The following is a 144,179-nucleotide window of genomic DNA, read 5'->3' as shown; positions in this document are numbered from 1 at the left end:
TTGGATCAACATATACAGTTTTTTAGATTTTTTTTCTTTTAAAATAAGTTGTATATTTTTTATTATGCATGTTTTATTATTTAGTTTTTTTTGTTATTTGATACAAGGTAAAAAGTATTTTTATGTATCATGAAATAAAAAAAATTTTTTTTGAAGCTCAAGTGTTTTATTTATCTGTTTATATTTGAGTGAATAACAATTAAAATTGTTCGAGAATATATATATATATATATATATATATATATATATATATATATATATATATACAAAATACATAACTCAACTTGCTTATTGCAGAATGCTGAGGTCAGATTAAAATATTGTGTATGAATTCATTTTGATTTAAATTTTGGTATTAAAAGGATGTCGGACAACAGCCTTCTGAAAGACATACTTGACTCCTTGGAGGATCCAGATACTATACAACTCTTCGCAGCAGCCAACGGTCTGGTAGGTGATGTGGAGGTTGAGAACAGATTGCAAGAGCTTGAATGGGAGAGATACATAGATGACTTGTGGCAAGAGGTGGTACAAGAATTGGATGCCCCCGCAAAGCGACCAAGACTGACACATGATACTGATGACCAACCATCTACCAGCGGACAATCCGGAGGTGGGAATGAACCTGTTGAAAAACCGTACTTTATATGGAAAAAGGACACGAGGACTTATAAAAAGAACCTGGCCATTGACACGAGTTTCAAGATCAAATTTAACGACCAATGGCGAGGGGAAAAATTAGTGGACATTTATGACAATTTGCATGATATGTTTGATGACGTTTTGTCACAAGCCAGAGGTAGTGATGCTGATTTGGGTCGAGTGGTCCTAAGTCACCCAAATTTAAACAATGCCATAGTTGTGCCACTGCAGTCATGGGAGAATTTAAACTCGGACACAGTGATGTCGGAAATCAATGGTATTGAATTCCAACGAAAATATACCTGTGGACGATCACCTGCTCGTTACAGTAGGATCCATCAATATGATGAGAGGAGGAAGTTGGAGTGGAAATAAATTGGCTGTCACGTCTCTCTTTGGACCCGGGAATTCCCTCATGAGAAAGAAATCTGTACTGTATGTGGAAAATGACAACAATTTATGCTTACCCATTGCCATAGGTCTGTGTTTTTTGAAAACCTGCAAGAAGGTTGATGCCAATGAATGGGAGCATTTAATCAGAGGGAATCCTGGAACAATTCTAGAGCACGCAATTCAACACAAAACCGTTCCAAAATGGTATTATGGTAACTTGCTCAAAAAATCTCGCAAGAAAGGGCAGACAGAGATGGCATTGCAACTTTGCAGAAAAGCTGGTGTACCTGTTGACCGATATCTGGGCTTGAACGACATAGAACCTTTTGAAAACCTGCTGGACGTGAGTGTCAATGTCGTGTCATCGAGAGTAGGGAATAAATTTGTCAAGGTAGCAAAGGAGCCAGAGCGAACATGTCTGTTTTTGTACCACGTAGAATCGGAAAATGAAAAACATTGGCATGGCATTAGTAGTATCCAAGGCTTTTTCAATGCAGCTTATTTTTGTCATACTTGTTTGAAACCTTACAAAACCAAATTCAAGCATACGTGTTCAACTTCTTGTGATGTGTGTCTGCACGATAACTGTGTGGAAACGGAAATAAAAGTAGGATGCTTATCTTGTGGTCGCGTGTGCCGTTCCCTCGAGTGTTTCAAAAGACATAAGGTGGGTAAAACTGTGCAGAAAGAACAGATTCCTCCTGCATGCGAGCTGTGGCATCAGTGTAGGAAATGTCGTGTAAAGCTTTCAGCTGCTAAACGCAATCCCAAACTTCATGTCTGCGGTGAGTGGCAATGTTCCAGTTGTTTGGAATACCGCGTAGGGGAACATCTCTGTTTTCAAAAATCTTGCAGTTTGGATCCCGAAGAACGAAAGACGAAGAAATTCATCTTTTATGACTTTGAGACGCGACAAGACGATATTTATCAGTGTGAGGAGGGATACAACTCTTCTGGCATCAGATGTCGAGAATGTGCTCCTAAAGGACATCAATGTGCAAGCTGTAGGCTGTGTCGACATTGTCAAGATCCGTCTTGCGGTCTGGAACAGCATAAGGTCAATTTTGCTGTACTTCAAACCTCATGCCACGATTGTGAAAATGAAGATTTAAAAGAAAATTCGAAATGTAGCAAGTGCGGCGTACGTTGCATCCGATGTTCTAAAATGAAAAAATCAAAGTTTGTGGGTCCACCTTGTCCTGATAGCTGCGGTCATCGGGAACTTGTATTTAGAGGAGAAGATGCAGCACAACGGTTTTGTTCTTACGTGACTCAACCTCATCTTAAAAACACGATCTTGATCGCCCACAATGCCAAAAGCTTTGATCTATATCCAATTTTGGAGGTTCTCATAGACCGTCATTCGATTCGTCCTGACAAAATCATCTACAACGGATCCAAAGTAATGTACATGCACATCGCCAACAAACTGAATCTAACTTTTCTTGATTCGTTGAATTTCCTACCGATGAAACTGGCAAAGATCCCCGAAGCCTTTGGTTTAGAGGAACTCAGTAAAGGATTTTTTCCACATTTTTTTAACAAGAAAGAAAATCAAAGTTACGTGGGTCCCTTTCCTGATCTAGAGTATTACGGATACAACTTAATGTCATCGGGAGAGAGAAAGAAATTGGCTCAATGGCATGCAAGTAAAAGTTCCGAAACATTTAACTTTCAGGAGGAGATGCTGAAGTACTGTCGTTCAGACGTCGACATCTTGAGAAGGGGTTGCATAGCTTTCCGAAATACTGTACTTCAAGCCACGACAATAGAAACTTCGCATGTTCAACCCGATGGAACTATTTCATCAACGACCATAGATGGCGTAGACCCCTTTAATTACGTAACGATTGCCAGTGTTTGTATGGGTATTTATAAAACTTTATTTTTTAAACACAACCTTGAAGTAGAAATTACGAGGGACCAGACATCCACCTGGCATCAGATGGAGAACTTTGAGGGGGTAAAAGGGGTGTGGCTTGATGGAAAATGGGTAGCCCTCAGCGACCTGGAAAAAGAGGAAAATACAGCAGTTGGAAATCAAAAACTGACAAGCCCTATTGCTGTCGTGCCTTCTCAAGGATACGTCAGTAAAGATAATTTCAGCAAGATCTCTATTGAATGGTTAGAATGGCTTATGGTCAAGTCACAACGTCGAGGGCAACCCATTCATATCCGTCACGCTCTCAATGGTGGAGAATATCAGATTCCGGGTACGAAATACCGATGTGACGGATTTGTAGAGAAACCTAACGGAAAAGGCACCATATACGAATTTTATGGTAAGACATTTTTACTATGTATTACAACATTTGGTATTAAATTTGCCCCTCCCTTTCCCCTAACTGAGGGGAGGGGGGCGGCGGCGGCGGCGAATCTTGCGTTGAAAACGTTTGTTTTATGTGTTTTGTTAGGCTGTGTGTACCATGGATGTCCGGATTGCTTCCAGAAGGATCGATCTGATGTCAAGCACCCTGCGACAAAGCAGACATTAGACGAACTCTTTAAGATGACCAAGAAGCGAGAAAGGGAACTCAAGGAGCTCGGATACGATCTGGTCGTCGTATGGGAGCACCAGTTTCGCTACCAGCTGGAGAAAAACACCGACTTGCAACAATTTATCAACACACTGGATCTACAAGACAGACTAGATCCCCGAGACAGTTTCTTTGGCGGACGCACCAATGCCATAAAACTCCATTATAAAGCTAAAGATGCCGAAGCGATTCCGTACTACGATTTCACCAGTCTCTATCCTTGGACAAATAAATACTGTCGTTATCCCGTGGGTCATCCGACCATTATCACGAAGGATTTTCGGGATATATCAAACTATTTCGGTCTTGCCAAAATCAAAGTCCTGCCGCCAACAAAATTGTACCACCCTGTACTTCCGTTTCGATCTCAAGGAAAACTAAAATTTCCTTTATGTCGAACATGTGCAGACGCTGAAAATCAGCACGCCTGTACTTGTTCTGTAGAGCAAAGAACCATCACGGGCACGTGGTGTACTCCCGAAATCCAAATGGCAGTGTCGAAAGGGTACCAAATTTTGAAAATTTACGAGGTTTATCACTTTGAGCAATCGACTCAGTACGACCCAACTTCGGGTGAGGGGGGTCTGTTTGCAAAGTATGTTAATACGTTCCTTAAGATTAAACAGGAAGCCTCGGGATTTCCTCCCGAGTGTGTAAGTGAAGAGTCGAAACAAGAATATATAAGACAATACAAAGAAAAAGAGGGCATAGACTTAGAGTACGACAGAATTGAGAAAAATCCGGGTTTGCGCTGTTTAGCCAAACTCTGTCTTAATAGCTTTTGGGGAAAATTTGGTCAGAGACTAAGCATGAAGCAATCCATGTTCTTTCATGAATCCGAATGTGATAAATTTTTTCAGATTCTCTCAGATCCTACGAAAGTCCCCCACAATTTTCACATTGTTTCCAAGGACACCCTTCAATTTGAATGGAGTAATCATTCCATGTTTATGCCTCATGATTGCAAAACAAACATATTTCTGGCAAGTTTTACGACTGCGCATGCACGGCTGCGCTTATATAGTGTATTAGATCGGTTGGGGGAGGACGTTCTGTATTTCGATACAGATAGTGTCATATTTAAAACACAAAAGTCGGACGAGTTGCATTATCTACCCATAGGAAATTATTTAGGGGAATTGACCAACGAAATCAAACCAGATGATGGTTACATTGTAGAATACGTGTCGGGGGGTCCCAAAAATTATGCATACCGCACTCTTTCTGGCAAGGAAGAATGTAAAGTTCGTGGTTTTACATTAAATTGGGCTAATTCTAAAATAATTAATTTCGATGCTATCAAATCCTTGATCTGTACAACACAAGATAAGCAGATTGAAATCACCAACCCCTGTAAAATAACCAGGGACAGTCGAAAAAGAAAATTGTTAAACCGTATAGAAACCAAACGATATCAAATGGTTTACACCAAAAGGAGAATTTTACCCAATTTAGATACGCTGCCATTTGGATTTTGTTAAAAAAAAAACAAATCATGTACATTTTAATATCCATCTTTATTTCATTAGTCACATTTGATATATTTATTATCATTTACAATAATGTATATTACGTTATGTACAATAAAATTTGTTTTCACAAGAACAGTATTTTTTTTTCTTTCCAAATTTAACACTCAGTACGTAAGCCAAGGAATGTGTTTCTTGCGTCGTTTCATGGGCACACCAGGGGGTTTTCCTATTGTTTGAGTTCTACTGATGTAACCATTTCCTGTCTTTGAGGTGTCACTGATTGATTCACTCATAGTTGTATCGACGAAGGTCTTTTCAGACATTGGTTTTGGATCCTTGTCGTCATTTACGGTGTCTGCTTTAACAGGCTCTTCTTTATCCTCGATTTTTTTAAGGAGATGTTCGTATTTTAATTTAGGCACTAATATCATTTCTCTAGCCATTTTTGTCTAATTGATGGCCAATGGGTTTCAGTAACAGTGATACTAAGGGTAGGTGTTTCAATAAAATGTCACGTTTCTGTCTCGTACTGACTTCTCTCGATCCCAGTGATCGAATGTACGATTGGTAAGGTTTCAGCTGACTTATATACTTCTTCGTCAGAGGATAGGTTCCCGTGTAAATATTCAGAGCAATTTCACTGATGACATCATATTGCTCGCTAGTCAAAGACTTGACAATCAATTTCTGTTGAGCGTTGTTTGCACTTAGCATAAAATGTATAAATGCTCTCTGCTTCCGTATTCGTCGATTCATTTTTGCACTATGAATAAATTGTGATGAAGAACATGTATTTATAGGGGTTGATAAATAACCATGTCCTCTCCAGGCAATATGCAAGATCGCAGTTGGTACTCTTGGTTTTGGGTAGGTTCTAAACACACATGCAAATAACCAAAATTTTTACGTGTTGCAGCTTCGTATGCTGCTTTGAAAAACGGTACACATCCTGGTAATATTTGCGATCCGAAGGTGATGATCTGGCGGGAATCACGATAATTCTTGAATAAAATCACATTTAGATAGTTCAGGGATATGGTCCTGGCATATTTACCAGGAGGGTACAAGTTTTGAGAGAGCATCACAGTGGTAATGTTACGGTGATGAGAAGTCACCGTAAAAAGATGTACACAATCTTGCGATTGAGCAACTTGTAGCATTAGATCGTCTAATACCACTATCGTGTGGTTTACACCCTCTGTATACTGCTCTATATCTTCCTTGGAGGGTAATCCTTGGTGAAGAACGAGTCTCGGTATGTTTGCCGTCATTTCGTCAAACATGGGTTGATATTCAGAATACGCATAGATGATTTTATCTACAGAAGTGGAAAACATGCCATCTGCATTTTGCAAGAGTCGTTTAGTGAAATGGGTCTTTCCGCTTTGCGTACTACCACAAATCAAAATTGTGGTGGGTGCTGAAAATGGTAGTAAAGATTTTGTTTTCCACCATTCGCTCTGCTTTGCCATGTTTCCCTTTCCTCTACTGATTAACGAATGATCTGACATGTAATACTGATCGAGTATTTATTAAAAAGTCACCAATGTCATGTTTATTGATACAAGAATTCATTCATGAAACTACGTACAAAGTCATCATTTAATTGAATACTACGAGAAAATAGAGCATAAACACGTGATAAAGACAATTTAAGACATAATCTAGAAATTAAAAATACAAGTACGTAAAGTCCACACAAATCTGAATAAGAAGGTTGAATTTGTTTACATTTAAAGTTGCAATGTTTACTATTCTTATAAATAAATTTCTCAATCTCTTGATAATTCCCAGGTGGTTTTCCTAGACTATCAAAAAAGTCTGCCTCCGAGGAACTGTGTATGATTACAGCGACCCAATGTTCTCCTGGAAATGGCAACGGTTGCGTATTGATGATGAAGGCACTAGGGTAACGCGTCACGACTTCCGGTAAAGTATTGCTGGCATATACTCCTTTAACAAATCGTTTTAGGGCGGGTTCCTTATGCACAAAATCGAGGAGCTGTTTTGAATTCATGGTTGAATATAATTGATGTCTCGTGACTTGTCCACTTCTAGTAGAGAGGAAAAGGTGGCAAACACCAAAACGTTAGCAGCTTTTGTTGTTGCTTGTTTGAACTTTATTTCGAGTCTGGTGTTTCCTCTTCGGATCAGGTTTAAATATTCTTCACCAAAACCACAGGGATCTATGGTAAAGACGAACAGAGAATATCCACTTCCAAAGTTGTCTCGAGTAATAATTAGACCAGCGTCTTGATTCCATTTTTCGGAGGCCTCAAACAGTCGAGCATATGCTGATGAATAATGCCCTGTCGTGAAATCGGTTTTTAAGGGTCTTCCTGGGACGCTTTCTCCGTTTACGTATATCCCTACATCCGTTACACCAAAATGTTCGAAATTAAATGGATTAGTTGTGTAATCCCCGTTTACAGCCTTCTGATCTACCAAACCTACAACGATGCGGTCGGGTACTGCCTGAGGAAAAATGTTGTCCCAGTAAAATTCAGTAGATCCTTTAGGAATGGTGTTCATTTTCAATTCATTTCTTGAGATGGTGTATTTCACAGGAGTACTTTCTATCTGCTTGCTGTGGTTCAATAGAACACCAGGATCTACTCGCACTTTGGCCACTTTGTACACGACATCTAGTAATTCCAGTTTGTACGCCGGGGTGCTCTGTGCTGACATCATTACAAAAGGTGCACTAGATCTAAAAAGCTTGATGTAGATATCTACGCCGTTGATCAGGTATTTGTCGATGTCAAATATATCTTCCATAAGGTTACCCTCCAATTCAAATACTTTACTTTCTTGTGTATAACCATAGCGCAGGACTAGACCAGCATTGCCTCCATTGTAAGCGTTAGAGTCAGCCAAATTTCCTTCGTCCTTAAAGAACAACTGGGACTGCTTCTGGGAAGATAATTCCTCTTTTCCACCAAACAAGACTGTTTTCAGGTATGCCTTCCAAGGATAATTATTCGTATTAAAGGAAACCAACTTGTTATTTAAGTAGACATCCATCTGAGAAAACATGCTTTGCAATGGTAGATTCACAATTCCAGTCTTCTCGTTGGCCGCTAATGAGGTACCATCCGCTTTCAAAATTCTCCCTTTCACATACAATCGACTTCTTTTTAAATCGATATATTCCGCTCCCGATCCAGATACGACTATTTCTATGGGGGTATCGGACACTCCAATACTGGATATCGGCCTAGCTTCCGTAAAATACACTTTTTCGACTGCAACTTGATTAGTGGGTGAAGCAAAGAGAGAAAGTTCCATTGGTTGGGCTATGTCTTTATTATCACTGCTTAAGAAGGCCATTTTTACTACTGAAAAACGTTCTTGTAACTATCGATCTTCAAGAGTTTTTTTGGCTTTTGTGATAACCTTTTTCCACCTGGTGGTTTTTTAGATCTTCCGTTTGTTTTCTTTCCAGAGACTGATGTTTTCTTCACAGGATTGCTTTTCTTCCTTTTGCCCGATGTTGACGTCTTCAATTTTTTGGTAGGAATGATGGAGGAGTGTTGCGATGGTCTTTTTATACCCTTCGTGACCTTGACAAAGGGAACGCCCTCTTTTACGTCTTTTACATGTTCCGTTTTGGCTCTCTCTTCCACGGCAGCCACGGGTGTCACTTGAGGAATAGGACTAACGGATTCTAACTGTGAATGAGGTCTAACGGGAATGATGTAAGATTTTCGTTTTCTCATACCCCTTCCAATTTGTTTGAGTTTATATTTGTACGGGTTGAACTTTTTCTCAGCCATGTTTTTGTAAAAAGCTTCCCAGAGCTTAGGGTCACTGATGTACGTCTGACTATTCATTACAAAACGTAAGGAAACTTTTTAAAATGAAGTGTAGCGCTCACCGGTCCGTCTAAGAATGACACTAAGTTGCCTGCTCTGTCCGTTATATATATACAGATCTGCTGTATTTGACCAATTTTAACGGGGAGGTAATAAGGTAAATTGTAGATGATGTTGTTTTCTTGCTTTTCTCCGAGAAAAACTCGTCGTAAGAGGGGTACGTCTTTGCCACCAACAATTGTTTCCTCACATATGTCACAGCATATATACACCTCGGGAGTTTTCTTCGCGGGATCCCAGCTCTCTGTCGTAAATTCTGTTAATGCAACTGTCCAGTATCCATCCAACTGAATCTGTTTATTCAACTGAACTCGAAAACAATTGGGTTTATTGTCAAAATATTCGGAGCTGTCTGTAGACCTCAACACCATTCGAAGGCTCATCTTGACTGATGATGATTCGTTGAAAAAAGTGTTTTTATTTGGCGTTTTCTAGAGAACTTTCGGGAATCCACGAATTGAATTTACTAGGCCATCCATCCCATTTTACGTACACATCCTTTGTATTACCGCGCTTTCTCTTTTTCAACACCTTTTCCACTCTATACAGAACATCTCCCGACTTCTTGACTTTTTGAAGTTCCGACTCATAAAAAGTGCCTTTTACTGGATCATCGGCTAAATCTTTTATCGTGTACACAGGTATATCGGTTCTCTTGTAGCGATTAGACACTTTGAAATACTCTTCAGTCCATTTTTGATGGTAATCTCTTTGAAAAGGATGTTTTAGCTGTGAAATACGTACGTCATCTCCTATTTTGTACTTAAAACTTGGTTTGGTTCTTTTCTTTCTAGTCGACGATTTGATTGTTTTTTCCAGCTTGCTCACAGGATTCTTTTTCTTTGTACTGAGGTAGGAAATGCATGGACACCCTCCTTTTTTAAAAACGCTTTTAACCAGCGATTTTTAAATTCGCTCCTTTTATCTGTTCTAAGCGTATGAGGTTTTCGTCCTGTTTGAAAAACTGACTTTAAACCTTCTGTGACGTTTTGATGCTGCTTATTTTTCAAAGGTACTATGAATAAAAAGCGGCTGAATACATCTATTAACACTAACAAAAATTTATAACCGTCGTTCTCCGAGGAAATGTTGCTGACATCGGCTAAATCACCGTCCCACATGGTGTCAATCGTGTTCACTACAACCTTTGAGCGAGGAATGACCGACGGATAGGTTTCAACAAACTGTAAGGATCCTCGTTATTCAAAAATTGTCTGATTCTTATTCTTCCAATTTTATGCTTTCCTTCTTTTTTGACAGCCTGATAAAGTTTCTCAGGACCTGCAAATGCCCCTGGATTTCCGGGAGTATAGTATAGCTTTCTTAAATAGTCTGTATACTTTGCCATCCTATATATAACTGATTAATATTTCCTCCCAGTTTTGTATTATATACCAAATCAAACATAACAATTACTTCAGATGTAAATTTATTATGAATTTTAAAGTATTTATTATACATGTACATAAACATGAATACACATAAGTATTACATTAGTCACTGTTTTACAAAATAATGTAAGAGTACTTTTTTTTTTTTTTACATTCAATATCAATTTTATTCAGAATCACATTCAATTGCCTTTGAGTCTTGTAAGTCACCGACATTACATTCCATGGACACATCTTCTTTCGGATTATATCCGAAAGGAGTGCACTCTGGACAACTTAACATTCCAAGCTGGTTTTGATGGGACTCGCTGAACGCACACAGTTCTGTATCATTTAATTCCGGAACACATTCTCGTACTTCCTCAACGGCTTGTAGTAATTTAGTCAACTTGTTTATGCTTAAAGACACTCCTTTTCTGGTTGGTACCGGTTCTAGGGCATCGTCTGGCTTCCAAAAGTGCCTAATGTCTACTGAGGTATACCCAGGGTTGACAGAGACGAAAACACCCCCTCCAATGTGCCACTTCATCTCTCCATCAGCTCCATTGTTTTCCAGATAGTTGGCAATATCTGGTAGAAGAGACTCAAATTTCAGCCATCTGCACAACGTGAATGTCACTCCCTTCTTTGTTGCAAAATAACGACCATTAGATTCTGTAAAGTGACGGATGTGAATATTGATATCCCCTTTGAACGGCACGGCTGTAAGGAAAAGATCGTTGAAGTCATCCAGACTAATTCTGCACCGTTCTTCATGTGAGTTTTGTTGTTCTGAGGGTTTAGTTTTCGGTTCATAATTTCGTTTTTCCGTCATGTTTACTACCAGTGACCTGGCCATAGCTAACTTCTTTTCATACTCGGACATGGTATTATCACCGATTGAGAGAAGCTTCGATAAATCTGTTTGATTGGCTTTCATGAGTGCCATCTTAAGACCTGTAAAACCCTTTGGTCCTCTACGTAGAATGATACTTATAAGTTTTCTGTTACGATCATAACTGGTCTTTTCGGCTTCAATTTGCTGTCTCATCTCATCGGTTAAGATGTTGGAGGCAAGGAGATGTCCGACAACGGAAGAGTTCATAATTTTCTTCACCAGTGTCGTGTAGTTGGCTTTAATAATATCTTGATGTTTTTGCTCCATGTCTGCTAGAGGAACACGTATTCTTCCAAGTTCAACTTAGACTGAATGAAACAAATGTTTAAATCACCACGTTTTATAGCAGTATTATGACGTAAAATAGTTGACTGCAGACCTTTCCCTACCAGCTTGTTTTGTACTTTCGAAAGTGACTTCAGACGCATCGTACTGTACACGTGATTGACTGTAGAATAACTGACGGTAGACGTAGGATTCACTGTGTTTTGAGTGCTAAAATCTCCAAATGTTTCAAAAGGACAGGATTAATAATTTTTGCTGCATGATTTATTCTTCTCTTAAAACGACATCTGTCCAGAGCTATTCTCATCCAGTCTCCCTTCCGATCCTCATAAGGAATTTGAATTATCCTTACTTCGTCTGAAAATCTCACTGTCTTGTCCATATTATTTTAAAAGCAGATTTCTCTTCTCCGAACAATGTACTCTCTGGATCCACAGGAATCAGGTAAACTGTATCCTTCTTTTAACACTCTCTGGTTAAAGTCCTTTTTACAGGCAATCTTAGAATCAAACCATTGACTCTCTAGCAAAATGTCCTCTTTTCCGTCTCTGTACACAATAACAACCATCCATTTGTAATGACAAGCCATAATGTTTTTTTAAATAAGATACGGGATGTCTTATATAGCAATATTTGGCAAATGCTTACACGTGATACATTAAAGCATTTAGTTTATATTTTTCTGGGATCTCAGAATAGATTTGTCCATGTGATCTGCAGAATGTTTCAGGTATTGCCACTGCATCTGACTCAATGTGATTCCTTCTTTTCCCGGAATTCCGTTATGATACCGTCTTATGTCGACTTGTATAGTATCGTTGACACATATACGAGCGTAAATCTCGTTAGTAAGAGGATACTGATCCACATATGCACAAGCTATGAGAATATCTTTTGTAAATGTCGGTTTTAAAACACAGTCCACAGGCTGATTTTTTTGTTTTTCATGCAGGACACTTACAACAATACATAGGGAGGTTATAAGCGTAATTATTAGGAAAGCAGGTACCACGATCCACATTTTCTTTTTTAACTTCTCTTTAAGCAGCCCTTTACACTCGTTGCCACAATCACCTGTCAGCAGTTCCCTAATCAACATCTGTTCAGCCATCTCCGTACAAATGAAATATGAGTGTGATATAATCTGTTTAAATACTATTTTTGACGTCATGATTTCAAAGGTGTCCGTTTGACAAGGAATTCCTTTGAAACCCAACGGTCTATAATATCGTAATCCCCTTTCATTTTTTCGTTGTAATCTTTCAGACACTCTGATTTATTTTTAAACCAGTCGCTTTCTATCCTTATATGTTCCTCTCGTTTGACTGAATGTAAAGCACACCACTCTACAATCATCCATTTGTATTGAGACATCTTTGTTAGTTTAGATTTTAAACAAGGATAAAAGATACTTTTTCTCCGTTACATTTATACCCTGAGATCATTTTGCTGGGGATGACATGACAACAGATGGTATTATGCAATAAGACCTCAGACATATTGATCTCAGACTGTTTTGATGTCTCTAAATGAGGTGCCCTCAGACTAGTTTTTGTGTGATTTAGTTCGTGATCATTGTAGGTGTCACTCATAATTGCTGTGACCTCAGACAGTTTTGATGACTAATGTAAGTGACCCCAGACTGTTTTGACCTCAAACGGGTTTGACCTCAGACAGTTGTGACCTTGTATTGACTTTGACCTAGTACTCTTGATCTGACCTACTTTTTTGACCTTGACCTTGGCCTATATCAATGACGTCATTGCCCTCAGAGACTACAGACTATACCCCTCACTACTTCCATATGATAACTGCTTTTCACTTCATTACTCTATGAGATTAAAAATAACAAAATCAGCAAATCATTTTATTCAGATTCTTCATTAAACTAAACAGCCTTACGTCTTACATAATACCCTTACCTGCACTAATTCCACATTGATTACAAGCATTAGGTCTAAATCCAACAAAAGCATAACTTCCATATTTTGCTGAATGTCCTGGTGTGTCTGCTCTGCCATCCCCTCCTAATGTCAATTCTTTCCCTTCTGCAGACATCCTCCTAAAGAAATTTTCTTGAAAGCTTTTCCATACTGAACAGATAGATGGGTGTAGATAATACTTCTGATGTTGGAAGAAAGTGTTAGGTGTAATACTTGATATGTTCATTTGTTCCATAAATCGAATAGTTTTTGAAGGAATTAATCTTACAGTATTAAAAAAAATACATAGCAAAGAAATTTGATTGTGAAATGCATCTATCATTACTGCAAATTCCTACTGCATTGAATATTGAACAACAATAGCAGTAAAGAGAAGAGCTGCTGAAAAAAAATGAGATTTCCAGCTGGAATGGATCCAATCATTGGCTGACTTTCCCATGTTCTATGAAAGCCACAGGCACCACAGGTCTGTTCAATTTGAACCTTGGACCCACATACCCGTTTTATCTCGAAAAAAAAACACTGCATGCACAGGATGAGCAAAAGCGAAAAAGCTCTAATAGCTGTCTCAAAAACCACAAATTTTCCTTCCTTCCAAAGCTGTTGACTGAAAAAAAAAATAATGATCATAATAGCTTTGTCAAAATTAGTATGGAATTTGACGTAAATACAAATAAAATTTAAATAAGAATTATTTGTGTTTATGTCATACTTTTCACTTCTTGAGGATTTATCTGAAAAGTATTCATCTTCAGAACAAATTTCGTAGTCTGGGTCAGTTTTGTTGTTATCTTCTAATCGTGGCGTGTAAAAATGGTCAGGTTCTTCGTCATAATCTTTTCTAGTGTGTTGGTAAAGTGCATGAGGGATGTTACGTTGAGTGTCCTCTAAATCTCTTTTGCACTGTATCCCATTGCTTAACGTCTTCGGTTTGTTCATTAGGTCTACCTGAATTGCTGTTACAGTAAATGATACATTGATTTTAAAATTGAATATTAAACACATATACATAAAAGATAAGAGTATATTGATATCAAATATAATTTTACCTTTGTCAATTGTTTTCATCTTTGTTTGACACCTCTTTGATCTTTTTGACACGCTTTTACTTCCAAACTGAAGCCCGATACTCCTAAATTGGCTCTATAATTGAAACGTAATTTATGTTCTCAATTTAATTTTTCTTTAATTTATTCCTGCCATAGAATAACACTTTGTATAAATAAATATTTGAAGTATATAGGAGTAAAATAAATTGAACACCTCATCAAAGACAAATAATCAATGTACCGTGCAAAAAAAAATCTACCTCACTTCCCAAATCATCATTTTCACTTTTGTCAGTTTCTCCGTTTTGGTCTTTGTCTAATATTTCATCACCGAGGGGTTGTGACTGTTGAGCTTTTACGACCTATTATACATGAAATATTTTAATAAATCGTAATAAATTGCGTCATTGGTATTTGATATAATAATAAAATACACAGTTTACATTTTGCTCATATATGTTTTTATATACCAACCCGAATACACTCCCGTTTCCTGTATGCTGTTCGCATTTGTTTTGGTTGGGAGGGACGCGCCGAAGATTCGCTGGCTGATGGTGATGCCGAGCTCGGTCTCTTCCTATTTTCAAGCGTTTCACTGACTGTGTGTTTTGTCGGCACTGCATGTGGAAGCAAACACTTTTTCTTAACTTCTATCCCCATAGATTTTTTAAGGGAATAATCCAGAGGATAACAGTCTGGAGAGAAGTGCTTCTCGCACAGTACATAATACTGTGTTAGGCATGAGAAATCTTTCCTCTTTGTTTTTACAAATGTAATCCAAAGACGTCGAATTTCTGGACGATTTGCTTGTGAAAATTCGTGTAGAGAAACATTATCCTTGTGAGTTGATGTGCATCCTTCAGCAACACAAAATTTACCAGTTTTTCTTTTCGGCATTGTATATGAAACATGTTTGACGTCATTTCCGGTATTTTGTTATTTTTAGAGAAACTCTTCAGGTGTGTAAGCAACTATTTTTAGCGATATATCAGTAATGCGCCAGCAAAATAAAAAAAGGCGTATATTATTAAGATCGGGATTTCAGTCTGATTTATAATATCTTAAAAGTACCGGGGCCTCTCTTTAAATTGTAATTAAATTTCGATTTCATGTTGAACACCTATTGATCTATAGAATACCTTCAATGACTCGGAACCTTTCCTGGAAATGAAACAGGGGGGATTTTAGTCAATTTTGGACAATTCAAGTTTAAAAGTGAATCAAACTCCAAAGTTAAGGTCAAATTTAATGGTACCCAGTGGGAGCCCTTGTCACAGGAAATACACAAGCAAAATATAAATGCCCTAGTATTGAATGTAACTGTTCAAAAAGATAAGTGAATCTCAAAGGTCAAGGTCAAAATTTTTGGTATCCCAAGGAAGGCCTTGTCATAAAGAATACACCGGTGAAACATGAAAGCCGTAGTCCTAACTAGCTATAAAAGTAAAGGCCAAAGTTAAAGTTTTTTAAAGTAGGTCAAGGTTAAAAAAACAAAAGTATTTAAACCCAAGGAAAGGTCCTGTTTTAATAGTAGACATGTCAAGTATGAAAGCCCTAACATCAACTGTTCAAAAGTTATTGCCAAGCTTAATATGTAGTAATTTGTTTCAAAAATGGGCCAAACTCCATATCAAATGCCTTGTTACCAAAAGAAACAAGGAATGGAATACACTTGTGAAATACGAAGCCAAAGCTACAACCAATATAACATTATAGGCAGGTTAAAGATTTTGTAAACAGACAATCAGCTAGACATACCAACAGAGAGCGCAAAAGCTATACCCCAAAACCTTAGAATACGGGGGCATAAAAATAAGGTTTCAGTTGCTAAATTTAGATTTTTATTTGTAACTTACTGAAGGGAGATGAGGTAGTGTAAATTGCTCAGATTACATTAGGGTAACTGCATACCTTTAGTAGCTTGTAAAGAGATGAGGAAGCCTTGTCCTGTTATTATCACCTGCTGTCTTTTGTTTCCATCTGTGTACTTAAAATTCAGCAACTGTCTTAAAGCAGCAGCTGCTACAGGTTTCATTTTATTTTTATTTTCCCACTAAAAAGTCCCCGACATTTCTCTCGTGTCCACTCTTGTCGAAGAGCACTTACAAGCTGGTGGGCATCTTATCCTAAAAACAAGTTAAACACATATAATCTGAAGTGTTCACCAATGTTCTCCGGGTAAATAACCAGGTGTATAAGAATAAAAAAGGAGAGCAGAGCCATGGTTCTTCAAGTGTTTTTTTAAGTTCTATTGGGGTTGTTTCGTTGACTGTTTGGTTTTACCAATACATTGTTTCTTCTCATTTGTCAACCTCTTTTACTTATCTTTCACGTAAAAAGAGTTCGAAATTTTTTTTTAGCTCACTGAGGGCGCCAGAGAAACCAAAAACTTCCAAAAACAGATTATATAAACTACATAGGCCGAAACATGGCTGAAATGTTGCCTACTCGGCGTTTAACAATAAACAGTCGATTATAAAACATCAATTTTAATTTCTATTAATGGAATTATTAACTTAAAATACTACATCATGTACTCACTACTAGTTGAGAAGTTTGTAGTGGCTCCGCTGTTAGAAGTCGTACCAGCTACATGTACTCTGACAGTTTAGATTGTCTTTATTTTGGAGGCAACAGAAGCTTCTCTAGTGGTTGTGCGAGCTTCATCGGTAATATGCACTGCTTTAATTGGAACTGTGATGGTTGTAGAGGTTTCTGCAGTAGAGGTTTCTCGAGTAGTATAAAAGTCTCTAGTAGATGTTTCTCCAATAGAGATTTCTCCTGAAGAGGTTTCTCCAGAAGTGGTATGAGCTTCATCGGTAACATTCCCTGCTTTAGCTGGAATAGTGATGTCAACAGAGGTTTCTCCAGTAGCAGCTCAAATAATAATAGGGTCTAAAAATAAAAAAAAATAAAAAAAGGGGGGGGGCGATAACCTGAAGTGGCATCTTCAGTGTAAGTGATAGCTACGAGAGAGAGAGAGAAAGAATATCAATCACGAATTAATTAAAAAAATATGAAATTATACCATAATATAAGTAATTACTGTAAGCGGGTTCTGTGGAACCAGCTGCAATGAGAGAAGCATGGAAATATCGGGGGAATATAATTTAAAAAAAAAAGCATGAAATGTTAAATTATTATTTACTTTTGGACAAACATAAATTGAAAAGCAAGGCATTAAAAGTGAGGGGTGATATTGTGAAGACTTAAAAGGGAAATAAATCTTACCTGATGCGGTCTCTTCAATGTAAGTGCTAGCTACACGGGAGAGAGAGAAATTGGTCACGTATTCATTGTGCAACAAATATATATATATATATATATATATATATATATATATATATATATATATATATATATATATATATATGTATGTATATACAAAGCACAAAAAATGACCGACACGAACAATAATAATTGTCAAATTTTCGGGACGACCTGCCCCTTCCTCAGGACAAAGAAAAAGTTAAGAAGTCATAAAAACAAAGGAAATAGAGAAACAAAAACAACTAGCACTACTACTAAACTAAACACTAAATATTTACAGTGTTACATGTTTAATTTCAAGTAAATAAGTCGTGAACAAAGAAATCCGGTGCGCTATGAATTGCGTCCGGTCTATCGGGTGAACTCTGGTTTTATAGGCTTACCCACTTCCGCCCCAGACAGGGGTTGAACTCTTGGTCTAAGGAATCTGTCTCCTAGCAATACTGGAACAGTTTTACGTCCCATTCGAGAATTTTTCACTCATATAGAGACTTCACCATATATCGGTGAAGGGCTTCAAATTTTGACCTTTACTCGGCACTTAGGGCCATTGAGCAGTGGGTGCCAACGCCTGCCGTGACACGGGTCTCGGTTTTTAAGGTTTTATCCTAAGGACCCGCAACTTTCACTTCAAAGTGCCGAGCGCATGGCGAAGGAACAGTTGCTACCCCTTTTTTATCGACTTAGGTCAGTCGCGGCCGAGATTCGAACTCGCGATCTCCCGATCACGGAGTGAGCGCTCTACCGACTGAGCTACCGTGAACGGTAGTTAGGGTAAGAAAATGTGCTATTGTGTGTATTTTACCTGTGTAGTTTTTAGAATACACAGTCAGGGTATGGACCATGCAATGTTTACATCTTGGTCTTATGTTGTCCATGCGATGTGGTTCAGATGACAGGTGCTCAGTTTTTTTATTCCCTGCGGTAGCCATGGTTCTTTAAATGTTTTTTTTAAAGTTTGATTGGGATTCTTTTGTGGACTGTTTGTTTTTACCAATACATTGTTTCTTATCATTTGTCAACTTCTCTTACTTATCTTTCAGGTAAAAGATAGTTTCTCTCCAAAAATGGCGCCGCTCGTGGTAAGACGCGTCGAGTGAGGGAGGGTGGAGCGGCCGAGTTGACAAGTTTTTGTGGGACGGAAACATGGGTAAAGTTGTGAATTCAGGCTTGGTGAGGGCGGGTATATGCGATGGTTTCCTCAAACATAATCTAGGAGTAACATTTTCAACGAATTAGATCGAAGCGATAGTGAAGTGAGTAAAATCTATTTATAGCCAGTACATGAATACTATTGACAAATATTCAAAGATGCCTACTGGTGGTGTTACTACTCGTAAAGGTTCGACCCCAGTTACTAGTAAATCTCCAAAAGACAGTCAAAAGGATAGCCAAAAGGGAATTCTCCCCTCTGAATCCTCCCCAAAATTTTCTAAGGAAAATTCAATGCAAATAACAATGGATTCAATTCAAACACAGTTGACCGAAATTAACAAAGAACTTAAAAAGACAATAAAGGTCAGTGATATTCAAACAATTGTTAAAAGTGTAGTAGAAGAATTTTTTAGTAGTTATCAGGAAAAGATAGAGAAGAAAATGAACGAGGAAGTAGCAAAACTCGGGGAAATTACATCAAGAAAACAGACACTTGCAGAAATTAAAAATCAAGAAGCGTTAAATGACTTGTATAACAGAACGGAAGAAAACGAATGGATGACGAAATCAGCAGTCACAAAAGCGAATTATAATGAACAATATTCGAGGAAAAATAACATCAAATTTCATGGCTTTCCAGAAAAGCAAGGGGAGCAACTCTTAAGTTGTTAATGAAGTCCTCGAGGAAGTAGGTGAAAAGATTGAAAAAAATGACATTTTAGCAATGCATAGGATTCCAGGGAAGAAAGACCAATCCCGACCCATTATAATTAAGTTAAGAAGCAGTGAAGCCAAAATAAAGGTGATGAAGAAACGATATGACATTAAAGGCCTAAATTTACAGAATGAAGTCAAGGTCAGAGTAACGGATGACGTGACACAAGAGAATGCAGCTCTTATAACAAGACTCCTACAAGACCAGAGAATATCCGCTGCTTGGTATTTCAATGGATCCATTTACGGACAATGTGGCAGTCGAAGAATTAAATTCGATATTTACGACGACATCGATAAGAAAATACGGAAAAGATGAAGTGATCCGGGCTTGGTTTCTTATGTTAGTCGGACGCATGCATATCCGGTGAAATAAAGTGGACAAGACAACGAAGGCAGGGTACACGTAACAGTAAACTTGTCAACTTGTGAGCCATCCAGGAATTATGCAAATCATTTTTTTCATTTGTCTGTATTTGTCTTTGTGTGGAAGCTGTATGAATGTTTGTTTGTTGGAAAAGAAATTTTATTCTGATCGAAAATGCCATGAATTGTACAATATTTTTCTCAATTTTATGTCAACACTGAACATGTCAAGCCACAGTTATAGATTGTGCGATTCAGGCGGTAAAGGAATAGTGAAATGAGTTTTAATATTATTACATTTAATTGTAGAGGTCTTGGGAAACTTGAAAAGAGGAGAGACGTTCTCAACTACTTAAAGCAGAAAAATTTCTCGATTACTTTTTTACATGATACTCATTTTACTCTTGATGACAAGTTCGATCTCTTTGGGGCTATGATGTTTACATATCTCCTGGTCAATCAAATTCTAAAGGTGTTGCAATTTTGTTCAACAATAATTTTGAATATAAAATACTTAATGAACAAAAGGATAAAGAAGGTAATTTGCTTGTTCTGGAGATAAATGTATTTAATAAATATGAAATTTTATAAGTAAATGTATATGGACCAAATAATGATGATCCAAACATTTTCCATTCAGTATCTGACATAAATTCAAATTTTCAAGGAGAATTTGTAATTTGGGCTGGAGATTTTGATCTTGTTCAAGATGTAAATTTAGACTACTTTGATTATAATAATGTTAATAATAAAAAGGCAAGGGAAACGGTTCTGCATGGTTTGACCGACCCATGGAGAGTTAAATATGAACAACGTAAAAGGTATACTTGGTTTAAAACTAATCCTCATAAAAAAGCTAGACTTGACTTTTTCCTATTATCTAATGAACTCATGGCTTTGTTAGACAAAGTCGATATTATACCTGGATATAAATCTGATCATTCAATGGTTCTTATAGAAATTAAATTGGCCAAATTTGGAAAGGGTAAAGGATTTTGGAAGTTCAATAATTCATGACTCAGGGATCAGTCTTATGTAAATATTGTAAAAAACACAATACGAAAAGTAAAGGAACAGTATGCTGTCTCACCGTATAATCCAGCATGTATACATATAATCCAGCATGTATACATATAATTGAAAATGATGAATTATCTTTACTTATAGACGACCAATTGTTTTTGGAACAACTTTTGATGAGTATAAGAGGTGCTACAATTCATTATTGTTCTATAAAAAAGAAATTAAAAAATGAAAAAATAAATTTACTTGAAGGTGAAATAAAATATTTAGAATCACTGAGAAATAACAATAATTGTTCAGAAATTGTAGAAAAGTTAAATGCTGCCCAAAATAGTTTGGAAGAAGGAATAAGAAAAGAATATATAAAAGGGCTTTTTGTCAGAACAAAACTTAAGTGGATTGAACAGGGTGAAAAACCAACAAGATATTTTCTTAGTATAGAAAAAAGAAATTTTATTAATAAAACTGTGAATCAACTCATGCATAGTAATGGTAATATTATTACTTCACAGGTGGAGATTTTATCAGAGATTGGGAAATTTTATAGGAATCTTTACTCCTACTATGACAATGAATTACAAGATGTGGATCTCGAATACATAATTAATAAGGATGATATCAGGGTGCTGGATGACAATATGTCTAATAAACCTGGAAGGATGTATAACTTATAAAGAAGCACTATCTGCATTAAAAAAATGAATAATGATAAAAGTCCAGGTAGTGATGGTTTTACAGTAAAATTTTTTAAATTTTTTTGGAAGGATCTTGGAAGCTTTCTAATCAGATCAATAAATTTTGGATTTAATGTGGGAGAATTATCTGTAACTCAGAAACAAGGTATTATTTCTATATTACCGAAAGGTGATAAGCCAAGAGAATTTCTCTCGAACTGGCGTCCAATATCTCTTCTTAATACAACATATAAAATTGCTTCATCATGTATAGCAAATAGGATTAAAAATGTTCTTGACTATTTAATTCATGATAATCAAAAGGGTTTTCTTAGAGATAGATTTATTGGAGAAAATACACGAATGATATATGATGTAATTAATGCCACATATGAAAATCATATTCCTGGTATGATATTACTTATAGATTTCGAAAAAGCATTTGACTCCACATCATGGAAATTTATGTACAATACTTTGCAATTTTTCAATTTTGGCCCTGACCTTATTAAATGGGTTTCAGTATTATATAATAAAGCTAAATTGTGTGTTATTCAAAATGGTATCTTTTCAAACATTTTTGAAATTGGCAGGGGATGTCGTCAGGGTGACCCGGTATCTCCTTACTTATTTAATCTTTGTGTAGAAATTTTAGGACATATGATACGACAAAATAAAAATATCAAATGCATTAAAATAGGGAAGGAAAAAGTCTGTTTATTACAATATGCAGATGATACAGTTCTTTTTTTGGACGGATCAGAAAAGAGTTTAAAAAGTGCACTTGATCTTCTTTTTCAATTTTCAAAATTCTCAGGATTAAAACCTATTATTTTAAAAACAAAAGCAATCTGGATTGGCTCTAAAATTAATACAGAAAATATTTTACGTAGTGATACAGGATTAAAATGGACCACTGAACCATTTACTGTTTTAGGCATAACATATACTGCAAATCTTAAAAAAATGGAAGAGCTTAATTTTGACCATAAGTTTAAACTTATTCAGACAGAAATAAATCATTGGTCTAAAAGAAATATTTCACCTTTAGGAAAAATAACAGTAGTAAAAAGTTTGTTTTTATCAAAATTTACACATTTATTTATATCTCTTCCGAAACCAAGTGTGCAGTGGATACAACTTGAAAAAGCTCTGTATAAATTCATATGGGGAAATAAAATTGATAAAATATCTCGAAAAACATTACAGTTGGATTCTGAAAGTGGTGGATGCAGGATGACTAATATAGAAACATTTATTAAATCCCTAAAATTAACATGGATTAGAAGCATATTTACAAATAATTCAAACTGGATAAATATTTTTTTTTCTGAAATTACTGGTTGTAATATTAGTAAGCTATGTCAGGTTGGATCTGAATATTTTAAACAAAGGGCAAAAATCATGCAAAATATTTTCTGGAAAGAAACCTTGCTTTATTTTGCTGAATTTTTAGAAAGTTTTAATTTTAATGATTTAGATATATTGTTTGAACCTTGTGGTATAATAATAAAATAAAGATTCAAAATAAATATATATTTTATAAGACAATGTATGAGAAAGGGTTCCACATAGTACATGACTTATTTGATACAGAAGGCAATTTTATTAGTTATGAAAGTATCACAAATGATTATTTAGTTAAGATGCCATTCATAACATATGAGGGTCTGAAGCAGGCAATTCTGTATTCATGGCCAAATGTCAAACAATTGTCAAAAAATATTTATGTTAAACCATACCAACCTGAATTTTTAAAAATACTTTGTCAGAATAAAAAAGGATCCAGAATTATTTATGATTATTTAATGTCAAAAATACAGCACAGACCTATTTGTGAAAACAAATAGGCTACAGATTTAAAGTTAGAGTTAGATTTGAATTGGAAACATATTTATACAAACTTTAAATATTTAACCAAAGATTCAGGACTGATATGGTTCAATTATAGAATCATTCATAGAATTTTAGGTACTAATAAATACTTACACATGTCTAAGATTAAAAATTCCCCACTTTGTTCATTATGTGAATTAGAACCAGAAACAATTAAACATTTATTTTTTTTACTGTCCACAGGTTTCTATGATTTGGTTTGCATTGTCAGATTGGATTTTTTAAAAGTCCGGTAAAAGAATTGAGTTTGATGTGAAAACTGTTATTTTTGGTATTTTTGAAAAGGATCACATAGCTATAAACTTGATAATTCTGTTAGTGAAGAAATACTTATTTCAACAATCCAGAAAAAAAAATCCTGTATTGTTTTCAATGATATTTTGAGATTTTTATATAATTACTATACTTTAGAAGAGAAATTATTAGAAAGTACATTTTACAAAAATAGATGGTCCAATTGGAAATGTCTATTTAATGTGTCTAATTTTTGATATTATTCTTGAATAATTATTGTATATGTACATGTATATATATATAAATATACTTAAGTTCTTCTTTTCCAACATGTATGAAAGGGTGTGTGAAAGTGTTTGTGTATTTATTATGAAAATAAATAAATATAAAAAAAAAAAAAAAAAAAAAAAGTTTCTCTGGTAAAGAGTTGGCTCACTGAGGGCCGCCAGAGAAACTAAAAACTGCGAAAAACAGATTATATAAACCACATAGTCCGAAACATGGCTGAAATGTTGCCGACTCGACGTTAAACAATAAACAATGAATTATAAAACATCAATTTTTATTTCTATTATTGGAATAATATAAACATACACTCCAATTACTAACATATACAAAATATTCATATTTTTTGACACAATTTCTTTGAAATAGGTATATTCCAATAATGAAACTCGTTAGTCAACACAAGCTACTGGTAGGTATATGTACTTTTCGAAAGAATAATTGCAAATATTGCCAATTTGACAAACATGTACAAAGATTCATATGGTATGTCACAAAATCACTGAAATGGGTGTTTCACTCATCAAATTCCTTTGTAAATTTGAGATAATGAAACATTTTGCAAATTTGTTCTCTGTCTCCTAAAACATAAAATTGTAAAAAACCAAGAATTTGAATATATTTGGGGTAAGATAAGTCCCAAGCATAATAGCAGAACGATAACACTGTTAGAGCTTTCTTAACATCAGGAGAGCATAAAATCTCTTATCCCCCTCCAATGATGAAACAGTTCATGATGTTGTTCCTGTCGTCTTGAATAATCATCAACTTTGGTGGATCATCTCTCTTTGTTTTAAGTGACTTGTTCTTTTTCTATTAAAAAAATTTACATACGATTCAACAAATAAATTTTAAAATTTTTAAATTGTTTCAATCTAAAATCACATGAACTTGGGTAACAGTCTTATATGAATACAAAAGAGCGGCGGCGTAAATCTTTTTTTTTTTTTTTTTTTTACAACGCTTGGGTCTCGAGCACTCTGCTTTATGTGTCCGAATTTTCTCAAACAGAGAGCTACAGTTCTGCAGCTAAGTTAAACCCAAAGAAGATGTCATGATTAAATTGCCAATTCACGTAAAAAATCCCTTGCATAATAGGACCAGTGTGGCAACGCACTTTGAAATAATTACACTTTTTGATATATTTTTTCAAAGTGCGTTAAAATTGGGACAAAATCAACGCACTTTGAAAAATGTTTTCAAAGTGCGTTTAATTTGGGACAAATTCAACGCACTTTGAAAACATTTTTCCAAGTGCGTTAAAAGTGTACAATAAAATTTTTTACCATGGAGACACTTAACGCACTTTGATTTAGACTTTTAGTAATAGATAACATTCATTTGCTATCTATCTTTCGAAAGACATGAATTGATCTACCCTCATCGAGAAGGAGGAGAAGACAGGTAGAAGGTCTCTCAGCCCAACTCTTTATCTTTCTTGCACATAAGTAGCAAATTGAAAGGGGGGTGCTAAGGCAAAAAAAGTAAGCCCAAATTTTCAATGACTATATTATGTATATCTTTGCAAAAAAATGGGGGACTAAGTCCCTATAGCCCACCCCCTTCTTCGGTTTTGATGCCCATGCTATACCCAAAATATATGAATTTACATAACTGGTATGATGTTGAAAACTTTCAATGAATTTGTTAATGTAAAATAGATGTAACTAGGAAATTCTTAATACAGTAAAACGTATGGAAAAAAAATCATAGAATGGAAAAAACAATTGTGCTCCCTGTTTCTTCAGAAAAATGCGATGCTTGAAGTCGATCACTAATAGCCTCCTAACATCTACCGAACTTATTACATACTAGAAATTTAAAAAAAATCGAAATTATGCTATTAAACAATTATTTCTCCATTATTTCTTAAAGATCCATTTCCTTTTTATAACATTTACGAGAACCTAAAATATTTAATACGTCTATATCTCAGATCCTAAAGTGACATCACCGAAAAATTATCCAACAAGGTTCAATTATTTATCATTCCTAAAATTTGCAAGAATACTGACCAAGCCAAACACATTTTTTTCAAAGCGCGTTAATATGGTCGATGTTAACGCACTTTGAAAAGAAATTTTGTTTTTTCAAAGTGCCTTAACTTGGTCCCAAATTTAACGCACTTTGAAATTTTTTTTCAAAGTGCGTAATTTATGAAAGTGTGTTGTAACAGACCAGCCGGTTTAAAAGGATAATTATGTTTAATTAAAGTAGTGTGTCTAATGAAATGGTACAGGTACCTTTTAATTAAAACCAAAACACTTTATGGTTCTGTTGATCAATACTTTTCCTGTGTCTGCCAGTACCTGAAATATAACATATTCTTCTATAAATAAAACCAAAAAATGTATGTCAGGAAAAAATACCCATTATAATATTGATGATTTGTATTTTTAATTCTTTGTATCTATATTGTACCTTTGTGACGTCATTGTCATTTCTATATTCATCACCTGAATCTGGAGAAGCTCTATTGACGGAAGAGTTCTGATGACGGTTTTCCGTCTAAAGCACACGTCTTTGTTTCCGAAATTTGCAACTTGCAATAAGTATTCTTCCCTGACAACTAACATTGACGAATATTATTATTTTAGTAATTTATATTAAAATTACATATAGTTTCTATGCGTTGTAAATGTGTGTGCTAAGAATTAAGGACAATATACCAATAAAAGACCTGTCATAGCTATGATTAGATTAAGCAGTACAGTCAACATGGTTAAGGCAACATTTTCTATAAAAAGGCGCCGAAAACGATGCACTAAATATTCAATTGCAAGAAACTCGAGTTACAATATTAAGGTGTTCTTTTGAAGAGTATGTCCATTGCTTTTCACATCGGTATTTTTGTCGTTTTTGACCCTCAGTCAAGTGACCGATTTAAGGTCAAAATTTAACCAAAAAGTGCAAAAAAGTACGTGCAGTAAGTTTCAGTTTGTTCCTATGTATTTAGTCTATCTGAAAAGTGATGCTCATTCAGTCAGATTTCCGAGATATTGAAATTATTCAGTGAAAACCAAACCTTTAATACAGAAGAGTTTTTTCCTTCTTTCATCGGGAATTATAAACAAGAGGCCCATAGGATTTCATCATCCCCTAAAATGGCAGGTTCAATGGCATCAATATTGTCAGGAGGGGCTTCGTTTAGTTCAACAAATCGCAAGCCCCCCCCCCCCCCAACTTTAACCTGTTAATGTGAATTCTGTTTTTAATTGCCTTTCCATCTGAAAGCCTACGCAATTTTACAGGAATCTGAGAAATTTTCTCGAAAATAAGTTAGGGACCCACCCATGGTCTTAGGAATTTGGCGCAATTCACTGGGGTTACTACAGGTTTGTACAAATAAACTGGTACATATCCTATTTCTATTTTAAAATGTGTACTTACATCTGGCAAATCATTCTGGTAACTTGTTTCAGGCTCCATTGGAGTTCTTTTGGGTATAAGAAATAATTTCCCCCTACGTACACTTCTTTTCAGTTGACCGACGGACTGAAAATCTACCTTTTCAATTTTCCTCGTTTTTGATGCTTTCCCCAAATTAAATCCACCAGGTTTAATGGGATTCCTTCAAGACATAAATATAAAGACAAAACTTTATAACTATACTAGTATAGTCTGTATTTAGTAATGCAGTTTACCCTTTGGCAAATTACCATTTGCTTCAGCCTTGACAAAAAAATCAACAACAAACAAAAAAAACAAAAACAAACAAACCAACACATAAAACTAAAAAAAAACACACATTAAAACCACACTTTAACCCACATCATGTAAACACTTTGTCAATTTTAGAACAAGAGGCCCATGGGCCACATCGCTCATCTGAGCACATTGGCTAGGAAAACAAGCAAAAATCAGTTCAGTATTGAAAAGTTTACATGGGGGGGACTTGAATTTTAAACTACCTGATGATGCTTCCATATAGATATAACAAATTAAATGGCTTTGCAGATTTTTCCTACTTTTTATTTGCAAAAAATTGATCCCCCATTGAGGCCTGGCCTTACCCCCGGGGGCCCTCGTTTGAACCAATTTGATTCTACACTACCTGAAGATGCCTTCATATCAATATGATTAATCATGGCTTTTCTGTTCTTGAGAAAAGGATTTTTACCTATATATTTCCATGTAAAACTTTGATCCCCCCATCGTGGCCCACCCTGCCCCCTGGGTCTTAACTTGAACAAACTTGAATCAACACTACCTGAGGATGCTTCCATTAAGATATGACCAATCATGGCTTGGCTGTTCTTAAGAAGAAGAGTTTTTAAGAATTTAAAGTTAATCCTTACGTCGCGGATTCGAATCCCAGACTGGTCCTTCGGATGAGACCGTATAAACCGAGGTCCTGTGTCGCAACAGGTGCTGGCACACGAAAAAGACCCCTCACTGTTCAATGGCCATAAGTGCGAGTATAGGAGAAAAATTTGCAACTCTCCACCGGCAAGTGGTGGCGTCTGCACAAGAGTGAAAAATACGCGAGAGGGACGTTAAAACAGCAAACAAACAAACAATTAATTTTATTATATAGTTTTCAAACACATCACTAATTCAGCATGGGAGATAACTCTAGTACTTAATATGGTTTTTTTACCTCATAAATTTTAAACAAATAATATAAGGAGACTGTGCTTGGCTTAGTAAATCGTTCGTTATTCTCAAAATAAGTATTTTCTCTACGAGACAAAAGATAAAAATAAAAATACACAGGATATTTTATCGAAAAACTACCACTTGTGACACCAATGTTGTATTGGAATATGAAGGAATAGCTCACTGATGCAGGTGTATCTAGGAGCTGCAAAACCTCCCAGGATATAACTTGGTCCATACATTGTCAGGTCTAAGAAGCAACTGACACAGGATGAAAAGCCAGGTTTCCCAAAATTGGAAACCCGATGGAAACATACGGGAATCGTGACATCAGTAGTTTCCATATAGTTTCCATTTTATGGAAACCACATAGTGGTTTCCACGTAGATTCCCGATATGGAAACAATCAACCTGTGGTTTCCCGTAAGTTTCCCAATATGGGAAACCGTGGAAACATGCAGTAGTGGTTTCCACGTAGATTCCCGATATGGAAACAATCAACCTATGGTTTCCCGTAAGTTTCCCAATATGGGAAACCGCGGAAACATGCAGTAGTGGTTTCCACATAGATTCCCGATATGGAAGCAATCAACCTGTAGTTTCCGGCATTGTTTCCCGGGTATGGAAAACACGTATGCTGTGGTTTACACCTATTTTCCCGATAATAGACATTTTGGAAACGTGTATCAAAAGAATAATTTAAAAAAAAAACTGTTTGTGTAATTCTGTGTAATAAAATGAACATTTTGTGACCACCGTAAACCCAAATTAAATAATTTTTTAACGTTTTAGTCTCGGTAAAACTCATAAAGACACGTGAATTGGAATTAGTAGAGAAGATTTAATACAACTTTTAATTTTAGAAAAATCAGTGTAAACTGTTCAGATAAAATTGAATCATTGGGCTAATCCTTGTAATCGCGGGCACCTGTTCTCACGTGCCACAGGTGGAGACGTGTCGCGAAGACACCTGCGACTGTGTATTTTTTGTATATTCTATGTGATTTGAGAGGGTTTTCTACCTAAGGAGATCAATGAGCTGTGGTCAAGCATGTACATACACATATTCTCCACAAACACAGCTTAAATTTAGGTGATAATTGCTGGCCATTTATTTGATTAAAAAAAATAATCTAAATTATTAATAAGACCACAAAATATTGATAAAATAAGCTACATTAATTTTAAGATGTTCAGTGAGAGAAGAAAAAAAAAAGAATTGTATTTCAATTTTTCATTACTGATTGAAAAACAAAATTTCCTAACCATTGAAAAATTATATATACTTTTCTATCGGTCTAGAATAAATCTAAATTCTCGTAATGTGTTAAATCATAATTCTTTTTCAAATAAATTTGTAAGTGCATAGATAAATGAAATAAAATTTCTTAATCGGTTATTAACGAATCGTTTTTGTTTGACATCAATGTAAACTTCAAATATTGAAAACATAGAAAGAATTATTAATAATCAACTTTGCTACTTGCTTAATTCGCAAATTGTTTATGAGAAAGGATGCAGATGGATCTATTATACAACATAACAACTAAATTACTAATGTTTTGTGTGAAATTCGTATGTAGTCCTCTACAAAGACATTGATAAGATAATACAGCAGAATAATATTCATAATAGTTATATACAAAATTAATGAGTGTTAACTAAATAACTTATTTTTTTATTTATATCTGTACACAGACCCTGATGTAGTAAATATCTTCATTTTTCGCAGGATATTACAATAATGTTGGTCTTAAATGCATACATGCACGTATATTTAATTTAGCCATTTTGTACACAAAGACCAATGCTGGCTCTAAATTAAAAAAGTATATGATATGTATATAACATGATTTTCTTTTCCCTAAGAACAACGTCTTCTGAAGAACTGCATGCTAAGGCAATTCATTGAAGAAAAAAAAAACAATAATTTATTAGTTGTTTTACACGTAGATGCTTAGCGAAAACTTAATATTTTTAAATCGTGTATTGTGTGAATTAGAAGGTTACCCCTTTCAAATTTAAGCCCCCTCCCCTCCTTCAAAAAATGGAGAGAAAATAGTTTCTTTCGATATTTAGGTATAATATACTGATGTAGTGATTGTCAATACAACTACATGTACAAACATTCAAGATTCAAGATATTATGACCATAAAATATTGACCCCCTGTGTTTGTAATCATTATGAATGCAAAATTATTGAATCTCTATTACCCTTTTGAGGGGTTGGGCTTCAAATATCATGGCTGTAAAATATGACAGGTTAATGGGAACTGGCTTCAGGATGCGATGGCTTAAAGTATTGACCTCCCGATAAAGATCCCTCACTGCTCAATGGCCCCGAGTGCCGAGTGAAGGTCAAACCTTGAAGCCCTTCACCGGTATATGTTGACGTCTCTATGAGTGAAAAATTCTCGAATAGGACGTAAAACAACATACAATCAATCAATCTTATTACATTGTATTCATTAGGGGTGGGGATCAAAATTTTATTGTTGCAAAATTCTGACACCCCTCTTCTTTTTTTATTTAAGTGTCCAAAAAGAGGGTTCAAAATAGTTTGGCTGGTAAGTATTGTACCCCCATTAGACTTCTAAAGGTACTCATTTCTGTTTAGTATTGCTCACTCCCTTCAAAAAAACACCAAGTACTCCAGTTGCACTTTCTGGGATGAACCATTGAATCTCACCAGATTTTGATGGTCATATTAACGGTGTTTGGCTGACATATACCGTTTATTCTTTTGTCTCTCAATTTTACCATTCTTCAATGAAAATAACATGCATAAGAATGTCACAATCAATATTTAATCCTGATTTTTGTTTTATATATGTTTGTGATTTTTACTTATTTTTCCTTTACTGGACCTCTTTATTTTGTTACCTGTAATGAACCTCAAATTTAGAAATTGCAGGCATTGGTCAGTTACGGCCTATTGTATTTGGAGTATTTAAATCGCTGCATTGCTGACCACTTTGCCGGAGTCCACAGTAATTATCAGTAAATCTCAGCATCGACAGCACATCAACAGTATTTATCAGACTCAACAGTAAAGACGACAGTAATTATCAGTTTTTACCAGAAACAAGTAAAATTATCAGCATCAACAGTAATATTAACAGTAAATATCAGTATTCATCAGCAAGAACAGCACCGTATCAATAATTAGGAAACATTATCAGTAAAGTTTGGGATTCTCAGCACTTTTTTCGTCCAGTAGTGTCAGTGAGCATTGGCTCACAGACTTCTTGTTTGTACTTTGTACACTTAAGATCACAATATACTTGGCATTTTTATTACTTGTAAAAATATGATTTTAATTATGATTGATTGTATTTTGTTTTACGTCCCATTCGAGAATTTTTCACTCATATAGAGACGTCACCATATACCGGTGAAGGGCTTCAAATTTTGACCTCTACTCGACACTCAGGGCCATTGAGCAGTGAGGGATCTTTATCGTGCCAACGCCTACCGTGACAGGGGGCCTCGGTTTTTAAGGTCTCATCCGGAGGACCCGCAACTTTTACTTCAAAGTGCCTAGCGCATGGCGAAGGAACAGTTGCTACCCATTTTTTATCGACTTAAGTCAGTCGCGGCCGAGATTCGAACTCACGACTTCCAGATCACGGAGCGAGCGCTCTACCGACTGAGCTACCGTGAACGGTATTTTAATGATGTAATTCAACAAAATCTCATCCCATATTAATGTTTAGAATGCATATGAACATTTTTCATTAAGGTGGAGAGTCCTTAAATTAGCTAATAATAATTCAATTGCATACAAGACAAAGAATGAATATATTAAATGGCACGATGCTTTCTTTTTCTTTACAATGAAATATACAAGAATAACGATAAATGTGAAACTCCTGGAAGTAAACCCGTCTCAACTCAAGAACGAACTAAAACAAAATAACAGACTAGTGCCTCCAAAGCAAAGGTGTCCAGAACAACCTTAGGTCTTTCTGACTCCTAGTGAAAAGAGAAACCATGAAAGCAAATTTCTACAGTCTTTTCGGTAATTATATTTGTTCCTGTTAATAAATTATTTAAAATATAACAAAGAGAAATTAAACATTTTTTGGATATATATTTTGAGATTCTTGTAGGTCATAAAAAAATACTTGTATTAAAAATTACAAATAGATAGTTTTTAGTTGATTTATCACCCTTCAAAGACGCATATTATTTCTACTTTGTAAAAGGCAGAATCTCAAAAGATTTCACGCATTGGAAGAGAGAAGTTGGTGACACCAAGGACCCCAGAGGAAAGACCTGTATTACGTGAGGAGTTGGCTGCATTGAGTGAGCTGATTGAATGTATCCAATCAGACTTAGCAGAGACAATTACATCACAGACTATATTTAAAAACTGCAAGCGAAGAGTTTCTTTTAAAATGTTGTGAAAAATAAAGAGTGGATGATATTGGCACTCGAAATTGGATGTTTCATTAACTATTTGTTGGGTTACATTTTTTTGTTAAAATTATTTTATACATGTATATATACAAGAATTGAAATTGCTAAATCCTTGTCGTTTGTACATTAACAAACATATTGAAAAATTCTTCTTCAAGTGTCTTCCTTTTACTTTATGAATGTTATGAAGAATTTTATGTCCAATCCTCTTGTAAGGATTTTAAACTAAGTCAAACTAAGTTAAGAAAATAATTGAATACATTTTAAAATTCTGACAAGCGTTAAAATTACTTAAGAACTTTAGCGTCTTGATAGAGTATTTATTTTTTTGTTTTTTGGTTCGTTATAATTGACCACAGTAAATAAATAAAACTGATAAAGTGATAATTTTAAATAAGGATGCACATATGATTGAAAAACAAAGTAAATAACAGTAAAAGCCATCTATATATTTATTTTTTTAAGAAGACAATTTTTTTAAAAAGAAATTATTTATACTTACTGTTTTACATTCAGTGTGTGGTATACTGTCAGTAAAAGTGACTTCTGTGTTAATTTTACAAATTGAGTATCCTTTAACAGCATTGGATGTAAGAAATGACCATGACCCCAGATTTTAACTTTATCATGAATTAATTTTGACCTTTCCTGACCATGAACACGTGACCTTCACCCTTAATCTTCATTTTCACCTTGATTAAGTAACTCTCATCTTTGACCCAATTTCAATCTGTGACCTGAATGTGTGACCTTCATTTGGAACTTATTTAAACCTTCATCGTAACTTTTAATAAGTGACTCTCCTCTTTGATTTAAGTTTAACCTGTGACCTTCTTTTCATTTTATATGGATTCTGGAAATTATTTTACCCTTCAATTTTCTTTTGAACTTGAGGGAACAGAAGTGTTCAAGACCTTAAAATGGTATATTATTGAGCGTAATTAAACTTGTAGTGATTCTGAGATGGAATCCTCACATTCTTGTGACCTTTCACCTCTTCATATGTAAAGATCTTGAATTATAGATGCACATAGGGTGTGCCATTCACGTTGATGGGACGTTTCATTTGACTCTATTTAAGGGAATGAAGGACACATGGTCACATGACTCTGTTTAACTACGTCATAGTTTCCGTTTATGTAAGTGTAAAACGTGTAAAGCATCAGTTCTTGTATAAATTTTTGACAATTTTTTAACTTTAATTACCATCTTATATAGAAGAAAAAATAATAAAGTTTTAAAATTCTTGTATACATTAACAAATTATGAAAAAGATTGATCCACTCCTCTATTTCGCTAAACAGCGCGTCCAACAAGTTGGTGACGTCATACACGATCTGTTAGTACAGCAAGATCATACTCGGTAAACACAGGGGCGGTATTATTATGTAAAAACAGGTCATAATCAGTATATGATGAAATATTTTGAGAAACGGGGAACACAAAAATTATTTTTGCATGGCTGATGACGGAAATCTGACGTAGGTATATCTTATTTCGCTTATTTAGCTTACGTGTGACGTCATAGTTGGTTTTTCCCGTACTCGAGAAATGTAACATGACACGTTTTTATCATGCGTATGTCTTCTTTAACGATGTCCTGTGAAATATTGAGGTCAGCTTCACCATTCGAAATTTTTACAGTTAATCAATAATTCGAAGGATTTGCATTTCAACGTAAATTAAAAAAATATTGAATGATAGAATTTTTTGTAAATTACGTTTTTTATTGTTGAAGTTGTCTTAACAAGTGCGTAATTTTCCCTATCCAGATGCAGTGTGATAGAAGAAACTTGCTTTTTCGAATTTTAAACCCTATTCATACTCTGAAATATTTTAAAAGATATATGTCCACTTTAATATTTTTTATATATACTTAAATAATCCCATTATGGACAGAGTATTGAGCCCGGAAACATCGAGAATTAAAACTCCACTTAGATACTGTAGGACATAGTATTTGTCAATCAATATCTCCAAAATAAGGTAAGAAACCTAATGATGTAACTGCTTTAAGATATGTGGGACATACTAATTTAGAAATATACAAAATCTGAAAAAAATTGAATGACAATTATTTTTTCAGCTCAAGGTCCTTCTCCTCCTTAAACCCAAGTTCACTCCAAACTCTTAACCTCATATGTCCCATAAGAAAGAGGGTGACCTTGGACAACCATAAATATGTATGGGACCCTAGATAGACCCATAGAAGGGTGACCACAGAGGGACGCAATGGTGCGGTGACGCCATGTAAATGAGTGACCCCAGGCGGACCTTGGGAGTGGTGACCTCAAATGACCCCTGACGGACCCCTGACTTCATTGACTCCAAACTGACCCCAGACTACTACCTTACTACTTGTGCCATGTTATGCAATTTCCCCCATGTCTTCAGTTCCGGACACTTGTTACGCAACTCCAAAATGTTCATGGCCAAACCTTACCCCTATGTATGCTAATAGCCAATAAGAAATGGCCATCATGGTCACGTGTTTTGATGCCCTCGGTAACTCGGCGTTGGGTCATTCTCGGCTCATCGATAACAGCAAAACAGTTGACAAAGTAAAAAGAAAGAATCCTGCGTTAATCCTTCAATTGTAAGTGTGTTGCAAAGCATTTTTGATGTTTTTAGTGAATGCGCTTGAATATCATTTTGATCTGGTTCCGGTTGGGATACACTGTGCATTGTAAACAATGACCGCAATGAACGTTTGTGTTATCGGACATTCTTTTATCAGAAGACTTGAGGCATATTGTGTTCTAACAGGGATGGGGAATTTGGGTTTGGATCCAAAAGAATGTCACTTTCAGAGGAAAAGGTGGACTGAAATTGACTAAACGTGATTTCCACTCCGAATTTCTGTGTTTTGACAATATCCCGAATGTTGTATTTTTACAAATCGGCAAGAATGATATTTCCAATTCCAGGAAAAGCAGAAAATTAGCCATGGACATAATTTCGGTTGCACAATATCTTTGTGGCAGATTCGGTGTGAAATTAATTATTGTAGGTCCGTTAATTCGCCGTATGCAGTTTGTATCATGCAGAGACTTTAATTACGGTGGTTGAGACCAATTTACATGTGAAACGGATGAGCGACCCCCTATGTGGTATTCTTTATTGGGGACATAGAGGCTTCTGGAATGACCATTAAAATATTGATCCTTATATTGCCAGACGCATGTGATGTCAGACATTAATTTTTGCTTTGCATATTGGTTCATTATTTTATTGCATTTATCACCATATTGTGATAAATGCTTTTAATACCAGTGCAAGAGCGATAACTCGTGCGTTCTTGGTAGTGGTTAAACATTACTGAGACCATGAGTTTTAAATAGAGGACGCATTATAATCAAGCACCTTATAATCCCGATTTTCATAGTCTACCGAAAAAGATAGAAGGGCAGACAAGTTGCAAAATTTCATCTCTAGTCTGCACACTTTGTTTGGAAAATGTTTTGACCCACCGTTCAGCAAAATTATTTCCATTTTTGTGCATTATTTTGTTTCAAGGATACGGTTTATAGACACTGTAAGTAATTTATGCGAACAATAACATGATGCTCCTAGTTATATAGGCTTGAATTTAATCGTCGCAGTTTGTGGTATCTGTGACTGTACATCATGCGGTGATGCTAGGATAGAATGACATTAAAAGTCCTTATTCTGGGGCATTCAATTATACGCAGATTTGTGAGAACTTTGTTTGTACCAATTAGTTCTGACCATCGGGTGACGCCGAATTTAAATCTTAATTCAGAGGTTATGGGGGAGCGTTACCGGCTCAAATTCGCGCGCATGGCACTCGTTATGTAAGAGACTTGGTCCAGATGTTGTTTTGTTACAAGCTGTATCAACGATTTGTGTCGGAGAAACACATCAGTGGAAGACATTTTGAGGTCACCTGAGTTTACTCAGGTGACCTATTGCTATCTGTTTTCGTCCGTCGGCGTGCGTCGTCCGTTGTGCGTTAACATTTGAACATTTTCAGCTTCTTCTCTGGAACCACTGAACCAATTTCAACCAAATTAGGCACATAGCATCTATATGTGAAGGGGAGTAAAAATTGTGAAATTCATGACCCTTACCCCCCTGGGGCCTGAGGGGTGGGGCTAAAACCATCAGAATTAATGCAATCTTTAAAAATCTTCTTCTTTACTCCTGGGCATCAAGCAGGCAAACTGTTGGCATGAATGTAATAAGCATTGAGCCCTCTACCTAAATTGTGAAATTTATGGCCCCAGGGGTTCTGGTGCTAGGTTGGGGCTCTGTTGAATATGTAGTGAAAAGCATTATTCTTAAAAAATCTTCTCCTCTGCTCTTGGGTATTTAGGAAACAAACAATATGCATAGTTATGATGAGGAAAGGTGTCTCTTCTAAAATTGTGAATTTCATGGCCCCTGGGTCAGGGGTTCTGGTGTTAGGGCGAGTATCTAATGATTATATAGTGAAAATGCATTAATTATTCAAAAATCCTCTCCTCTGCTCCTGGGTATTAAGCCGATGAACTAAGTACATAGTTATGATGAGAAAGAGTGCCTCTTCCAAAATTGTGAATTTCATGGCCAAAGGGTCAGGGGTTCTGGTGTTAGGGTGGGGCTCTGTTGAATATATAGTGATAATGCATTATTTCTTTAAAAAGCTTCTTCTGTGCTCTTGGATATTATGAAAACAAAATAAATACATAGTTATGATGATGAAAGGTGCCTCTTCCAAAATTGTGAATTTCATGGCCCCTGGGTCAGGGGTTCTGGTGTTAGGGTGGGGCTCTAATGATTACATAGTAAAAATGCAATAATTCTTTGAAAATCTTCTTCTTTTCTCCTGGGTATTAAGCTGATGAACTAAGAGTATTGTTATGATATGTAAGGATGCCTCTTCCAAAATTGTGAATTTTATGGCCCCTGCATCATGGTTCTGGTGTTTGGGCAGGGCTCTAATGATTACATAGTGAAAATGCATTAACTCTGCTCTCTTTCTGGGTATTAAGTAAGCTTACTAAATGTAAAATTATTAGGAGCAAGTGTGCCTCTTTCGAAATTGTGAATTTCATGGCCTCTGGTTTAAAACATGAATCCATTGTGGCGAAGTTGTTGCATGATACTCAGGTGACCTATAAGGCCCGTGGGCCCCTTGTTCATGAACTTGCGGACTTTGTAATTTATCTCCGTGATGCGGAAGATGTGAAAAAAGTAGTGTTGCTTCAGACATTGCAAAGAATTCCCCCGACAAGACGTATCAGGTTTCATGTGGACACAGAGTGGTTTAACAAGAGAGTTCATGAATTAAATAGACGCATGTCCAATTACTTGCAGAATGTAGAGGGAGCAGCATTCTTCCGCCTATCTGATTTCTAATGTCCAAATAATCAGAGGACGGTATTTTTGGCTGATGGGGTCCATTTGAATAATCAGGGAAATAAGGAATACTATAATAATTTGAGAGCTGTTATTGTTAATGGTGGGTACATGTTTGTGCAGCATTTATATTTAGTCTTATGATACATTTTACAATTTTTATCTGTTTATTTTGAAAATCCACATATGCAGTGGTGATTTAATGCAATCTAATATAATGATGCATATAGTCATATAAATATTATATCATTTCATTTATACATTTATGACACCCCCGTAAAGTTGGGGTTGTTGTAATTGGATTCTGTGTATTATTTATTAACAGCTTATTTAGGACTAACCATAAATTTTACTTTTAGCAGGATTTTAAACCCTTATATGCTCGGGGTTTAGTTTTAGCAGGGTCTGGCACCCCTATATGGTCGGGGTTTGAATTATAGCAGGTTTTGTACCCCTATATGGTCGGGGTTTACTTACGCAGTATCCTGCACCCCTATATGGTCGGGGTTGAATGTTAGCCGGATTCTCCACCCCTATATGGTCGGGGTTTACTCACGCAATATCCTGCACCCCTATATGGTCGGGGTTGAATGTTAGCAGGATTCTCCACCCCTATATGGTCGGGGTTTACTCACGCAATATCCTGCACCCCTATATGGTCGGAGTTTAATTTTAGCGGGAGTTTGCATATGTATGGTTGAAGTTTACTTGAGCGATATCCTGCACCCCTGTATGGTCGGGGTTTAATTTTAGCAAGATTTTTCACCCTATATGGTCGGGGTTCAATTCAGACAAGATGGTGTATCCCTATATGGTCGGGGTTTTATTTCAAAGGATTTATCCCCCTAAATATTGGGTTTGGTTAACTGAATATATTGCATAAAATGAATAAGATACATATATTCCAATAGTGTTGAGATTTCTAGAGGTTTCTTATATATAGAATTGTCAATGATGTAGATATTTTTGGAATTCTGCATATATAATCACCTCGCATTTATAGAGCTTAATTTTATATATAAACAGAAATGATATAATTTTAGACACAGTTATAATACACTCCACTGTCATTTATTCTTATCCGGTGAAGTATCATAATTGCATATAAATGTAGCTGTAAGGTTAGCTAGAATTATATTACCAATATGGATTGGGTATTAAATGATTTAGATTTTAGAAGTATTCAATGATATTAAACTTCATGGTGTGTATATTTAAATTAAGAAATTCTATTGGTGCCTTCATTGGTCTTGTTAAGAGTTCTGAAATATTTTTATTGATAAGGTTATTACATAGTGTATATTACATAGATGATTTTTTATTTTTTTACAGGAAAATTGGGAGACACTATATGTAAACATATGCTAGATATTTTTTACTAGGCTTGTGTTGAACGTGGCATATCTAATGACAAGACAGCGGAACTCTCAGGGATAGAATGGAGACAGTTTTGTTTACCTCAAGATACATTAACTGAGCTATGTAACAATCCCAGGTTTTGTGTCTAGAATGATTAACACAAATTAAGTGAAATAAAAAAAAAATAATAATAATAAAAAAAAATTGATGAAGTTATGAAGCTGATTTTCGTAATCTTGAATATCCGCTTCCCAGCCAAGAAGGATAACTCATTAAATTGCGTCATTTAATCAAGAAAGACTCCAATTAAGCTTGAAATTTTAATCTTTTCGTGTTAACCATGATATGAAATTTGAAGTGATATTTGATGTCTCCAACGATAGCACATGCTTTTTACACTACAGGTATGAGTTATATAATGATTGAAGAAAATATAAGAAAAATACCATTATGATATGAGTATTAATAACATGCAATGTTTTTCCAAATTCTAGGATACCTATAAATGTTTATTCAGGTACCTTTGGCTAACAACAGGATATTATTGCATACCGACAAGAAATCGGTCGTGAAAATAGTCAATTCTGCTAAAGTCAGACTATTGGTTAGAAACTTGTAGTTATTATCACTTATTTCACTATTATATTTAAAGTGACAGTACGGCGCATCTCATCAAAAAACTGACTTGATAAAATAATCCTACAAGATTTGGAATTTTTTTACTACTCATAAATATATAAACTTTCAGAAAATATCAACTTTCACAATTAAATAATTTTGATTATTTCATTAAAATTAATAGTTATTTATGGGACGTAAATATATACATCGCAACGTGTTTGGGGTTCCACATTCCATGCCATGCACGCATGCGTAGTTTTCATAAACAAAACAGCATGGTAAGAGAGGGGAAGCCCGGTAGGCCTGCTACATTGACAAAGTCGACCAAAAAGAAACTGAAAATAGAGCTTGGCTCTCGAAGGTTTGTTGACACTTGTTATCATTTCTCATTTTTCTATCGCTTTCAAAGGAAAAAAAATAGTGTAAATTCAACATAAAAATACACCTATGACTTATAAACATTGTTGCCATTTGAAGTGCTGATTTTTTTAACTGTGCAGAAAAATATTTTGTTTGACATTTGCCGCGATAACGTATGACTTGGTGGTTTTTCCTTTCTCGGACCCCAATACACAAAACGTCAACATTTGTACTTTTAACACTGTTTAAATCTTTTAAGTTCGCCCGAAAGCAGACTAAAATCTTTACGATTATTATTTTAGATTATTTCATCAGAAAGTTATGATAATTTGCTTTTGACAAGTGCTTTTATCTCATATTCATTTTTATTGCAAACTCTACAGTGTAGGCACGTGCTGTTTTAGAATTCACGTGGTACAAATAAACAGATCTAAGATTGCTCCAGTTCGTACTACCCTTGATTTTCCGGAAGATTCTAATTACGTTAATTTTGTATGAGGAGAGAATATTTTTGTTTCTCAAGCTGCTTACATCAACTTTATACTTTATTTCTTAATGATATATTGGGTAAATTTGAATGAAAAAGCACACGTTTTGCAGCCGTACTGTCGCTTTAAGCAGAGTTCATTAGTTAGTTATTATATAAAATTAAATTGCAGCTTCTATTTTGCATTGACAGTGGCTTCTTTTTTGGGCTTTGGGTCCTCGTGCATCTCAGGTCAATATTGGAAACAATAAGTTTCAATAATTGACTTACACCTTTTCAGCAATGTCACATTGACATCATTAAGCTAGATGGATGAACAAATCCTTAACAATACAGTCTGAACTTGGTACACCTAGCCATGGCTAATTTTTGGTACATTTCAATGGTAATCCCCTAACTACTAACGTGTTATTAGTTATCAACCCCTAATTGCAATACTATTCATTTTTGTAACATAAACAAATACTGTTTTAGATCACACTCTTTTCAGCAGCAGTATTATAGGACATTCCTGAACAAATTATTAAACAATTTGGCAGGTGGAATCCATAACTATACACTAGACAAAATTGCTAACGCACCACTTATTATTCTTATCTGTGAATTGATCATTTTCCTGATTGGTACTAGTAAATAAAATATGCCATCTTTTCCAAAACAGTTGGATTGACAAATGTCTTGGTGTCATGACAAGACCCTTAAAAATCCTTCTTGTCCGAAAACCAATTTCCCGACGTGCACCGCGCACAGTTTTTGCCAGGATATGAAGTTGGTGATTACCAATGGTGGTCCGTGAGGTTGCGACGGGAGCAGTCTCGAACTTAAAAATCAAATTATATACCCTGATTGACTACCATATCGCTTAGTAGTCATTCAGTGCCTTGGTGTCCCTACCAAATCCACCCAACTTCCGGTTGCCCAAATTTTGTGGAACAATCTTGAAGTTATTGTGTGGTGCTTACTTACTGCCGTCGCTATCTATTGTAAACATTTTTATGATTGTTAATTCATTTTCAACAATTTTTCATCAGAGAAATGCTAAATCTTTTAATTTATTTTTAATTTTTCACAAATTTCTCCAAAGGAACCCTCTGCAGACACCATACTGGCTGCCTTAGCACGCTCTTCTAGAGTGAAACGCCGCATAGGGTGTAACTTTTTTCTGAGTTTTTAATTAGTACAAACATAAAGAACACAACCACAAAGAAAAAAGTAGAAATTCATTCCACCAAAAAAGTATGGACATAATTTTAATTTTTTCTATGAAATGGATACGCTTCAGTAAACATTGTTGTTATTGATCAGTTAAGACATTTAAATGCCTCATTTTTTATTAAAGTAACATAATTGTATATCAAAAAATCATAAACAAGGTTTGAAAAGAAAAATATTAATTTTTTTTAGGTGGTGCGTTAGCAATTTTGTCTAGTGTATATGCCTCAAACATTGGTGTGAGATTCCTATAATTAAAATATTATAGCTCAATTTTGGCTTAAACTTATTATACATCTATCCATATAAAAATTTTAGTTTTTGTAGATTGTGTGTAGTCTGGGGTATGGCATTCATAGGATACTTAGCTACCCAAAGTGACACCATTTTTCCTTGAGGGAAAAACCCTCGATTTGATAAACAGATAAAAAAAAAATTGGGTTTGGAGTCAGGGAAATTTGACTCTTTGTTTTAGAATAAATTAAAATGCACTTGGGTGCAAGGTTTCAAGGACCTGGGCACCTCGCCTGGATCATTATTGTTTCATAGCATGGAATGTTCCTGCTTATGCTGCAAGTTATTAGTTCAAAGTATGTCAATTATTTGGTCTGATATAAGTTTAATCCAGGATGAGTCTTGATTTATTACATGGAACAACTAACAAGTGTCTATTATACATGAACACTTATAAAATTTGAAATTTAAAGGTCAGGTGGGTGAAATGGAATGAATTAAAAACTAACATGTATACACCTAATACGTTAGTAGCGGGTGAACTTTTATAGACAAGTTTATTTGGCGGAATTCGAGGATTACCATGAATGAGGAATTCTCTTATGTCTGGCTCAAAACTCTGGATAATCTATCCTCAGTACTAGGGAGGATTAATTTGGGGATACCTCAGCGGTACCTGAGGGACCAGCTTGATCTTTGTGGGTACCAAAGGCAAGTTTTGGGGCCTACCTCTGGGGGTATTATCCCCATGTTGTTGTTGTATTCCAGGGGAGGCAGGTATAGAGTTAGGGCCCGAGTCAGAACTTGAATTTATTCATTTGATGTGGCACTCACTCTTGTTGGTACCAAGAGGTCTGTTCCCACCACAGTCACCTGTGGGGGCTCTATCGCGCCAAGGATCTAGGCAGGTAGTGATTCCCTGGGTTCTGCCGGTGTATTTATATCTATGTATAAATAGATTGTGACAAATAGTTGCCACAAAATCATTGTTTCACTTATAATAAATGTGATTAAAATTAATATTTGTTACTATTCATTGCATCTGGGATTAAATGAGCACTAAAGTATTTCTGTGTCACACTTTTGACAACAAATATACTATAATAATACTGTGTTGGAATGAGCACTGCAATGCTCTCAATGTGAGATTTGAGGATTTAGAGTTAAATTTCAAGTGTGGCTAATTAAGAGACAGATACCATAGTTAGCACACAAAGGTCAGGTACTATAGGTAGTATACAACAATCAAATATTACACAGGCTATAATATTATTTGTTGTTACTGCCCTGTAAAACCAGTAAGAAAGGACAAGTGCACTTAAGCAATGCTTAATGGGCCCTTTTTAGTGCTGTATTACTTTAGAATATATTGCAAGATCGTTCTCTTTTGGTAATAGTTAAACACAAGTGGATATTTCTAATTAAAATCACATTAAAACATCACCTAAATCAGCATGGATTTGAAACAAACGATGATTTTTAGATGCGATACTTCTTGCGCTATTTCATCTGAGAAAAACAAATCGAATGAAGTTGTATAGATGCGATGCCTGTAGCAATAGTGATCAAACTAAGAAATATGCACGCTTGCATTTGAAATAATACAATAAGTATTAACATTAGTTCCTTTAAAATTTAAATTGAAAAAAAAGTGTATTTAGGTGGCTTTCAAAACCGGTACCATTGTCTTGCATGAATGTTAAAAATGTTTGACGCTTTTATGTATGATGACATTTTAACGACACTAAACCCTCCTAACCCTCCCTTGTTCCTAAAACCAAATACATACAAACTTCGTTATGCGGCACGATTTCGATATAATGATACAAAACGTGGCTATCTTTTACAGTCAGCACCTTTGAGGAATGTTTACCTGGGTAGAACTCACATGACTACCGGTATTTTAAATAATTTATTCCACGGGTAGGTTCAACATAGGTCATACAGGTAAATAGCTCTTGCTTGCTATAGGAAAACATTGAACTTTTCATACATTTTTGATATTTTAAGTACAAGCCTAATCTTGTACAAATTACCTACTTTCACACAAGTTTTATAAATGTACAATGCGTTCTTTGTCATTCGCACAAGTTTGTACAACGTTAGGCTGACAGTAAACAAAAGCTTTGAAATGAATGACCGTCCTCGATTTACTATAGAAAATCACGAATGTTGACTGACCCCTACCACATTGTATGGCTTTGCTCTTTGTATATTCATGAATTTCAGCGATAAAATTTGTTTAATCTTATGGTTTAGATATCAATTAATGATCTGAGATGAAAAATTATACTTAATTTGATTCTTCATTTTTTCACATTTTACCGGGGCCCATAAGTGCACTCGTTCTTTCTTTTTGCCTCATAGGTCAAATTTACACACACTATTTATAAAATGATCTGATTTACATGTAATTAGGAGTTAGTGTATCTCTTTCTGGGCAGTTTTAGTTACCGTGACATTCTGGGTCCAGATGTCCCTACATATATTTAGTTTCATGTCAACATGTAATCAGTGTTTCGGTGGTATTTACATGCTGGTGTGGGTCGGAGTTAACCAACTTTTTTTATTTAAATAAAGTCGACATGTAATGATGAGTCAGGGTTACTCTGTTATTTACATGTTTGTGTGGGTGGGATTAACCCAGGTATTTTGGGGTTAGATTTATTTGCATAATTTTACTGTGCAATTAGGAGTCGCTCCGGGATTTGTGGGGAGCTAACTATAAAATTTGATAAAAGAATTTCACCATGTAATAGGAGTACAGCTGTCAGCTAGGTACTCAGACGCAATAATGTCGAACGCGTGGAGAGGTGGTAGAGCGTCCGCTCTAAAGTCGCGAAGTAAGGAGTTGATCCTTACGTCGCGGGTTCGAATCCCACTTTGGGACGTGAAGACCGGTCCTTCGGATGAGACCGTATAAACCGAGGTCCCGTGTCGCAATTGTTTGATTGTATGTTGTTTTACGTCCCATTCGAGAATTTTTCACTCGTATAGAGACGTCACCATATACCGGTGAAGGGATTCAAATTTTGACCTTTACTCGGAACTCAGAGTTATTTAGCAGTGAGGGATCTTTATCATAACGCCTGCTGTCACACGATGCCTCGGATTTTAAGGTCTCATCCGAAGGACCCGCAACTTTTACTTCAAAGTGCCGAGCGCATGGCGAAGAAACAGATGCTACCTATTTTTTATCGACTTAGGTCAGTCGCGGCCGAGATTCGAACTCGCAACCTTCTGATCACGAAGCGAGCGCTCTACAGACACAGCTACCGGTAACGGTCGTGTCGAAATAGATGCTTGCACGAAAAAGATTCCTCACTGCTCATTGGCGCCGAGTATAGGTCAAAATTTGCAGCACTCCACCGAAAAGTAGTGGCGTCTCAATATGAGTGAAATATTCTCGAGAGGGACGTTTAACAATACACAAGCAAGCAGATGTTATATTAAAGTATAGGGAAAGGGGGAACATACGCAATATAATGCTGTGTTCGAGGCTGAAAAATTACGTCTTAATTTTTTTTTCTTGCAAGCTCAACAAAGATCTCGTTGTTGATGCGAGTTCAAGGAGAGTCTTCTTTTTGAACAATGTTCTTTTCAAAATTGTTGATTTCTTTAGGGAATAACAACTTTTTTTTTTATAAATGAAAGAAAAAGTGAGCAAGCTCACATACCCCACGCTTCCCCAAAACTCGACAATGCAACATGTACTGAATAGCACAGTGGATTTTAAATAAACAGTATAATTCAAAAAGGGGCATTACTTGCAAGAAATCATCACATCAAAACTTCTTGCATATAAGGACATTCAAATCTTTGTATGTTACAAATTTAATTGGGCTGAAGTTTCTAGATAAATAATGGAATAAAAATTTCTTGGTAATATACAAATCTATACATTATGTCGAAATACCAACAAAGTTTCAGAAAATTCAGTGCAGGAGTTATGCTGACAAACTGTTTTTTAAATTCCTCAGTGATTTCGATTTGTTAATGAGTGTAGTCCATGTCCAACACACGACAACTTACATTTAAATAATTGATGGAAACAAAATTATGATGTAGTCATATGAATTTGTTTATATACTGTACTTATGAAATTATTTAAGACAAAGCACCAATTTGAGGGGGGGGGGGGGGAGAGAACTATCCAAGATCCAAGATTTTGTGTGTGTGTGTTAAATCATTAATATTTTGATCTCATAATCAATAGGGGTCTTTTAAGGTCACAAGATAATTCACAAAAAATGTCATTACAAAGGCTGATTCCAGTGTGGATTTCCTTATTACCTGGCTGGAAAGCTACTTCAATAATAGGCAAAACTCTTAGGGCAAAAATAATGGAATCGGAATTTCCTGGTAATATGCACATCTACACACTGTGTCCTAAATATCTGCAAAGTTTGACGAAATTCTGTGCAGCGGTTTAGGAGGAGTTGCGCTGACAAATTGTTCATCTCTATATTCAAGATATGGCCAAAAATCTAAGTTGAAAAGTGCCGAAATTCCCAGAAAAGATAAAGGAATCGGAATTTCCTGGTAATATGCACATCTACACATTGTGTCCTAAATATCTGCATAGTTTGACGAAATTCTGTGCAGCGGTTTAGGAGGAGTTGCGCTGACAAAAAAACAGGACTGACGGACGGGTCAAAAACATTATACCCCCCGCAACTAGTTGCGTGGGGTATAATAAAAGTTTAGTCTACCTGCTTACACGAGAGTATGTAAGAGACAGTTTGTGGTCATTACTGTGTAAACGTTGATTTTAATAACAAAAGTCTGGGTTTATTTCAATACTTGATATCGCGATTACTTAACTTAATGGAACTCTTTCGCGATGAAGGTAGGAAACGTCTGTTAGCTGGGGGCAATGTGCTGGTGCATACAACGCGAGATCGAGCATTGTGGATTTTTAAAGGATAGGTATGAAAGAAGTCCCGGTGAAATATCTTGCGGAACATTCTCTGAACAACGCTAATAAATTTTAAGAGAACCTCCTCAATATGTTTTACTTTTTTAATGAAACTTTTTTACTTAGCCGACTCTTCTTAACAAATTCGTCGCCCGCGTGGCGCAGTGGTTAGAGTGTCTGCTCTAGAGTCGCGAAGTAAGGAGTTGATCCTTACGTCGCGGGTTCGAATCCCACTGTGGGACGTGGAGACCGGTCCTTCGGATGAGACCGTATAAACCGAGGTCCCGTGTCGCAGTAGGTGCTGGCACGAAAAAGATCCCTCACTGCTCAATGGCCGTAAGTGCCGAGTATAGGACAAAATTTGCAGCTCTCCACCGGCAAATGGTGGCGTCTCCATATAAGTGAAAAATTCTCGAGAGGGACGTTAAACAACATACAATCAATCAATCAATCTTAACAAATTCAACCATTTATTTCTGATAATCGGTACTTTTGGAAGCTGATTAAATTAAGCTATAAACATTCCAATTAGACAACCTACTATTTGAAGTTCTACCCTTTGCAATACATTGTACTTTCAGCATACTAATTGTTCGAATCATTCAATTTTCACTAGCGTAAGCAATTAATGCCCCGAAAATCTCGCCAGGTTTAGTTTCCTCGACTTCGCCGCAAAAGAGCGGTATTAAGTTAGATTACTGTGAGGTAATCGCGATACTAAGTATTGTCTATTATTATTTCATCAGAATATGCAGTATTGTTCTGTAAATAAAATATTTAACAATTCACAAACACACATACACAAACACAACATAAAACACTGCATTTTCTAGGTAAGGAAAATAATTCCAATTTCCTCGTAACTTTAAAGGGGGAGGAAATAAGCACCGCCCTCAATTTTACCTGGTCTGTAAACCCCTGTCAATCAGATGAAATTAAGCCTGAGATAGGATACTGAAAATTGATTGACATTTTGTTACCTGCCGTTGTGTATATCTCGTATACCTTAGCTGGGGATCGTACCGATCATTGAATTAACATTCAGTCTTTGATGCCTACCGCATATATAACATCGTGATAAAGAACCAGCCAGAGCTGATATTTTTTTTTTAACTTTATGATAAAGTAATTAGTAGGGATGTCAATTTTGTCAATAATTTATATTCGAATATTCATTGAAAGTATTCGAATATATTCGAATATTCGACAAAATAAATAAAATCTGTTTTATTTTAAATATGCATCATCCTACTTTCATGAAAGGTTTAGCGTAGGTATACTTATATTGGAAGTAAAATTATATGCAGACTTTCGTAGGTGTACAATAAAATTCCATTTGATATTTGTCAATATTTGAAATAAATAATTGATTTAAATGTAGAAAGGTATAATTTTAACAAATGAAACGTGTATATATAGTAGTTCCAACTGAGGAACCAGTCGTCTTACCAAAGGCAAGATAGTCGTAACGATATACTGTTCAGATTTCAACACGTGTAATAAATTACAATTATCTGCCTAAAAAGAGATATGATTATAATCTTTGATACAATGTTTTTAAGATATAATCAAATATTTCCATAGACAATTTTTCCAGGTAATTAACTAATTTACCGATAATGAACATAAAACGCAGGATTTTGTACAACCCGAGATAATCAAGTAATTTACACATTCATTCTGAAATTGAGCCCTTTACAATATTAATTACAGACTAATTCTATATCGGACATTCATTTAATGATCAATTAAATTTGTTTAGATAAGTTTGTATACTCTTCACTTTTTAGACATTCGAAGGTTTTCATTTTGTTGTCCTCTATTCTAGATCCGATCGTATTTAACTTATGAAAACTATGAAAGTATATTTTGTATTATACATAAAGCATTATTGTACAATTTATTAACACCTTACTCAAAACAAAATACATGTAATTTAGTAGATCTATAAGATAAGAAAGCAGTGAAAGAAATCAGGCGACCGAAATTGATAGTAAATTAAACAGGGATAATTCGAGCACTGTTCTAACCAAAATTTATTAAGCACAGTACTTTTTTATGAAACCTGAAAAACACCGAATATTCGAATCTTAAATTCAAATTCGAATATCAAATCATCGAATGAATGTTCGAATATTCGTTGCCATCCCTAGTAATTAGCCATATATGATTTATTTTTAATCAGTCTTTCAAATAATTAAATAAATACAAAAGAAAATCAGTCATGTATCTATTTAAATTGTAATTAAGAAATGCAGTATAGATTATCCAAATTTACACGTACATCGATTTTACTTAAAACAGAAAATATCGAACTGCATTAGAAGAATCATTTAATTTAATAAAATAATAATTCCTTTTTATAATTATGAGATATTCATATTGTCCAAGTTAAAAATTTTAAGAAGTGAAATATTTCTTCGAGACATAGTGATGAATGTTACGGTAAAATAACCAGTTTTAAAGAGAAATAAGCAGTATTATAAAAGCTATCATTGCATATACAAGTTATGTTAAGAATTATGGATCCCGAGGAAAAAGTAGGATAAAGTGATTTTATTCCCGTTTCGTCTACTTGTCGGAGAAACAATACGCGGATGCCATGACCATTTTTACGAAACATGCGTCATGGGTTAATCACACAGGAATTATATAAAAAATATTTATCTAATTTATTATATATTTTCTACAAAATTTTAGCCTTAAAAAAGGATTTCTAAGTTTGAGAGACTTATTCAGGACCGCGCTTTTTTCTACTTTCGTTTTGCGAATGACTATTTCCCTCGGTGTCGTAAGCTTTACAACCGAAGATTTGAAATTTATTAACGCACAAAATTAAACTAAAATTGTCTCCCTTATTCAATTTATTTTTTAAAAAATTGAATTAAAGGATTCATTCTACATAAAAAAAAAAGTAAGCATGTTTTATTTCATAAATTTGACGATCAACATTTCGATTGACCAACACGCGAAGTTAAACTATGTCTTAGGAAAACATTTACAGGTAATACACAGGTAACATCCTGTGTATATAGGTAGGTATACACAAGCCAGCTTGGTTCCCTTGGGGTTTCACAGCAGTTTCAATTAAGCTCCACCCCACACCAAACTTACCTGAGGAAAACCGACCGGTTAAAAACCTCGGCCTTTAAGAATTACCATAAAGTTTACATTAAGCAAATTCATTGTCATCAAATAATTGACTTTTAACCATAAACATTTCTATTCATAGTATCTAGATGAAATTCTATTTACAACACATGTAGACATTACAATATACACAGACATCACTGAACACAAATCTTATGAAATATATGGTATATCAACCGATTTCTTAAATATGGTATCTGCCTCAGGCAGTCAAAATATATCAATATGATGATCCCTGGATTACATTTAGTGTCGAAATTTTCAGTATCAAAGCTGACTATGCTGTACAGCTGATTCAGAGTAGTGTGATTAAAGAGACGCCAAACTTTACAGATGCAATTTTGCAAATAATATATGGTATATGAACCTGATCTCTTAATATAATTTCTTCCTCAGTCAGTCATAACTATAACAAGTAAAATTGATGCAAAGCATCAAATCGTCCGCAAAAATATTGCATTTTGAAGAATTTCCACAAGAAAGAGTCCAAAATAAATCCAAATAGAAAAAGTATATGATACATTTTAACACTTGCTTTACTTTTCTATGCACTTTTTATACTTTAATTTCAGTGATCAGTCATTGAATATTTATGCAAAGAAATATATTCATTGATATGAAAATTGGACCGCAATAAAGGATAGGAATGTATTTTCATCAAGTTACTTGATTCAAGGACAAATGCAACAAATACATGTATCTAAAATAGATTATGAATGTGTGAATGCTGACAAAATGGATACAAGCTTCACATGCTGACACCATAGATTTTTGTCACTTTATAATGCCGATCAGTGTTGTGACAGATACGTATGTGAAGTGCAGAAAAAAAAATTATTGTGTCACTTGCAACTGCATGTAAGTTAAAAACAAAATGCAGTTCTCATTCCGGAAACTCAATGTGTTTTCGTTTTATATCTTACGCACGCCCATGTTAGGGAGCAGTTCATAAAACAACTTTTTGTAAAATCATTAAAATAATAAATATCTATCGAGAAATGAAAAACAAATTGAAACATAATAACAAATATTTAAACTTAGTTTTGAGCAAATTTTAAGACTTTTATTCGTAACGTTTATGTTTGCTATCAATATGGATTTATTCCAACGAAGCATTAAAAAAAATAACGTCTCATATCCCCATGTACACATCTTAACACAACCACAAATAGATCGGCCGCTGCTGTGGCAGATGATAAATTATTCACAAATTAAGTTTGACTGATTATTGGCAAAATATGTATTTAAAACTCATGGAAAATAACATTTCACTAAAACACCATTCACATATGACATTCACACATCATGCTCATGATTAATAATGTAAAAATATTAATGAACTGACCTGTAGCCGATCAAAAACTTGGATTCACTTATGCATGAATAGCGTGTTTGACTTAATAAGAAACACTATGGAAAAGCCTAAGTGTAATTAATATATAAAAACGCTCTTACTTAATACTATTTAAAGTATGGAAATACATTATGGACACAAACTAAAACAATAACTTAATGCTGAATTTCTTTTTGATAATATCTTTATACATAAAAACATAAAGTCTAAACTATCACACTATCCGACACAAAAATGGACGTAACATTGGAAAGAGTAGACACTACCAGTGGTAATCAGTATATAGCCATTTCCAAAAAGAAGGCATTCGTCAAGGGAAGATACGCTATCCACCTTGCCCCATTTCGTGGCAACGTTTGGCTTCACATTTAAGGTGGGTTAAAATATATATACAATCGTATAAATTCAGATTTTGTGTAAGCGTGCTGTGTGCATTTAAGCGGGATACATTTTCCCCAATTTATGTTTGTTAGCATTAACTTTCATGTGTTCTATTTTCTTTTTGAGAATGAGTATATACAAATTTTGCAGGCAATCATCTGGGTAAACAAGCTTCCATTCCGGAAAATGTCTGCCACGCGGGCGACGTTATCTTCTGTTAGAAAAGTAGGTATAATATCCCCACAGGTAATATGGACTTCCTATGTATACTGTGTGTGTGTATACGGATTATCGCCATACACCATCTGCACGACTGTCATTGCCTCCAGGTAAAACTAAGTCCCTCCCATCACCAACCAAAGAAAACTGTACGGTTAAAAATTTTCAGTCTTTAAAACTGATAGCTGATGGGGCCATAATGATTTTTATTAGCCCTTATCGCAGGCACTTATTTCGGTAATAGTTTTTTTTAACCCATAGTATAATAATAACGCAAGGTATCCAACTCAAAATAACACGAAGAACCCCCTCCCCAGAATCACACTCATTTACATTTTCAGAGGAAATGCACTGGCGAACTGTCTATTTCCATTGTCTTCTACGATAATTTATCTACACAATCATATACATGAATGGCATGCTTGTCTTTATTTTCTTTTATTTCTGTAAACAGTGTCAAAGCTCTGCTCGCCGAGTGCAAAAGTCGACTTTCTTGTCGGCTAGTCTTTCAAGATAAATTTGGTGTAAAGTAGTTAAAACTACTTGATAATGTATAAAACAGTGCGACATTTAACTCCGGACACGACATTTGTCCGGACTTTCGCCAACCACTTTTCCAAAGATATGTGGAAACCATTTATGTCATCTGATGGGATTTTTTAAAACTTAACACATGAACCAAAATTTACACCTGATTATCTTCTAGGTAAAAAGATATTACACCTGAAACCAAGAAATCCCATGGGATAATGGTGGGATTTTTTCTCCTAACCAATATCCCACCATTATTCTGTGGGAGAAAAAGGTATTCTGTGGGATTTTTTCTCCCATAGAAGTTTGAAAATCCCATGAATGCTTTATAATGGGACAAAATCTCCCATATACTTGTATATAGAAGATAATCTCCCATCTCTTTATAAATGTGGGATTTATCCCATATTCATTACAAAATAGAAAAAAATTCTCCCATGGGATAAAGAAACAACAGATTTAAACCAAATAAAGAAATTATTGAACAGTTTAACTACTATTAATTATTTATTTTCATTTAAGTTATGTGTTTCCTAAACCATTTTTTTTTTAATTTCTTAAAATTAACCAATTTTGGGGTAATGTTTAATTTTTTCAATGATTAAAGATCAAAAAATCAAAAGTGGTTTTATCTCTATAACTTTCAGTTTTTTTTGTTTTTTTGTTTTTTTTTTAAGTAAAAAGGCAATTTCCCTTGTATGTAGATTACCTTCTTTTATTCCTTGTATGTAAATTTTGAATGGGAAAAATAAAAAATGCAATTAAGGAAGAACAAATCTTTTTATGTTTATTTTCCTCCTAATCATTTAGGTTAATTTATTGCATAAGTGCCATTTGTCAAGCTTTACGACATGATCAGATCCATGCACGTTGTTAGATCTTTGCCTGTTTGCTGCACTAAACTGATAGGTTTCCAATTAAAAAATCACATGAAATTGGGTCGTATCAGTCACTCTGAGATTCTTAAGAGAGTTTTAAAACTTATTTAGATGCACAAACTGTAATAATATACCTAATTTTTACTTTTAATTTTCTTTGTATGATCCTGATCATGCCTTGTTTTGTTCCAATGACAGCTGGAAATTATTTTACTCATAACGAACCCGATCTGACAAATGAACAGAAAATAATGTTGAAAAAAATTCAACCATCTTCATTATGCACATTTACTGGTAGTTTGCATTAAAAATATTTAACAACCTTTTCACTAATTTCAAAACTTTCTACCTACACCTACTAAACATATCAAGAATTTTTGACAGTTCATTGAACCCGTTCAAAAATAAACATGATGAAAGGGCATGGATCCAGAAATATTTGCGGTGGTACTCTACTCATTGTTTCATATCATCCAGTAGAAAACAAGTTTTCCTTAGTTCTGTTACTTCTTTAATAAAAGCACTCTGCTGATCTTTTACTTGTTATTTTTTGGTACATATAATAACCATGCACCATTGACATGTATTCAACTGATAATAGCCAAGTCACCTTAGGCCATTGCAAGTTTCTTCTTTGTTAAACGTCAGCATGCACCTTGTTTTGGACACCCCATAACACATAAAATAAGAGGTCCAGGCCACAGTTAGTTAATGCTCACTGTTAATACCCACGCGGATGCAAATATAGCAGAATGATATTGGGTACATGTATTAAACTTTTACCTCAGCAATCTACGTGTAATTTAAATAAGTTGTTAGATCCGCACGCATACTCGCTAAACTGACTGTAGTGACTATGTGAGCGGATCTAACATCTAATTTTAACTAGATTGGTACTTAAGTGGCTTAAATTTATTCAACTTCTTTCAGGAAGATTTTCAATTTTCTTGTCATAAATGCATATTGTCAATTATTATGCTTCCTGTCAGTTTGTCTCTACATAACCCATACCCTACTATTCTTGCATAGTGTTCTAAGGATTTAAATAGCATAAGCATACTATGCCGAAATAGTGCACGACTTCATTTTCTGAAGAAAAACTGACTGCGCCCACGCCTGGGAGCGAACTCACAACCCCGAGATTGTCATTCCGACGCGCTACCGATTACAACACAGACGCCGTTATAAATATCAATGTACTATAATATATATAAACTTAGTTTCAAATATTTTACACTTAAGTAGCTGCAGAACTGTAGCTCTCAGAAAAAATATATGTTGACAGACCAGAGAGCTACAGTGCCACCCATTGAAAAAACTGTATATTTATTGCGCACAAAAAAGTGCGCTCGGTTCTGAATTAATTCTTCGAAATTCTTACCTCAATTGAAAAAAAAGCTACATTTCAAAAAAGTCCTTACTCCTCTATAACTTTCGTAGTTTACACTTGTACTAAGTGCGTTGGACCGAATTCTCGTGAAGACCAAAATGGCAGTATAAATAGGCAAAATTTTCAATGATTTCAATTTCAGGGCCAGGAGGGCTGTTAAAAACAATTATAAGGAATGTTTTATTGTAGAAACAGTGAAAGAATATGTTAGAAACACACGTTTAGTAATATTTTGAGATGACAGTTTTAAAAACACTGAGAAATAAATCGAGAAACAGTGCACAAAAAGTGCACAATAAATATACAGTTTTTTCTATGGGTGGCACTGTAGCTCTCCCGTCTGTCAATATATATTTTTTCAGAGAGCTACAGTTCTGCAGCTAACACTTAAGATGAAAAATAAACAAAATAATTCTTCTAAAATAGTTTCTTGCAATTGACCTCATCACTCAACTACTATTCTCTAAAACTATCTGTATATTATACCTAAAGCCTCCGGCTTGTGCACCATGTGTCAAACCCTGACTACTTTTTAAGAATAGTGCATGCAAAATACAACACTATTATATAAATATGCACACTTCATGAGTTCCCTAGTTCATTGAATAAAGGTACACATACCTTCATTTTACATTTAAGGACATACGCAAGATACCTTACCTACTGATAATTTTTCAAGATATTCTAAATTTAAACTTATAATACATGTACCATATAACATATTTTTAAACAAAAAATCAGCATGCATTTCCAGGGATTTTGAAAAGATATTAAAGTTTGAAAAATTTTGCATTATTCAAAGAAAAATGTACAAAAATTACAAAACATAAATTCCAGATTTTTTTTATCAAAATTGTTTTAGAAGAGATTTACAAATCCATATATAGACAATAAAAATATTGCACACAGGTCCTTCATTTAGTGGAACTCTTCAACTCCAGGGAAGAACCCAATAAAGTGCAAACTACGTTGCGTATGACCTTAAATGCCCGTTTATATAAGAGAAAAATAAATTAAAGAACTTGTTCTAATTAAAATAATGAAAAAAAAATCCTTATTTAAGCCTTTAAGTTTAATTTTTAATTAAGAAATTTGACAGATGAATAAGAAGAGTAATATACAATATAATACTTCTTAAATTAATTCTCTTGCTTCCATTCATTAGATATTCAATATTCGAGTCAACACTCTATACATGAATGAATTATCAGAAGTTTTGTCCTTAAAGTTTTCAATGGATCCACAGATCATGAGGTGATGTCTCCTTTTATGTGTATGTATCTGTGTACACTGAAAAAAAAAGAAAGTCGCTGTGTGATGAAAAGGATAAACCAGAAGTCTCTGATGAGACTGTAGCTCTCCTGGTCTATATGTATAACAAAGAAAAAGTAACACTTGGATTTGAAACTTTGCAACAGACAGCAATAAATAGAATTATGTATCTAAGTGTAGTCTACTTGTGTGCCACATTATATTGAAATCATACCAAAATTGTAGGTGGAGTAGCGTTTTAAAGGAATTTTACAGAAATTTCTATTTTTAGTAACCATGGCAGCACCGTTCATTGAAATGTACCTTAGTGCAGTCTAAGTTATATTGAAATCAGAATAAAACTGTAGGAGGAGTAGTGTTTTGAAAAATTACAAACAGATGGACAGCTAGACAGACAGACAACTAAACGCCATGGACAGACAGACAGACGGACAGCTAGACGGATGGACGAGGGACACCTTCCTATCCCATAAGCTCTTCTGGTCTCTGACCAGTAGAGCTAAAAAAAATATCAAATTTGATTTTTTTTCAATGTTAAAGAAATAAAACTGCAAAATTAATTTGTAAATGGTTGGTTGCGTACTAATTATTCAAAGTAGTTTTTGTTGTATGGTTTGAAAAATTTTATTATTCATTCTCTCTATTTTCACAAAGAATTACCTTTGCATTTCTTGTATCTACAAGGGGGACAAATCTTCAAGTGGTACATGTACACTATATGTCAGCTACTATACCTTCATTTTCTGTTAAAGAAAAAAAATAGAATAAATCATACAATACCAATTACATGTATAATAACAAAGCATGGATTAAATTTTTCACTAAAATTAGAAAATGGATTGAATATCGATCACTGAAATTTCTCGATCCAGCCAAAATGACTGACGCTAAAATTTACCCCTACTGAGGTCGAAGTATAAAAGTATAAATTATTTTTATCTATCAATATACCATAAATGAAACTTTGTACATGTTCTGCATTCATTTACCGGTATCTGTATATAGTAGTTTTATGCCCTTGAGAATTTTTCATGATGTCATGCCATAATATTTCCATGTCTGTTTTTTTTTTCTCTGTGGTAACTCTTTGAAAGTTAGCGGAATTGATTTCTTGATAATTCTATCGGAATGTAAATTAGGCAGGTCGATAGGTCAGGAGCTAAGAAGGCCTAATATGCATGAAAATCTCGTGCGCACCTGTCTCTGTGTCTGACGCTAAGGAGGCTAAATATGCATGTAAATCTCGTGCGACTACCTTTGTGTTTGACTTCAGTGGGTGAGGACTATTGAAATTGGCATGGGAGTCCTTGTTTAATTTAAATCTATGTCTACATTAACATTGCAGGTTATCCTGCAACATGCACGAGAATGCAGTCTTTATTTCTTAAACATCCAATATCCTATCAATTCTAATAAAAAATCATATTATTAGTAATAAAGCTAGAACTTTTTTTTATTTCATTTCCAATTAATAGAAAAAATATTTTTACAAATAAATATGTAAAATAAAAAAGTCCTAGCATTTTTGTCTTTTATAATTTACTTACACATAAGCATCTACATGATGTATATTTTTTCCCCTCAAAAGAACATGAACATAACTTAATAATGATATTCCTAAGTATGTATTCATGGTATAAAAAATGAGTTTAGCAGTATAAAGATTGATCTTTCACTCAAAGTTTTAAGACTGTTTTTCAGAGATTAAAAAAAAAAACATTGATTATATCAATAATCATGTGGGTACATGTCCTATGTAAACTTCAGAGGATCAACCAATTTTCTAACAGAGAATTAGTAATTTGATATTTGGATACTTCCAAACAATATAAGTAGGAGTTTTGGGGGTTATTAATTATGTCCATCATGACATGTACTATAAGCACTGACCCCCCATATCTCAAAATTTATCTTGACACCAAAAAAAAAAAAATAGTACTTGCAACACATGCAATGTTTGTTAATCCCTAGTACACTACAGTAGTAGGATACTTTTAACCATGTCTGAGAGAAGATAATTAATTTTCTAATCAGTAATGCTGATGACTGTGATCAAGATACTTATAAATTGTAACTTGCAAATTACAGACAAATTTAGACATGACAGTATAATTTTTTAAGTACAATCATCAGCTAGTGTACACATTGAGAATATTCGAACGAACGAATACTAGCCTACAACGTTGTCATTGAGGAAATTCGAACGAAAGAATAATATTCCGATGTGTATAATTTTCTGACGATTATTTACTTTGTTAACTTGTATAATGTACTACTGAATAACCCCATCGACTGCTAGCTCTGCAAACACTTTACAGTGACAGAAATTCATAAGATTGTTTCATCAGTTAACGAGGAATCAGGATGATCTATAGATCTTTAGACTTCAAAAAAAAAAGAGAATCTATGAGCCATGTATTAACATGCTTTAAATGAAATAAATAACAAATTCAATAATTCTAGATCTACTTACAAAAATAGAGCAGGTCTTCGTCATAATTTTGTTTACAAACATCATGTGGAAATTCCAATATCCTCATAATCTTGTCGCCGTTTTTTTTTTTCTTTGGTTGGTATTGGGTAATTCTAGGAATATAATGCATCCGTCTGCACAGAATTTTTAAGAAGTGAATCCATAGATAGAATATTACTGCTTCTTTTTATTTATTGGTTTATCTTTTTTTAATTTAAACAATGCATAGTTCACGAGAAAACAAAGAAATGAAATAAATTATCAGGCCTATTTTTTTCAGATTTTTTTTGTTGTTGTTGTAAATACTGCCATGGGTAATAATGGTAATTAAAATGCCCAATACCAAAAATATTAACATTTTATATAAATGGGACATCATCATGATCATTGAGAACATGATAAGAAGGAGGAGGGGTAGTGGACGGGTGGGTAGTCTCTCTGTATCTCTAAAATAAAAATTAATGTTTCCCTTGAACAGTCAAGAAAATTTTATTTGCATGGTCAGTGGGATATTCAGTACAAGTTTAAAAGTCCAGTCAGTACATAGCCTCAATAAAGCCCCTTCTTCTTCTTTTAATTCACGACATTTTGATATATTGTTAACTTTCTATGATGTTCAAAATTGTATCATTCACCAACCATCCTTCATGTGATAATCAATAGTAACCTATAAATTTTTGTCACTTCAAATCCCATTTTTGTGAAACGTAGAATGAAAAATCAAAAGCTATACGAGCATTCATTTTACTTTCATAAACATGATTCAAGTTTATATTTTCGAATTTGTTGACAAACGTTTGTTTGTATCATCTGTCCTTAAGGGGGGGGGATGCAATTTTATATTAATTGTTTGCTATCAATTATGAACGATGTAAAATTGTTTGGATTTAATTTTTAAATTGAAAATGAAAAAAAAAATTATGACTTAATCCAAAGGTTTAGTAAAAGCATGGAGTTTGTTTTTCATGAATTTCTATTGTAGATTCATTTGTTAAATCGACTTGCTGTGTGTTAATATCCCTTGTGTATGTTTTGTTAGTTCCAAGCAAATTGTGACAGTTTTGCTACCTGGGGAAAACAAAAGAGTTAGACTCTTAAATGCCTCTAGGTATATACATACATGTATCATACCCTATGGAGATCTGGGGTGAAGATATTGGTTTCTTGGAAGTTAGCAAGGGGAGGGGGGGGGGTAGGTTTAACAGCAGACTTAAGTTGCTTTATTAGTATTCAAACATTTACTGCAAGATTAAGAAAAACAGGTAATACAACAGAAGTTGATTATTTTTCTGTGAAATCAAACTCAGATGACAAATATCAAAAAAAAAAAAAAAAAAAAAAATCAGATTGAGCTTAACTTGGGATCGACACCCCCGTCCAAAAATATAGTCCCGTCCAAAGCTAAAGCGTTTAGAAGTCAGCAGAGTCAATATCTCGAAGTGGGTCTTGTGACGCATTTATGAATATGTCCTATTATTGTTTTTTATCGATAAAATAAAAATAAATCATTTATAAAATTATAGCTTTAACTCTAGCTTAAAGAATATCTATGTCCGATCTAGGACACTATAGCATAATACGATACTCTTTACAGAGTTATGTCCCTTTCTAGAATGTAAGTTATAGATTTTAAATACTTATGGTCTTTACGTTTACGTGATTTATTTTTTTCATCTAAACAATAATAGCCAATGTAACTTTTATTTTAAGAAACTTTGGACGAAAAGGAATTTTTTTTAAAGTTTAGTAGAAAAAAATGACAATTTATAGATCCTTGATTTAAATTATAGTAAATAATCAAAGCGGTCCCCTTAGGACTGTTGGTATATAAAGAAGATAATATGTCATTATACTATATAACTTCGATCACCTTGTTTTAATGTTATCCTGTAGATCACATTCGCATTTAAAAATATCTTTCGTGGAAAACCAAACTGATTAAATTGTAAATAGTGAAAATGAATAAAAATATATAATTTGATATTTGAAAGTTAATGATGTACCAAATGTAAATTCCGTGTGAAAAGTATACACATATACTTAACTTTCCTATCAATAATCTTGTATTCAAAGTGTACAAACAGTACATTTCAGATACTAGATGCAGGACTTGTGAAATAAAACAAAGGGCTAATTGCAGCCATATGTCTGCCGATAAGGCCACTGTTGTTTAATTTCAAGTCTATTTCAGGTTTTTTTTTTTATATACATGCATTGAAATCTTACGAGATTGTACAAACTTAGCACTGCACATCAACACCAAATACAGAGTAAGAGTGGAAAGCTAACGATTCACACATTTTATCGTTATTCAGTAAAACAAAAAATAAAATTAAAACAATTTTAAAAAATCAAGCAGAAGAAATGTTGCCCCCATATGCAGACGTCTCTTTTACGCTACGAATATTATGCAACAAAATTATAAAAGTTGTATGCTTCTATAAATTCTTCATCAGTTGAGCCCACCTCCTTACATGTACCCCACCCCATCTCAAAAGAGTACTGAAATTGCTTCCAAAGGCTTGATTGTATTTCAGTATCTTTGATTTGCTGAAGAATTTTCAAGAGATCTAGAGTAATTTATTGATTCTGGAAAATCTTATATAATGTTGTAAAAGAGTGATCAGATTGAAATCATTGAATGGATTCCAATTTCACACCTTTGAAAATATATTGTAAAATTTAGCCTGAAGGGAATATTCTCACACCTTTTTTTCCCAGAACTTCAATGTAAACAGTGATATACACATATATTCAACAATTCATCTCCACACCGACTGATGATGACTCGAGCCATTTCCTGTTTATTATCAATTTGTGTATATACTTTGTTTTGGAGTACCTACTCTAAAAATTATTTTAAAACATTTTCCAAGAAAAAACAACAACATTTTAAAGTGTTGATTAATGGACATACAAAAATATGTATAGTTATTAATAGTTTTTTTTACTGCAAAACAATGAAGATGACAATGGCTAATAATTAGTAAATATAGTTAACCTTGTTAATTAAGTTTAGGTAACAACATGTTGGACTAATTATGTTGTTAGTGCTATTATCACATGAAAACAGTTATTGGTATCTGTTTCAAAAAAAAAAAAAAAAAAAAAAAAAAATCAAAATACATGTATTTGAATGTACACATGAGGCTTCATGGTTTGCTCATTCAAAGATCTGTTGCAACTCATTTTCATAATTAAAAACCATCATTTATTCAACATTTTATTTTTTTCTTATTTAACAGATTAAAAATATATATTCATAAAATATACTTTTCTAACATTTCAATTTAATTTTACCAATTTATATATATGCATACATATAATATGACCTTTCCTATTACAATGCATTCAGTACTGTCTTTTATGGTGCAGATTACAATCACTTACAGAATTTAGACTCAATTTACCAGAAATTGTATCTTTCATTTCATAACTAATTGTTTGGGAAATTTAATGATAATAATAAGTGTATAAATTAAATGAAGAATATCTAACTGTGCCATATTTCATCGTAAGTTTTTGTATGAAGAAAAACTATATAGGTATACATCTCAGCTCTTTGATTCATTCCTTGAAAAAATTATCAATATAATTACAATCCTTTAAATTTAAAAATGACCCAAAATTTAAAGTTATACTGATATAGAAAAGAGTAGAAATTCTGATATTGTAAAAATTTAGACTTCAATTTTCATAGGGAACATTTGCCATGTTAATTAAACTCACCTAATCATACTGGTGTGTTCTCTTAAATGGCTATATATAACTTTTTTTATTTCTCAATGAAATTTTGCCAATTTGATATTATTTTGCTTGCAATAGCATGTACTTTCTAAATGTTAAATGATAAATTGTAAAAAGACTGAAATTTTCATAGGGAGAATCCATCATCATATTATACTCTGTCAATCGTACTGGTGTGTTCTCTTGAATGGCCATAACTTTTTTATTTCTGAATGAAATTTTGCCAGTTTGATATTATTTTGCTTGCAATAGCATGTACTTTCTAAATGTCAAATGATAAATTGTAAAAGGACTGAAATTTTCATAGGGAGAATCCATCATCATATTATACTCTGTCAATCGTACTGGTGTGTTCTCTTGAATGGCCATAACTTTTTTATTTCTGAATGAAATTTTGCCAATTTGATATTATTTTGCTTGCAATAGCATGTACTTTCTAAATGTCAAATGATAAATTGTAAGAGGACTGAAATTTTCATAGGGAGAATCCATCATCATATTATACTCTGTCAATCGTACTGGTGTGTTCTCTTGAATGGCCATAACTTTTTTATTTCTGAATGAAATTTTGCCAATTTGATATTATTTTGCTTGCAATAGCATGTACTTTCTAAATGTCAAAACCGTTCACGGTAGCTCAGTCGGTAGAGCGCTCGCTCCGTGATCGGGAGGTCGTGAGTTCGAATCTCGGCCGCGACAGACCTAAGTCGATAAAAAATAGGTAGCAACTGTTCCTTCGCCATGCGCTCGGCACTTTGAAGTGAAAGTTGCGGGTCTTTCGGATGAGACCTTAAAAACCGAGGCCCCGTGTCACGGCAGGCGTTGGCACGATAAAGATCCCTCACTGCTCAATGGCCCTGAGTGCCGAGTAAAGGTCAAAATTTGAAGCCCTTCACCGGTATCTGGTGACGTCTCTATATGAGTGAAAAATTCTCGAATGGGACGTAAAACAATATACAATCAATCAATCAATCTAAATGTCAAATGATAAATTGTAAAAGGACTGAAATTTTCATAGGGAGAATCCATCATCATATTATACTCTGTCAATCGTACTGGTGTGTTCTCTTGAATGGCCATAACTTTTTTATTTCTCAATGAAATTTTGCCAATTTGATATTATTTTGCTTGCAATAGCATGTACTTTCTAAATGTCAAATGATAAATTGTAAAAGGACTGAAATTTTCATAGGGAGAATCCATCATCCTTTTATACTTTGTCAATCGTACTGGTGTGTTCTCTTGAATGGCCATAACTTTTTTATTTCTCAATGAAATTTTGCCAATTTGATATTATTTTGCTTGCAATAGCATGTACTTTCTAAATGTCAAATGATAAATTGTAAGAGGACTGAAATTTTCATAGGGAGAATCCATCATCATATTATACTTTGTCAATCGTACTGGTGTGTTCTCTTGAATGGCCATAACTTTTTTATTTCTGAATGAAATTTTGCCAATTTGATATTATTTTGCTTTCAATAGCATGTACTTTCTAAATGTCAATTGATAAATTGTAAGAGGACTGAAATTTTCATAGGGAGAATCCATCATCATGTCATATTACTCCGTTAATCGTACTAGTCTGGTGTGTTCTAATGAATGGCCATAACTTTTTTATTTCTCAATGAAATTTTGCCAATTTGGAATTATTTTGCTTGCAATAGCATGTACTTTCTACATGTAAAGTGATAAATTATAAGAGGACTAAAATTTTCATACGGAGAATCCATCATCATGTCATATATTACTCGTTAATCATACTAGTCTGGTGTGTTCTCTTGAATGGCCATAACTTTTTTATTTCTCAATGAAATTTTGCCAATTTGATATTATTTTGCTTGCAATAGCATGTACTTTCTAAATATAAAATGATAAATTGTAAAAGGACTGACATTTTCATAGGAAGAATCCATCATCATATTATACTCTGTCAATTGTACTGGTATGTTTTCTTGAATGGCCATAACTTTTTTATTTCTGAATGAAATTTTGCCAGTTTGATATTATTTTGCTTGCAATAGCATGTACTTTCTAAATATAAAATGATAAATTGTAAAAGAACTGAAATTTTCATAGGGAGAATCCATCATCATATTATACTCTGTCAATCGTACTGATGTGTTCTCTTGAATGGCCATAACTTTTTTATTTCTGAATGAAATTTTGCCAGTTTGATATTATTTTTCTTGCACTAGCATGTACTTTCTAAATGTCAAATGATAAATTGTAAAAGGACTGAAATTTTCATAGGGAGAATCCATCATCATATTATACTCTGTCAATCGTACTGGTGTGTTCTCTTGAATGGCCATAACTTTTTTATTTCTGAAAATAAATTTTGCCAGTTTGATATTATTTTGCTTGCAATAGCATGTACTTTCTAAATGTCAATTGATAAATTGTAAGAGGACTGAAATTTTCATAGGGAGAATCCATCATCATGGTATACTCCATCGATAGGAATTGGTGTGTTCACTTAATTAAATTACCATAACTTTTTGTACTTTTCAATGAAATTTAGCCAGTTTGGAATAGATTTTTTTGTCATAGCATTCACTTAGTAAATCAAACCTAATAAATGAATTTGTGTATATTTTTTGAAACATTAAGAAAATGACCAATGGGAGACTTTTTTTTCTACTCAAGACCAGGTTTTAAAATTTAAATAAATTATTTGAAAAGGGAGAGCTTTATCTGCCTTATAAATACAGTCATAATTACTATTCAAAAATAGAAATTAAGTTTTTAAAGTCAGATACCTGCATGCATATAACATATGAATTTATTTGACCCCTAAATTCATCTGTGAAACCTGAGTGGACTACAATTTTTTCTCCTTTTATTTCATGCAAATTCACTTGGCTGAGTACTTTTATTTGATAACGCTCTCCGAGTGAAAACGCTACCATGATTAAAAATAATTCAACATTCATGTAAAGTAGAAAAATATAGTCGTTATAGAACAATTGAATACTTTATTTAGAATGAAACGAAACGCCCGGAGTGAATCCAAATAGTCGCGACGAATCCACCCAATACCGATCAAGATCTCCACTGCGCTTTGTATTCGTAGTAAAATTACACATTCTGTAAATGCATTGTTGCAACTGTGATGCAAGAACAGGGAAAGATGCAGTCTGCTGAAAGGATTAATTCACGTACTTTTAAATCAATTTAGTCTCATTTATATTCATTTTATTGAGCTATTGGTTTAATACGTAATGCTTGAATTAGTCCACAATCACCTCAGCGCAATTAATAAGTCAAAAAGAAAGGTGCTTTAGTTCAGTTCAGTTATGGAATTCCCTCCTATGTATAAGGAGCACCCGAGAAGGTGGTTTCATAAAATACATTTAAAGGTCGGAAGTATTTCAGCACTTATAATTATAACCCATTACAAACCTATTTCAATGATATTTACAAAAATATTTTAGTTACTATTCATTATGAAATCATTTCAAGATAGATCATGCAGAAGTCTATTTAAGGTTTATGATAAACACTGATAAAAGTAAAGAATTACAATTTTATATCTAGACCACAGCATGTATATAATATGACAGTAAAGTTTTTTTTATAGTGATATAAAGCTAGAGTAGAAATATTAAAGTAATGATTTTAAAATGTTAAGTTTGCAATGAATTATATGGCAAAAAGCTTTCAAAAATAATTTTGACCCTTGACTGTATTAGATTAAAAGAAGATGGACTGTTTTTCCCTGTACATTAAAGAGATAAAAACAATTTCCATTCTCCTGTAGGATAAAATATTCTATAAATCATTTTGTTAGAGAACTTTTAATCCTATTAGTGACAATTATAGAACTTCTTGTCCTATTTCACAAATTATGGGATAAAAAATCCCATGTAAGGTTAAAAATGGGAGTTTTGCTTCTATAGGAGAAAAAATCCCACAGAACTCATTTTTCTCCCACAGAATAATGGTGGGATATTAGTTAGGAGAGAAAATCCCACCATAATCCCATGGGATTTCTTGATTGCAGGTGTAATATCTTTTAATCTAGAAGATATTCAGGTGTAAAGGTTAGTCCATGTTGTGCGATTAAAAAAATCCCACCAGATGACATAAATGGTTTCCATGTATCTTTGGAAAAGTGGTTGGCGAAAGTCCGGACAAATGTCGTGTCCGGAGTTAAATGTCGCACTGTTATAACTTATTTAAAACTAATTTGATGATTAATAATTTAATTGAAACTAATTTGAAATTGTATAATATACAAGTAATGAAAACTAATTATATATTGAAAAATATTTTTTATTTTAATATCTTTACAACAAATTGCAGGGTGTCATGATGATATTTTTTTAGTGTAAATAATAAGATGATTTTCTTGCACTCTAAATTTTAAATATTCATAATAATTGAACAATATTTGACGTCATGTCATGCTGTGGCGGGGCTTTTTATTATTTGTATGAAACAATTTTTTTTTTTGGAAAAATACATCGCGATTCATATATTGTGCCCGCAATATTGTGATATATGTTGCATAACATCTGTATTGTTTCTGCAACCATTATACTTCATCAGACATAGAAATTCTTTTGTTTACATATAAATTTAAACTTTTTATTTATGGTACGTTTTGCTTTCATTATTATTTTACAAGCATTGATGCATCTTATAGTTTCCAAAGGCTGGGAAGGTACGTTAATGATGCATCTATAGACGACCCCAAAAATAATGCCGTTATGAGAAGTTAAAAGTGTTAAACAACTACCCCAGGCTTTGCCTCTTTGCAAGGAGAGATATTGATAGAGGGGAGGAGATAAGAAATGACTAAGGTGATCCGATGGACAATCTTCCTTGAAGACAATAGGTAAATATTTAAAATAATGGATTTTCAAATTTTACACGCTGCATCATCTTTGTATTGCATTTTTTTAACCCATGTTCTTGGCATGGGACTAGGACCTTTGGAAATGGGTAAAAGTCACAAAATATTAATATTGGGGAAACAGAAAACAGAAACTAAGTAATAATTACCCTCCTGCACTCAAAGTTGAGGGGATAACAGTATATAAAGTGGTATAACGTCCTGGTCATAACTTTGTAATTTGGGCATTGTAGAAGTTCATTCTTTACATTTATGTTTACAGGTCCAGTACAATCAGTACATTTAGCTACGTCGCTATAATTACTTACCGTACCTTTATTTACCTACATCAGGTAGCTTTATTTAGCTATTTTAACAGTCTCGTTTAAAGTCATCATTTCGCAAGTTCTATGGTCGATACAATGACCTTGTCAGCAAATACAATTTATCATGGAGTCAAATGCTGACTGATGTTTTTCACTAATTGTTAGGCCATTATTTACACACTAAATTGTCGACGGATTTTTCCGTTATTTCACGATCGTGACAAGGAGCACATGGTGGGTGTGACTGGTCGGCAGAGGATGCTCACTCCTCCATTGCACCTGATCCCACCTCTGATATTTTGGAGGTCTGTGTTTGCTCTGCTCCTATATCGTATTGTTTAATGGACTTTTGAGCTTAAATACTGTTCGTTAACTCCATATATTTCATTCAAGACAATTTTTCACAATTTTGCTGTTTATTTTTAAAAGAAATCTCAAATTTTTAATGTCTACTAATATTTATTCTAGGTATTATTAAAAAGCAATCCAAATATATTCGAATATTCGTTTAGCAAATATTTCTTGTTTAGTCTGATCCAAGATTCAAGATCCTTTGTTTAATAAATTGTCATAATAGTCATTAGTTTATTTAATACTATTTATAAATCTATTTTATTTTAAAAACATTTACTTAATAGCATTAAATTTCTATTTAACATGCATCGAAATAACTTGCATTATATGTCTCTGAAGTAGTTACAGGCATAAACATAATTGCAATTAATTTTGTTTTGCACATATACATCATAGGAAGCATTTTGGAGGCAAACCCTGTTGCAGCATGCCTACATGTTCCACATATTGTACAGACTAGTCAGGTCCTTGTAACTTCACATGTTCAACAGCTTAGGCATTTTAGTACAGGTATGTGTAAATAAATCGGGGGGGGGGGGGGGGGGGTTAAATACAAGACTTGTAGCGTAACTTATATTACATTGTCAGTTCTTCTTCGCATGTTCCTTAGAGAGGATTATTGAGGCAGACCCTGTAGTAGAACTAGTTAGAATAATCTAACTGGGTCTCCGGACAAGCCCTCACCACAGTTAGAATACGTCTCATATACTTGTAATGTAGCAAATCGGAGTGGATCCACTCCGAAATGATTTTGAAGAATACAAAAGGAGTTGCACTGAAAATAACTACCAAATTTATCATAACAAACCTTTTTGAAATGGTATATGTCTTTCAACTTAAAAAATAATTCATGTAAATACGATTGACATTCGGAACTCTCGGGATTGTTCATAGAAAATGCACAGAGTACGAGTTATCGCCCGTGTTTATCTTGCAAACCATGCCAATACACGGAACGAATTCTATCGTTAAACCGGGTCCGTACGACAATATCACTTTAACGATAGAACGTTCTATCTATTGGAGAATTTGCACATGTTCCAAAAAAACAGTCAAGACCATTTTGCAGAATACAGGTATAAACTTGTTCCGCAGATAAGTCAAGACACTAGTGGCTAATTATTTGATCTGAAGCTGTTATGTGGACTGAATATATATTTTTAGGTCACCTGAGTCACTCAGGTGACCTATTACTATCTCTTTTCTTCCGTCGTCGTGCGTCGTTCGTCTTGTCTTCTTGCTGGTCCGAATGACTGGCTATCTGAAAAAGTTTTCCACAGCTCTACTTTGCGGCCATAAACAAACTGGTTCCTATTACATAATAAACATACCATAAAACGATGTTGTGAGTACTAAAAAGTTCCTCCAGTTGGAGGCGGTAAATATTCCCAGTTTCGTAATGGCGCCGGTTCTGGCGTTTTTCTGGCAAGTAAAATATTAAAATCTTTAAACAATAAAAAAAATAATGCCTGGACAAAAGCTTCAAAAACAGTTAAACGCTGCGTGTAAAGGTACACATCAGTGAAAGCTTGGATTAATCCCAAAACAGGCGCAAATATGACGCGATTTAAACACTGCAGGACATATATAATTTCTAATTATTCGTCCATTCATTTATTCAATTAGAGATATCGTCTGTTATAGATGCATAAACTTAGAAAAGTGTTTTGCATCATTATTGCTGGGATTACATGAATTAACTGAAGATAATATTTCAGTAAAATCAGGTATAGACCTGACAAGATCAAAAGTATGCAAGTAACTGCACTATTTATTACTGGAAGTAGAATGAACCATTTCAAAATCTTCGTATGATAAACAAGCATTCTGAGAGTATTGCATTAGCAATACTAGTCCCCTACCGGCAAGTGTAATCTGGTTTCCTTTAAGAATTGAAAATGCCATAATTCCGTCAAAAATCAATGAAACGGGACGAAATGCAGATAGGTTCTATAACTAATTAAGGTAAAGTCACATACCAAAAATCAGCTCAATGTCTGAAAGCGTTTAGAAGAAAATTGCGGAAAACCCTTAAAAATTGAAAAGGCCGTAATTCCCTCAAAAATCAATGAAGCGGAATGAAATGCAAACGTGATCTGTAACTCATCAAGATACATTCACATACCAAAAATCAGCTCAATATCTGCAAGCGTTTATGAAAAAAAAGTGCTGAAAACCAAGTGGGACAGACAGACAGAGGGACAGGCAGACTTGGAAGAAACCTATAGTCCCCTCCGGTTTCACCGCTAAGGGACTAATTACCACATAACAACCCCTGCCTAGGTCGAGACCCTGAATAAGCATTTTACACCAAACGTCTCACGAGTCAGTTAAAGAACGACTTGACTTAAACGAGATGTAAGCACATATATCAAGACATACTCATTTTATTCGGATAACTGATTGGATAACCGTCTAATCCATACTCTTTTCATTGACATTTCATCACGTTATGCTTCTAAATATTTTGATCAGTACATCGAATTACCGAAAAGCCCTTGATATAACGAAATGCCCCGTAGATCCTGTAAAATCATAAATATGTGGGATATTATGAAAGATTGTTGATAGAATATGTATAATTTATCATGAAAAAGAAAAAAAAATATTTAAATGCTGTTTTTATGCAAAACCAATCGTTACTACTTGGCCATTTCCGTAACCACAAATAACCTCGTTATGTGTATCGACGCCATGTTCGAACTACTTTCAGTGATCCATTCGCAAACCTCGGCTGATTCCGTCACCTTCATCAAACGATAAGGTACGAATCGGCCGAGGTGTGCAGAGTGTCAGTAATCAAGGGTAAACAATATGGCGTCCTCAAATCAATGCGTATCGTTTGTTTGTATGTTGTTTAACGTCCCTCTCGAGAATTTTTCACTCACGTGGAGACGCCACCACTTGCCGGTGGAGAGCTGCAAATTTTGTCCTATACTCGGCACTTACGGCCATTGAGCAGTGAGGGATCTTTTTCGTGCCAGCACCTACTGCGACACGGGACCTCGGTTTATACGGTCTCATCCGAAGGACCGGTCAATGCGTATCGTGTGACATCGAACGTCGTCTTTCTCCACTAAATAGATTTCTCCACTAAATGGATACAAGTTGAATTCTCAGCATGATACATTGACTAAGATCACGTAATTTTTGGACTTTCACAGAGAAAAAATACCTGTAGATTGTTCTAACGTGTGTGTGATTCTTGTTACAAGAATATTATAACCTTTGATGCATTTCAGACAGCAGCACGAAGCCACGCTATTTATGTAATTAAGTTACAGCGTTCGAAAAGGCTTTCAACAACGAATGTCAAACACCTCGGCCCAAATCACCACGGCCCACTGACATCTCGGCCCAATGACACCTCGGCTCAGACGGGTCGGCCAAAGATTAAAGACAGGTCGGCCCATCTAAAAGACACCTCGGCCTAAGCAAAATTTCATAAAAAATATATTTCCAAAGTGCGACTTTAATAAAATATTAATCGAATATGCAATCTATTTTTTTACTATTAAAAAAAAACTTCCATGAGCATTATGACTATAATCAAGTAATGAGAAGACACATAATTAAGGTGCTAATTGATAAACAAACAGAATGCCGCGGCGCACCCTTTGGAGTCTCAAGTGCGTGGCATACTGGAGACAATGAGGAGTTAATTACGAGCAGGCTTAATTGTGAGACAGAACCTTTACATCCATTGAATATTTTCTATTTTATTTCCAAAGAAAACACGAAAGTTAACACTTTATCAAACTTTTCAAATGCCCCTGGTGCATTCATAAATTCAATTACATTGTTAAACTATCTCGAGTCCGTTTTTCCCTACGTTTCCTCTATCAATGTGTGCTTTTCAATCATGGAAACATAAAATTTTAATATAAGACTAATTGTTTCAACCATATTGTTTGATTATGAACATAATGAATAAAGCATTCAAATGTTTTTCATTCCAAATTATGTACATATGTACAAAACGATAATGACAACAGTGATGATTATGCTTATGAAATGAAAGTGATCATCATACTTATGCCAACAAGTCTCTTAACTGTCACAGATATATGTAAGAAGATGGTACATGTCTTCTAAAAAAAAAAAATGGCAACTTCCCCAAGTCGTCTGTAAGGAGTGTCATTGCTAAACTCCAACATATAAACACAGTAAAGTTTCAGTCCCCCACTTGGTACTGGACCTTCATTATGGCGTGTCCCAATGTACAGACAAAATGTCCTCCTAGCTTCTGTGTCACTTTCATCTCAAGCGAAATGACATTGCGTATGTCCTTTGGAACCCGTCCAATTGTTATGTTTACCCCCATTTTCTTTCACTAAGACAGCTAGAGGGTCCCTTCTGTTTGTAGGCTCGGGAATGTATTCTATCACATATGGATGATTCCCGCTAAACTGCGTTGGCATGTTTCTGAAGTGATGGTATCTAAAAGGGAAAAATTTCGTTACGTATGTATATATATATATATATATATATATATATATATATATATATATATATATATATATATATATATATATATATACAAGATCAGATGCCCATTTCCAAGTAAATGATGTTATATAGATGTAACTCTTTGTAGTTACATCTAATCTAAATGTCTTATGTTGCATTGCAAAGATCATAATGAGAGCTTTCAATTGGTATATAATATCATATAAGGAGTATCTGCATTTTTAAAAAAAAACAACAGAATAAAGTCAAAAGATTAAGATTTTTTGAAGCGTTATGCTGTTGCACTTGATTTTTTACATTTTAAATAATGGTTAATTAAAATTATTTTGAACGAAACATTTCAAAATAAATGTACTTTATTATAGAGAAATCATTTTGGTTAAGTTTATTTTTTTACAGGAAAGAAAAAGGATAAAAATTGTGGAGATTATGAATAAATGTGTGCAGATATACCTTTGTTATATAATTTAAGATTTATCAATGTTTGAAGAAATGCATAATTTCTATCAAAAAGAGCAAATATAATTTGTTTAAAGTTTTTTTTATTTACCTTAAGAAAAAAGTACTATGAGAAAAAAAAGTCGTAATATTGTAAAATGTGTGCGCATTTTGTATTTTATTTTCCATACTGGTCTAATAGTTTGTATAGTCCGTAGCCCCATATTTCATTATAGTTTGTGTTCAACAAAGGGATGTAGAATTAATCATGCTCTTGTTTAATATTTTCAAGTTACCAGTAAAGTAAAAAAACAGTAATGAATAGTAATGAATAGTTTTTGCGCTAACACCAAAAGAAGTTATAGAAGAATGATTGGTGTCCGTAGCCCTGTATAGTGCGTAGCCCAATTATAATAACTTCCAGAAAAAGTCATATACATTATCGATACAATAATTACAATACAAAAATATGTTTATTCGAACAAATGCAATGTTTTAAAATACAAATACCACTGTAATTAAAAATAAAATATCTGAAATTAACATTTTTCAACTAAAGGCTTGCTTCTGTAGTATGTCCTGTTATGTTAGTGGTCACAACATATTTCTAAATATACATGATAAAGTTTTCCATCTTGTGATACATTCTATCAATCCATTTACAATATTTTTAAAAGAATATTTAGCCACACGAATCCTATTTACAAAAGGGCTACGGACTCTACAAATAAATTTAGCAAATTTACAGACCATATAACAGTACTTATGTATTAGCAAGAGATTTTTTCCTAATTGCATCTACTGCAAAATGAGGATTCAATGGTTTATTAGTTCTCATCGACCAGTCTTAACATCCCATTGTGGGATTTGATCCCAAAACAGAAGGATCAACTCCTTACTTTGCAATTTAGTACAAAGTGAGGCCTTCACTCTTATAATTGCGCCACCCAATCTACTTGTCACTGAATTGTTAATTTAAAAAAGCATTGATTCTTTATGAGTAAATATTGTACTATTATGTTTTTTAATTCAAATGTTCAATCATGTTTTGCAATTTCTTTCTTTCTTTTTTTTTTTTGAATTACACCATATGATTATGATAAATTATATACTGATACACCTTTTGAATGACCATATTGAGTTATATATGCCTCAATATATATCCAGCCATTCTTTTAAATCTTCGTCGCGAATTTTGTGTTGTCCTTATTGGACACAAGAAATGAGTACTAGAAGGCATCTTAACAGATTTTACAACATTTTATTCCAGACTAAAATACACAAATATGTACAGAGTTACGTCTGGCAATGCAATATGAAATTATTGGGACTGAGGGCTGATGTCCGAACACATAGCAAAGTTAATTTAAACAGTTCACTGGATTATTTATACGACCATATAGTGTTGTTTATTAAAACGCTGAGTGCAAAACACAACACAATTCATTGGCGACCTCACTGAATTTCTGCAAGACAAAAGACGAAGCAGAAATGATGAGGTTAATGGGTGAGAAAGACTTATTGTATGTTGTTTTACTCCACTTCCGAGAATTTTTCACTGATATAGAGACGTCAACATTTACCGGTAAAAGGCTTCAAATTTAGACCTTTACTCGGCACTCGGGGTCATTGAGCTGTGATGGTTCTTTATTGTGCCAGCGCCTTCCGTGACACTAGCTGGGCCTCGGTTTTTAAGAACCGCAATTTTCATTTCGAAGTACTGAGCGCTTGGCGATGGAACAGTTGCTACCTATTTTTTTTTTATCGACTTAGGTCAGTCGCGGCCGTGATTCAAACACGACCTTCCGATCACGGAGCGAGCGCTCTACCGACTGATCTACCGAGACATTCCAATGTTCGATGTGTTTTAGTAGACTTAAGAAACACTACAACACATGTGATGCAATATGCATCATCAGGTAGTTGGGATGGTTGGGCATACGGTGTAAGACTGGCCCGTGAGAGAACAATTATGAAGACTATTCCCAAAGACTAAACATATGAATTCCAATTTCATGACAAGTGGCAGGGGGGTCTATGAGACCTGCACCGCGGGTTAAAGAGGTTCGCTTCTGAGCTTTTGAGCAGATTTTTGTCTTGACCTATATTTCAAAAATTCTGCAAAATGTTTTAATTATTACAATAAATTTGGATTCTACTATGCCAATTAATTGTATTCAGTTAAAACCCCATGATTGAATTCCATACCAAAAGCATTAAATGAGGAACTATATTTTGTGACGGAAGTTTTACTTCGCTTCACATGTGATACTTACCTCAAAATAACCTATGCATTTTCCCTGTCTAGTACCTCAACTCAACCACAGAGAAAAACGCTTCCTGTAGATCCCCCTACTTCCGCGCATGCGCCTATCACCATGTGCTTTTTCTCTGTGGTTCGCCATCTTGGAAGGCAACGTCTAGCCTCAGCTCGACTTTTCATCTGTATATTATTGTTTAACTAGATTTATCGGTGATAATTTTATCGCGATAGTAAAGTACATTATTTACTTGATACTTGGTAAGTTTTTTGGTGTTCATTTTGCTCTATTATGTCTTCGGGAGATCCCTCAGAAAACCCCGCACTGCCGCGGGTGTCTAGGTTTATGGGCCAACAACATGGTGCACCGTTTATTCCTGTGCCACCTCAGCCCCAGCAGACACCTCCGGGATATTTTTACCCACCATACCCGTATCCTATGCCACAAATGTGGTTTAATTCGCAACAATGCGATTCAGGGCCAGGAAGTTGGTTAACTCCAACTCCGCGCCTAAATATGGCGGCGCCTTCTTTTGTTTCGGCGCAGTCTCGGCGTAAGTCGTCAGATAGTAACTCAAAGCCAGACTACGTTTCTATTTGATTCTCTGTTAGACCAAGAATCACAGTGCTCTAAAAAGGCTGAAAGGAGGCCCAAACCCCCCTCATTATTGTTTGTGACTCCGAGTTCGGTCTCGGGGGAGGAAGTGGATACAAAGTCACCTCCCTCTACACAAGAAACTAAAGGACAGAATTTCCTTTCTCTTCCATACAGTAAGGAAGCTCTAGTGTCTTCCTTGTTCAAAACCAAGAAGGGGGGGGGGGCATTGGAAAGCATAAACCAAGTCAATTACAGGAATCTCTCCTGTACAAAGCTTTTGGTGACTCAGCAGTTATCCAGGGCGTTGAAGATGAATCGGCCCCTAAGTTGTGCTTTGACCCCTCTCAAAAAATGTCATTGCAATCTTCTTTGTGTGCTACAGAGCCAATGAAGTTGAAGGCTCAGCCTAAGTTTAGGGTAAGTAAGTACCCCCTACATGAATCTACACAGACTTTGATGTGTTGTGCTAAAGTAGACCCTGTATTCCTCAAACGCAAGGATTTGAAGAAGCAAGGTCTAGATTCAGATAAGAATCCCAGGTTATCCCAGATCGCCGAGGGTCTGGATAACAATTTACTTTCGGTACAGAAAGCGATGCTAACGGGTATGGCCGCAGTTTTAGCTTTACAGCAAGGCCTAGGTAGTGTCATGAATGAACTTGCTCATTCTTCTGAGAATTTTGACCCAGCTAAGTGTAAGACTACATTGACAGAAGCGTTTGAAGCATCCCAGGATGCATTATATCAGATGGGCGACATCATGCCCGGAGAGTTAATATTGTGAAGGATACAAAGCTGGGCTCAACTCCTTTCGAGTCTGAGCTCTTAGCTATGCCCCTAAATCTTAACTGGCTGTTTGGGGAGGGGATTCAGGAGGTAGTAGATAAAGTTAGAAGAGTGCTCAAACTTACTTGTCTACAAATGCATTTAGTTTCACTCCAAAGAAAGGTCCTTTTCGCAAGAGGGGCCAGAATAATACATATGGCAGTCAGCAACAGGCGAGTGCTAGTGGCCACAATTGGGAACAGTCTAGAGGGGGTCCTGGTAACTTTAAGTCCGGTAAACCCTTTACAAATAAAGGAAAGAATCAATTCAGAAACCGTTCAGGTTCAAGTAATGGAAACAATCAGCAGTCTGGTGAACGTTTTAAATCACCGTTGCAGGCAGTAGATCAGCCCTTTCGAGCCTAGGGCCTCGAGGGAGGCAGAACTGACACCCGAAGTGGGAGGTCGATTAAATCTATTTTTAGACGAATGGCACAAAATAACTTAGGACCGTTGGGTTCCTGAGGTAATTCAGAATGGATACGCTTTAGAATTCACTCAAGTTCCTCCTTTCAACCGAGGGGTAAAATGCACCCCTGTTCCCAAGGATCTAGAAGCCAAAAAGGTTTTATATCAAGAAATTTCAGCCCTATTAGAAAAGAATGTAATAGTTCCTGTTCCCTTAAGTCAAAGAGGTCAAGGATTTTACAGCACCTTTTTCGTTGTCCCCAAGAAGACAGGGGGATATCGTCCTATTCTGAATGTAAAGCCACTGAACAAGTTCGTAGTGCGCAAGGGTTTCAAACTCGATTCCATTCGTACTATAAAGATGCTTCTTCAACCAGGGGACTTCACTACTTCCCTTGATTTGAAGGATGCTTACAATCACATCCCAATAAGAGAATCTCACCAGAAATATCTCCGCTTCGAATTCTTAGGGAATCATTTTCAGTTCAGGGCTCTCCCGTTTGGCCTTTCGTCAAGCCCGCGAGTATTTTGCAAAGTCCTTGCACCAGTTATAGAATACCTTCATGTACAGGGTATTCAAGCGGTTTTTTATTTGGACGACGGACTGATAATTCATCAGTGCCCAGTTATTTTGAAATAGCATACGGAACAGGTGTGCAGCTTACTAGCTCGGTTGGGGTGGACTTGTCAAAAGAAAAATCAAGACTGGATCCGAGTCAGGATTTCATTTACATAGGGGGGCAATTCAATACGAAGTTGGGCAGACTGAGTCCAACAGTTCAAAGAATTCTAGGGATACAAGCCCTTCTAGACTCTCTTTTAAAAGCAGTCAAAGTTTCAGCAAGGTCAATTTTAGAAATTCTAGGCCACATGGCATCTCTGATAGATTTAGTGCCGTTAAGCAGACTTCACATGAGGAGTCTTCAGTTCTGTCTCCTGAGGCAGTGGAAACCGAAAAGGGACAAAATCTCCAAGCTTATTTTGATCACGGAAAGTGCAAAAGCAGATTTAAGGTGGTGGATGGAAACACCACTTCTAGCCCGGGGGGGGGGGGGGGGGGGTTATGGTCCCAACAGGGGAAATTTATGTCACAACAGATGCGTCCAAAACGGGTTGGGGAGCGCATTGGGAGGACCAGATGGTCCAGGGCACTTGGAGCCCGGAGGAGATAAAAATGCATATAAATTTGTTGGAAATAAAGGCAGTGATACATGCTTTTACCAAATGGGCACAATACTGGAAGACGAAGTCTGTGCTAGTTCGGTCGGACAACGTATCAGTAGTCCAATACATAAACAGACAAGGCGGGACAGTGTCTCCCCTTCTGTGTCATTTGGCATTAGAGTTATGGCAGATGGCCGTGGAGAATCAGATAGTGTTGCGAGCAGCACACATAGGGATTCGCAATGTTCTGGCAGATCATTTAAGCAGACAGAAAGTCGAAATCTGTCGGACAGAATGGTCTCTAAAGGAAACGATTGTTCAGAGGATCTGGCTCCGGTACTACAATCCTCACATCGACCTGTTTGCGTACGCAATGAATCACAAATTGCCGACGTTTTGCTCTTGGCAGACAGACCCAATGCATGGGCAATGGACAGCTTGTCGATCTCATGGGAAGGGATGCTGGGATACGCCTTCCCACCAATAGTCCTGATTCCCAGAAATCTAGACCATGTGTCGAAGTTCAATTGCATAGTACTATTAGTTGCTCCAAGGTGGCCACGCAGACCATGGTTCACTCGGATTCTCAGCTTGTTGCACGACATGCCGTCAGTGATTCAACTACAGCCGGACCTACTGAGAATAGCGGGGACGGAAGTTTTTCACCTAGATCCAGAATTTTTGAGATTGGTAATTTGGCCAATTTCAGGTGTAGAAGCAGACCGGCAGGTATTTCAGTCGCAGCTAGCAAACTTATGCTGGCAGCCTGGAGAAGAGGTACTCAGAATGTCTATTCCTCTCAGTACAGAATCTTCAGAAGCTGGTGTTTGGAACGGGAGATTGATCCCTCTACTGCATCTTTAAATGAGGCCTTGAATTTTTTGGCCTTTCTTTATGAATCAGGGAAACAGTATAGAACAATATGTGTCTATCGTTCTATGTTGTCAAATGTTTTGTCACCAGTTGATGGGAAGAATATAGGAGAACATCCTAGTGTTGTGAAATTATTGAAAGGGGTGTTTAACTCTAGACCTCCTAAGAAACAGTTGGTTCCAGAATGGGATTTGGAATTAGTGTTGAGCTCTTTAAGAGGTATGCCTTTTGAGCCTTTGAAGAAGGCTCCTCTTAAGCTTATTACATATAAGTTTGCCTTGCTTTTGGCAATTGTCACAGCCAGAAGGGTGAGCGATCTGAGTCACTTAGCTATTGGGGAATTCTGTAGAATTCAGAACTCTAGAATTACCTTCTTACCAACCAATTTAGCTAAAGCAGATGATTCATCTCATTTTCTAAAGGAGATAGTGATTTCCTCCTTCCCCGACAAACTGTTTGATGTCAGGAGGTAATGATGTACTATTTAAGAGCTACGGAAAAATGAAGGGTGTCATCTAAAGACCCCAGGGCCTTACTAAGAGGTATGGCAAAGCCCTATAATCCAGTGTCGTCCTAGACAATTTCAAAATGGATAACATCGGCCATTAGGATATGTTATGAGGTATCAGCTCACTCTGATATTCCATCAGCAAGGGCACATTCGGTTAGAGCAATAGCTTCTTATTGGGCTCTCTATAAGAGAGTATCCAAGGAAGCAATTATGGAGGCTGCGGACTGGAGGAATGAAACCACCTTCATTCGACATTACCTGCGCCATCTGGACCAGTACCAGGCACAGTTTGGAAGGGCAGTGTTACATGCTGGGGATATGGTGGAGACAAACACACCCTCCTCCTAATGGTGAGTACTGCTTCTAAGTCTCCATAGGTTATTTTGAGGTAAGTATCACATGTGAAGCGAAGTAAAATTAGAGATTTCTCTCGTAAATCTTGGTTTTACGAGCGAACATGTGATACTTACCTACCCTCCCTCCTTCCCCCAGTGTTTGTCGAGTCTATTTTTACCTTATGCTTATGGCTCATTTTTTGAGAAAAAGCACATGGTGATGAGCGCATGCGCGGAAGTAGGGGGATCTAGAGGGAGCGTTTTTTCTCTGTGGTTGAGTTGAGGTACTAGACAGGGAAAATCCATAGGTTATTTTGAGGTAAGTATCACATGTTCGCTCGTAAAACCAAGATTTACGAGAGAAATCTCTAATTTTATTTAAGACAATGATCATTTTTTCTCTTCCGAAGTATTTGCAGTATTGTTAAGTTTGAATTCCTATTTTTCCATGAATCCTACACACTAAGTTATTTTGTGCCGTGACCTGTTTTATGCTGGTCCAAGATCATATATTTATCTATCATCATATTTGATAAATATAGCAAATATATTGTGAAAATCCAGAAAAAAATAGCCCCAATTTAAGCTTAAAATTAAGACTATTTTAGTAATATCTAAAAATTAACATCACAGACCCCCACTTTTAATTTTCTTCTGAATATATAAGATACTTTTAAACATTCTTCTTAAATTTAGTAAAATGAAATTACCTTCAAATGATTTTTTTTGTTGTAAACGAGGAGAGGGTAAGCCCCATATAAGAACAATACTTATATCTGGTATGTTGATACCCATATCCACAGCTACAGTATCACTCCACCTTCAGAACAAAAAGTATCCAAAATTCTCTCCTTTGATTTGGTATCTGTGTGCATGAAATATTTCTACCATCCTTGTCTGTCATATGCTTTTTCTTTCAATGCACTATGCATCCAGATTTAGATTTCTTCACATTTTCCAGTTGGTTTGTCTTATAGTACATTGTATGTACATTATTATATTTAAAATTCTAATTGTTTTAAACATCCATTCCATTTTTTTATTAATATGTTCGACCATACCATTTGTATAACGAAATGGTTTTACAAAAGCCCTATCTCTGTTAAATAATCCAGACATCTTGTTTAGGCTTGTTCTGGTGTCAGACAAAAGAGATGGACTAGTTTCCTCTGGAATTGAAAAATCCTCTTGATTTAGCCCATAATGCCTTAACTGTACTTCCAAGGTTTCTTCCAAAGGTCCTCCATAGAGATTTTGTACAGGTGTGGCATCTGAAATCAATGTGGGATAAAATGCCGCTTTTCCATAGCTGTTCTGGACTTTGTCCATTTTCCGTTGACAGTTTATGTTTGTTGTACCCTTGTCTAAATATTACCAACTCTTCATTTATAATTGGAAGATAAACCTTTTGAATTGCAAATATGTGATGGTCATTTTCCACATCTAAAAGACCTTCATCTTCCATGCCATAGAAGAGGTTGTGGTACTTCTGGCAAACCTGTATGAACACATCTCTCCACAACCTCTCTATTCTTATGTTGTGGACAGACCTACCAGAAACATGACTATGCCTATGGTCACCATCCATGAGGTTCATGAAAAGGGCTACCATGATATTTTCTGCGCCATGATCTGATCTGACTCTAGATGGGACACCATACTGAAGACAGGCTTTGATAAAATGGTGTAAGACTGTTGATGCTCTATTATCAGTGTCTGCTTTAGAAAAACTACAAAACTGCTAAAGTCATCGATTCCACCATGTGTTGGTATTTCCCATCTGTTTAAAAGATACGGATTGAACCCACCACTTAGAATGACAGAAATTGACAATTGGGGGGGGGAGGGGGGGGGGTGTTGCCAGATGCATTATAAGGCTTTACATATTTTAACTGGAAAGTAAAGGTTAACAGCAAGTAAAATAATTGATAAACAAGATGGATATACCTTGTCAGCTTCATGTGGCCATCTATATCCCAGTATGAATTGCTCTTTGGAACAGGGTATCCCCTGCGCCTCTGAGTCTTTGTTAATCTGTGTACGACAGGAAAAGGACTTGTTCTGTTTATGCTTTCCCTTACTCTTTTCCTCTGAACATTTTCACAACTTGATTGCAACATACCACTCAACACCTGAAAAGAATTTAAATTACAGTTAAAATGTTTCAAAACAGCATAGAAACTGTCCATCCATCTGTCAACTTCTCTTATTGTCTGACTTCTCCAGAACCACTGGATTTCAACCAAACTTAACATAAAGCATCCTTAGGTGAATGGGATTCAAGTTTGTTTGAAGGACATGTCCTCTTTGAAGGGGAGGTAATCAAGAAAAAAATGAGTGTGTCTTCAATTGGGGAAGGGGGGGGGGTCTTAAACTCCGACTGCATCGTATTAAATTAAAGTGAAAAACGTAACTTACTACAGATCCAGCATTTGGAAATTTCGTCTGAAGCAGGCTAACTTTGGAGTCTAATATTGCTGTAACAATCCCTGAGTTTTAAGCCTTCGTCCTTTAGTCTTTTATAAATGAGGGGTAGTGAGCATCCAATTTTTTCTGCCATTTGTGTGACAGTAAAATTTAAATCGTATAGCAGTTATAACTGCTCGTGCGGTATAATAACTGTGTATCTTCCACTTCCACCTGTAATTATAAATTTATGAGGTGAAAAACTACGAAAGGGGCACAACCCATTTACTTCATGGCGCCTTACTTATGTTGACTGCTTACAATATTAAATATTTTATATGTTAATTAATGTAGTCAGGTAAGCACCCTCTCCCCCAAAGTGTCCCGATTCTAACACCATGTCCTAGTCCCTTCAACTCCCCACAAAATACTGTAGATTCCTAAATGTACGCGAGGAATAAATTACCGCGTAATTACGCGAGAAGCACCACTCGCGAAATAAAATTACTCGCTTTTATTTTTATGGTGCTTTAATGCATGTAAAATCTCTAGATAAATCACCCATTCGCGAATTATTGTTCTCGCGATTTGACGCCCTTAAAATTGGGCCTTTTCGCGATATTAAGTACTCGCGTAAAACAAGGAATCTACAGTAGGCTTCTTGAATAGTCACAGTTTTCCTTTTTTTTTCGGAGACGTGGGTTGGGACCGTGGGGTGTTGTCAATTACTCCTTGTTTACTTTTTCCCTCAGATTTATGATTTAGTAACCCTTGGTCTTTTGAATTCGGTTGTCCTCTAATATTTACAGGTAATATTATATGATAAAATAAGGCGATCTTGTTTTTTTATTAGTTGGGTTACGGATCCGCCGACCGAATTTTTGGCATTGACATGTCTAATAAAAAAAAAATTGATTTCTTAAAATATTATCAATGTTTTCTCAAATTTCACTGAGGAAAGTAAAGTTTCTCTAAATTTTGGGTCTAGCTTGGTTGGTCCATGAAATAAATTGTAAAAGATGAGGATTCCATGGACCTTTAAATATTTAAATGAGTTTTATAATAGATTTAGTACATTTATAATTATGAACATTATGATTAGGACTGGCAGATTTTCAGCAGGGTTGGTAACTTTTAGGAGTAGCCAGCCCTGTGTCGACTTTCATTACTAAGAAAAAAAAACAAACCAAAAAAAAAAACTGCAACTAAATGGATAAAATTAACGTAGTACTTACACGCTTGTTAGCATGGCTGATCTGTTGGGAGTATTTCCCCGTGTTACTGCTCCACCCCATTTCACGTCTGGCTTTATTCACTGTTGACAATGAAACACTGGGTGAAAAAGTTCTCTTAAACGGTTTTCGTACATTCCCTACCGTCAGTTCTTTATTCTGGGACATCCACTTATGAATGAATCTTTTGTGGATCACACACAGTTTCCGTTTTGCAACAAAGTTCGAATTTCTTCTTCCCACAATGATTCCGCACCGTAAAAACTTGTAGATGGCCTCTCTTGATACACTATCTTGATATACTACTCCCATGGTGGATCCTCAGTAGTTTCTGAATTTCAACCACAGAATGTCCTTCTTGTCGATATCGTTGAACACTTGCCTTCACGTCTACTCTCATTCGCGCCACGTTGGAAAATGAATCAAGTTCGGTCGAGCTCGGAATTCTCATTTTAGTTTTTCGATCTCGATTTTATATAACAAAATACGCCGAAATATAGGCCTATTCATAATATTTATCTTTTTTGGTCGAACATGTAACGTACAGTACCAACCAGACCCAACCTGACACAAAGCAGTCCCAGAGCAGTCCCGGGGACTGCTTTCTGGGACTGCTAAAGCAGTCCCACAGCAGTCCCACAGCGGTCCCAGAAGTAGTATGGCCGACACATAGGGGGAAGAAACAATGGAGGTATTGTGTAAGAGAACAATGGGAGAACAATGGGGAGAACAATGGAGGGGACAATGGAGACCCAGATGACCTTGTCCGACTTATGGTTGAGTGCCCTTGAACAAGGGTGTACCCTTGACTTAGAAAGGGTAGAGTACAACGGAACAATGGGGTATAGAAAAAAGGGAACAATGGAGTGTGGGGAAAACCCAGTGACGTCAATGAGCCCATCAATATGTTTACAAAGGGTTGTTCACGGATCCCTAACTGGGGATTTTCCATCAGGGATTTCGTTGGTACCCATTATTGGGTTTTTTGTTCTCCTTTATACGCATTGATACGAGTAACAATGAGACACGGAATCCAGTTATACAGTGAATAAAGAATTGCAATATAAATACAAGAAGTTAAAAAAGAGGACGCCTTGGAGATTTAAATATGACCTGTGTAGTGGAAATCATAGTAAATTTGTTCATTCAGCTATGTAGCATCTGTCAATGTAATACACAAGAGTCAAATGAGGGTTCGGTATTTAAATAATGAACTCATTCGAGAAGCGTTGACTTTTAATCAGGGACGGTTTTACTTTTTTTACAAAAGAGGAATATATCGTCTCTTCCGTTTGCAAATAATGTGAGAGTTCCTAATACCCACAAAATCACTGGGTTTTTTTTTCTTATCAATTTCTTACTTCGATACATAATACATAAAAAAAGTTAAACTGACAACTGTAAGAGTCAATGCTTCTCGAAAAAGTTCATTACCTGTAGGATACAGGTAAAAATCGGAATAAACGGATCCAATCAAGCATACGAATAGTGAACTTGTAGTAACTAAATCCAAGCATGCGTGTATACAATTAAATGTTTTCAGACCAGGTGTTTTTCTCTTTTTGTCTATCCTTGCAGTCCCTTCTCCAAAAAAAAATGACAGAAACAATTCCAAAACATTCTTATTTTTAATTAAATCAAAAGTTTCAATTAACATTGCATAACTCCACACCACGCTTATCTGAAAGAAATAAAAAAAATTCGATGTAAGATTTATTAATATTTCACAGTGAACTTGTATTCCCCTTATCGCCCCCCCCCCCCCCCCCCCGAAAAACTTGAAAAAGAATAATCTAAGTCCAAAGAAGAATTTTTTATACGATAAGAATTTAATGACCATATATTATATTCTAAAACTACTTACGATGATTTTTTCTTTTCCTAATCCTTTTTGTCCTTCTTCTTTTCCTCTTCCTCTTCCTTGTCCTCAGGGCTAAAAAACAATTGTCAAGACTTATAAACGTTTTATCTTAAAACGATTGTGTGAAAATCTCTCTTTTAAAAAAAAATAAGTAAATGGGTAGAAGGATATTTTCAATTACCTTAAATTAAAGGTGGACTTATTGAGTAGGTCGAAGGTACTCCCTAAAAGGGAGTACCTTTCTGTCTCACCGGGGTTTGTGCTACTGGAATAATAAGAGTTCAGTATAAATAAAAAAAAAATATATTAAAGGAGGAAAAAACTCAGGTATGATTTGGGGAAAAAAATAAATAAATCACTTACTCATCACTTATTGTGATGATGTCTACCACTGGACTGTAAAAAAAAATCAATGTTTAATAATGATGTGAAAGAAGTGTATACAATATTTTTCGTATTTTAAGACTAATCATTGCAATAACTATACTAACAGATTCCTCCTCCTTGGGGCATTGGGTGGATGTCTGTGTAGAAGAAAATAAAAGGGGAAAATAATTAAAACATTTTTACTAACGATTTAGAGGATGAAGTTTGATCAAAACCCTTTTAGAAAAAAAAATACTAACCCCAATGCTGCCGCGGCGCGCCGAGGGGTCTCGCTATAAAAAAACCCCCAAAGGATACACAATTTGAAAATGAAATAGTATACACTATTGCCTTTAATATGAAGAAGTGGAAAATTGTTTAAAATCATGACGAAAAAAATACTAACCCTGTTGCCATCGCTGTTCGGCGTGTACTTGGTTCTCTATTTTTACAGAAATAAAAATGCGTCGAATACATAATTTGAATATTAATTAAAGTAGGTATAATTTCATTTTTATTGATTATGTTCTCTCGAAAATTTTCTGTAAAATAAACTTACTCAGTGGGTGTACTGAAAAATGAGATAAAAATGCAAAATTGAAAGATGATCTTTTTATGGTAACATTAACAAATGTCAATTTAAAAAAAATGTATGATTTTTAAATATAATCATTAATCTTGATAGTGAAAAAAAATTATTGTATATTAATTTTATCCGATCATAATACCTTCGATAAGAATTATTTATGATGAACTAAGTGAAAAAAGAAGGAAATCTTTTCAAGTAGAAGTAGAAAAAAAAGTAAAATTATGGGAAATACCTAGTCATGGGCCCCCTTCGTTTGTTGGAATAATAGTCCATGCTATAATTGAAAAAAAACCAGAAATTAAAATTGGACATACCTGACGTTTAAGAATAACATCCAAAGAATCATAACTCCAGGAAAGAATAAAAATACTCACGGACAGGGCAGCCTTCCAAGCTGCACACATATAGTTGTTAATTTTTCGATTATATCTTTTATGTCATCGCAAATGCATTGCCTTAAAAAAAAAGAAATAAATATCTCTGAAAAGAAGTTTCGAATTTTTTTTTCAGACTCAAAAAAAAAAAAAAATGAAAATCATGAAGTACCGTTCCATGATGAAAGTCGGGAGGGGGGGGGGGTCCAAAAAGAAGGAGTGAAGATTAGCGCGTTTTCCTCTTTTTTATATGGTGAAGAGTCAGTGTTAATTATTGTTACTGAATTTTGATTGGTAAGGGTATCTTATCAACGAAAAAAAACCGGTTTTTCTTCTCTTCATTTTCAAAGGAAAAATGTAAAATTGTTAAAGATGACCTAATATGGTAAAACTGTGTCATACAGGACCCCTCCCCGTGTAGTCGAAAGAACTCGCGAGTCACAAATTGAGCAAAATTAATAGGAAAATGCGGGAACACCCCAGACAACAATAGATAAAGACAATAAATAAAATTTTTCTGATACGGGTGATAATGAATCAATTAAGGGGACACGTTAACTGTGTTAGTAGGTAATCATTGTTTGAATGTACTTCATGTCCCATTTCAATAAAATAAAATACATCCCAGTCATTAAACATTCCACATTTTGTATAAGCGGTTGTATTTATCTAAAAAAAAGATTTTATTTCTTCCGATTTTGCATTGATAAAAAAAAAATGGCATTACGTATTATTTTATGGTTGATGACCACTTCTTTCATCTATGGGTGCGATCTATCTCAGGAATGCACATATTCTTTGGATTTTGCAGAGTGTCCTGGGGAGGAGGCCTGTGTGTATTCAGGTAGAGTTGTACAGGTGAACTGTTGGATCGAGAAAATCCGGTTATGGTCCCCCATAGAACAACTATTGATTAAAGGAAATTGTCCAATAGAGAACTACAAGAGATTTTGCCAGGACAGAGTCAAGTCTATCCTCATGTTGGACTCGGGCGAGAAATTTACCTGTACAGGTAAATAAGGGTTTTGGGAATTTTTATTTTTTAAAATTTTTTTAATGAATGAATCGTTTCAGATATTGAGATGCACTCTATCATTTAAGTGTTAAAAAATATATATTCATCGAATATGTATTGTTTATAACTCACGTATAATTATAATATCTCTTAAAACTCTGTAATTAACTACCTTACAATTTATAAGAATAAAAGGGGGGGGGGACGTATCCTAAAAAAGAGAAAAGGTGAACGTGACATAGTTTTCTATCTGCGCCGTTACTTGGGTGAAGTGATGACAAAGCGTAATTTGATACAGCTACCTGCACTGTGCCTCATGGAAACTGATGATCAAACAAAATTGAAAACGTGAGAAAACTCCGCTTACTGTCAATTTAATGTAATTGCGCTTTGTCACCGGCATGGTCTGCCAGACAGTATTCGAGCTTGGGCGAGCAAAAAAGATTTGCGAAGGTATGAAGAAAAGAGTAAAATATTTTTATTTATTACCAAGGTAAAGAAAAATAATAATTAGTGGAATTTTTTTATCTGTATTTGTATAGAAATGACTTCATCGGCGTCGACCACTGGCACTACCTTGGATCTAGAAGAACGTGAGTTCATTCGTGTTGTGCACTGATCTGTAGAAATTCTGAAAAATGATAAATCAAATGCAATATTCCGTGTTTATGAATTTAACTTTAAAAAAAAATAAGTAAAACATATCCATCATTTAGAGGAGAATTTCTACAGATATATTGAGTTTTGTTTTGTTGCCACTCCGTTATGCCCCCCCCCCCCCCAATATTTAACTTGATTTTCTTTTTGTTAATTTTCTTTTTAATTTGTTGATCTAAAAAATGTTTTTATGCGTAAAGTTTGTTTGTTTGTTTGTTTTTGTTTTTTTAAATGTGTTACGTTTTGCGTTGAAACTTTGTGACTCAACTATTTATAAGAATTGAGATGATTTCAGATTGTTGTTTTATTAACTTTAGATACTGACATTCGTGAACACACCATTTCTCCAGATTACTATGTCTCTTCAACTCGTATGCAGTCTTCATACACTGTGACGTCAACCGACCTATCAAACCCCTCGTCCTCGCCATTGACATTTACATACCAAAAGATGACGACCCACCCTGCAATGCATTCATCTACCCCGGAATTATTGACGACATACCCACACGCATATTCAATCACCACTTTCACCCCCCACACCGCCACATATCATCAGAGAAGACAATAATACCCTCTTCTGTTATATCATCATTACACCCTCAGTCAACATTATACAGTTCCCGCATACACTCAACTAGATCTAATGACCATACGACTGAAAAGTCCACGACATCCAGTTCCCCTATCACGAGTACAATTGAGGACATCAACACCACGGAGGGCGTGACGACCAGGGGCAATTCAGCAGATGACACCCGGGGTACTAAGCATGGACGTTTCATGTATCTTTACATATTACTAGTCATTCCTATATTTATTTTAGCGTGCATATGTATATTAAAATATAACCAAAGGAAAGAAACCATCATTCATGATTTAAATTTAGAGACGATTACAAACTATGAGAATGACAATGAGAGCGATGACGAAACAGTATACGAATACGTATCTGCAGTGTAGTAAATAATGTTCTTTATTCACACTAGGTATTAAATAAAACATTCGTTCCAAGGACACCTCCTCTCAATATTTAACAGAAGCATGTTTTATAAAATAATAATAAAAACAAAAGAGTATGTTTACAGGTGTTTTTCAATTAATGTTACTAATATCTTTTTTAAAAATGATTTTATCAATTGCATGCTGCATGTGAGAAATGCCGTCTTAAAGTGAGTATTTGTATATTTATTTGTAAATTGATATTTTTGATTTCTGATTTAAAGGAAAATTTCAAAGCATGAAATCAAAATGTATAAAAGAAATTGATACAAGGATTTTTCTAACTTTCTTTTTTTTTAAAGATTTTTTTCCAGATAAACGATTATAAATGTATAAAAGAAATTGATACAAGGTTTTTTCTTACTTTTTTTTATTTTTTAATTTTTTTTTTCCCAGATAAACGATTATAAATATTGGTTAATATTACGTAAGGTATACAAAAAACTGTGATTAATATATATTTTACAAATTTTTCAGTGGACGCAGCATTTGGGTTGGGCATCACCAGTTTTTTACTGGTGTGTGGCCTTCTCATGGGTCTCCTCTTCCGCTTTTTAAAGCGGAAGATGGGGTTGTCATGCCGACTTCCCATCAAGCGAAGGACTGAGCTCCCCCATCGAGGGATGTTTCACGCCCCCAATAGACCAGCTACCACGGACATGAGGCTAAACATGGAACTGTTCGAGTTGGACGAGACACCCGCCCCCCCCCCCTCCCCCCGTCGGCAAGCAGACAAAGAGGAAACTCCCCGTGGCGACGGGAGGGGGGGGGGGCGGCATACGGTCTTAGGTCTCAGAAGAAGACTAATGTGTAAAATGTAAGTAACAAAAAGAAACGTATTTGTGAAATAATTTCTTTTTAAAATTTAAAATGTTTCAATCAATATCACATGTTTACTTAAAATTTAAAGATCACACTTCCAATAAAAATTAAAAATATGGGTTTGAAATACAATTAAATATGTTTTTTTTTTTTTTTTTTTTTTTTTTTTTTTGCTGTTTATTTTAACAGGGAGACGTGAGGGTGTGTACTTGAGCGAGGACCGCGCTGAATTTTTGTTTGTTTGTGTGTTTTTTTTTTAAAATACATATAGATAAAAAAGATTATTTCTCGAAATACATTGACTTCTTTTTCGGAAGGCATAAACTTTTCTCAGTAGTCCTTTTTTCCACAAATCGTCTTAAGACTAAGAATTAACAGTCATTCTATAAATTTGACAGTCGTTACTATTTGTCTAATCTCGTGCGTAAATGTTATTCTTAGTCGTAAGAGTTTTGGGGGAAAATGAACTACGAGAAATAATTAAAGTACATTATATAATTGAAATCCTTCAGTGCATTTAACGAGGATAGTGGGCTTTAAACGAGACAAAAAAAAATACAGATGGGAAAAAAGGATTTAAAAGTACAGGAATATCACAAGGAAAAAAAAAGAATCTTTGTGTAAGCGGCTTTGAAATGAAATATGATTTACAAACCTTTTTTTTTTTTTTTGAGCACACAAGTACCCGAAATACTTTGTAAACTCAGACGTACAAAGTGAAGATTGGAGGGGAAAAGATATATTGAAAGAAGGTGATTTAATCAACAACAAAAAGAAATTGAAAAAATCATTGACAGAAAATATAGGTCATATTTATTCCAAGACTCGAATAATGATGTGAATTGGAAAATAAAATATAATCAGTGTAAGAATGACTGAGTAAGATTAAAAAAAGACATGGCTAGATGCAATAAAAAAAAAAGGTGATCAACTTTATGAAGATTTTAAGCAAACCTTTTTTTTTTTTTTTTTTTTTTTTTTTGAAATTTCATATAATGCATGTAGTAAAATGGGGAAAACCCAGTCTTGACAAAAGAGTTTTCATACTGAAAGAATGTTTTTTTCACGTTGACATGGAAACAGCCAATGAAGGTGTACCTGAATGTTGAAAAAGGACAAACAGACGTATCTAATATATAGTATGTGGTGAATCCTCCAAAGGATACGGACGTGATTTGTTGGAAATTCCCCGAAAATCAAAATGTTTCAGTGTGGATTTTGTCATTTAATGTTTAACGACTATGTCAGCATGTCAGAACATGAAAAAAACCACGAACAAAAATCAAACAGTGGAAATCATGGAAATACACACTCAATAAGGTAATGATATTTTTATTTGAAAGGGGGGTGGGGTGGGGGGTTTAAATCGATTTACACTGAATTGTAAGATTTTTTTTTTAACTCTACAGTATAAATAAAATCCGAATATGAATAAGCTATGATGCACTGGTAATTTATGAGTCTCGTATGATTAAAAAAAGAAAAAAAAATTGAAAAAAAATTCAAAGAAATCCCATTAAAAATACAAACAAACAAAAAATACCTGAGTATAGAAATATATGAATGCGTATTACGGTAAGGGAGGTAACTTAAACGAAGTCACAGTGTTACTTTTAACGTTCACGAGTTATAGTTAATAAGACCAGAATGATGATGTTTAGCCTAGATCAATCTTATCGATAACAAATACTGGATATTGTTAAAAGTAACAAATACGTGTTTTTGTCATATAAAACGGATTTCACAAACATAAACCTTATAATTTTATGTGATGTATTTTTTTTTTTTTTTTTTTTTTTTTTTTTGGTGAAAAATTTTGGATCCGTCTTGTGTAAAAATTTGGCACAGGGTGAATCGCATATATATTACGCTTACAGTGGAAGGGGGACAACCTTACTGAAGTCACTTAACATCATCATTACCTATTTCATAATTAATTTCGTCTTCATCAGAGATCGAAGGAGCAAATGTTTAATTTTTAAAAAAAAAAAAAAACGGTGTTTATCTTCTGTGTTGACAAACGCACAAAGTACGGTTCCCAGTTTGGTGTTAAATTCATTATTCTTATACAATGATAGTAGTATGGTGTGCCAATTCGTTTTAAAATTTGTTTGTTTATAAAAGTCGATAGCACAGTACATCGCTTTGGTGTAAAAAGCAAATAGTGTATACAACGTCGATAATATGGTGTGTCGTTTCAAATAAAATTTAATAAGACAAAAGTTGACACTATGGTGGGCCGTTTTAGTTAAAATGTAAAAAGTTACATGGTATGACGTGTCGTTCTTGATTTAAATACAATTTGATTTGTAATTTAAAAAAAAAACAAAAAAAAAAACGGTGTTTATCTTCTGTGTTGACAAACGCACGAAGTACGGTTCCCAGTTTGGTGTAAAATTCATTACTATTATACAATGATAGTAGTATGGTGTACCATTTCGTTTTTAAATTTTGTTTGTTTATAAAAAGTCGATAGCACAGTACATCGCTTTTGTGTAAAAAAAACAAATAATGTATACAACGTCGATAATATGGTGTGTCGTTTCAAATAAAATTTAATAAGACAAAAGTTGACACTATGGTGGGTCGTTTTGGTTAAAATGTTAAAAGTTACATGGTATGACGTGTCGTTCTTGATTTAAATACATTTTGATTCGTAATTTTAAAAAAATCATGCTAAGTACGTGTTTTGCTATGTTAAGTCTGGTGAAAATTCAGTAATTTAATTCAAAATCGATAGTATGGTGTGGTATTAGTTCTTAAATTCATGTTTTAACTAACATTTGTAGTATATAGTGTATTACTTTATCCACAATGCAATAGTTCTTTCAAATGGATTTTTATTTATAATTTTGAAAAAAAAATATGTTAAAAAATAATTTGGTGTGTAAAAGTATGACAAAAAATCCAGTAATTTAATTCAAATTCGATTGTATGGTGTTGTGTTAGTTCTTGCATTTATTTAAAAAAAAAATAATAATAATAATTAAAAAAAATAAATAAATAAAAAATTAAAAAATTAAAAAAAAATGTTGTAAAGTGCATTACGTTATTCACAATGTCTTAGTTGTAAAAACAGATGTCGATGAATAGAGTTTTAGTTTATTTCAATAAAAAAAAAAGCCAACTTGATTGACAATTTTTTGATTTCAAATAAAATATGTTGTAGTCCAGTGGTTCGGGAACATGAGTTGTTTCGAGATATCCAGGACATGGATTGGTCCAGCGTCCAACAAACCTCCTCTGACGAACAAATGGATATCGATCAACTACTCAACACACCTGATGAGGACTTTGGAAACATCCTCGAATGTACATTTCACACAGAAAATTCTCTGCTGGTGGACGGGGACCCGGGGTTTGTTCCTATCGATTTCTCAGAGATTACCGATGCCACTTTCCACGAAGGAGATTCTCTGCTACTGCAAGATGAACCCTTCGACTTTTTTGCCAATCAAATTGGCACCGGTCGTGACGATTTCGACATCAGAATCGTCAAAGAAAAGAAATTAAAAAAAGTCGGAGCTGTGGACGTCAATTACGAATTGACCTTTAAGGATCGCCTCTTCCAGGAAAAAAAGAAGATGATCGAAGTCAAGGGCTTGCTCAAAGATGCCTTTGAGAAAATGCTTCAACACGTGAAAAAAGATCTCCGGCCGGGGGACCTCATGAGGGGTGTCATTTACAACGACCATCTAGACCTGCCGGTGTTTGTCCCCTGTCGCCCTATGGAGGAGATGGACGCGGACGCCATGTTGGAAAGTCTGATGATCGTCCTCAACAGTCACCAAGACTTACCTTTCGATTCCTCCTGTCGAATCGACATCGGGGCCATCAAATATCCCCGCGGTGGTACGGGAGTTAAGATGTCTTCCGTCGCCAAAGCCATCGCGGACAAGAGATCTATCATAAAGATACGTAATACCGATAACAAGTGTCTCGTTCGCGCGGCTCTCGTCTGTTTAGCCAACAGTTGTAAAACCCAAGACGCCGAGTTTGGAAAAGTCAAGGCTCGTCATCCGACTCTCACGGCTGGTGAAATTCTCCTTTTCTATCAGCAGTGTCCGCTCTGATATTACCGAGATTTGTGTAAAAACCATAACGGAACTCAAGACAATCTGACGAAACGGGTGTGCACAACGATGAACATTGTCGACGACGCTCCGCTGACTTACATGTACATCCCTCGTTTAGAAGAATTTCTCGGCGTGAACATCTACGTCATCAGTGTTAAGATGGGAAACGCCTTCTCTTACATCAGTCCCAACCACGACGAGGAACGAAAGAAGATATTCTTACTTCACGACGACTCCGAGGAGACCGAACACTTCCACCCCATCGCGTCGTTGGCGGGTTTCTTTTGTCGATCAAGATTCTGCAGTTCGTGTTTAAAACCGTACGAGAAACCGTACGGACATCGATGTCAAAATCATTGCAACGTCTGTTTTTCCGACAGTTGTCCCTTGCAACAGAAAAGAACTTGTCCAGATTGTCATCAGACTTGTCGTTCTGGGTCCTGTTTCGTTCGCCACAAGAACCCGCTCGAAGGGGGAGTCATACCTTGTGACCTCCGATACAAATGTCCAACCTGCGATAAGACCTTCTTACGTCACGAGTTGAAACCCGAAGATCATCGTTGTGGGTATTACACGTGCAAGTCTTGCAGGCGATACGTAGATCCCGAACATCTGTGCTACGCTAGGAGACACAATGCCAAAGAAAACCAGACCAGTCGTCGATTCATTTTTGCCGACATCGAGGCGTCGCAAAAAGACGAGATCGTTCAGTGTGAATGGGGATACGCACCTCTACGTCGCGTAGACTGTTCCGAATGTCGATCAGAACGAGACCTGTGTATCTCTTGTCGGGTCTGTCAGCACTGTCATAAATCGCACTGTGGCAAATTTAAACACACCGTGTGAGAAATGCGAGAACGACGATCTCACACCCGATAGCACGTGCGACATTTGCGGAGATCGATGTTCGACCTGTGGTAAGAAGGACAGGAAGATCAAACAGTACGTCTCACCCCCCTGTCCCGGTCGATGTGGACGTCGGGAACAGGTCTTCCAGAATTTACACGATCTCGGAAGTTGGATCTTTCGCGAACATCACAAAGGATTTACTGTCCTGTTCCATAATCTCTCGTACGACGGTCAGTTCCTCTTACAGTACTTATTGTCACAGTCCATCCGCCCCTCCTTCATCATCTACAGGGGAAGTAAAATTCAAATGTTTAACCTCGGCGGCCTTCAAATCAGAGTTATCGATTCGTTTAACTTCCTACCCATGGCCTTAGCCAGACTTCCCAAAGCCTTTCAACTAGAGTCTTTGGCCAAGGGATACTTCCCTCATTTTTTTACATGTCGGGCCAACCGGAATTACGTGGGACCTTACCCACCTGCCGAGACGTACGGCCCTAATGCCATGTCCGTCGAGGGTAGAAAAGAGTTCTTCAAATGGTACGAGTCTAAAGTCGCCAGTGGAGAAATCTTTGATTTTCAAAAAGAAATTCTCAAATACTGTCGGAGCGACGTCGACATTCTCCGACGTGCATGTCTCAAGTTCAAAAACCTCCTGCTGGAAGCCACCGGTAGAGACGGAGGTCAAACCATTGACGCCTTCAATTCCAGTACCATTGCCTCTCTCTGCATGGACGTATTTAAGACGAAATTTTTATCCGAAGACTGGAAGGTCCTGGTCAGAGAGGACGATCAAGAACGATGGCTTGATGTTAAGAAGCTGGACGGGGAGGTAACTGTGAAATACGAGGGTCGGTGGATACCGTGGGACGATCTTAAGCAACGCAATGTCGTGATCACGAAAGAAGAGTTCGTCAAGTCTCCGATTGCATGGCCCCCACCGAAGGGATATCCGTCCCGCATTAATTATAGTCGCAAGTCCATCTGTTGGTTGGAGTTACTGAGACATCGGGCTCAAGCCTCGGGACGCGTGTTAGACATTCAACATGCCCTGACGGGGCGTGGGGAATACCGAGTACCCGGTACCCGCTATTCCGTGGACGGATACATTCCGCCCAATGCAGAACACCCTCGTGGCGTGGCTTACGAGTTTCACGGTTGTCTGTACCACGGCTGTCCCGCCTGTTACAAGGACCGAGACGCCGTGCTGATTCCGAACTCCGACCAAACAGCTTCCGAATTGTTTACTCTGACGGAACACAAGGAGCGTCGACTCCGAGAAGAGGGGTTTCGTCTTCTGCAGCTTTGTAATGTAGTTTGATGGCATTGGTTCTGCCACCAAAAAAACTGTCACGTGGGTCGAGTCGGTCTTGGAGATCTAGGGTCCACACGAATTGTTGTAATGCCGCATTCTTGTCCAGTTGATATTTAAACTGATGCTCCCAAATGGTAATCAAGTTGTATCCCAGATGTTTAAGTTCTTTTTCTCTGTTTATTGTCATATCGTATAATTCTTTGATTGTTTGATTGGTGGACGGATGTTTGATGAAATTTCGGTCTTCTGGGAAACAGGAGGGACAACCGTGGAACACACAACCTAGTTTAGAGATACAAAAAAAAAACAAATTTAATAACATTAATGTATTCGTGGTTAAGTCCAGGTACGCCGCCGCCCCCCCCCCTTCCAGTTTAGGGGGGGAAAAGGGGGTAAATGTTAGATATAAAAACAGAACTATATTGCCAGGTCTTACCATAAAATTCGTAAATGGTTCCTTTTCCGTTGGGAGTCTGAACAAATCCGTCACATCTATAATTGGTGCCTTGGACTTGATATTCACCTCCGTTGAGAGCGTGAGAAATGCTAATGGGATTTCCCCGTTGACGGCTTTTTTCCATCAACCATTCTAACCACTGAATGGAAATCTTGCTGTAATTGTCGCGTTTCGTATAACCTTGAGAGGGCACTACTGCTATGGGACTCTTGAAATGTCGTCTTCCTATCTGTATATTTTCGTCCTTTCTTAAGTCAACTAATGACGTCCACGAATCATCGATTTTGACCACTTCTATACCCTCAAGCGTATGGACATCATACCAAGAACATTCCCCGTCTTTGGTGATTTCTATCTTGTACTTTCCTTTCAAAAATAGAGATTTGAATATCCCCATGCACACGCTTGCAATGGTGACGTAATCAAATGGGTCGATTCCAAACGTGGTTCTTTTCTTGACGGTTCCGTCTGCTTGTGTAATGTGTTCTTTGATGGTCGTCACCTTAATCATTAATTTTCTAAATTCCAGACAGCCCCGTCTCAGTATATCAACGTCCGAGCGACAATATTGCAACATTTCTTCTCGAAAATTAAAGCTTTCGTTCTGTTTCGTTGCGTGCCATTCTGCAAGCTTTTTCCGCTCCCCAGTCGACATGGCATCGTATCCATAATATTTTAATTCTGGATATGGCCCCACATAATTTTGATGGGCTTTGGTGTTAAAAAAATGGGGAAAGTAACCTTTGCAGAGTTCCTGTAGACCAAAAGCTTCTGGTATTTTAGCTAGTTTCATGGGAAGGAAATTGAGGGAATCCACAAAAGTTAAATTCAGTTTTTGGGCAATGTGCATGTACATGATTTTGGAACCATTGTATATGATCTTGCTAGGTCGAATGGAGTGTCGGTCGATGAGAACTTCTAAAACGGGGTACAAGTCAAAACTTTTGGCATTGTGTGCAACTAAAATCGAGTCTCTGCAGTGTTTACTGGTGACGTAAGCACAAAACTGCTCGGCGGCGCTGTCACCAGAAAACACGAGTTCCCTTTTCCCACAAGTGTCGGTACAAGGGGAATACAAATATTCTCCTTTTCGGGTCCGGGAACATTTTCCACATCGTGTTCCACAATGATGACAGGTAGCACCGTCAACTAGTTCCTCTTTTTCGCATTTGTGACAAGTGGTTTGTAGTACGGCAAAGTTGACTTTGTGTTGTTGTAGACCGCAGGACGGATCACGACAGTTCTGACAGAGTCTGCAGTTAGGGCACTGGCGTTCCTCCTTAACACAATGGCGACATCTGATGCAAGACGGTCTGTATCCTTTGTCGCAATGAAAAATGTCATCTTGACGCGTCTCAAAATCGTAGAACATAAATTTCTTGTTTCTCTTTTCTATATCAGACGTATGCGATTTCTGATAACAATTGTGTTCCCCCGTTTGATATTCTCGACAGTTGGGGCACTGCCACTCTTGACAAATATGTAAATCGGGAGAGCGCTTAGCACGTTCCAGAGTGACTCTACAATTTTTGCATTGGTAAAACACGTCACAGGCGGGGGGATAACTTTCTTTCTTGACAACTCTTTGTTGTTTATGTCTCTTAAAACACGTCCAAGACCGACAGATCCGACCACAGGAACGACAACCCATTTGGACGTCTGTTTCTGGGCAGTTGTCATGTAAACATACTTCACATGAGGTGGCACAAGAGTGTTTGGATTTATTTTTATACGGTTTTAAACAACTATGGCAAAAATACGACGCCTTAAAAAATCCTTGTATCCTAGCAATCCCGTGCCAGTGTTTTTCCTTTTCCGAATCCACGTGATACAAATAAAGACGAGGCTTACCCTGATCCTCTGTGACCCTGACAAATTTGTTTCCTACTGCAGAGGACACGACGTTGATCGAGACATCAAGTAAATTTTCGAAAGGTTCGATATCATTCAGACCTAAATACCTGTCATTGGGCACACCGGCTTTTTCACACAGTCCCATGGCCAGCTCCGTTTGCATTTTTTGTCTCGACGTTTTCAAGATATTGTCATAATATGTTTGAGAAACAGTGCGGTGTTTGAGGGCGTGATCTAGCATCGTTCCAGGATCATTCCCCACTAAATTGTTCCATGTTTCCGTATCTACTTTCTTACACGTTTTTAGAAAACACAGACCGATGGAAATGGCCATACATAAATTGTCATTATTTTGAACATGAAAAAGTGATTTTTTCCTTTCTATACTGTTTTTAGGACCGAAAAGAGTTGTAATGGGTAATTTTCTAGGGTTACCTCCCCCTTTAGGTAAGTCAATGGACCCGATGGTGACTAGCAGGTTTTCGTCTACGGGTAAGCTTTCGTTTGAATTGAGTACCTTGGTGATCTCCGACATGACGACATTTGCATTCAATATTTCCCAGGACTGCAGCGGCACGACGATAGGATTGTTTAAACTCGGATGACTTAGGACCACCCTTCCCAAATCCGCATCGTGACCCCTGGCCTGCGACAACAGGTCGTCGAACATCTCGTGTAATTTGTTTTGGATATCTATTAATTTATCCCCCCTCCACTGTTCGTTGAATTTGACCTTGAACGTGGTGTCGCGGGCCAGATTTTTCTTGAAGGTCCTGGTATCTCTCTTCCAGATATAGTAAGGTTTTGCTAATGTGTCCTTAGAATCGGAACTTTCCCCACCGCCCCCCATCTCCCTACTTGTAGAAGGTTGATTGCCATCATTGAGAGAATGACACTTTTTTTTAGGAGGAGACTCCATATCAGACAGAACCTCCTGCCATAAATCGTCGATGTGCTTTTCCCATTGGAGTTCCCTTAATCGGTTCTCGACCTCGACATCACCGACTAAACCATTGGCTGCTGCAAATAACTGCACGGTGTCCGGATCCTCCAAAGAGTCCAAAATTTCTTTTAATAAACTGTCGTCTGCCATGTTCTAAAGTAAATTCAGAATATTTACAAATTTATTTAAATATATTTCAAAATTATACGCAGCTAGGTTAAGGACTCCCATGTATACGTCAGCCTATGCAGAGGTTCGGTAAAGCTATTATGACGTCACGTTAAAACAATACAAATGAATCTCGATGAATAAATACTATATGTTCTTTTTAAAACACACTAAATACTTTCGTTTATCATAAATATTATAAAGATAAATGGATGTGCAACTTATCTTGCCATAATAGCACTTAGGGTATGTAAAATGAAAGCCAGCTTGATCTCGCTGAACTTACTGAGATGACGTCATTTCTTACTTTGACACGCAGTTTCTCTGTACTTGAGGCGTGGATCAAGCTTTTATCGTAGCTTGTAAAAATAAAAATAAATACGAAACACGCGTAGTCGGACCAAAGGAGAGACATATTCTGAAATATATTAATCCACATTTTATTGTCTAACTAAATTGTTATTGTGTAGACTTTAAATAAAGACGTAGGGAGTACATTTTTACAGTAACGTGCTAGAATGAGGGATCCAGCCCCTCGAAAATATCAAAAGTTCAACGATATCCGCTTCACTATAAATTCTGAATTTTAAAACACGTGTAGCTATTATTCCTACTATTCTGAAAAGTGCTGGGAGCTGGTTGTGCATTATTGATTTATTCCGTAATGTAACATTTTTCCAATGCGAATTACATTTTTGACTGGAGTTTATAGAAAGACGGCTAAATTTTAAACAATTCCCGAGCATGAGAAAGTTGCTCCCAGCACTTTTCGTGTTAAGGAATTTGTCTCAAAGAAAACGGAATAAATTTTATAGCGGAAAAATGCCCGTATATCGTTGAACTTTTACGATCTTTGTAGTAGTACATATATGTTCTAATTTTAAAACTGTCACGTGACAAACAGCTGATGTAAGCGATGTCGCTTTGGCCGAACTCAGCAGAGACCCGATATATACACGTGCAAACACAACAATTCACATTTATCAAAACTAATGCTGTTAAAGAAAATATTGAAATTTTATTCATTTTCCCTGAATATATTAAGGCGTATATTTCATGGGCGTCCTTAACCTAGCTGCGTAATCCAAATTCAATAACATAAAATTTTCTTTATACCACAACTCATACAAAAGAGCCCCGTGGGGATCCGGGTTAGAATAGGTCCTCAGTACCCCTTGCTTGTCGTAAAAGGCGACTAAATGGGGCGGTCCTTCGGATGAGATTGTATAAATCGAGGCCCCATGTCACAGCAGGTGTGGCACGATAAAGATCCCTCCCTGCTCAAAGGCCACAAGTGCCGAGCATAGGCCTAAATTTGCAGCCCTTCACCGACAATGGTGACGTCTCCATATCAGTGAAATATTCTGGAGAGGGATGTTAAACAGTATACAATCAATCATACAAAAGAAAAAACAAAGCCTGTTCAACTCAAAAACTTTAATGAAATTCAAAACTATAAAAGTAATATACATATATAAACACTAACTTGTGTAAATAACATCCCACTAATAGGCATTGTTGTCATATGTATGATAATAATACATCATCTCAAAATAAAACAATCAATTAAAAAAGATGTACATCATCTGACAACCCAATTAATTACCCATCACATAGTAAAACATCACAAATGAAAACAAATCAAGCAAGTAAAACTCTCATTTAAAACAAAGTAAAAAAAAAAAGGGGACAGCTTTACAAAACAATCAAGTAAAAAAAAAGGGGGAGGATAGCTTAAAGGTGCATAGACACAGATTTGACGTTTATTTTTTCTCAAATTTTCTGTATAATATCACAACTTATATGTTGCTATAGCATTTCACACGAAAATAAAATTAAAAACTTATTTAATCTGGAAATTATTGAAACTACGAACTTCGGGAGGCGTTTGATTAACACATCCTTGCACTTTCACAATTTTTAACTTTATCCTTAATACTTAAGAAAAGTAGCAATTTTATTGTGTATTAATGAAAAATATTATATCTATAATCCAGAAAATTCAGAGTAAAAAGGTGCGAAAGCAAAACTTACTCACTAAAGTATTATCAGCCCGTGCTTAGTGTTGTGTAGTTGTGTACAGAGTTTAACAAATTGAATACACCCGTGAAACGTAAACTGTTTTTGTAAACAGGGCACGCGCTCTGTTGTTGTTAATGTTTACGATTCACCGGGTGTGTTCAATTGTTAAACTCTGCACACACCACTGAGCACGGACTGACAATACTCGTGAGAGGATTGTGCTTTCTACATTTCTACTCTGAAATTTCTGCATTATAGTTTTAATATTTTTTATTAATTAAAACAACAAAATTGCTACTTTTCTAAAGTATTAAGGATAAACTTAAAATTTGTGAAAGTGCAAGGATGTGTCTATCAAACGCGTCCAGAAATTCAAAGTTTCAATAACTTACAGATAAAATAAGATTTTTATCAAATTTTCGTATGAAATGCTATAGCAACATATAAGTCATGAAATTATACAGAAAATTTGAGTAAATATTAACTTCAAATCTGTGTCCAAGCACCTTTAATAGCTGTTTTTCTCAAGAATTATTTTTCACATAGATTTTTTTTTCTTGTCAAAATAACTCTGTATGTCTATCAAAAGTAATACACAAACATAAACACTTACTTGTGTAAAAATATCCCACTAACACTCATTGTTGTCATATGTATGATAACAATACGTCATCTCAAAATAAAACAATCAATTAAAAAAGATGTACATCATCTGACAACCCAGGTAATTAACCATCACCTAGTAAATCTCATTTAAAACAAAGTAAAAAAAAAAGGGGGGGACAGCTTTATAAAACAATCAAGTAAAAAAAAGGGGGGGACAGCTTAATAGCTGTTTTTCTCAAGAATTATTTTTCACATAAATTTTTTTCTTGTCAAAATAACTCTGTATGTCTCATTATCAAAAGTAATACACAAACATAAACACTTACTTGTTGTCATATGTATGATAACAATACATTTTCTCAAAATAAAACAATCAAGTAAAAAAAAATGTACATCATCTTTTCTGACAACACAGCTAAATTTATATGCTCAATTACCATCATGTAGTAAAACATCACAAATGTAAAAAGAATATACCTGTATTCTTTTGAGAATGTATGCACATATTCCGTTCACAAGACTCGTATATCATTTTAGTCTAGAACAATTTCTTCTTTGACCTTGTATTAGCCGATACTGGCTCATGTTGAGAAACCAAAGGGGCACTTGAGGTTACTGTGCTTGGTGTGTCAGGAGTTGACATTACTGTGCTTGGGGTGTCAGGAGTTGACATTACTGTGCTTGGGGTGTCAGGAGTTGAGGCTTGCGATGGAGGGGTGTGCATAATAGGATTCATAGGTATTCTATCCTCAAAAGGTTCTATTGTTTGTGGTTGTGGTGGGGATGGTAAAGGTTGTGTGCAACATTTCAAGTCACATCTCTGTAACACAAGTTTCTTGACGATGAGGAGTATCAGAGCTATAGTAGTAAGTACTGCCCATGCAAAAAAGCCTATAAATATAAAAATAAAACATCTTCACAAACCAACTTGTATTTATATATCTGACGCATCAAATATAGAATCATAATCATCATCCGAAGATAAAGCATGTATTCGGTTTAATTCTATTTCTGATCTTGAGGGTAATTTATCCCGTTTTGATTTAAACAGTGCATGCTTTCTAAATAGTGTTCTTTTTCTAATGGATTTCCCTGAAGATGGTTTATCATTTCTTTGTGCTCTACACCTAATCTTTTTTCAATTTATCATTGATGGAAATAAACACACATATTATAATAAAAATACAATGAACTATTTATAGACAAGAGGAGGGTTACATGCTGACCTGTAGTACCCGCTTCGTCAAACAGATCATCGTCTGTATCTGGAACGTTCAAGGCTACAATAAAAAAAAATCCATTTTGGTCATGTACAATAACATGCAACATTATGTCATTGCTATGTTAAGTTGTCAAATTCGATATTTTTATCAAAAAGGTTTTGTTTTGTTCTTTTTTTTTTACATGACAACTGTTGACTAACCTTTTGTTGGTGCCTTAACTGTCTTTAGCATCTTAAGGAGGGTAGATCTAGCTGTCACATGGGCAGGTTCTGGCTGAACCATTGAGGTTATCGTATGGGTTGTAGACCAAGCTGTCACATGGGCAGGTTCTGGCTGAACCGTTGAGGTTATCGTTTGGGTTGTTGGCCTAGCTGTCACATGGGCAGGTTCTGGCTGAACTGTTGAGGTCATCGTTTGGGTTGTTGGCCTAGCTGTCACATGGGCAGGTTCTGGCTGAACCGTTGAGGTCATCGTTTGGGTTGTTGGTCTAGCTGTCACATGGGCAGGTTCTGGCTGAACCATTGAGGTTATCGTATGGTTTGTAGGGCTAGATGTCACATGGTCAGGTTCTGGCTGAGTTGTCTGCAACTTCGGTGCTGTAATATATATATATATATATATATATATATATATATATATATATATATATATATATATATAACTCTGATTTAAGGACTAGGGAGACCAGACCATTATATATGGCTTAAGGAGACAATATACAAATTTTTTAAATTTGCTTTTTTCTAAAAAGAAATACCAGATCAATGATCTATAGAACACCATTTAGTCGACTCTTGCTTTATTTTTTCATAATAAATGCCTCCTAAAAATATATGAAAAAAATGGTCTCCTTAATATTTTATGTTTCTCTCATATGACTTAAGGAGACCAGTGTATATTTTTTATAAATATAACTTGTGGTTTAAGTAGACCATTTTTCTTTCATAGTAATTTCACTTATCATGCATTAATTAACATATTGTTTCCAACCAGAATAGTTGCGGATGGTCATTAGTCAAGGTCAGCAGAAAGATATTTGTGCTAATGTGACTCAACATGATCAGTACAAAACATTGAATTAAACTAAAGTTTATCATTGCACAAGTGACTTAAATAGAGAGTAGTTGCCCCAGTGGCGCAGTGGTTAGAGCGTCTGCTCTAGAGTAGCGAAGTAAGGAGTTGATCCTTACGTCGCAGGTTCAAATCCCACTGTGGGATGGGGAGACCGGTCCTTCAGATGAGACCGTATAAATCGAGGTCCTGTGTCGCAGTAGGTGCTGGCACGAAAAAAATCCCTCGATGCTCAATGGCCGTAAGTGCCGATATAGGACAAAATTTGCAGATCTCCACCGGCATGTGGTGGTGTCTCCATTTGAGTGAAAAAATCTTGAGAGGAATGTTAAACAACATACAATCAATCAATATATAGAGAGTATAAGCCCAGAGTAGCTTGTTCTGATATCCACATTTAACTCTCAATGCTGTCGCCCACGTGGTGCAGTGGAAAGAGCCAATGCTCTAGAGTCGTGGAGTTAGTTGATCCTTTTCTCACATGTTTGAATCCCACTTTGGGACGTAGAGACCGGTCCTTCGTACAAACAGAGGTCCAGTGTCGCAGTAGATGCTGGCATGAAAAAGATCCCTCACTGCCCATTGGCCCTGAGTGCCGAGCATAGCTCATTTGCAGCTCTCCATCAGCAAGTGTTGGCATCTCCATATGAGTGAAAAATTCTCCAGAGGGACGTTAAACAACAAACTCTCAATGCCCAAAACAGTTTAACCTGAAAGTGAATGCAGACATAGATTATTCTTTAAACCAAGTATAGTATACTCCATATTGTTTTGTTGAGGACACAAAGTTCACAGTGGACTTCAAGTAGTTTTTCCTGCTATTTATACCAAGCTTCTTTTAAACCATATAGTCACTGAGTGCATTCGCTTTCCAACTAATTGATGAAGTTCTGACCTATGCCTATATTTGTTTAAATTCTTTCTGATTCAAGAATACATTTGACCAGTTGAAACCAAGAGTACATGTACTACATAAAATTTCAAGGTTGTGATTAAGATTCAGTAAAAGTTATGCCCCATCCAGTATAGCAATATGTGGATGCCATGTTCAATATACATATTTGCTATCATTAAACTTGCAGAGACCATGAATCAAAATAATTCAAATGCTTAAAAATCATTTTATTTTTACTGCTAGTCAAAATACAGTCACTCAAGCATATCCTTTGTTAATTTGAAAAAAAAAATGATATTTTAACATTTATTATTAATACCATACCAAAGCACAAGATAGTGCACTTCTTACATAATCCAATGATTCATGCTGTGATTTTACCTATTTAGATGTTTCTTATTTACAGTTCAGTATACATGATATACCAGTACAATGTGACACTAACCTAGTATCAGCTAAATGGATCATTACTATTCTGTTTTTAAGAAGTTTGCAGGGTAAAAAGTATAATAAAATAAAAATGTTGATACATTTATTGATTGCATATGCTAAAAACTTTTATAAAATATCAAACATTGTATCATAACAGCTTTTACAAATGAATTCAATACATTCAAAGGTACAAAAATCAAATTATTTTCATCCACAGTTTTATCATATTCAGTTGAACAACAGCTACATCTATTATATAAAATGTATGGTAGTTGGCACTGATGGTATATATATCCTGAGCAAAGAAAAAACATACCTAATCAAAGAATACAAAGCTCACTTCTATAAATGTTATCTACTAGTAAGGCAAAGTCTCACTCAACAAACACTCTGGTAATGTATATCACCTGGATCCAAAATCTATGCAAGTTGGTCTGGGTTAGATTTAACTGCTCCATAACCCTGAAAATGTATGTTACATCCAGCATCAGAAGCAGGATACATCATCTATGTTTACTGATCACCAAAGAGTATATTGTTACTTTGAATGAACCTTCTCTAAAAAACTGGTCATTAATCCAGAAAATCTAAGTCAAATCAAGGATTGGTACCCTGAAACATTTACATGTACATGCATCATCTTTGCAGGTTTGTTCAACATAGAGTTTATAATTACATGAGAATAGGACTGCTCGAAACACTTAATCTTGTGGAGTCCCCCATGTGGCGCAAAGGAGAGAGTTTGTAATCTAGAGTCGCGAGTAAGGATTTAATCCTTAAGTCTCAGGTTCAAATCCACTGGGGTTGTGGGGACCAGTCCTTCAGATTAGACCATATAAACTGAGGTCCCGCCTAGCAGTTGATGTGGGCACAAAAAAGATCCCTTACTGCTCAAGGCCCTGAGTGCAAAGTATAGGTCAAATTTTGCAGCTCTCCACCAGCAAGTAGTGGCATCTCCATATGGATGAAAAATTCTTGAGAGGGATGTTAAACAACAAACAAACAAAAACAAAAAAAAACACATGAGGAAAATGTAGATCAGGTCAAGCATCTGAAGTAAATCTGTTAATGTGCTTTAATCCATGCAAGTTTGTCCAGGTAGAGCTTAGGAATGAACGTTGCTCCTTAAATTTTAACTGGGATGACAATGCTAGGTATATAATAAGAACTCATCTAGACTGTCCAGAAAAGCTAAAAAATATTTAGCAATTTCTTACTTGCATGATTTAAAAAAATCTGCAATCTAACATTATTTAAAAAAAAATTCAACACATTTTCTAATTTTCAACAAATTCAATGCACTATGAGACGATTTAACATTTCTTAACCACATACACTGTACTTAAAGTGCAATATACATGCATTATACTGTATGTTAAATCTTTACAGTTTTCTTCAAGTACTCTAATAGTATATGAAATATGAAGATTACCAACAGTGATCAAGCTTTAAAGTCCATTGAAACAATACATAATTAGAGCAGAGCAAACACAGACCTCTAAAAACACCAGGTGCAATGGAGGAGAAAGCATTTCCTGCCATGTGCTCCTTGACATGACTGGGCAAATGGAAAAATCCACAAACAATTCAGTGTAAACAATTTTGATGAAAAACATTAGTCAACATTCAACTTAATGATCGATTGAATTTGCTATAACAATTAATTTACACGTAAGTGTACACACATGTATGCATACTAGATGAATTATTTCACAATATCCAAAATTGGACAATAATAGTTTCTAATCTAGCTAGACAACAGGAAATTTTCATTATTACTTACATTACATGAAACTATTGAAGTCTGTGAGCTACAAATTATATCTAAAAATTATACACATTTTAACAAGTGTTTACAGTTTAGTGTATTTATTATACACAAATGATGACTTAGTAATTATGACATACTAGTGAAGTCCACAGATTGACTTCCAGATTTCAGCTCAAAGGCTTGAAGATTTTTAGTGGCTCTTTCATCATTTTTTTTTTCACTGAATATTTTCATTTTTATTTTCAAGACGCTGTTTTTGTTGAGGTCTTTTAGCAGTTTGATGCAATCCCAAGGGCAATTTAAGAACTCCTGAATTTCTTTCTTACCTGGAAAAAATAAAAATTTAAAAGTTTAAAATATATTCAACTTACATGAAGAAAACTAGTAAAACTAGTGATAATGTAATAGACCTTTCAGATGTTCCAAAGCAGCTACATGTATCTAATTAAAAAATATAAAGTTTGAAGTATTTAGAGTCACCTGTACTCTGAACATGGGATATATGTATTTGACAGACAGATGAATGAATAGACTGATCACTATAGGGCACCTTAGTCTTAATTTTCAATAATCTTTATATTAGTGAAAATCAAATAGGAACTAGAGTGTTTCAAGGAATGTATATGTCACCTGCTAGGTATCGTCATTAAAGAGGTAAATAAATCTAAGAGTGGTCAGCTATTAATTTAATATTAGCATGGAGGTTCATGCATTTGCCTGCAAGGAAAAAAAAGGATCCAAAAGTAAAAGACTGGGATAGAATCTGGCAATCAAAGAAAATATGGTTCCCCAGTCCTCAAATGAATAATTTAATTGAAATTATGAGGAATAACTGTTTATCATTTTATTAATACACATGTAGGTGCTTCCAACAATCCTCGGAGGAAAGGAATTTCAGACTATCTTTACTTTAATTGTCACTTTGTCAGTCAACACGATTCATTGTGGAATACTGATCCCAATGTATTTTCATAGTATTTAAATACAAGTTTGTGTGGTAACTGAATTTCATACAGTTTCAAAGTATAGTATCATGAGCTCAAAAACATATAAATGCTAATTATCAAAACCCTGCCTCTCAAAATTTTGGAGATATAAGGTGTGACAGACGGACAGACAGACACCAGGTAAAGTGATCTCTAAGTATCGTTCTGCTCTGCAGTTGACACAAAAATGAAAGTTAGTCAATTTTTGACCATGTATATCACTTCAGTGATGAAAGGAATGCTGAAGTGGTAAGTCTATCCTAATTATTTGAAAATACGGCAACCCCATTGGTCAGAATATAATACATATGCTGTCCAGCCTTAATTTCATTGGCATAAAGCAGCACAAAACACGATTTGATTGGATGGTGCAACTTGTTTTTCTAGGGGGCGCTGTTGCAACCCTGGAAAAGAAAACAGGACTGGGGCTTGCCCCTAGAGGGCACTTACTGACCGGAAGTAAACAAACAACAGAAATAGCAATACACTAGAAATATGTCCATAGGACATGTATGCCTGCCGAGTGTATAGTAATGCAACATGAAAGTTTGTGTTAGTGTATGAAGTTTGATGAGAATATCTTGAAAAGTTTCTTTAAAATTGAAATTGAAATCTAAAAAAAATGGATATAGATGATAAATTCTCACCAAATTATGTATAGATGCATAGCCTTAGATATCAATATTTTAAATGGTTTTAAAACCATGCAAAATGCAAATTGAAGGAAAGTGAGGTCAAGGTCACAGGAAAGGTCAAAAGTTTTTGAAATAGTTGAATAGGTCTTACTAATTATATATGTATCAGCATATTAAGTTTGATAAAAAATATTTTGAATGATTTCTTTAAAACTGAGCTAGTCACAAGCGTGGCGCCATGGTTAGAGCGTCTGCTCTAGAGTCGCGAAGTAAGGAGTTGATCCTTATGTCGCAGGTTTGAATCCCACTGTGGGACATGGAGACCAGTCCTTTGGATGAGATCTTATAAACCAAGGTCCAGTGTCACAGTAGGTGCTGGCATGAAAAGACCCCTCACTGCTCAATGGCCATGAGTGCAGAGTATAGGACAGAATTTGCAGCTTTCCACTGGCAAGTGGTGGCGTCTCCATATGAGTGTAAAATTCTCGAGAGGGCCTGCAGATTACCTGTAATGATTGCGCAGCTATGTTTAGGCTTCCTGAAGCTTTAACATGGGCTCAAAACATAATATGTCATTGCGAGGTTGGTTTTAGTTTTAATTTAAAAGTATTGAACTTAAGTACTTCCAATTTATATAGAGGATTTCCTCGGCTATGTATTAACATATTTGTTATGATATCACATGACTTTGCTGATCACGTGACGGTCATTTATAATTTTTTGAAGTGTTTCATATAAATCACTTCGGCGCAGTTGATTTACACAATAATTAACATTTTGTTATAAAAATAAGCTCATCGTATCCTTGTGTATCCGAAATGTGCTTGGGAAAAGTCATAGTATTACTTAGATACAAAATATTTCCAGAGAAATTCAACTTACCTACAAATTTGAGGGTATTTTCCACACAATATCGTAATCTGTATTAAAACAAAGCCAACACACATTTTTCCCAAGCAAGATTCAGTTAGAGAACAACCTCTTCTTACAGACTTCAACAAAAATTCTCAGATTAATCCTCATTCTTCACCTGCGCCAGACTCTTTTATACACACTAAATAAATTCTACCTCCAACCACGGGTATAAAACAGAGTACATTTCAAAAGTATATTTTTCATAAGCATTTTGAACATGCTGAATTTCAATCAAGGGTAGGTAAGCGGTGTATTTTTAAAATATTCTGACATATACGACTTAAAAAAACCTTTAACGACCCGTGAATTTTGCAATAGCTACCTAGCATTTTACATTCAGTTTCAAATAAAGTGTAAAGTTCATGACACTCTCCCCGTCATAACACCTCAAGATTTCAGTGACTTGACGTCATTTTCCATTATGACGTCATATTTTGGTAGTTCAGAGATGTGAAGGCACAGAGTGCACTGTGATATTCTACGGGATGCCTAACCTACCTGCGTGACCAAAATCCCTACTAGGCTTTAAACTCTTCATTCTTGACCTGTATTTCGTCAAATAAGATTTTTCCAGTTAATTAAGGTAAAATTACTAATTGTTAAAACTGTAAATGATTTTTTTTTTTTTTAACCTGAGCCAGATTTTTACTTTTCTAAAAAGTGTCTGTATTTGACTGTTGGTTCCACCTATCTCAAGGAAATGATCTGTAAAAGCTAGTAAATGTTAGAAATCATAATCTGTTCTCTATCTACTATAATCATGAGAAAAGGTGTTGAAAATTAACAGATGGAGATAAAATCAGCAGTCATATTAAAGGCTTTTTTTCAATAATCAATTTATTAGTGAAAATCATAAAAGTATTATGCAAAAAGGAAAAATAAATGTTGTCATTAATTAACTTTGCATATCTCTACAATTTTCTGATAAGAAAATTATACCCGATGGATGCAATATAATCACCCTTTGCCTGCCCCTAAATTAAATTATGAAATTTTGATAGATTTTGATCTAGTAAGCAATTATTTAAAACAAGGTTCTTTTAGCGGTGCCTAGGGTCGAAATTCATAGAAAAAAAAACTACAAAAAACGTGAAAACCTATTTCAATCATACTGGTTTATATTTATTACAAATGTCCTCATAGTCAGCATAGCCCAGAACGATAGACCGCAGACTCTCACCATGAACATTTTTAGTGTCCTGGTTCGAAACCATTTGTTGGCACATTTTTATTTTTTCAAACTTTTTACCTGTATAAACACTAAAGAACGAGTGCACTTATGGGCCCCGGTAAAATGTGACAAAATGAAGAATTAAATTAAGCATAATTTTCCATCTCAGATCATTAATTGATATCTAAACCATAAGATTCAACAAATTTTATCACTGAAATTCATGAATATACAAAGAGCAAAGCCATACAATGTGGTAGGGGTCAGCCGACATTCGTGATTTTTTATAGTAAATCGAGGACGGTCATTCATTTCAAAGCTTTTGTTTATTGTCAGCCTAACATTGTACAAACTTGTGCGATTGACAAAAAAATGCATTATACATTTATAAAACTTGTGTGAAAGTAGGAAATTTGTACATGATTAGGCTTGTACTTAAAATATTAAAAATGTATGAAAAGTTCAATGTTTTTCCTATAACAAGCAAGAGCTATTTACCTGTATGACCTATGTTGAACCCACCCGTGGAATAAATTATTTAAAATACTGGTAGTCACGTGAGTTCTACCCAGGTAAACATTCCTCAAAGATGTTCACTGTAAAACATAACCACGTTTTGTATCATTATATCGAAGTCAAGCCACATAGAGAAGTTTGTATGTATTTGGTTTTAGGAACACAGGATGGTTAGGAGAGTTTAGTGTCGTTAAAATGTCATCATAAATAAAAGTGTCAAACATTTTTAACATTCATGCAAGACAATGGTACTGGTATTGAAAGCCACCTAAATACACTTTTTTTCATTTTAAAATTTAAAGGAACTAATGTTAATAGTTATTGTATTATTTCAAACGCAAGCATGCAAATTTCTTAGTTTGATCACTATGGATACAGGTATCTATACAACTTCATTCGATTTTTTTCTCGGGTAAAATAGCACAAGAAGTATCATTCGGCAAAAGTGGATGCTCTTGTGTATCGAATCAACTGAGAGATATAAACCCCGTATGCAGGTGATGAAGGTATATTGCTGAATAAGTAAGGGAAGTTGACGATTGAAAAGTTAAAGTCATCACGTTTATCTTAAAGCTTGGTTGTTAGATTACCATTAATGTAGAACTAAAGCAATACATGAGAAACAAGAAACTACACACATGTGGCCTAAAGTCAGTGACCGGAACATATATCGGTAAGCTTTTTCTAAAGACAGAAACCAATATTGGTCCTATAGGTCATCTCATATTTTTAACTAGAAGTGTTCCTTTGATATACTATATTTTACTTAATTTCTATAGACTTACTATACCCTGAAAAAAAAAGGAGGAAAACAGGAACTACCTGTTTAAAGACCCCGACCACTGAGGTTAATCTAAAGTTTGTCCCTGCCTACCTGAAAAACAGACTGCCTCGGGCAGTCAGTAATTTCCAACTCTGGTTATGAGATGCTAAATGTTTAATATTTACAATTAAATGCTTATATTTACATTTTTAAATTCATGATAGATTGAGAAAGTCGATAAAATCATTTCTATATTAAGTCTGCATACTGTATAGGGGAAAAATAACTCGCGGTGTTAATATTCGCTATATTCACGGTGTGAATAAATCCGTGAATTCAAGAAACAGTGAATAAGTTTTCAATAACCTACATGTTATATTTGGAAATTTGAGAATAGACTACGATATCATAGGTAAATATATGTGCAGTGCATGGTCATTTCAGTAATTACGAATTGTACTTGTCATTCAATTATTTTAATTAAAATGCTTGACATTAATTTAGATCACCCAGCAGATAATAACCTGTATTTGTTTAAAAAAAAAAACTGTTTTAATAGCAAACGCTACATGTTTCATCAATCAAAACACTAGGGTCATGGGTTTTGAATACCCGTACGTAACTATGTTACGATGTGTATTTGTTACCTGCATTATCATGTTTTTATCGACATTTTGGTTTTAAAAAATCATTCAAATAACTATTGAACTTGCTGATGTATATATAAATCTACCCTGTTGTTCGTGAAGTGAATACATAACGCTGATTAATGCCTTCTAGCTATGCTATGGATTAAACAGATATAGACATTGAAGGGAGGTACATGTAACCTTAGTTATATACCGATTCTGCGAATTCAACAAACCGCGATCGTGTCAGAGGAGAGAAAAACATGAAAATTACAACCCCTGAAATTAATACCCTATACAGTACTTCAACCGAGAAATTAGTTGAAACTGGTTCCAGAAAAGAAGCTGAAAATGTTCAATAGTTTACAGACAATACTTGACACATGATGACTGAACAAGAACAGATAGCAATAAGTAATTTAAATGACTCAGGTGAATTATAACCTGTTCAATCTTAGATCCATCTTTTTTCTAATACGAGGGTTGATCCAAAAGTTCATGGGATTTAATTATTTCTAAAATTTTATTGTGATTTGATGAAAGCAAACAATAGGCATATTTATAATATAGAGTCATTATGCAACAATACTGGAAAATTTCACCACGTTCCAATTACCAATAAGGTCACATGAGCTTTCTGAACACTGATAGTTGTAAAATCCGGGGGAGACTTCGACGTAACGTCAAGTTAAGTATGTCATGTCATGTTATAGGAGCATCTCGCCCTCATGTTCAATTCAACTAAGTAATTCTACAAAATATTCTGCCTTTTTCTCTTTTTTTCTCTCAAGAAAAGCCTGGGTATCCACCAATCGACTTATCTTTATATTACACTCATATTTCAAAAATACTCCCCATCTTTCCATATGATGTTCCAATTTCAGTAGCAAAGTCAAGCACAGTACGTCAGTGGTCAACATCCATCAACGCTTAATTTGTCTACGAGAAAAACAGACCCTCCAAAAGCAGCCACACCTTTAATCAACCTCCATGGAAGTTCTATTGTTCTTAATTTCTCACGCCACTGGAAAATCAGTTGCTAAATGCATTTTTCTCCAGCCTGTATCAGTAGTATACCCCTTTAAGTCAGAGTGTTCCTAAGATTTTAACAAAACTTTTAACTTGACTGAAATGTGACGTTCTCTAACAATTAAAAGATGAACAAGAAATCATCAACTAATAATCTAAATATCAAGTTAAATCAGTAAAACTCTCACAGACAGATATATTAGTGGTCAAGCAATCGTAATAATGACAAAATTCTCATTTTATTTGCCACTTGGCGCAGGTTTTTTCTTATATCACGTATTAAGAATTAAAATGATAATGAACGAGTAAATGTCTCCCCTGCATTTTAAAACATCCTTTGCTATGGCAACTGCCATAGAGTTACTATCATTAATATTTAAAATATTTTTTTATTAAAAAAATTCCACAAGTGTCTATATTTTTATTTGTAATTTTCAACCACTTTCACTAATAAATAAATAAAATAAGAAGAAATTCCATGAACTTTTGGATCAATCCTCGTACATGTCAGTCATTAAATTTATATAATATACAGTATGCACAAGGGAGACCAAATGTATTATTACTGCATTAAGGAGACCAACCACTATCCATATGTAAATCAGTATTCAACCACTTTCACTTAATAAAAAAATAAAATATGAAGAAATTCCATCTGATTCAGCATTTGGATCAACCCTCGTACATGTCAGTCATTAAATTTATATAATATACAGTACGCATAAGGGAGACCAAATGTATTATTACTGCATTAAGGTGACCAACTACTCTCCACATGTAAATCAGTATTCAACCGCTTTCACTAATAAATAAAAAAAAATATGAAGAAATTAGTGATGAGACATCGGTTAATTTTCATAATTGATCATCGGTTGGAATTGGTTACTGCTTCTGATGCGATTTCACCGATTATAATCGGATTTCTTCATAGTTTTGTATACAAAAAGCAGACTATTACAATAATTTCATTTATTTCTTTAACATGAATATATAAAATACATAATATATTATTTTCTTTGTTGTTTTGCTTCTTTTACACTTTCTAGACCTAAAAATATTTACAGTGGACACCCAACATGGCTGCCTAGCGGCATAAAACGAACTTCAAAAAGCTGTGGGGGGAATTGATCACTCTATATTTAAGGTAAATGTTGACTAAGTTGCATATTTTATATCTCAAATAAAAGATACAATTAATATTTTTTGAATAAAAAGAATCAGCTGATTGATCAAACCAAAGAGCAAACACAGATTTGGCAGAAAAAAAATTCACCCGGGGGTAAATTGAATGGGTCGGTCGGGTTATTACAGGAAACAAAAATAATTTTTTTTAGGCCCTATATATGCATCTTCGGTTCTTAATCACCTCTGCTTCGTGCTAGTTGGCTAGTATCAGATGCAGATGCCATTTTCTTTCATTAAGAAGAAATAAATTTTAAACCAGAAATGGATAATTCCGGAATGTATTGTATTAGAAGTATGTTTCCGATGATCGATTATGAAAAACTATAATCGATCATCGGAATCAGTAGCATTTTTTTTGTCGACAATCGATGTTTTCTGATTATCAGTACAACACTAGAAGAAATTCCACGAACTTTTGGATCAACCCTCGTACATGTCAGTCATTAAATTTATATAATATACAGTATGCATAAGGGAGACCAAATGTATTATTACTGCATTAAGGAGACCAACTACTATCCACATGTAAATCAGTATTCAACCACTTTCACTAATAAATAAATAAAATATGAAGAAATTCCATGAACTTTTGGATCAACCCTCGTACATGTCAGTTATTAAAGGGGGAGTTTCGATAAGGCCGTTTTTCGGCCCCTCACGAAATTTTATGAAATTTTGATATTTTGTAGAAAAACTTCTAAACTTCCTAAAAATATGAAAATAATTTATGTTACGCATTTTCCGGTCACGTGATAATTGAAAATTTAAGTATACCCCCATTTCGTATATTTTGGGAGTAGACATTTTCATAGGGGGAAAGTGGATTTTTTAACTGTCAAAATGAAATAGGATAAATATGAATAAAGACATAAATTAACCAATCTCAACAATTTTTTTACGGAAAATGGTGTTTATCTTATGCCAATGTTTTTTTAAGGTACGATATTTTTCTGGTGTGTCAAATGTTACTTTTCTTTAAAAGAGGATGGATTTAACTTATGAAACGTAAAATATATAGAAAGATTTAACATCATAATTAATCGACAATTTATACATAAACTATATAATCAATATTTAACATTTTCCCATACGAAAAATGCAAATGAAAAGATATGTAGACATGAGATAGGTGAATGTAAAAACGTCATATACAGGTATATGCACTACATTTTCATCAATAAGGTTATACAACTACATGTTTTATAAAAATATACCTTAGTATCATAAAATTGAAATTAAATAACATGTTTTGAAATAAAAAGATTAAAAAAATATTTTAAATACATACATGAATAAAAAGTTTACTTAAAAGCATCATATTGCTAGGTAAGCCAGTACATTGTAGGTGCAAGGTAAGAAAAATATTTTATCTGGCGTTCGCCACATAATTATTCGGCGGCCGCTAGAAAAATTTGGCGGCGGCCAAATAGTTTTCCTGCGGCCACCACATAAATGACTGGCGGCGACCAGAAACTTATCTGTTGGCCGCAACATAAATAACTAGAATCCGACAAATAAGTTCCTTGCGGTGTAGACATGTAATCTAATAAAACATAAATCTAAAGTTATGAGGTGAAAACCTTATGAAGTGAATTTTTGTATGAAGTGTAGATTTTATCTTTGCTAATAAGGCATGAAACTCCAAGATTTGACTTCAAAGAGAAGTTGTAGATGTCGTTAAGATGGCTGGGGGGTTGTGGCCATTTTCAGACTATATTGATCTCCTTCAGAAGAAGAGCTCCATATAAAGATATACAAAAATTATCAAATTTTAAAACAAAAATGTATGAAATTTTTCTTTGCCAAATAATAGTTGACAGCTTAAGATATCATATCTAAAAAATTAAGTTATATCTGATGGTTAATTTGTTGACCCCCCAGCCTCCTTAAAGGCAGAGATTTTAAGCACCGCCTTCGAAAATACCTGGTCTGTGTACCTCTGTCAATCAAGTGCATTGAGGTATATCATTGGGTGCTACAATTTGATTGGCAAAAACACTACAATTTTATCTGGCGGCCGCCAGATATTTCAATGGCAGAAACTTATCTGGCGGCTGACAGATAACATTTTTTTTTACCTTGCACCTACTGGCTTCTGTATATTGCAATGTATTTGATAATATGAATGATATTGATTACAGTCAAAAGTATTTTATCATGATACGTAATATGATGGAAAAATCTATAATGCATTAAATTTTCCTTCTCATTATGAAACTTATAAGTATTTGCCCACATAGATCTGCATTATGTTTTCAGCGTAACTGAGAGAATCCCAGCCAGGACTTATTTCCTCTCGCTTCTCAAATCTCCAGAGATACTTAAGTTTTTACACCATTTCTAGTCACTTCTCATTTAGAGAGTACTAGAATTCATTATATATGATTTGCTAGAACAGAGCGCAGTTCGAAATACATGTGAAAACGCCAAAGATATGTGTTTAATCCGTAATCAAGCAGACATATGCCCCTAGACATCCAGACTTAAAACAAGCCACGTTTCCTATATCAACCACACATAAATACATGGGTGCCTCTCTAGCATGTCGGAGCGTGGATTTCTATTTACAAGAAAGTCAAAAATATAACTATGCATGATGAATAACATTAAGGAATGGACTTGCTCGAAAACTTATTTTTTGTTCAGTCAGTAGGAAAATGTAAGAAAGATGCAGCATCTGAACCATGTCTGGTAATGTGCAATCCTAGATGCATCATCAATGCAAGTTTGGTCACGATGGGGCTTATAGTTATATAAAAATGAGACCAGCTTCAAAATCTTTAACCTGCTCACTTATTAATGAAATGTAGGTCATATCCAGCATCTGAAGCAATATAGTAGTGTGCATCATAAAGCAAGTCTGGTCAACAAGTGCTTTCAGCTGCTCTGCTCCAAAAACTTAAACCTGCTTTTAAAACACTTACTTGGACATTCTTTGACTAAAAATCCAGCATCTGAAACCTGACTGGTGACAAGGAAACACGCTGGATCATGTGACTCTGATTAATATAGGGCATAGATATACTTGAAAAAAAAAATCTGCTTCAAATACTTTTACCTGAAACACTGATGCCGACGGTATTACGAAAGCTCCCCAAACTTCAAGGAGGTGAGCTAAAAATGTGACGTTAACGTTATACGTTGGCAACAAAAAAAACTGTCGAAATGAAGATAGGATACGATAATGTTTTCTACTGTTAATATAATTGAGAATCTTCTTTGATTTAAAAAAAAATGCTACTTTTGGCCTAGTATTTTAACACAGAGTCAGATCAAGAAACCAGGAGCTTCTAATTTTAGATATGCAAATTTTATGCAATTTTCATTTTTTTGGATATGAAGTGCACACGTGACACTCATCATATTTCAAGAAATTAGTGTGCAGAGTATATCTAATTACTGAAAAAAATTAGGTGAGTGTCCCTCATGCACTTCATATTCTAAACATCGATTTTTAAATGCCACCCTCTTATATTTTCCCATAAGCCTAATGTTAACGGATCAGAGGGTACATCTAAGTATGTATCAGCTACGTTGTGAATTCATCTCATATTAACCTCTGAAATGTAAATAACAAAAGTTAATATATTTTTCTTGAATTCTTAACTAGTTTTGAAAAAATAAATTGAAATTTATTTTTATGAAAAAAAGTGGGCCGCTGAGCGACCTTATCGAAACTCCCCCTTTATATAATATACAGTATGCATAAGGGAGACCAAATGTATTATTACTGCATTAAGGAGACCAACTACTCTCCACATGTAAATCAGTATTCAAAACTTGAGATTTTAATACCCTAATAATTTACATGTTTAGTTACATGAACTAAATCTATTTACCTTTGTCATAACGCAAGAACTGTTTTACATTCAGCCAACTTTAACATTACACATGCATACAGTGTATGCCATGCATTAGGAAGACCAGATGCATTACTTCAACATTAAAGAAACCAACTACAATGGAACAATTAGACAGTATTCCAAAAAGTTCATTCCAATACCATAGTAATTTCCCTTAATTTGTTTGTATTTAGATGACTTAAATCAATTTATCTCAGCCAGAATTGGAACAAAAAAACTAATCATAAAAGTGGCCAAACACATGAACAGACAGATGGACATGATGATTCCTATGCTTATATACTCCCAAAGTTGCCAAAGTAGAGCAGATGCAGTGGTTAGAGCGTCTACTCTAGAGTTGCGGAGAAAGAAGCTGATCCTTACATCGCGAGTTTGAATCCCACTGTGGGACGTGGAGACCCGTTCTTCAGATGAGACAGAGGTATTAACCGAGGTCCCATGTCACAGTAGGTGCTGGCTCGATAAAGATCCCTCAATGCTCAATGGCCGTAAGTGCTGAGTATAGGACAAAAATTTGCAGCTCTCCACTGACAAGTGGTGGCGTCTCCATATGAGTGAAAAATTCTCAAGAGGGACGTTAAACAACAAACACTCTACACCCAAAACGTTGTTTGCAGAAGATTTTGTGATACATGCTTTACAAGTATACATATTGTTCATAAGGGAATAAAAATGCTATAATATATCATTAAGGAAAGCAACTGAAATTAAATGTGCACTTCTAATTGAACTAAACAAAATCACCCTTTGTCAGAATGTAGATTTATAAACAGGAAGGCTGTTTTTCTTCATTTTTCCATGTCAGATTCAGACTGTTCTTGAAAAAATTCTGGCATTCACCCTGTAAAAGTGAAGAGTGCAGATAATAAAGAGCTTCTAAATAAACTGCATAATATTTAAATGATCCACTTAAAAGGGATAACAAATGCATTTAACTCCATCAAGGAGACCAACTGATATCCATATATATATATAAATCAGTACATGTATTTTAATTGTGATATTTTAATATCCTAGTAATTTACATGTTTAGTTTCATGAAATAAATCTAGTTACCTTTGTCCAATGACCAATGAGCACAAGCACTGATTTTTCCTCTTTTTTTTTAACGGAATCACCAGGGCCAGTCTGCGGTCCATATGATTCTGGCATATGGGTACAGTCCACTAATTGTTTTCCCATAGGCGGCAATGTTAACGTTTCTTCACATAGTAATGTCCCTAATTTTCGTTCAGCAGTGAGTGACCCCTCAAATCAAAGCACATCAAGTTGTCTTTCCTTGGTTAAAATCTCGAGGTGGCATGTCAGATTCGTTTTCCGGCAAAATGCGTCTGTCTGCGTTAACCTCTGAAAATGAAAGTGAAAGTAGGGGAATTCCAGACTTCTCACTGGTGTTATAATACATAAAATAATTCTGCTGATCTTATTGATAAATTACATCTGCCAAGCTTTTTTGCAAGGGAACATACTCCTTATCAACAAGTATGAGGCTCAGTTTAATACATGATCACAGTTTTTTTTATTCAGGTCTACAAATTAAGGAACTTGTAATTTTTTCTGCACTACTTTCTTCCCCTACCGATTCTAAAAATAATTAGAGGTATGTACCCAATATGAAAGAGTATTTTCTGGATTTTACAACATTTTACATCATAAGTCATACTACAGTCTATGTAGTGACACTATGCCAAATTTCAGGAAAATTCAATCATTAATAAAGATTTTACAGCATGCACAGTTCTATATGCAAAATCCTTTAAAAATGCTTCCATCTAGCCACAACTGCACCCACATTTTAAGTCATCGGTTAGCCTATTAATGTACTTCTACCACTTTTATTCTCTTTCATGACTTTAAATACATCAAGCAAAATTACAATCAAGCACTCATATGGGTCCATTTCTCTTATTTCAAAAAATCAATGCATTTTCACACAAAATTTGATCATCCCTCACCCTTGAATTCATTGTTTCTCCATGATAGACAAAAATATTAAGTCTACAAATACCCCAAAAGTAAAAAAAATAGAAAGTACTGATTATTTCCTGTCCATTGATGTATCATTCAAGAAAATTGGTGTAGGAATAAAAAAGTTATAAGCCTATATATTCTTGTGTACATTCATTTGTTTCAAAGCAATTTTTACGCCAATGCAAGTTCACTCATCTATGATGTCATAATGACATCATAATAATGGATTGCTTATTACACATGTAGTGTTACTTTTCCCGTACTTTTAATTAAAAGATGAAATTAGAACTAAAATATTCATTATAACTATAAGATAATAAAAATACTAGCATGAGCAGATCAAATAAATAGTCTACAGAAAATGTTTTGTTTCCATGGTAACCATTTTGTAATTTGTAGAAAAATGAAAGAGAACTTTGAAAATTTTGAATTTCCTTACAAGTCGCTCGTTTTGACTGACAAATATTAAAGAAATTTTAACTCTTATATTTTTTAATCTTAATATTTTATCATACACAACACTATGAATGTTAAATATTGTTTTGAAATTCTTTTCAAATTATATTAGCTGTAAAATATATAGCATACATGTACAGATTAGTTTGATGGTCACTTTCATAGCTTAAATATTCATTTAAAATCTACATTTTCTAAGCTTTAACACCACCTCCCTCCCCTCCACCCCCCCCCCCCCACACACACACACACACAAAGAAGCTTTAGAAAATTCAACTTACATATTGAAAGTACTGCCATCATTTTACATGTGAAGACTCAAGATGTGTTCAAATGAGTTTGTTTTTACTGACTGATAGCTTTAAACACCATCTGCATGAACCTCGAAGTTGTCCTGTATCACCATGAACCTAAAAAAAAAAATCAATTTAAAAAATGGTGCAATAATTTATCAGCATCAAAAGCACCTAAAACATTCACAGACAGACACCAAACACACACAATCCTACCACATTCCTTTTATGCCCATAATCTAATATCAGTTGAAAATTATGAATTTGCACTGATTAGTCTCAACATTGTTAAATTACATGTAAATTAATAATACAGGTAAAAAGCATGTTTACTGACAATAATTATACATTAGACAAATACACGTAATGCAGTTAATACATGTAAAATATAAAAAATGTTAGTGTGCATGTTCACGCACACACTGCTTAACTTCCACAGAACTGTAGCCTGACCAACTTCTTTGAAAGAACGCACATGTATACTATGTCCTCATTCATGTATTTCTATTCCATGCAAATAAAAGTTTTCATTTACAAATATTGTAATAAGGCATGGAAACCTTTTTTTTTTCTTTACCTCTTTCATAAAATGACAAGTGCATTTCACCTACATACTGCAAGACTCTGCACTAGGTAGCACTAAGCAGTTTCGATAACTTACTGCCACTCTACTTTCACTTTGACCTTGAACTTCACTGAATACTGATTCCGACCTCATTTGTGAATTTTTGTGTATTGAAAATAAACAATAGTGGTGGATGTACTTCTAAAATAACTGTTCTTTTTCTAAATATCTATTAATGGCTCTGGATTAATAAATTGTATAAAATCGATACATTTAATTTACATGCTACATGTACATGTGTACACAATGGAAGATATAAGCATAAGCTGTCTGTTCCTAAGGGGGTAAGGGGGGGGGGGGGCTATTAACAAATCAATTTGTTTCAAAATATGTATAAACAAATTAAAATGTGCTTCCTTCATAAATCTAAACAATTGGAAATGATAGTAAACACCGAGTTCAAAACAAAATAAAGATCTATGAGAATTTTCTCTTACCAATAGGCTCCACATATTGGGTACAGTCCACTAATTGTTTTCCCATAGGCGGCAATGTTAACGTTTCTTCACATAGTAATGTCCCTAATTTTCGTTCAGCAGTGAGTGACCCCTCAAATCAAAGCACATCAAGTTGTCTTTCCTTGGTTAAAATCTCGAGGTGGCATGTCAGATTCGTTTTCCGGCAAAATGCGTCTGTCTGCGTTAACCTCTGAAAATGAAAGTGAAAGTAGGGGAATTCCAGACTTCTCACTGGTGTTATAATACATAAAATAATTCTGCTGATCTTATTGATAAATTACATCTGCCAAGCTTTTTTGCAAGGGAACATACTCCTTATCAACAAGTATGAGGCTCAGTTTAATACATGATCACAGTTTTTTTTATTCAGGTCTACAAATTAAGGAACTTGTAATTTTTTCTGCACTACTTTCTTCCCCTACCGATTCTAAAAATAATTAGAGGTATGTACCCAATATGAAAGAGTATTTTCTGGATTTTACAACATTTTACATCATAAGTCATACTACAGTCTATGTAGTGACACTATGCCAAATTTCAGGAAAATTCAATCATTAATAAAGATTTTACAGCATGCACAGTTCTATATGCAAAATCCTTTAAAAATGCTTCCATCTAGCCACAACTGCACCCACATTTTAAGTCATCGGTTAGCCTATTAATGTACTTCTACCACTTTTATTCTCTTTCATGACTTTAAATACATCAAGCAAAATTACAATCAAGCACTCATATGGGTCCATTTCTCTTATTTCAAAAAATCAATGCATTTTCACACAAAATTTGATCATCCCTCACCCTTGAATTCATTGTTTCTCCATGATAGACAAAAATATTAAGTCTACAAATACCCCAAAAGTAAAAAAAATAGAAAGTACTGATTATTTCCTGTCCATTGATGTATCATTCAAGAAAATTGGTGTAGGAATAAAAAAGTTATAAGCCTATATATTCTTGTGTACATTCATTTGTTTCAAAGCAATTTTTACGCCAATGCAAGTTCACTCATCTATGATGTCATAATGACATCATAATAATGGATTGCTTATTACACATGTAGTGTTACTTTTCCCGTACTTTTAATTAAAAGATGAAATTAGAACTAAAATATTCATTATAACTATAAGATAATAAAAATACTAGCATGAGCAGATCAAATAAATAGTCTACAGAAAATGTTTTGTTTCCATGGTAACCATTTTGTAATTTGTAGAAAAATGAAAGAGAACTTTGAAAATTTTGAATTTCCTTACAAGTCGCTCGTTTTGACTGACAAATATTAAAGAAATTTTAACTCTTATATTTTTTAATCTTAATATTTTATCATACACAACACTATGAATGTTAAATATTGTTTTGAAATTCTTTTCAAATTATATTAGCTGTAAAATATATAGCATACATGTACAGATTAGTTTGATGGTCACTTTCATAGCTTAAATATTCATTTAAAATCTACATTTTCTAAGCTTTAACACCACCTCCCTCCCCTCCACCCCCCCCCCCCCCACACACACACACACACAAAGAAGCTTTAGAAAATTCAACTTACATATTGAAAGTACTGCCATCATTTTACATGTGAAGACTCAAGATGTGTTCAAATGAGTTTGTTTTTACTGACTGATAGCTTTAAACACCATCTGCATGAACCTCGAAGTTGTCCTGTATCACCATGAACCTAAAAAAAAAAATCAATTTAAAAAATGGTGCAATAATTTATCAGCATCAAAAGCACCTAAAACATTCACAGACAGACACCAAACACACACAATCCTACCACATTCCTTTTATGCCCATAATCTAATATCAGTTGAAAATTATGAATTTGCACTGATTAGTCTCAACATTGTTAAATTACATGTAAATTAATAATACAGGTAAAAAGCATGTTTACTGACAATAATTATACATTAGACAAATACACGTAATGCAGTTAATACATGTAAAATATAAAAAATGTTAGTGTGCATGTTCACGCACACACTGCTTAACTTCCACAGAACTGTAGCCTGACCAACTTCTTTGAAAGAACGCACATGTATACTATGTCCTCATTCATGTATTTCTATTCCATGCAAATAAAAGTTTTCATTTACAAATATTGTAATAAGGCATGGAAACCTTTTTTTTTTCTTTACCTCTTTCATAAAATGACAAGTGCATTTCACCTACATACTGCAAGACTCTGCACTAGGTAGCACTAAGCAGTTTCGATAACTTACTGCCACTCTACTTTCACTTTGACCTTGAACTTCACTGAATACTGATTCCGACCTCATTTGTGAATTTTTGTGTATTGAAAATAAACAATAGTGGTGGATGTACTTCTAAAATAACTGTTCTTTTTCTAAATATCTATTAATGGCTCTGGATTAATAAATTGTATAAAATCGATACATTTAATTTACATGCTACATGTACATGTGTACACAATGGAAGATATAAGCATAAGCTGTCTGTTCCTAAGGGGGTAAGGGGGGGGGGGGGGGGCTATTAACAAATCAATTTGTTTCAAAATATGTATAAACAAATTAAAATGTGCTTCCTTCATAAATCTAAACAATTGGAAATGATAGTAAACACCGAGTTCAAAACAAAATAAAGATCTATGAGAATTTTCTCTTACCAATAGGCTCCACATATTGGGTACAGTCCACTAATTGTTTTCCCATAGGCGGCAATGTTAACGTTTCTTCACATAGTAATGTCCCTAATTTTCGTTCAGCAGTGAGTGACCCCTCAAATCAAAGCACATCAAGTTGTCTTTCCTTGGTTAAAATCTCGAGGTGGCATGTCAGATTCGTTTTCCGGCAAAATGCGTCTGTCTGCGTTAACCTCTGAAAATGAAAGTGAAAGTAGGGGAATTCCAGACTTCTCACTGGTGTTATAATACATAAAATAATTCTGCTGATCTTATTGATAAATTACATCTGCCAAGCTTTTTTGCAAGGGAACATACTCCTTATCAACAAGTATGAGGCTCAGTTTAATACATGATCACAGTTTTTTTTATTCAGGTCTACAAATTAAGGAACTTGTAATTTTTTCTGCACTACTTTCTTCCCCTACCGATTCTAAAAATAATTAGAGGTATGTACCCATATGTACACTCTGTAAAATGCATATTTGTACCATGTAGAGGCATATGAACAATATTTCTATACTACATACATGCATCATTAAACTTAATAATCTTTTTTTTCCAAAATTCATTATTCATAGTGTTTTGCTGTTAGCAAAATTCAACAAAAACTATACCGTATATATACTTGCCTATAAGGTGGTCCACCTATAAGTCAGTTGTATTTTTTGAGGTTATTTTGGAGGGATTTGCTATTGACCCGCTTATAAATTGGTACAACTTTTTGCCAGAATCAATTGACAATTTCAAATCAATGCTCTGATGTTTTAACCTGGTTTCAAAATACTAATCTTTTTATGACTCACCTATAAGCTGGACATAGAATATATACAGTACCTGCATTATACATGCATTAGGAAGACAAATGCATTATTGCAATATTAAAGAGACCATTGTGGCAAAAGAAATCAATGTATGAATTGTATTCAAAACTACGGGTGTACTAATTTGTCTGAAGTATATCATGATATAATGTGATACACAAAGACTTTAACAGGATATGTACATATACCCACATGCCTAAATGTAACAACAGGAATTATCGTTCTACAATAATTTATTGAAATTGCCAATATGAATAAACAAAAGCAAACTTTGTTTCGGTTGTATGAACTTTAAGTTTTCTTTTTCCACTACGGTCAGATAATCTAACTATCCCCCCTGGTTGGCTACCGGGTCCTTCGTTAGACTGCCTTATCGGACATGATATTTACTGAAGATTTGATTTTTGGTACTGACTTTTATACTCAAAATAATGTCTTTAATTGTTTAATTTCTTGAGGTCAATATCACTTTGATGTGTTCAGTGTTTACTTTGATATGTAATGATGTGTATAAGCGTGTATTTTCGATAATTTAAATTTCTAGTACAGTAATCATCCCCAAGCTGCTGTTTCATTATCGTGTCATAGTATCTCTGAGAGTGCATTTTATTAACACCTCCAAATCACCTGGCCTGCGTAATTAAATTTAACTACCAAAAACAACAGCTTGGGACTAATAAGGTGTGATTATCAGCAATGGTCCCATGAAGCCTGTGCTAGACCTAACGGAAACGTTCAACAGACCGTAAAATTAGCATAATGGGATTATTGTGTATTAAGGTGTGAATTCAGTGGAGCGAGAATTTGTTGGACTTCGAGATAACGCATGTGTTTATAGCACTTGGGACCGTAAATCTACTTCAAGATAAGCGAGGTATTCGAGATTTCCATGTTCGAGATACCGGGGTTTTTTAAAATCATAAATATAATAAAAACGGCTGGGACCGTTGATTCACTTCGAGATATCCGTGGTATTCGACATACCGGTGTTCGAGATACCGAAGTTTACCTGTATATCGATATGTATCTAGATTAATGAATATATCGTATCAAAAACAAGAGGCCCATGGGCCACAACGCTCACCTGAGCACATTGGCTAGGAAAAAGCACAAATCACTTCAGTATTGAAAAGTTTAAAGGGGAGGGGGCTTGGATTTTGAACTACCTGAGGATGCTTCCATATCAATATTACAAATGGCTTTACTGTTCTTGAGCAGAAGATTTTTAAAGATTTTTTTCCTATATATTCCCTTGTTAAAAATTTGATCCCCCATTGTGGACCCTCCCTAACCCCCCCCCCCTCCATCATTTGAACAAACTTGAATCTACACTACCTGAGGATGCTTCCATATCAATATGACTAAACATGGCTTTTCTGTTGATGAAAAGATTTTTTCCTATATATTCCTAGGTAAAAATTTGATCCCACATTGTGGCCCCACCCTACCCCTGGGGTTTATGATTTGAACAAACTTGAATCTACACTACCTGAAGATGCTTCCATATCAGTATGACAAAACATGACTTTGCTGTTCTTGAGAAGAAGATTTTTGAAGTTTTTTCCTATGTATTCCTATGGAAAACTATGATCCCCCATTGTGGTCCCACCCTACCCCCAGGGGTAATGATTTGAACAAACTTGAATCTACACTACCTGAGGAAGCTTCCATATCAATATGACAAAACATGGCTTTGCTGTTCCTGAGAAGAAGATTTTTCAAGTTTTTTTTCCCTATATATTCTTATGTAAAACTATGATCCCCCATTGTGGCCCCACCCTACCCCCCAGGGGTCATGATTTGAAAAAAACTTGAATCTACACTACCTGAGGAAGCTTCCATATCAGTATGACAAAACATGACTTTGCTGTTCTTGAGAAGAAGATTTTTGAAGTTTTTGATCCTCAATTGTGGCACCACCCTAACCCTGTGGGGTCATGATTTGAACAAAGTTAAATCTACACTATCTGAGAATGCTTCCATATCAATATGACTTAACAAGGCTTTGCTGTTCTTGAGAAGAAGATTTTTCAATTTTTTTTTCTGTATATTCCTATGTAAAACTTTGATCGCCCCTTGTGGCCCCACCCTACCCCAAGGGGTCATGATTTGAACAAACTTGAATCTACACTACCTGAGGATGATTCCATATCAATATGACTAATCGTGGCTTTGTTGTTCTTGAGAAGAAGATTTTTAAAGATTTATTCCTATATATTCCTATGTAAAACTTTGATCCCCCATTGTGGCTCCACCCTACCCCAGGGGGTCATAATTTGAACAAACTTGAATCTACACTATGTAATGAAGGTCTCACCTAAGTTTCAACTTTTACAGCCCAGTGGTTCTTGAGAAGAAGATTTTTAAAAGATACCACTAAATTTTCACTAATTCTTAATTATCTCCCCTTGAAAGAGGGTGTGGCCCTTCATTTGAACAAACTTGAATCCCCTTTACCCAAGGATGCTTTTTGACAAGTTTGGTTGAAATTGGCCCAGTGGTTCTTGAGAAGAAGATGAAAATGTGAAAAGTTTACGACAACGACGACAGACAACGGACAAATTTTGATCAGAAAAGCTCACTTGAGCCTTTGGCTCAGGTGAGCTAAAAATAACTTAATTCCAATACATTTTGGGCAGGCAGTTTTTTTTATGTAATTCTGTGAAAAACTTGGGAATTTCAATCACCAAAGATTATATTTACCGGTAATTGTTTTGAATTAAAACTGATCAAAAATGATATAATCATTAAGGAGGTAGCACATCTTAAATGATTATTACAAAATCATAAAAATACATAGACAACTTTACTTAACATGTTGATTTTACAGTCAAGAAAAGTTTGAATTTGAAGTGTAATTTTTAAAGACGGTGAGACAAAAAATTAAAAATGAGAAAAAAACAATTATTATTTTTATAAAATTCATGCATAATGATTTATAAGACTTTTTTGATAGAATTGTTAAAGAATTCAATATATTGCATATCGCATTAAAAAAGTCTTTCTTTTTTTTTTTTTTTTGCTCAATACACAGCCCTAGCAAAAATGATATACAACAAGGACTTTGATTGGATTATTAACATTCATTCGATTGATCATAATTATTAACTGTTATTGCACTTTCATTTTCAAAATGTTGTTAGGTACATTGTTTGTTCACTCTTTTGCATTGATATTATAATTTTATAAAAGAGTATTTTAGCAGAAAAAATTATCAATTTACCTTTCTTGGAATAAAGACATGTTGACCCTTGAGCTGAGATTTTCTCTCTTTCCATAGATTTGTTACACTGGGGTCCACATGATACTAGCAGAGACCCTGTAAAAAAGGACTTAACTATGGAAAAGCATGAAGAATATATGCCTATTATACATATCTTAAATTCTAATGAAAACAATGTTTTTTAATTAAGATCCATATATTTCTAATGATTGACATAATACAAATTCAAAATAAAATATGCATGTCTATATTATACACTATACCTTAAGCAGACCAATTGCATTATTACATCCTTCAGGAGACCAACTTAAATCAATGTTTGAGAACTACTTGTGAGAACAATAAATTTGTCTACTTTACAGTACTAAATGTACATGGAATCTATAGGATCATGTTACTTTAATTGACCTGCCTTAGTTCAACACAGTAATTTAACAAAGAAATTGAGCCAAAACAAAATTTTAAGACTTTTTGAACAGTGCATGTTCCTATCATTTCAAAACCATTACCAGTAAAAATGCTAATATAGGAAAATGATGACAATTAATTAATATTGTACTTTCAGGTATATTAGATGAATTAATCTGATTCGTCAAGAAACATTTGTTAAAAAGCACTATTATCCGCTGAATAATGAAGCCACGCCCAATGTCACAACAGTCAACATTGCTTGACGACGGGTGATATTCCAAAAAATAGTGACTGCACAGATTTATGCGCTCAAGGTTCACTATTATTTGTATTTGTATAAAACATTCAGTATAATATAATAAATATTGCATGTAGTTGAGTGTAATATTGAAAATTTTCACCCCTCGAAAACCAAATACGTCAAAAAGGGGATGGGTTTCTCCAACTTCTACATAGTTTCGCCCCTGCAAAAACTGGTATAGACCTTGGATATGTTTAAACGGGCTAAGAGAAATCAAATGCATCAAGAATACTTAATTGTTTTTACCCAAGTTACATGCCAAAAAAGATTCAGAGAGACGTCACATAAAGTTAACGTTGATTTGAACTGAAGTTAGGGTGTCAAAAGTCATTCACATCCAAAAGTGACATTGATCATGTGTGGTAGATAATAAACTCCTACGGGCTAAATATGCTGCCATAATCAAGTGAGGATCTTTCCCTAATCCTATATATAAATCCATTTAGTACAATATTATATGCACTTAAGCAGCTGTTTATGACATTGTAAAATTATATAAACAAGACCGGTTTATATAATTTATATCAATTTATATAATTAATAATATAATTTATGTAATTTTATCAAGATAAGTGTATGGGGTAGAGGGAGCAGACATTGAGAATCAATGTTGTCGGACCTCATGAAACTAAACTAACAGTCTTCCAAATAACCCGGGAGTCCAATGCCAGGGACCTGTTAAATTTGCAGCCGGGCTTGTAAAAATTGCCAAATTACATGTCCGAAGAGGGCATATGTGAATCTTCTTTCATTGTACGATCTTTACTTGCCATTTACTCTGTCCTACCCCCATTATTCGCTTAAACGTTGCTATATGTAATGTCGATGGATTGCCTGTCTACATTCTCGATACGACCTGTCAAATGATTGTCAATCTAATCATTGAAGTGTTTAGTTTAACCTATTTGTTTTCTCGAAGTTGCTTGCTAAATTACGAGATGTTCATCCATGCCACATACTGTGGCACTACAGTCATGATCCCATTTCTGAAATTCAGTTCAGCTAAACCGGCCAACAAATGACCAGCATGCAACTCAAAAGTTATTTATGAACAAAAACGCTTTAGAAAATGGCAATCACAGGCCATGGTTGGTTTACGACGCTGAAAAAATTAATATAAAACCTTTATACCTAATGGGTTTTTTTTGTTGCACAATACTGGTAAATGTAAGAATTTTGAGTAGGACATGTACAAATTTGAATGGGCTGGGTAAAAATGATAGGTCTACATGCCCGAAGGGCATGTGCTGAAAAAGAATTGTTGTGAAGACTGAACTAAAGCGACAGCGCCGGGTGATCATATAAAGTCCCCTTTATTACATAATAATTTGGCAAATTATCAACACATCAAGCTAAAATTTCCAACATATCTTAACAGTGAGAATTTTTATTTTTTAAGTTGAAACCTCGTGACCTGTGAAAAAAATGAAATTTGTATCCCATCTAAAGTCTTAAAATGTATCAAGGTAATTTTCGATACAAAAATGCGGTTGGGGTTATAAATGAAGGATAAAACCAGAGACCTCGGAATGGAATACTCTGAAGTCTCTGGTTTTATTCTACCCCCAACTGGAAGTTGTATCCAATCTAAAGTCTTAAAATGTATCGAGGTAATTTTCGTGGAATAAATGAGTGCTTTACAATAAAGAGACTCGACCAGAGATGTCTGAAACGATTTATTTGACAAGAAAAAAGTCTCTTGAAGCGAACGATGTCATTTTAAAGTAGGTTAATGATTGATAATGATACATGAACAAAATACGAGCTTGAAGCGGGGGTGCCTGAAATTGAGTTAGATACCTTGTGGTAAAAATAAGTAGGGGTGCACCGTATATGAAACAAGTGCCTGTGATTGATAGTCTGAAATTTCTCTTCACCTAAATATTAAAAGCTTGCAGTGATCGCTATAAATCTATACAACAGTCAAGTTACATATGGTAAACTAACATAAAAACAAGATTACAACAGTCATGATTACAGAAGGTATATTTTGAAGACTCTAGGTCAGTAGGTGAATGTAAACAGGTAAACACACGTGGGACAGTCACCGCAAATATGAACCACAAAACGACTTATAACATTAAAATGTAAATATTCATCTGCACACAGATTTTTGCATAATAATAATAATTTTTAAAAGTGTAAATTAAAATATAAAATAAACAAACCTCAAACCTTGTAACAAGGCTTGTTTCCCTACAATCTTATTCTGGTTCTCTGTGGTTCGCTGAAAATGCAGGGAACCAGGCTGCGTTATTAACTCGTACACAGATTTGTTGATACGAATAAACCTATAAACATATATACGAAATAAAATATTATCATAAAAAATGAAGAATTTCAAATTGCTTGAAAAATTATCTTTATGTAGTTTATAATAAATGGTTGTAATTGTTTATTAATTTCTATCTATCCATTAAAATTTTATACGTATATCAGCTTAATATGTATCCGTCTGAAAAATTATTGTTATTACACTCCCTGTCACATCTTCATAGTTAAGCCTGTAAGCATGGTAAGTAAGAATCAATTTCAGTTGAAGGGGACCAAAACCAAACATTTTTCAGTTTCATTTGGTGGGGAGGGGGGGGGATATAAACCTCAAATGATTATTTTATCTCTGTCACTGAACTGCTGAAAATAATGAAGGGAACTAGGCTGCGACAATGATTTGTTGACAGAATTAAAATACGAAATAAATTATCATACATACGAAATAAAATAATTTCATGAAAAAATGAAGAATTTCCAATTGCTTAAAAAAAGAAGCTTTTCATGTATGTGATTTACAATAAATGTTTGTACTTTTATATTTTCTATATATCCATTAAAATTTCACAGTATCAGTATTTCACTATTTGTAAACATTAACAATAATATTAAATAAATGTTACACTCACTGTGGCTTTGACTGAGTTACTGTCACATCTTCATAATTAAACGAGAATATTCCCTTCCGTAAATATTGCTAAATATATCTGAACTGTTACCAATTCATCTTTCTTTGGTGAAAGAAAACCTCAGGGATGGAGAATAGGCCCGTACGTAATTTAGTTGGAGGGGGGGGGGTGAGCACAACCAAACAACATTTTTCAGTTTCAGGTTGGGGGAGGCTACAAACCAAAAAAAATTTTAATAAGCAAAAGAAAAATACATTATCAGAGGTTATTATTGAGGGGGCCCAAAAGCAAAAGAAAAATAGATCATCAGAGGTTATTATTGAGGGGGCCCAAGCATAAAGGAGCAATGTTTTCTATAGTATACCTAAATTTCAGCAAAATTACAGGGGGCCTGCCCCCCCCCCTTTCCTTCAGCCATGTATTGTATCAAATCTGCTTCACCCTGATTCAGATTTTTTTTTACAGCATATATATTCTTTTAGCAGAGGACCACATTATATTAATAAACAATTATTAAATTACAGCTATTTTTTTCTTACAGGGTCTGTTTCATTTATACTATATCATGATGAACATGTCCTGCATGATGTTTACAGAAAGTTTAATTTAAATTTTTAAGCTCGAAATAGCTGCGTCAACTTGCGAGACTATTTTTTTCAACGTTCGGCCTAATCTTTAAATATTTAATTTGTTTGTGGACTTGCATAAAAGAATTTAAAAAATATAGGGGCCTATCATTTAACTTTATTTCGAATTTCCTTCAGGATTTTATATACCGAACTATAGTCTAACGATTATTTAAAATCATACTTTTTCTCTTGAAAGCTAAATTACTAGGCAAAAAAAAAAAAAACAACAAAAAACCCAAACGAATGTTTGTCTTGTGTATTCTTAATTACAACTTATTACTGTATCATTTTAGTTACTTACCCAAATTTCTCAACATCCATGGTGTTCAGAGGTCATTTTCTGAAAACTGAAGGGGCATTCCGATGGCATTCGGAACAAATGACGGAAAGCACTTGCTAAGAATTCAAAACATGGTTCATAAATTTACAATATTTTTCCTTTTTAGGTTTTTAACATAAAACATGGAAAACTAAGTTAAAGAAACACTCATTTGAACAAATCAAAAGCGGAAAAAATATATATGCTAGATTTTTTGTTTAATTGCATGTTTTTCATGGTCTCCAAAATGCAGAAAAATTATCCTTTGAAATTATACGTAGGTTATAAATTCTTTTCTTTTTTAGGGAAGATGATAGAAATTAGACAACTTTTGAATGTTAAATAACAGAGTTAAAGATTAATAATATTTAATGGCAGACTGTTTATTTATCTATAAAAAGACATTTGCAATACTGATGAGGTCAAAATAATAGGGAGACCGAAAAAGGTCGCCTTAATCCAGTGGTCTCCCTAAGCCAGAAAATATATCCTCCTTGGTCTCCTAAAGCCATATGTCATATATATATATATATATATATATATATATATATATATATATATATATATATATATATATATATATATATATATATATATATGAATTGTAATACCAACATTTCATGTTGCAAAATTAATTTCAATCAGAGTAGAATGTTTACATGTACATCAGTAAACTATTGCTAACTGACCTAAGTGTATTACTTTTAAGTATATTTTTAAAAAAAATGCATTTATATGAGAGGGAGTAAGTTAACAAGTGGTTCGCTTAGTCTCGGGACTTGAAGTGATCAAAGTTTATTACATGTTATTTTTATCACTGGTATTATTTTATCACAGTATTATTTTTCCAGTCATATTTACAAATTTAAATTTTCTGCAATCAAGATTATCAATGTTTTTTTTCTTTCTTTTTTTATTGTAAAATCTTGTTGTTGTTTTTTTTTATTACTTCCTTCCTGTTTAGCTTCGGTACATTACATATGATTGCGCCCATGACAAAAGGGCCTTATGGCAATTTTGTTAAAACAGAGAAATAACGTCAAAAAGATATGACGTTGCAGACGGTGAGCGTCGACGCAGATTTTTTTATCCACGTGTTTTACGTTTTGACACGTCTAGCTCACTTTTGTCGTTGTTCTCAACATTGAAATAATTATTTATTTTTATTTATATCTTTAATTCACGTCTTGATCTTCTAGTCCACTGATATTAATTAAAATATTTAGATTTTTATTCGAGACCCGTTTCTTTACTACATGTTATATTGTAGCTTTATATACGTCTCTGATATCTGGGCTGTGTATTATACATGTATAGAAGCTTCAGACAAGGTGATTTTCTGGATAATTGAATGTGGATGAACGAATGCGATTTTGATATATAGACAAATTGAAGTTATTTGTTAGACACGTGTATATTATCAAAATATTGCAGAGGAAATCGTTTTCCTGTATAAGATCCGCCCCACCATTCTCAACACATCGATCATGTAAACATTGAAGCATTGGTACATCGTGCATAAATTTTTGATGTAAAATGTTTTAATTGCTAAAAAATTGAAACTGATCACACTTCCTCCAACAGAAAAGAAAAGTATTCTTTTAAGTTTTCACAAATCTAGCAACGAATGATAGACGTGATATTATTTTTAAGAACTATAAATAAAAACAAGAGAGGTAACTCTGACAAGCGATATACTAGAGAGGTACCAGAGAGGGACTTTCTTTTTTTTTTTTAACACCATTCAAAATCAACATACTCATACAAATTTGCTCCCGTAGTATAAAAAATATTTTTAAAAATCTTACTTATCATCAGTTAAAAAACGTTTTAATTGTAAGTATTATATTTATATTTTCTTTAAAAGTATTTTTGAAAGCTCATGGAACTAGCTGCTGTCAAAGTGAAAGAGGAAAAAAAAATATAGAATAAGAAAAGATGCTACATTGAACAGACTTTCATTTATTTTTTAAATTTGTTACATGTGCATCTATTTCAACATGAAATTATTTTTAAAAATAACTTGAATTTTATTTTTTTTTCCAGTAATAATGATCATGAATTTAAATAAAATAAAATGAAATTTAAAAAAAATTTTCGTCTTATTTTTGTTGTTGCCACTTCCGATATAAGTACTTGAAAACAAACAAAAACTACCGAATGAAATGAAATTGTTCTAGCTTAAAAAAAAGTTTACATGTATGTATACCTGATGTGTGTGTGAGAGAGGGAGAGAGAAAGAGAGAGAGAGAGAGAGAGAGGTTACATTAAATCCAGTTTATTAATACAATGTGAAATGTGAAACTTTAATGAAAGGGCGAATTTTCAAAACACAACAATATCGTATTATGAAAAGAAATCTCTATCCCTTGGTACTCGTACGTGTTGTGCATAAAAAAGTTCAAAGGCTTTAGCTTTATCTGCAGTTTTAAGTCACTTACAAGTCAAATATATATAATGCTTATCATTCATAGAATCTCAGCATTGTATGTCATTACAGTTCTATTATCAATCAAAAACTCGTTTTCTTATTGAAATAATAATCTCAGTTATCGGTTAAGTATGATATTGCTTAACTTGCCGTTGAATTATGTAAACGGGCTGATTTTTGTTATTTGGATTTATTGAAATAAATCTTTTTAAGATCAAATTGTATTTAAATATGCATTGTACAAATTAAATTAAATGCTAAAAATATACTGCACAAAAGACTAAGAATATGTTTGCAAGTTGTTTTTTTTTGTGGCAGTGCAGGAGACCGGGGAAGAGGGCCAGGGTCATTTTATATTACCGGGACCTAACTACTTTACAGTTTATCTGTAAAGCTTTACAAGGATAAGCATATCCAAGTCTCTGGCATGGGGCCTGAATGGAATTTTTATATTGTAAAACTTCATATACAATAACATTTGAAAACAATAACATTAGAATTTCATACGATAAAGAAGCCGCGAGAAATGGGGGGGGGGGGTGTTCTACACACACCATCACATAACAATATTTACATGTACCTAAATGTGTGCCACATCGTAAAAATTTGTCATTTAAAAACTCAGCCAGTCAACGAATATTATGAACCAGTCGCATTTAACTGACTGTATATATAAAACTTTCAATTAATTTTTACACCCCCCCCCCCAGCCGAAAAAAATCTATTAATTAATCTGCATGTCATTGATTCATAACGACAACATATATATAATTATTTATGATTTATTTCTTAGAAAAATCTATTTAATATTAATTTTAAAAAATGACATATTGATTTCATTCAAAGTTCAGATAAAATTTGTTGAAATGACAATAAAATACCCGATATCTATTAATACGCAGTGTATACATGTACTTCTAAAACCATTTAATTTTACAAAATCAAACGAAAATCGTTATTCTAGGACGCAATTTTTCTCATGATTAACTAGATTTGATAACAGTTAAGTTTCCCTTTCCAGGCATGTGGAGCTCATGATCGCTGTTTGTTTTGCAATTGACCCTGCTCATACATGAATACATGTACGTAAGGAGAAGTTCAAGGTGCAAAAATAAATTGAGGAATTATTTCAATAATATTTCAAACCTAACCAAATGATGTATTTGGAGGTTATGGGGTTGGTGGTGGGAAGGCATCCCCACTGCACACCTAAAATGTAGGAAGATTTTAAACATAGACAACCCTCGTATGCTATTAAACTCATGTTAACTACAAGTATTGCATGTTTCTGTCATTTAACTTTTAACCCCCCCCACCCCCCCCCCCCCCCACACACACACACAATCCAACCACTGGTCATCCTGGATCTGTTCCTTTCATTTTAAATGCATGTGAATTATAATTCATCCATTTGTTTATAATTTATCAACCTGCTTACTTATTTAAAAATTTTCCTTGCTGTGACTGAAAAAATGTGTATCATTTCAATTTAAAAAAAAAGAAGAAGTTTTGTTACCACATGCGGGCAGAAGTCCTGAGTTTTTGTTTGAAATTTTTTTTTTATCGAATATTGCTTAACAAGCAGTGTATCAACTTAATGTCCTTAAATTGTTGTACAGCGTATACAGTAACTCACTACATTTCACAAATTTTCTGTCTAATTATATTTAGAAAACAAAAACAAAAACAAAAAAACAACAAATTTTCACCATCCAGCAGCATCTATTTTATTGTTGTTCCCGAGAATTTTTTTGAAATATTTTTTAACTTCACATTTTGAAAGAGATATCGTTTATACTGGATTCAACCCCCCCCCCCCCCCCAAAATGACATCTTGTCCTATCGAGAGCCATGCTTAAAATGAGATGATTTTTAATAAATTCTACAGGTTTCTCAAACGATTATAACACGAGATAAATACTTTGGTTTTGAGAGAATAAATTGATATTGAACAGAAGCCGCTTGCTTCTCGGGTTTTCCTGACATTCCAGCATAGTGAAATGTAAAACAAACAAACGAACAAACACTCATAATTCTATACACCACTGCATGATGGATAATAGTTAATACAACTATTTATTATCATATTATATAATTATTAAAAGAGACAATGACTCAAAAATGTTTCTGGAAATACTCAATAACATACGTTTATTACCGTAGTAACATTACAATGCAAAGTGAAAGTCAAGTTCACTCTGAAAACTTTTGACGTTGGTGCGAAAGTAACATGACGTCATTGTTTACCTGTTAAAGTATCATTGATATAAATGAAGAAAAAACCTACTTAGAGTTGACGTAGGGCCATAAAAATTCAGATTTGGCAACTTCTAACCTTGCTCTATTAATATCCATGAAAACCTTAAAATGTGTAAAAACTGCCATAAGGGCCCTTTTCCCATGGGCGCAATCATATAACATATATACAGACAGCTAGGACGAACAATAACATCTTGATTTATAAAATTTCTGTAATACATGCTCACTTTTGCCAGAATCTATTTTAGTTTGGATTCCTTACCCTGTGTAAAGTTCATTTCATACCTTATTGGGCCACTGTATGGCATGATCCATGTTTATGAATTACTTCCGGTAAAATACTATGTATGGTAAGGGAACGTTTCAAAGTTCCTTAGAAGTATGTCGAACTCGAACCCGAACTCATGATTGTCGGTTTCTTTCAAAAATACCAATTTATTTACATATACAGTTTTTTCCCTTTTCTTTCTTTTCATGATCAGTGCTGACTCAAACTCAGATATTTGTGGTTAGATTCATTTTCGGCTGTTCCATTTTACATCATGCAACTTGCGAGTACAAAACATTTACAATTGAAACGAACATTATTAGTTTTCGATGACCAAAATAAAAAAAAGTCCGTAACACACGAACTTTGTCTTTCGGAACACATCTGGATTGAAATTGGTGAACCGATACAACATAAACATTCCATAGTAAAGATACAACGATTTGATTGGCTGATGAAATTATCACGTGTTCTCATTTTTCTCACGATACTTTCCAAGTCTATAAGCCCCCCCTCCTATAGAAAATCACCAAAAATACCACACCATTCCATATTAAGACAAGCAACGACTTATAGTTCATAAATGATAAATTAAGTGGTCAAAACAATTTAATTTGAAAGCTCCCCTCCCCATAATCCACACACTTTGAATTTCCGCAATGTATATGTATTACTTACCGAATATATCATGACATTGGATTCCATGAATGCTCCGCACTATTGGAAATTCAAAGTGGGACGGCGGCTTTCCGTTGACGACGATGGTGACGGCACACTTGGCAAGGCGAATTTCGCGTATCTGGACATTGACGGCAATGCTAACACAATTGCTGTGGTAGAGTGCGCAATTTACCAATCCATGATTGTTTGGACATCTCGGACATCTCGTAGCTTCAGCAAATGTATACAAGTCCAGTGTTAGCATTATAACAATTATGCCTATCAGCGTAGCTGGTGTAGCCTTGCGTCCCTCCATCTTAGCTCTGTTGTAACGGCGCGAATTCTGCACGGACTTTTCAACGTCATCATCATCATGTGACCTTTAGGCCCCCCCTGATTTCGTGATGAATCTAATCACACCCTTATAAGCATTAACTGATTGCAAACCAAAATAAGGGAGACAGATACTGAGGGAACTAAAAACAATAGTTCTTGTATGTAGGGATAATTAATTTAATATAATAGCAATGTAAGGGAGGAATAAAAGTGTTGAAAGAGTTTCAAAATTAAATTAGGACATTTGTGTGTGAGACAATCTCACACATTTAGAATATGTAACATAAGAGACAGTGACTATAATATTTTTTAAGTACTAGGACCCTGTGGATAAATGAACAAAATTTACACAATTACAATTACTATATTTAGTTATAAGCCTTAATTTGATATTTTCCTTTGTATGTGTTTACATACACCGTCACGAATAAGTCACGTTTCTTGCATTTATCAAAGGTCAATTTTTTAGATATCGACTAAAATCTATACTTATAAATTAATAAATTTTGCAAATAAACTCCGAAACGGGTGCACCAGAGTTCTTACTAACACCTCAGTGGATACACTAGATACAAGATGATATCCGTAAACTATATTTAAATTTCACTCGCATAGTCAGTATCGTTCATAAAATTAAAAGTCTACTTTTATTTTCTATAAACAGCCATGAAATAGCAAAAACGTGAGTACGGTGGCGTTTCCGGTTGGCGGATCTAAGATTCTGGCAATTTTTAATGAAACTGAAAACAAGCAATCATTTATTTATTTAATTAAACGTCATCACTGAATTATTCAATAAAAACTTGATTTAAATGATATAAAAGAAATAAGTTGTGATAACCGATTAAAGAGGGAAATATGCAAATTATTTTCGTCATTCACCGATCTTAATATTGACGGAAGCTTCTAGAACATCATATAGCATCGAGCCCGATGTTAAAAAGAAAAACTAGGCGATCATTAAAAAAAAAACTTTTGTATGAATGGTCATTGAAATAATGGTAAATCATTAATAACACTATAAGTTTTGAATATATTTATATATTGAAAGACTATTTCATGTATGTAGTAGGTTTTTCTAATAAATTTATCGGTAAAATTATGATTATATACATGTATTCCTTACTGAGAGCATCGTGGCAACGAACCAGAAGTACAATTTGTACTTCGTAATAAACTAGCTAACATGAAAAGAGAAAATTAATGAATAAGGTATTGTTCAAATACAATTAAAGCTGTGTAAAATGTTGTGCTTTAATCAATACATTTCAGGGTTTTTTTTTTCTGAATACAGTCTTTTGTATCAAATACTCGGCCTATTCATAGGGCGTTAAAAACTAATTTTTACAAAGACCCCGTACTTGGGTCTTGGTTTATAAATATGTATGTACCCTATTGATATGTTAAAAAAAAGTATACTACATATTTTACGTATAAATAAGGTACATACATATTTATAAACCAAGACTCAAGTATTTGTGAATCCCCCCCCCCCCCCCCCGAAAAAAAAATCATGCAGTTTATCAGTAAAATGTGCATATTCGCTGCTTTTATCCTTGACGGAAATGAAATAAGAGCATCTGAAGTACAATGTCCATAACAAAGTATAGCAGGTTTCACAATAAACGCCAATTAACGAAATTGTTATTTTTCAAGTTTTTACAGAAAGGGGTGGGGTAGGGGCGGGGGGTGGGTGGGTGGGTGTAGACATTCATCTACTTCATGCGGGATTTTGAACAAAGTATATCTTCCTGCTATAAGCCTGTAGGCTGTCAGTAGAAACTACAATTATATATTTTCTGTCGTTAGTGGTATAAATTCAATTCCCCGCGCTTGCGCGGGATTTCATCTAGTCTTAAATAAAAATGCGCTGCAGTGTTGGAAGCTTTCTTGTAGGTTTATCAGTAAAATAGAAAAAAAAAATTGTAAAATTTTTTGTTTGTTTGTTTAAAACAAACTACTTGCAAGTAATTTCATTGTCACTTAATATCGGTAGGTATATATAATTTTTTGTTAAATATAACTATATGTATAATACATATATTTTTTTTTATTTTATGTGAATAAATCGGTTCACCTGACCTCAGTAAATGAGTTATTGGAACAGTTGTATAAAAGCTGTATTTAATGAATGAGCACACGTTAAGTACATACATCCTGACCTATAAAGTCCAGGAAATAGTTCAGGTCAGGTCATGATGTATTACCTTTGCGCAGGTGTAGAACAACCGGGCGGTATTTTCAAAAGCGATTCAAAAGACGTTCAGATGATGAATAAAGAATAATACGGAAACTTCTCAATCATTACTCAATCCATCAATTAGAGTGATGATACCCCAACACACACGCCCTTTTTCGTACGAGCAAAACGTCCGTCCAAGAGAATATATAAATGGGGGGGTTGCAAACAGATTTTATCATTGACAGAATATCAGTGACAATTATGGCAGAAGAATTCCTTGATTTCCTGTAAGTAAAATATTCCTTTTGTTTTAAGAATTAGCTAAATTATTTTTAGGTGCAAAGTTAAGAAGCTTTTCTTTTAGGTTTATGACTGTTAAGTTTTATAAGTTTTTCAATTTTTTTAAACATTATTTTTAAATCGAATTTTATATTTTCTTATAAAGATATGTTAACTTTATTGTTGGTGAACACAGTTCTAGTTCGTCTTTTTTTCTTTTATTCTGTTTAAAGTTGATAAATAAGATTATATAAAATACAATATCTATAATTTGTATTTATATAACACATGATTACCCTTAGTACGGGACTGTGTATTTCTTATCACAGAGACGCAAGCAAAACCGCAGATCCTTTAGTGATTTTGAGGAGTTATGGGTTAAAATGGGGGAGGAATTGGAACGGTCTGCGTTTCCATCTCGGTAAGTGTAATTTTGTGAAACGAAAATTAATCTGATTTAATCACTTTTTGAGTTTTTAATTTTTTTTCCAAATTTTTAAACCTAGTTCGATGATATCTTTTCTCAAAATTAAAAACATGATAATAATAAAAATAATAATAAAAT

General features: G+C 34.7%; 5 protein-coding genes, 3 long non-coding RNA genes and 1 pseudogene across 8 annotated transcripts in view; 3 read left to right on the top strand and 6 right to left on the bottom strand.

The window, feature by feature from the left end:
- Window positions 1-1,057: 1,057 nt before the first annotated feature.
- Window positions 1,058-5,053, top strand: LOC133179924 (uncharacterized). Its single transcript, XM_061314600.1, has 2 exons — window positions 1,058-3,317; window positions 3,450-5,053. The coding sequence occupies exons 1-2, from the start codon at window positions 1,058-1,060 to the stop codon at window positions 5,051-5,053; spliced, it is 3,864 nt and encodes a 1,287-aa protein (XP_061170584.1).
- Window positions 5,054-7,057: 2,004 nt separating this feature from the next.
- Window positions 7,058-8,374, bottom strand: LOC133179923 (uncharacterized protein F54H12.2-like). Its single transcript, XM_061314599.1, has one exon. It carries the CDS (start codon window positions 8,372-8,374, stop codon window positions 7,058-7,060), a length of 1,317 nt encoding a protein of 438 aa, XP_061170583.1.
- A 2,102-nt stretch (window positions 8,375-10,476) lies between these two features.
- On the bottom strand, window positions 10,477-11,454 carry LOC133179970 (uncharacterized). The gene has a single exon (XM_061314622.1). The coding sequence runs from the start codon at window positions 11,452-11,454 to the stop codon at window positions 10,477-10,479; it is 978 nt and encodes a 325-aa protein (XP_061170606.1).
- A 45,157-nt stretch (window positions 11,455-56,611) lies between these two features.
- Window positions 56,612-59,408, bottom strand: LOC133179969 (uncharacterized). Its single transcript, XR_009720219.1, has 3 exons — window positions 59,304-59,408; window positions 57,491-57,573; window positions 56,612-56,848 (listed from the first exon to the last, which is right to left on the bottom strand). It is a non-coding gene; the product is annotated as an uncharacterized LOC133179969 (long non-coding RNA).
- A 32,440-nt stretch (window positions 59,409-91,848) lies between these two features.
- On the top strand, window positions 91,849-95,696 carry LOC133179922 (uncharacterized; annotated as a pseudogene).
- Window positions 95,697-102,816: 7,120 nt separating this feature from the next.
- LOC133179968 (uncharacterized) lies at window positions 102,817-104,874 on the bottom strand. The gene is made up of 3 exons (XM_061314621.1): window positions 104,485-104,874; window positions 104,288-104,341; window positions 102,817-103,952 (listed from the first exon to the last, which is right to left on the bottom strand). The coding sequence occupies exons 1-3, from the start codon at window positions 104,804-104,806 to the stop codon at window positions 103,600-103,602; spliced, it is 729 nt and encodes a 242-aa protein (XP_061170605.1). The 5' UTR covers window positions 104,807-104,874; the 3' UTR covers window positions 102,817-103,599.
- A 3,480-nt stretch (window positions 104,875-108,354) lies between these two features.
- LOC133179765 (uncharacterized) lies at window positions 108,355-121,294 on the bottom strand. The gene is made up of 3 exons (XR_009720149.1): window positions 121,202-121,294; window positions 120,890-120,986; window positions 108,355-108,779 (listed from the first exon to the last, which is right to left on the bottom strand). It is a non-coding gene; the product is annotated as an uncharacterized LOC133179765 (long non-coding RNA).
- Window positions 121,295-127,050: 5,756 nt separating this feature from the next.
- On the bottom strand, window positions 127,051-133,575 carry LOC133179967 (uncharacterized). Its single transcript, XR_009720218.1, has 3 exons — window positions 133,520-133,575; window positions 130,640-130,735; window positions 127,051-127,062 (listed from the first exon to the last, which is right to left on the bottom strand). It is a non-coding gene; the product is annotated as an uncharacterized LOC133179967 (long non-coding RNA).
- Window positions 133,576-140,845: 7,270 nt separating this feature from the next.
- LOC133179921 (uncharacterized) overlaps window positions 140,846-144,179 on the top strand; it is a 4,267-nt gene continuing 933 nt past the window's right edge. Inside the window, exons 1-2 of the mRNA XM_061314598.1 lie at window positions 140,846-140,992; window positions 143,944-144,035. Of these exons, the coding sequence (XP_061170582.1) occupies window positions 140,846-140,992; window positions 143,944-144,035 (239 nt within the window). The remainder of the gene's footprint in view (window positions 140,993-143,943; window positions 144,036-144,179) is intronic.

This window comes from Saccostrea echinata, unplaced genomic scaffold, assembly GCF_033153115.1.
Source record: "Saccostrea echinata isolate AGI-Se365-2 ecotype Australia unplaced genomic scaffold, CSIRO_AGI_Sech_v1 ptg000005l, whole genome shotgun sequence".
Classification (NCBI taxonomy): domain Eukaryota; kingdom Metazoa; phylum Mollusca; class Bivalvia; order Ostreida; family Ostreidae; genus Saccostrea; species Saccostrea echinata.
The sequence above is the reverse complement of the archived record's forward strand: the minus strand, read 5'-3'. Positions and strand labels throughout refer to the sequence as shown.

Bases quoted from the DNA above. Each gene is read 5' to 3' on its own strand.
- LOC133179968 (XM_061314621.1), bottom strand. From the start codon at position 104,806: ATGGTTCAGCCAGAACCTGCCCATGTGACAGCTAGACCAACAACCCAA. The intron at 104,342-104,484 runs GTTAGTCAACAG...TTTTTATTGTAG, and splicing joins AGTTAAGGCACCAACAAAAG to CCTTGAACGTTCCAGATACA. The intron at 103,953-104,287 runs GTCAGCATGTAA...TTATATTTATAG, and splicing joins TGACGAAGCGGGTACTACAG to GCTTTTTTGCATGGGCAGTA.
- LOC133179923 (XM_061314599.1), bottom strand. From the start codon at position 8,374: ATGGCCTTCTTAAGCAGTGATAATAAAGACATAGCCCAACCAATGGAA.
- LOC133179924 (XM_061314600.1), top strand. From the start codon at position 1,058: ATGAGAAAGAAATCTGTACTGTATGTGGAAAATGACAACAATTTATGC. The intron at 3,318-3,449 runs GTAAGACATTTT...GTGTTTTGTTAG, and splicing joins CACCATATACGAATTTTATG to GCTGTGTGTACCATGGATGT.
- LOC133179970 (XM_061314622.1), bottom strand. From the start codon at position 11,454: ATGGAGCAAAAACATCAAGATATTATTAAAGCCAACTACACGACACTG.